This window comes from Aquila chrysaetos, chromosome 2, assembly GCF_900496995.4.
Source record: "Aquila chrysaetos chrysaetos chromosome 2, bAquChr1.4, whole genome shotgun sequence".
NCBI lineage: Eukaryota > Metazoa > Chordata > Aves > Accipitriformes > Accipitridae > Aquila > Aquila chrysaetos.
Genome location: NC_044005.1, coordinates 74,824,001 through 74,968,179, shown reverse-complemented (window position 1 = coordinate 74,968,179; position 144,179 = coordinate 74,824,001). Strand labels below are relative to the sequence as shown.

General features: G+C 41.3%; 1 long non-coding RNA gene across 1 annotated transcript; it reads right to left on the bottom strand.

Moving 5' to 3' along the window:
• Positions 1-31,287: 31,287 nt before the first annotated feature.
• Positions 31,288-120,908, bottom strand: LOC115338568. Its single transcript, XR_003922429.1, has 3 exons — positions 120,857-120,908; positions 41,051-41,123; positions 31,288-34,919 (listed from the first exon to the last, which is right to left on the bottom strand). It is a non-coding gene; the product is annotated as an uncharacterized LOC115338568 (long non-coding RNA).
• Positions 120,909-144,179: the final 23,271 nt, after the last annotated feature.

Genomic DNA, 144,179 nt, shown 5'->3' with positions numbered 1-144,179 from the left:
TCCTCAGCCTTAACTCACCAGGAAATGTAGTTGTTGGCCACTATCTGAATGCATCACACAAGGTTATGATGTTTCTAAGTTATAAGATAAAGTAAATCCCTGGCAAATGAACAACAACAAAAAAAATCTGTTCAATGTTCTTTTAAACTCATAACACAATGAATCTGAGAAAAAGCTCAAAACCTAGGGGACATAATGGCATAAAATTGCCTTAGAGCTTTTTGCGTTCACATTTTCTTATGCAGGTCTGACTTCTGAGAAGAAGGATGTTGGCTGGATGGTGGTGCCTTCCACTGTTTTGCAAGTAAAAATACTGAAAGGCTGGTCTTAAGCCTACTTCTCTGTGCATTTGAATCTACATTTAAAATATTCAGAGAAACTAAGTAATTTATTATACTTCTGCTGATCTCCCCTCCCCTCCCCCTGCAAATATTCTCTGTGAAAGCATTTAGTGAAGCCCTAAAATGCTTAAACATAAATAACTAAGGATAAGTACAAAAGGTTTATCTAGTATAGCACATTTAAGGAATCAATAAAGACCATTAGCTGTTTTAATTAAAAATAGACAATAGATGGCTTTCAAGTAAAAAATTCAGCAGCTTCACTTATCTGTCCAGACTGGTCCCGCCAGAAGAAATAGTACTTTCAAAATATGAACAATTGAAAACCCATTGATTGCCATTACTACCAAAGAAATGAACCCATGAAACACCAATCAATGCCTGTGTGTCTTCAGAAGATAATCACAATTGCTAAATTTGGTTATTCGCTTATTTTCAGTACTGTATCATATTTGTTTCTTATTAGAGTTGTATTGATCTTCCATCACACAACAATTTTTCAATTACTTAGCACGCTGACAGGGCAGCACTCTCAAAATAGATGCGGGCAATTAAGCAGTCAACATTGTGAGAGGCATGCAATTTACACCATGTCACTTATTATAGATAATGTTATTGGTGAGGTGCATGTACCTTGAAGCAGAATTATTGAGTATTATTTAGGACTTCCCAAACCAGCAAAGTCACATGCTCATGTTGTGACTGTTAGCATCTCATTAGTTCACTGTAACTTTAAAGACATTGTTTATTTTGCTCTTTAGGAGATAAATATGTGTTTATCCACCATTGACCTAGAAACCTATGAAGTACACTGGCTTCTTTCATAGCAGAGCTATTTATAAGAACAGTTTGCATCCTGCCTAAACTTTGCCAAAGAAATTGAAGCGCTAAAATCTTGTCATCCCTTCATTAATATGTTCAAAATGTTGGCAGGGTTCATTAATGCCATTTCCATACTTCTCAGAGACTTCTGCAATGTAATTAGGAAGTTTCATAAGCATGCACACACATCACCTACCTTTTTCAAAAACTAATCCAGAGTTACCATTCCAACTCGGGCAATTTTCTACCTCCAACAGTATAAATACCTCTGCCTTCCTTCTCTGGAATGGACCATGCCTCTTGCACTCTCTGAATATATCATTAACTGAGAAAACCACAAAAAAGAATGCATGCTCAAAAACCTGCAATTCATTCAGTGTAGTAACTATGAACAATACTCCTGGTGTATCTCCAAGAGTCATGAAGAGGAATGTGCTGAGAAGTCTTAGGAAGTGATGGAGCCAGTCTAGGTCTACAAGTTAGACATGTCAACCTGGCTTATGTCCCTTCCCCTTCCAAATAAATGGCTGTCTGCACTCCTGTTCTCTACAAGTTAGCATCTTGGGGGCAAATCCTTTTCAGTCTCCCTTTGTTCCCAGTCCCCAAGCTCTAAAAGTTCCCTCCTCTCTTGTAGTGGTGAGAAATTAACACCAAGTGAGTGAGGACAGGTGGAAACGGGCTCTGGGATCCTGAAGGCTGTGATGACTTTGTGCCCAAAAGCAGCTACAAGCTGAGCTGAGGGCAAGGTGCTGCAGCCACACTGGTCCTACGGCTACATCTCACTTCTTCACCCCAGGCCCCTTGTCTGGAGTGGGACTGCTCTGAGAAGTGAAGCATGCAGACATCGTGGGAAGGAGGACAACACCCTCATGGCACCCTGTGGGGCCTCGGGAGGGCTCTCAGTCATTTCAAGACACCAGCGAGGCGTGGAGGGAGCTCTTAAGGAGCAAGGACTGTCCCTTTTCCAGGGGGGAAGGGAAGAGTGCAGGCAACATGAATTTTTCACCTGGGAGTGAAGACTATGATGGAAGAGTTTGTCTGGTATCCCACTCTTTCCAAAGCTTCAGAGATGTAAGCAGGGCTACAGCAGGCAATTCTGCCCCATTCAGAGCCAGGACCGCTAGACCACTTACCATTATTTTTCAAATAACTGAAAACTGTGCTTTCTTTCTCTAAAACAGCAGTAGTTGCCTTTAATAGAGTACAGTTGTAGTGAAGGCTCAGGTAGTTAGAGGCTGCGGCTCTTATCCACCTGCAGAAGTTCAAACCCACATTTCCCAGAAGTGCACGCTCACCACAGTGGCTAGGTCATGGGGGAACTCCTGGTTTTTTCCTATTGAATCCATGCAAGCATGGCAAAACCAATGTTGACCTGGTCCTGATATGCAAGGAAAGGCTGCCTGAAGGATGTGGCGACTGTAGCCTGGGAGTTAGGGCACTTGGGTAAAAGCAGAAAGTTTGGGACACTGGTCCCTATTCCCAGGTTTATTGCTAGGGGGTTTAGGTATCTCCAGAGCCAGGCTCGTATCTAAGCTTTATTCAGGATCACTTTAGACTTCTACATTCTGCCTAGGTCCCGGTTTAGAAATCTTTCTTCAAAAATACGTGCTGCTTTTAATCCTGGGTGTAGCTAAACTGCCTCCCAAAGGGAGGTTTCAGCTGTGCATTTGCTGGCACCCAGGAGACAGCCTGCGTGTGCTGCTGCAAGAGAAGGCAAAGGATGAGAAGCAAGGCTATGCAAGAAGATCCTCTTTTTCTTTCCACCCAAAGAATTAGAGCAGTAAACATGCTATTTATTCTTTCCTGTGAGAAACTCTGTCAAGACTTTGAGACAGACTGACTTTTCCGTAACCTTTTTCTGATAGACTAGTGTAGCTTCAATAGTCCTCTTGATCAGAACATGGATTGTCCTGGTTTCAGCTGGGATAGAGTTAATTTTCTTTCTAGTAGCTGGTACAGTGCTGTGTTTTTGAGTTAGGTATGAGAAGAATGTTGATAACACACTGATGTTTTCAGTTGTTGCTAAGTAATGTTTACACTAAGTGAAGGATTTTTCAGCTTCTCATGCCCAGCCAGCAAGAAGGCTGGAGGGGCACAAGGAGTTGGGAGGGGACAGAGCCAGGGCAGCTGACCCAAAGTGGCAAACAGGGTATTCCATACCACGTGACATGATGCCCAGTATATAAACTGGGGGGAGTGGAGGTGGGGGGATCACCGCTCGGAGACTAACTGGGCATTGGTCAGCGGGTGGTGAGCAATTGCATTGTGCATCACTTGTATATTCCAATTCTTTTAGTATTATTATTGTCATTTTATTAGTGTTATGATTATCATTATTAGGTTATTCTTTTCTGTTCTACTAAACTGTTCTTACCTCAACCCACGAGTTTTACTTCTTTTCCCAGTTCTCTCCCCCATCCCACTGGGTGGGGCGGGGAGTGAGTGAGCGGCTGCGTGGTGCTTAGTTGCTGCCTGGGGTTAAACCACGACATGGATCTATGACCCAAAGAATAAACTGTTGTGACTATGAGCTGAAAGGAGTATGGAAGCATCGGAGCTGCTTCATATCTCAGAGGTTTTCAGTGGTTTTTCACATGGTGGTTTTTATGTTTGTTTTGTTGGTACCAGAAGCCCATCTAAAGTAGCTCTTACCACCCACCTACAGACACTGACTTAAAAGGGGATAAGCCTTACCTTACTCCAAAATCCACTCCTTCAAGTGCAGATGTCCTGTCTGCAGCACAAGGTGAGAAGAAAACATAGGGTGCAGTAGAGAGGGTAGGCCAACATGGAATTGAATTCTCCAGTTTTGCACATCAATTCTAAGAAATAATCATCTTCTAGCATCTCCTCCTATCTGATCTTTAGCTGGATTTGTCCCCACAAAAATCTTCATCCCTGCTCATGCCTTGGCAGGCCTGCAGGTGACCAAACATGATTGAGTGCTGCAGCACGATGAATAAGAGATTGATTGCTTTGGCAATGACTGCCATGCACATGATTCCGCTTATTGAACAACCTTTAGTTAACAAACCAGCATGCTAAGATGGTGTTAGTATTATTTCAGCATCATTTGTCATTTGCTCATGTTCTTTTAACAACATAAAATCTGTTCACTCTGCAATTCTTATTGCATACGATTCTTTACAGCTCCTCATTTTAAAAGTCAAGTGCCTATTGACCTTGCTGAACAGAGCTACATTATTGTAAAAATTATTCTAAACATTTACTACTTCTGTAGGTCTCTTAATATATACCACAACTCCACAAGCTCTGACCTGACAAAGGACAGAAAAGTATTTTCATCCCTCATTTTACAAAAAAGGAAATTGAAGAGTGGAGAAGTTATTAGTTCAGTCATGGGGCTAGTCATTGACAAAGCAAGGAGTAGTACCCAGGGCTCTAAAACCCAGGCTGCAGTGCGTACAAAAAGATTGGCAAGAAAACAAGTGAAAAGAAACATAGCAAAGTAATTGAAGGTTGTTGTTTATCTTCGCTGGTGACATAAATGAGAAATGTGTTGGAGTGTACAAAGCAAGAAATTTCAGTGCTCATCCACTCAATCAGTCTTGGGACCACTTCTTTTAAGAGCCTTTGGTGCAATTTCCAGAGAAACAAGGATCAAAATAATTGAAGCTTAGACCTTCACAGACCATCTCACTGAAGAATTTGAATGGCTGATGAACAATTTGCCAGTTCATTTGTTTATAGTCTCTTTCTTCCATCTAATGGTCAGCAAAACTACTCCTCAAAAATTCCATTAAGTTTTATAATTACTATTTATTATCTACCCTGGATCCTTTACTTCCAGCCTCTTCTGTCTCTTGAGTAATTGATGTTCAAAATGCTTCTTTTTGGATTATGTATTGCTCCAATCCATCATCAGAGAGTTGAATTAGTGCAATACATCATAAAGGAGTTGCTATTCAATCACTCACTAATGTAACTACCCGACAACAGCATCTAGGGAATACTCCAGTTTTATATCTAATGTTTGGCTTCAGCGTTCAAGTATTTAAGGTTATTTTTTTAAGGATTTAATCAATAAAAAGTCATAGTGAAAGCAATAGATCATGAGTGGAAGAAGCCATTCTCAGCACAGGAAAGACATGGACCTGTTGGAGGGGGTCCAGAATAGGGCCACAAAGATATCAGGGGGCTGGAGCACGTCTCCTATGAAGACAGGCTGAGAGAGTTGGGGTTGTTCAGCCTGGAGAAGAGAAGGCTCCGGGGAGACCTTATAGCAGCCTGCCAGTACCTAAAGGGGGGCTACAGGAAAGATGGGGAGGGACTTTTTACAAGGGCATGTAGTGATAGGACAAGGGGTAATGGTTTTAAACAAAAAGAGGGTAGATTCAGACTAGATACAAGGAAGAAATTTTTTACAATGAGGTTGGTGAAACACTGGCACAGGTTGCCCAGAGAGGTGGTAGATGCCCCATCCCTGGAAACATTCCAGCTCAGGCTGGACGGGGCTCTGAGCAACCTGATCGAGTTGAAGATGTCCCTGCTCACTGCAGGGGGGTTGGACTAGATGACTTTTAAAGGTCCCTTGCAACCCAAACTGTTCTATGATTCCAATGAGAATTTTATGTGAATAAAGTGAATTGGAAATTAGTTATATAATATGTCTTAGAAAATACAATCACAATGAAGGGCTTGAAAATTTAAGGAAAACACTTCAGCTTTGCTTTTGCAAATTTGTGCTTTTTGTTGGTGCCAAATCACTAAAGTACAGAGATTTCCAGGAACTCTGTCTCACTATGCACTTGCGTAGAACCCAGCATGGTCATATTAAAACCAGCCCATTAACTAGGACAAAGCGATAGTGTTAAGAATTGGTTCCTGGCATGATTTAGTCTGGACCAACTGGCACTCTCACCAGCCATTCTCAGACCAACCACAGGATTTGTCATGGTCAAGAAATCATTCCCAATAAGAAGTTTGGATGTACACCCCCAGTTTTGGAGGTTAAGAGAGTCAAAATATTATGGATATGAGCTGACCATGCCAGCTGGCCTCAGAGCCAGAGAGCAGACCTGGCTGCTGTCATAGTCCTAGGCAGAATTGTCTGCATGTAAAATTTCTTCTGAACACTTTCCAAGTAACCTGAGGAAAATAAAAGCTAAATTTTCAAAACTTCTTGAAAGAGCAGTATTTCAAGAATTGAGAAACAGTGTCAAGAAAGTAGCTTAGAAACAGTGTTTGACACTTTACAAAAGTAGCAGCCCAGTCCCGCACATTTGTAAAAGCTGATACATAAACAAATATATTGAACCTCTTAAAATTAAAAATTAAGTTTGCTGTAATTGCTTATGCCTTTTGCATATTTCTATATATATTTCAATAACTTTTTGTATTTATATTGCACAGACCAGAGGGAAGAGTACGCAACTATCAAAATAAACACAGTGCAGGTTCCCAGCCAGAGTTCTTTGGAGAGGGGGATCTCCAAAACACCCATTTTCAGATGAGCATGCTTTTCAATGTGGGATGTGTGGATTGGGTTGGGTTGGGTTTTTGTTTTAGAATTATTAGGTGACTACCGTTATTTTATTACTATGGCCTTATTTAGTAAATTCCAGACACAAAGCACATCCACACTCTGTTGACTTGAACAAATGAATATTCCAAATATGGCTCACCTTGAAATACATAACTGACTTGCTACAGGTCACCAATCAATGTTTGCTTTCCTAGAGGTGGTTTTCTGTCTTTGTATCCAACTACGTATCCAATACTGGGTGTTCTGAGGAGGCTTTGTCTGACAATTCAAAGCTCTTTTTCACCTTGGCCCAAGGATGTAAAATCCTACTTTAGATCCCCTGAAAAATAAAGTAACTTGTCATTATTCTTCTTCAGTGTCTTTGTTCTTCACAAATAATACAATAGTCTACCTCTAACCTGCACTGAATTTTTACGATCTGGGTACCAGGCTCCTGAAAAGCAACCGGTAGACAAGATTCCAGCCAAAGCAAGACAGTAATCAGGGGAGGGTGAGCCATGTTGGTGGTGGCAGGGGAGAGGAGGCTGCGCGGTATTTCTGAGCCCGAGCAGAGCACACAAGTTGAGTTACGAGCCCTTTATCCTGCTAGTCAACATAGAATTCATAGCTGAAAACATCCTAAGCTTTGCACTGAGAATATATCTGCTTCATACCAAGTCACACTGAATTTGTATAAACTAGGATTTGAGGGAGGTTTTTTTTTTTAATTTATTTTTACATAAATACATCATCCCTTTACACTTATGTTTTGGAATAAGGGTGCAATTAAAAGATTGCCAAACTTCATTAAAACCGAGAGGAAATAATATACTGTAGCCATCCTGATATTTCACCGTCGGCATCCTTGGCACTTTGAAAATTTTTAAGAATACTAAAAATTCTGGCTGAGTTGCCTACATTCCCCAAGGACCACTTGTAAAACAAGATATTTGTAACTTAATGAGATTGACCCATTGCACTTTTAAAAAATAAATAGATACAACAAAGAAATTATGGCTTGAGGATTTCCAAGAAAAATAAATCTGTCCGTGCAAAGGTTGTGTCCAACTTGTATCAGCTCCCTGTGCTCCGAGTTAGTCTTTTATATGCGAATATTGTCTGTTAACATTTTACTGCTATATATTGTTCTGTAGTTTCCTATTGTAGATATAAAGAAACAAAGCTCTAAGTAGGCCCACATTTAAATTGTGTTAGAAGTTTCATTTAAACCCACTATTTATTATTCTCCTCCTCAACCAGCTGCAGATAACAATAAAGATAAGAATTAATGAATTAAATCCAAATGTAAACAGTATCAATAGGTTGCATTAAGTTCCAGTAAGACTGTGAATTAATTCTGTTCATGGGGAAGATACCTAAATAACTCGTGGCAAGTTATTAAATCTTCCTGTCCCTTGTGGTGTAGTTTCCATAACTCATGGAGTTCATTAAAGGGTTTGCATAAATATAGATCATCCATGGAAAGTAATTAATCCTGTTACCTGTTTGGTAGCCTGTGTGTTCTATCTTATTAAGTATGCCATATAAATATTAATAGTCCAGGAAAAATGCTTATGGAAAAGGTAAAATTTCTGATTTTGCTTTTATATTTTACTGTAGTGTTTAGCTGGGGTTTTCTTTTTTTTTTTTTTTTTTTAATAAGTAAGCAACTAAGTGTTTAGTGTCAGGGCATAATTAAGGTAGCAAAACCAGGCATTAATAATAATTCATTACACATTGAGGCTAGTCATAATCCATTGAACTCTGTGAGAGATTTGCCATTGATTTCAATGAAAGCAAGGTCCAGCCCACTGAGTTTCAAAATAATTGCTGTAAAGTATCCATTAAATAATAAAGGAGATTATGAATAAGTGGACACTAAGATGCTTTCATTTATCATTAGATTAATATTTTAAATTATCTTGAATGCAAGCAGTACTCAAGAAACAAAGCATTGCAGTTGTCTGCCAGAAAGTATGTTGTTAAATAATTAGCCCAGCTGAACCTGAATGAATGGTAGTTTATACCACTAATTCTAGAACAACTTAAAGCAATAGGTAATTGTTTTTCAGAATTGTCAGAAATTTTGCATAAGTAAAATATTTGCTATATATTTATACAATACATGTTTGCAAAGAGAGCAAACTAACAAACAATTTTGGATAAAGAATAGCCCCATACATAGAATCATAGAATCATTTAGGTTGGAAAAGACCTTCAAGATCATGGTTCTCTTTAGGCTTCTGTAAGAAAATCCTGCATTTATCCAAGAAACGTAAATTCCTTAGTATTTTGCACTGAATGCACGAGGAAGGACATCAGCTTTGTAAGACCATAAAGTAAGACAGACAACAGATTAATAAAAAACTATTTAAAAAGATACTTAACTAGGGGTAACTAACTTTACTTAAGGGACAGATACAAACAAAGGTTGCTTAAAAGACTCCTTAAAGATTGCAAAGACTACCCCCCACGCGCTCCCCGTGACAAGGGGGTGGCTCCAGCCCCTGAGCTCCCCCACGTCTCTGCTGGCCCCCCGAGATCTGGAGGAGGAGGAGGAGGAGGGAAGCAGAAGGACATTTCCGTGCTGCTCCCCACACACCTGCACTTTTTCCTTTGCATTTTCCTGACCGATTTAAAGTAATTTCATACCAGTGAAACCAAAAGTCTCTGAATGCTCCCTTAGGCCAAGTATGGCAGGACGACGTGATGGACAAGAGCTACACTTACCTGCTACAAGTCGCTGCTTTGTAACAGAGAAAACAAAACAGGATACTTGCCCGGTTACAGCTGCCCCAACTTTCAATCACCTAACTGATTGCCTTGACTAGTAATTCAGTAAATAAACTTCAATTACCTAACTGATTGTCTCGAACAGCCAGTAAATAAGCTTTCAGGTGTTCAAATTGTGCTGTTGACTTCTGAGGTGAAGTTGACCACGCTTTCTGTAGGATGGTCAATGCCAACGTGAGTGAGGCACAGGAGGCAGATGGGGCAGTAATGTTAGAAATCACCGTGATAGCCCCAGGAAGGCTACAGCCCCAGCAGGAAGAAAGCCATGACCCTCAGACTAGAGCTGACCAGTGCTGTGAAATAGAAATGAGATGTGTCCCAGGGTGAGAATTCACTCACTGGGACTTAATCTGGACAAGACTGAGAGAGCGGTAGCAGAAGAAACCAAGGAAGATATGGCAAAACATGGGCTTAATCGACGTGGTTTCTAATATCCTGCTCTCCAGAATAGACCCAACTCCTTCAGGACAGGACAGGAGTGGAAGAACTTTTTATTTGATTCTTTTTCTCATCTTTTAAGATAGATATTCATTGGTCATAAGATAGAAGAAAAATCAGTCCTATATGTTGCACTCTGAACTCTTTGATTTTTTTTTTTTTTGTTTTGTTTTCCTTTACAACCCCAGTAAATTTTATGGAAGTGACACTTAGAAGTAAGTTCTCTGGGTTTTGTTTTTTTTTTTTCCTTTTTTTTCTCTGACACTCAATCTACAGTGAGCTGGCTGTGTTACTTATTTTTATTTATGCTTAGAAGTCATTTCATTTAATTCTTTATTGGTTATACAGTATATCAGTAATGCTAAAATATAGTTAGAAATATTGTTTTTTTCAAATATCTGTGTATTGCGGTATCAAACACCTGTAAAACCACATAGTATTGAGAATTTCCATTGGAGAGGTTTTTATGATAGCTTTGGACTGATGTGTGAATGAATCTGCATTTCATTTTCCCTTCAGACACATGAAAGACACATCTTTGGGTTGTGTCCTCAAAAAGTACAGCAAATAATTGTGTGTATTGTGTCCTTGCTTGTCTTTAACTGTATACCATTTTGAATGCAAGTACAGTGAAAATGTGTTCTCCTCATGACAGATCATCTGAGAATTAACCATCTCAAAGCCCTGTGGACAATATTATTACTTATTATATTCAAATATTCTTCTTAACAGTAATTCCGTTCATGACTATTTAGGTACATCATTGCCAAGGATTCGTTCCCATTGGTGTCCTTCAATTGCTTTATGAAATGGTCATAAAAATTGCATGGATGAGAGGAGAAGTGTTCTATGTGTAAAAAAACATCAAAGGCAAGAAAGAATTTCATATCTCTTTGAAGTCACTCAGCTTCAGGTGGGAGCATTACAGCTTGCAGGAGTGCTAATTAAAACCAATAGTTATTTGATTGACTTGACAAGCCTTTAAAATAGCTTGTAAAACTTGCCATTCCTGACAGGAGGAAGATCCTGGGTCCATGAATGATTTACAAGTCTAAGTCTTCCTCCTTTTCCCTTACAGACATAAATGTAATGATCTTTGAATGTAAGAACCAAAAGATGGAGCTGTGCATACTAATCTTAAGAGCACGACAATTCATACTAGGGAAAAGCCTTTTCTTTTCCTGCCATCTTTGGGAGATCAGTGAAGGAGAATTGATTAACCTAAGTGTGATATTGACATTGTTTTCTTTACAATTGCTTCTAACAATGTCATTTCTAACCTAGGACAAAGCTGACACTTACTAACATCACCTCATTGGAGAGTGTCACTAGCAGCTCTGCCTTGTTACTCTTTCCCTGCGTGACAGCAGCCGCAGATACACCACACACTTTCTCTAATCCTCTTAAGGAGATATTGTTGGAGGGAGTGATGTCATATTCAGTCTTGGATCAAAATCAGTAAATTATTTTCTTTTTCTTTGTTTCCGTAATATCTGTTATTTCACTACTGACAGCCCATATGGCCTAGAACAGATTAACAGGCAAAAAACGTGAAGTGCTCATGAAAGATCATTTTTGCTCTGGGAAAGATTTTCCAAAATGTGTGAAGTATAAAAAAGAATGTACATGAAAGTAATTCCTCTTCAAAAAGTATTTGCTGGCAGCTTCCAGTTTCAGCTATCATGAGCCAATTAGGTAGAAAAAAATAAACATCTTCCTGACACCATAGAATATTTCTCTATAATGAAGACTTGGGCCATTGAGGGTAGTGTCAAAACATTGAGTGTCTTTGCACTCAAAGGGGATGTAGGACTTTTCCTGACAATTTGGGGGGGATTCTGCTGCTTTCTGTGTGCTGTTTGTAAATACTGTTTTTCAGCTAGATAGGTTTCTGTTGGGTAACTTTAGAGTAATTCCATTGCTCATTTGATTTTTATGGTAATAGTCCAGACAAATGCAACAGTCAACAAAGGGGTAATTTGGACCAGTGTGTGTTAACCTGCTATCCACCATTAGATTGTACTGTATTTCCCTGGTTATTCTCTAACTATCCATGGCTAAATACCTTGTCCTTCACTTTCACTTCTTCCTTTAATCTCTAACAGCTGGTTTGCTGTTTCTCTTCTTCTGTCTGATTTGAGGCTGATGAGTATATGTAGAGAAATCTGCTTTTTATATGTCCTGACTCAACACAAAGAACTGTTTGTCCTCACGTTTCAGCATGCTGCCCTGTAAAAGTTTGTCTGCTGGTATATATAATAATCTCAGACTAAAAGTTTTTAAGACAAGACAGATTGTGTAACATGTTTCTTTTTTTACAATAAGGTATTTTCATAGATCGATAGCACCATGGATCCATACAAGCTGGAAGGAACCTCAGGAAATTTCTACTCCCACCTTCTGCTCAAAAACCAGGATCAACCATGAATTCAGACCAGGTTGCTCAGGGCTTGATCAGATCTTGAAAATACCCAAAGGCGTTAAACAAGACACATCCCAGGATAATGCCCTGTGTCACTCTACTTGCCACAGCCATCCAGGTAAACTATAACCCATTAACCACTATTCTGTAAGCTCAACCATCCAATCATTTGGATACAAGAATATCGTGGGAGATAGTGTCAAAAGCCTTGTTAAAGTGGAGGTAAATGACATTCACTACCCTTCTCTCATCCACAGATCCAGTCATTTTATGATAGAAGTCAGTGACATTGGTCAGCATGACTTATTCTTGGTAAAATCAAAATCGTCTCCCCTTTGAACCCTGTTCCTAAGCACAAAAGTGTGGGAGACCTTGTTGTTGAAGACTGAGACAAAGACATTGAATATGGCAAATCCCTCATCTGCATTTGCTGTCACTAAATCATGTCCCATTCAACAGCTGGTCCACATTTTTTTTGTTTGTTTGTTCTTTTCCTACTGAGGTAGTGGTAGAAGCTCTTGTTGCCCTTGCCAGTTTTCCAGATACCATCCCTTCATGCCTAGGCAATATTCTTCCATTGTAGCCTGTCCTCACTTTTGCCTCCTTCATACTTTTTATATTTTAATTTTATTTTCCCCCTTCAGTTTCCCTTTTCACGTTGGAGCATTGTCACAAGTACTTTCTTTAGCCAGGCTGGTCTCCTGATACATCCACTCAGTTTTCTGAATATCAGGATGGACCATTCTTTTGCTTTGTCAAAGGATGCATTTGGTTTCCTGAGGTCCTTTGAGCTTCAGAGCTACATTCCTTGGGATCCCATCTACCAGTTACCTGAATAAAAAAAGAGATACCGTGGTCATAAAAGGCAAGGCACTGTCTGCAACACTAATCATGCTGCCAGCTGTTAACTTGCAAGGTACATCCACTCCCACTTGAGCCTTTCCCCTCGACCTGAAGGATTAAGGAAGACATCGGCTGAGTCCCTGTGTCTCACTTTTCCCCCAGAACTCTCTGTAGGCACTCTTGATTTGCTCCATGTGCTCCTTGGTAGTGTCAAATGCAAATTTGAGGGCAGAGAAGAAGCATTGCTCCTACCGTCAGAAGTCACAAATCTCCAGCTTTCCCCATTTTGGGAGTATCCAGCCACCACTCGTTCAAGCCTCCAGCTGTCCCTCTTTCCTTGCACCATGTGGCTCAGGATGTCTGCAAGGTTTCTGTGAAGACCCAGCCTCTTATGAATAAGAGGGAGCTATTTGAGGCTTACCACTTGGAAATTTCTGAAATATCAAGTTGTTCTGAACCATACTGTGCTGCCTCAAGAAAATTGCTTTACATATATTAAGTATATCAGAGTAAGCAAAAGCATTTTACTTCAAAATCTGTTTATATCCAAATGCCATCTGCTGCTGGGTGGGTCCTTCATGAAATAAATGTTGATACGTTACAAAGGTCATGCTTACTGCTCTATTGATATTTCAGCATGACACCCAATTTCGAAGAGGAATCTCATGCAGAAATGATTTGTTGTGCTACAGAGTCTGGGTGTAATGTTTAAATGCTCTGTCATAAGATAAAGGACAGTTTCTGTACCTTAGCACACTGGAATGAGTACATTCATTGATTTTAGGACAGCTGCATGCTAGTGTTACAGCACTGGAAGTTATTGATATAAGGAACCTATGGAGAACACAGGAAGAACAAAGCAAGTATTTAAGTTGTGTGGTGCTAGTGATCAGTACTCCTTCTATAGCTAATTTCTATGATCTTTATGCTGTACTGTTGGACATCCAAGTAGTGGGTAAAAATTCCTATCATTCTTATCATTCTTTTCCTGTGATGTCTTAGAGTACATCAAAATGCCCCTTTGCAATGGAGGGGCATTTTCTTTCTAGTTATTCTTTCTAGGTTATTCTTTCTAGTAGCAGAAGAAAATATCATTCTGAGAATGTCCTAATGTGAAACATGAACTTTAACACTTCAGTGTAAACATCTCTGTAAAATAGTCATGCCACAATCCCTGTTCCACGTACTTCTCTCTGACACTATGTGTTGCCATCTGTTAGAGAATGGTTCTGTCACTCATTGCTGGATCTTAGGTAAATAATGAGTAAAAAACTGCTCTTTTAAAAAACAAAGAACCAAACAAATAAAACAAAACAAACACTACCTTGGTCTTATTTTTATCATTACTAGTACTGTTCGTGGTCAAAGCTAGGCTCAGATAAACAACGGCATTTTTGCTGTTGCTGTCTTCGGCTACAATATCACATTCAAACATGATCCTAGCAGGCTGCTGTGCTCTCCCTGTGCCTGGCGAGGCACGCACAACAGAAAGCACAGCCTTGTTAGAAGGCGCTGCGACATCCCAGTTAACCGAGGGGGAAATGCCGAATGCAATGTTGTGTCTTAAATCCTGCTCTGCTTTGGGACCTCAATGTGTTATTTGGTGCTTGCAGAGACAGCTGCTTCTGCTAAGACTTCACAGGTCTGCTCTCCTCCTCGGTTAGTGGAAGCACTATCTATAACCTTGTCCCATTCTTGTTTCATGCTTCTAGTATCAAATCTGATTTCTTCTGGGCAGAACTTGCTGATGGAAAGGAGGGCGAGAGCGGGAGGGACAGGCAGGGGTCTGGTGCGGAGAGCCCAGGAGTGGGTGAGGACGTTCCCCCCGAGGGAGGCAAGCGTGACTATGAATCCCTGCAGTACAGACATAAGCTCTCCCATTGAGCTATCACGTGGAGGAGTGACAAAGGCAGCAGGAATCGCTGTTTCACGGGACAGCGTGACTGCCGTGGTGACTGCTGCAAGGCTTGCTCCGGGAGATGGACACGAGGGAGCCTGCCAGTCCACCGCCTTCAGGGAAAGAGCACCCACTCTCTTGGATCCACAGCCCGCTAAAGTGTAAGGCTGATTTCAAGTTGTTCAAAATTTATCATAATTTGTGCATGTGCAGGTGTGAAACGAAGGTGCTCAGGCATTAAGATGTCAAATACTGAGAAGGTTACAGAGCCTGGGAAACTCCGTAACTAGGAACGGCAGAAGGTTTTTGAAGACTGTATTTTTATTAGGCTTCTAAATCACTGGCTTCAATTTCTCCACAGAAACCCTAGTGGAACAGTTACAAATGGATCTGGAAACATCTGACAGCTAACAGTGGCACAGCCTAGATCCTTTAAGAGATGATTTTCAGATGCTTGGAGCTCAATTTTTTCAAATATTTTTTTAACAGAGTCAAGTCTGTGCAGTGAGAGAGGATTAAGATGAGGAAAATCTGAGTGGTTTAGAGTAACTAAAGACAGCTTCATAACACAAATGTGCCAAATAGTGTTCGTCTTATGCTGAATCTTCTTATGTATGTGATACCCACCGTAAGTATATAGTCATCATACTCCTGCCTCTTTGCAAGCATTGAGTCATTGCGACTTAAGTGTTCAGGGGTGCAGCCTGTATTGTATTCTTACTCATATATATATGTATATTTAAAAAATATTCAGTGTGAGGTATTAATATGACAGCTACAAACTGGGAACTTCCAGCTTAATGCTTTTTAAGCAGTACCTAATGATTCCTCAAGTTAGAGAACGCATGATTTTCACTTTCTCCTTACTTTAATCATTAAATGGATACTTTCAGACAGCTTGTTTTAAGTGCATGCTACTTCTACTAATCCATTGAAAAGTAACAGGGTGGAAGTGCCCTTCTCTGTAGCCAAATTTGTAAGACCAATGCACCTGTATACCTTCCAAGCCTCAACAACATGCTGAAAGGAAGAAAAGATCAAAGTACTCTGTTGAACTGTTAACATTTGCACCACCAAATGATTGCTTTGTTTTTTTCTGAATTTTAGCTCTTTCCCTCTTAATTCTGGCAAAGCAAGGCCTCAAGAAAAAAACAAATCAAGCAGATTTCTATCCATACAACCACAGCATTCAGAAATCACACCACCAAAAAACCAGTAACAGAACAACCTTTCCACTATAAATCTTGTTACATTTGCAACCACTATGTCAATGAGATGATTGAAATCTGAGTGTCTCAACATGATGTAGTAATCTGAAGACCATAGGCAATGTTGTTCCCCTGACTCTTTCCTGTTGCTCACAGACTCAAAAAATGAATACTGCTTTTCAGCCTTTGATACCATTGTGCTCTGCTTTAATTTTTTTTTTTTTTTTTCGGTCAGTTTGAGAAAGATTCTCATTTAGCAAGGATACATTTGCAAGACAGATAGAATACTTACTTCAAAAGAAAACAAAGGGTAATTTTAAAAGGCAGTTGGTGAAAGACCTGCTTGTCTTGATTTTTTCACAAAACTAAAATGTTTAAATATGTAGATTGCATCATAAGGCTGACGAACTGTCTTTTGCAGAGCTCTGCTGTCAAACAGTAGCTACAGAAATTTGGTGCTGTCTTGTACCACTTGCTGAACGGTGTAATCTCCTTTAACTGACTGGCCACCTAAAACTTGTAGTTACAATGAACATATGTGGGCAATATCTGTTCAATTTCATGGTTCCACAAGTTACTTGGGGCTACAGCTATCGAAAAATGGGAGGTATGGCAATTACCAGCCCTGCAGCAAAATGTTAGGTGTTTTGTTGCTTGGGTCCAAGCCACAGTCTTGAGCCACACAGACTTTATTGAGGTCAGTCACCTATCGTTAGAGCACTGTGAAGTGCAGGACAGGCTGGCTGGTGGAGCCTTGAGTCATGGTACGCATATCTTATTACTCAATATATTGCACAGGTTTCTTTGTTGGAAAGAAAAAGGGCTTTTTAAAGGAAGTCTGTCTTTAAAAGGAAAAACACAGTGGCCTGTTTACTATGACTTCATTTAATACTGCAGCTATCTGCTATTTTAAATGTTTTTTTACACAGGAACCATGCTAATATGCTTTCACCGCTCAGTAATTCTTTCCCAATATTTATACTCTACTATATTTCATATGCTATTACTTGTGTGCATTACAATTTTTAAAAATGCACATTTTGTTCTCATATTCTTTTTTTATTTGATACTAGCAAAAGATCACTTGTTGGTCATGCGTCTGTTTATTTACCTTATGCATTCTTCAATTATTTCTTTGCAAATATCCCGCTTGTAGGCTAAAGTGAGTAGTTTAGGAATATGTGCGATGACCACAATGTAGAAAGGAAGCACTTGCTAACAGCTACCACACGACACATCGTATACCAATATGGATCCAATTTTCATAACAGAAATACATGTAACATTTTAATTCTGCTGCCACAGGTTTTATTGACAATTGAATGCTAGTTATAATAGATATAGAATCAACATGAAAAATTAATCTTTTCTAAGATAAAGGGAAAGATATATGTATTTCTACATTAGGGAAGTTGCATCTTCGAATTTTCAGAACTGGATTCTGTTCAGAAAAAGTGGCCATGTAATCAGTAATACTACTGATACCACACGTTAAAGGAGAGAGCTGCCTCTTGTTCTGTCTCAGGGACTCTATTTTTGTCACTTCTCATTTTGTGGCTTTCCTTAGTCCTAAAAAAACAGGTACTTGTAGGACTGAGAAATGCAATGGTATTACCTGAAAGAAGAAGGTTTCGTCATTGTTCTCAGGCCAGTATCCAAAGCAAAGACATCAGTAACAAACAAGAAAACACTGCAAAACTATGAGGAACTGCTCATCTTTCAGGTAAACTGAGGCTGGGTGTACTTCAAACAGAAGGAAAAAATGTTCTGAGAATTAAGTTCTTATGAACCATTTAGGATATACAAAAGCAATGCCTAGAGATTTCACATAGAAAATTTTAAACATCTCACCTTCACTTCGAAACAATAAATCTGATTTTAGCTTGGAAATTAAATTTAAGAAGCTCAGAGGAAATAATAACCTAGTGTCTCACCTTAAGCTTTTAATATTGTCGTGGTTTAACCCCAGGCAGCAACTAAGCACCACGCAGCTGCTCACTCACTTTCTCCCCACCCAGTGGGATGGGGGAGAAAATCGGGAAAAGAAGCAAAACCCGTGGGTTGAGATAAGAACGGTTTAATAGAACAGAAAAGAAGAAACTAATAATGATAATGATAACACTAATAAAATGACAACAGCAATAATGAAAGGATTGGAATGTACAAATGATGCGCAGTGCAATTGCTCACCACCCACCGACCGGCACCCAGCTAGTCCCCAAGCGGCGATTCCCCGCCCCCACTTCCCAGTTCCTATACTGGATGGGACGTCACACGGTATGGAATACCCCTTTGGTCAGTTTGGGTCAGCTGTCCTGGCTGTGTCCCCTCCCAACTCCTTGTGCCCCTCCAGCCTTCTTGCTGCCTGGACATCAGAAGCTGAAAAATCCTTGACATTAGTCTAAACACTACTGAGAAACAACTGAAAACATCAGTGTTATCAACATTCTTCACATACTGAACTCAAAACACAGCGCTATGCCAGCTACTAGGAAGATAGTTAACTCTACCCCAGCTGAAACCAGGACAAATATTCATTGTTTGTGTTCCCTGGGTTCTCAAATACAGAGAGGAAAAACTAGAGTTGCAAACACAAAAATAAATTACAGAAGAGTGGTAATACCTCTAGCCATCATTTTGCACCATCTGTGCATCTCAGTACTGCACATCTCACTGAATTACTTTACCTCTGAGTAATTTGCTGTGTTTTCAAGAAAGAACATTCTGCCTTTGCAAGCAAAGCGGAACTTAGGTGGTACTTTCATCTTCCCAGGTGGTACTTTCATCTTCCCATAACCATACCTGTTTGGCAGAGGTCCCTCCTCCAGGTTAGAGCTCTGGGTCCATGTAGGATGTGGAGCTGCTCTGTTTCAAGGAGACCTGTCTGAGATGCTGACCAGATCGCAGGCCTTGGCACCATGCAACAGCCAACTGACCAGCTCTTCTATGGGACTGTGATCATTTTACAGCACTGTTGTAGGAAATCCTAAAATAACCTGGAAATGTTTGTATTTTTATTACTCTTCTTAATTCCTCCTCAGAATACTGTCCATCTCTTTTTTGGGTTTGTGTGGTAAGGTTTTGGTAGCGGGGGGGGGGCTACAGGGGCAGCTTCTGTGAGCAGCTGCTGGAAGCTTCCCCCATGTCCGACAGAGCCAATGCCGGCCGGCTCCAGGACGGACCCGCCGCTGGCCAAGGCCGAGCCCATCAGTGACGGTGGTAGTGCCTCTGGGAGAACAGATTTCAGAAGGGGAAAAAACCTGCACAATTGCAGCTGGAGAAGAGAGGAGTGAGATGTGAGAGCACCAGCCCTGCAGACCCCCAGGTCAGTGCAGAAGGAGGGCAGGAGGTGCTCCAGGCGCCGGAGCAGAGATTCCCCTGCAGCCCGTGGTGATGAAGACCATGGGGAGGCAGGCTGTCCCCCTGCAGACCACGGAGGTCCACGGGGGAGCAGATCTCCACCTGCAGCCCGGGGAGAGAGGACCCCACGCCGGAGCAGGGGGATGCCCGAAGGAGGCTGTGACCCTGTGGGAAGCCCGTGCTGGAGCAGGCTCCTGGCAGGACCTGTGGCCCCGTGCAGAGAGGAGCCCACGGTGGAGCAGGTTTGCTGGCAGGACTTGTGACCCTGTGGAAGGGACCCACGCTGGAGCAGTCTGTGCCTGAAGGACTGCAGCCCGGGGAAGGGACCCACGCTGGAGCAGTTCGTGGAGGACTGTCTCCCGTGGGAGGGACCCCACGCTGGAGCAGGGAAAGAGTGAGGAGTCCTGCCCCTGAGGAGGAAGGAGCGGCAGAGACAAGGTGTGATGAACTGACCCCAACCACCATTCCCTGTCCCCCTGTGCCACTGAGGGGGAGGAGGTAGAGAAAATCAGGAGTGAAGTTAAGCCTGGGAAGAAGGGAGGAGTGGGGGGAAGGTGTTTTTAAGATTTCATTTTATTTCTCATTATCCTAGTCTGATTTGATTGGTAATAAATTCAATTAATTTTTCCCCAAGTTGAGTCTGTTTTGCCCATGACAGTAATTGGTGAGCGATCTCTCCCTGTCCTTCTCTTGACTCATGAGCCTTTTGTTATATTTCCTCTCCCCTGTCCAGCTGAGGAGGGGAGTGATAAAGTGGCTTTGGTGGGCACCGGGTGTCCAGCCAGGGTCAATCCACCACAGCAATAAAACAATTCTCTACTTAGCCAGTGGCTTTTTTTTTTCTCGGAGGAAGCCTCCTTTCACCAAAGTCTAACATAAAGCACAAATCCAGACATCTTGAACACTGTTTCAAGTCCACTATTTTGGAAACTTATTCTTCGTGCTTGGCTCCCCTGTACCCTACAAGTGGCTTACTATATCCACTCAGGTGGCTTCACATTTCGGTTGATGTTGAAGCTTCACAGATCCTCTCTTGCATCTTGCCTTGCCTTCTACTGTATAGTTCAGTATCTGCCTACAGTATCTGAAAGGAACATTATTGGAGATGTGGGCATTAATGATGGAGATTTTAGTCTCATTTTCAAGATCCTTATGCCATGTGGTTATCCCAAGGAATTCAACCACCTCTCTGCTTGTGTCATTCTAACCCCTCCAGCTTGCAGCTGCCTCCTCCCTGAGCTATCCAATCTTTCTTGAGGGCCTTCTACTACTTTCGTCTCTTTGGTGTCACAGTAAAGAATAACTTCCATGTCAGCTAGATGAGTAGAAACAAATATCTTCAAAGGGGAGCAATAAGAAATAAAATGTTGATATTGATTGACCACCTGACAGGATTTGAGCAATTTGGGTTTTCTCCCGTACACAGTGATCCATAAGAAATGGGACAAGTTTGTCCACCTCACAGTCCTCCTGTGATGAAGTGGGCTGCCATGACTGTTTTCACATGTCACTGTCAAGAGTTTGACAGCACTGACAGTCAATCAGAAATCTCCCCTTACCATCTAAATTGCAAGGCTATTTTCTTAATTTCTTCATTAGGGTATGGATTGCCTTTTGTAGTGAGAATTTCATTTTTCCTCTTGTAGGAAAGTAAAACTACCCCCCAAATCCTTATGCAAATGGAGAGCAATTTAAACACAGTTATTAATACTACCTACCCGGTAGCTGGAAGAAATACTAACCTCAGGGCTGGAAAATGAGTCTGTCTTGTTTAAATGCTGGAAGGACCTCTCTGCTTTTGTGCTTGCAGAAGTAGACCAAACAAGAAGGACGAAGGATCACATTATCACATTCCAAACACAATCCTAGGCTTGTCTTTTTTCCCCTCAGTTTCATGTTTTGCACATTTTCAGTGTTTCATGGAGACAAAGAAAGCTCAACTCATTGCTAAAGTGACACAAAACATACTTGGGAAATTTGTCTTCCTTCTAGAAAAAAACCTTTCCATTTAAATATTCATTTCTTCTCAGCATCTTTGTCTTGAGGGATTTCTTGTATAGATTGTACAGAGCTGAAAACTGAAAATCTGCATTTAGATAGAAATCTCAGGAAAGGCCTTCTATACAAACTAAGCAGTATTGCTTTTTTCTTGCTTCCAGTATGATATGAAATAATTTTTCTCTTCGATTCCTTAAACAATGACACTAAAGCAGGGCTTCAGGGTCCCCTAAACACTGACAGTGAAGATGCTGTAATAACTCTAATTTTGTATGATGAACCAACCTTCCTGCATCAAATGCCCAAAAAGCTGTAATTTTTTGTTCACTATAAACATCTTCTGTTTTTCATTCAAGTATGATGACCATATTAGAGGTCAATGGAAACAAATGGGAGAGCTAGGGAATAAAATTCCTATTATATTTGTGCACAAGGTCTTGCTGCAGTCCATGTACTGTGAAAAAAAGGTTAAAAGTGACTGATGACATTTTAATAGGTTTTCCTAGATTTCAGTGGCTGTCATTTGTTTTCGGTCAATAATTCACATGGTTACAGAAGGCAACACCATTGATTTTTAGTGTAGCAGTACTTGGACAAAAGGATTGTAAAATGCTTCATAACCTTTTACACATGCAGCCCCAGCTCACCTCCCAAGTAATATCACTGATTTCGCAAAGGCTGGATGAGACCCAGAAGAATGACGTTGGAAGCAACGCATGTATAATCTGTGTGAGAAGAGAAATGCCTCACTCGCTCGTGGAATACCAGGTGCAAGGAAAAGAGGAAGAACACAGTTTGAGAGCAAATGGAAATCTTAGGCTCAGAACGATCCCATGCACTCTATTGGAAAAACACTGACCCTCTTGAAAGGAATAAGGATTTTCCCGTTGACATAAACAGTGAGTTTATTGTGGCCTTCTGTTTTTCTCCACAAATAAGTGTCTTCTCTTAAAGGGCAAATTAATGAAAGTCACTTCTGTAGCACCAAGCATATCTGTAAGTTACAGCAAAATGTCTTTAACGTGGCCAGGGTGGTTCATACCAAATCTACCAGACAGTAAAATACAGGCAGATTTAATGAGGTGAATTCACAGTCAGCGGCTTTCCAGGAACCACGCACGACTCGATACTTATTATGATTTCCAGAGGAAACAAGTCAGTCATGTAATTGTACTTTCAGTTAATAATGGTATGTGCAAAGCAGCTTCCTCAGAGTTGTATTTTCAAGCATTATGCTTATGATAGGGACGTATTTGCAGCAGATGGCTCCCAAAAGACCTTTGTTATAGAAAATTACAGCTTGGTGATCACAATTTACTTTATTTTATGAAAAACGTACAGAAACCTCATGCCGCTTAACGTGTTTCCATGTAAATTAACCTAATGAAACTTGTGATCTGAAAGACAGAGGATAAGGCAGCTTGAGTGGTCAGACCCCGGAATGACGTACCGTGATAAGTAACGCAGACCCTGAGGATCCCAGTGTCCTGGATGCATCATTAACAAGCTGCAGAAGTTGAAGGATTTGTTGTAGTGCTGCTTTTTGAGTGAAGGAAAATGATTTAATCATCTTCTTCAGAAGACTTATAACCTTATGGATCCAATTTGAGTGCCCTGGCCAAAACCTTTGAAAACATGTTGATGTGAAGATATGATCCTAGGAATCCTTACAAAAATCAGAGTACACAAGCTTTATAATGATCTTTGGTTTTCTAATGAGCCTTATTGCAAGTTTAGAAGCAAGGGAGTGTGATCATTGTTTTGCTGGCTCACTCCCCATTTGGGAAACAAACTTGAAGTAGTCAAAGTTCAATTTATCTACCATACAGGGCCAGGAATGAATGGAGTTCCTGCATGGATTTACTAGGTTAACAGAATACTTTAGTTTAAATTATCGAGTCAAGACATTCACCATTCACTTCAAAAATACTGTTCACCTGAAAATAAAAACTATTGTAATGAAATTCAGTAAGTTTAAAAGAATCTGCAAGGACTGGGACTGCACATTACTGTTACAATCTATTCTTTATTTATCCTCATCAACATATTGCTTACAGCAGCTTGGTGAAAGGTCTATGGTACCTGAGCTGAGAGGAGCAGATGAATAATGAAGTAGAAGCATGGCAAGGCTTCATAACAGATTGATTGTGCTTACAGGTTATAATTAATCTATTGTTGCTATTTCTCATAACTTTTCATTGTTGGTAGCAACTTATAAAATACATAACTCTATTCCTACTAAGGATCTGATAGTTTCAGAGTTAAAATAAGTATTTTTCCAATTTAAAGACATTTAAGTGTCCATCAGGCTGTATTATGATTTAAGACACTTAGATCCAAAAGAAAGCACAGAATCACAGAATCATTGAGGTTGGAAGGGACATCTTGAGACCAGCTAGTTCACTCCCTCAGCTTAAACGGGCTCAGCTACAGCAGGTTGCCCAGGACCATGTCCAGTTGAGTTTTGAATGTGTCCATGGATGGAGAATCCACAACCTCTCTGGGCAACTTGATCCAGTGTTCAACCACCCTCACAGTAAAACTATGTTTTGGTGTGTTTAGACAGAACCTCCTGTGTTTCAATTTGTGCCCGTTGCCTCTGGGTCCTGTCACTGGATACCACTGAGAAGAGCCTGGCTCTGTCTTCTTCACTCCCCATGTCAGGTATTTATACACATTGATAAGACCCCCCTGAGCCTTCTCTTCTCCAGGCTGTGGAATAATTACTGGAGGTGACTTAGAAATTAAACCTGTATTAAAGGTACGGTATTGTTCACACATTAAGGAAAGGTATAACATTGAAGAAGCTTTCAGGGTGGAATGCAACTGGTATGCAAGGAATCCATTCCACAGTGGTTCCGTAGACAGCATTGCCTGCAAAACGGCACGGAGGGTGGAGTGGAGTGAAGACTCCATGGCCAGGGTCTGTGAATCACTGCAGAGATGGGAACTTCATGGTACTATGGTACTGATAAGCTGCCTATTTGCCACCCTGGGCCAATAGTCTGTCATATTTTGACAAGTTGTTGTCCTTTGTGTGAACTTTGCTCATTATAATATCATTATAATACCAAAACACACCTCCATCCCAAAAGTTACCACCTCCAAGGTGCAACCACACCCTCCTGGAGCACGTGCTCTGAATTTTTTCTAGTATATACCTTTAAAAGCAAAGCAAGAAAACTTTATACCAATCAAAATAAAGGTATCTATGACTAGAGTCACTCAAGCTCCACCTAAAAGGAAAAACAGGATAAAAAGACCCCAAAAGAGGAAGACTATTGGGGGAAGATACCATCACAGACAAGTCGGGAGGACATCGCTGACTTCTGGGATCAGTCGATGGGCTGAACCTCTCTCCCCGCCTCCCCCATAGGGAAACCTATTGGGTAAGATTCGAACCCTCAGTTATACTGAGTGCTTCCCCGGGAAACTTAGAAATCTTTAGAGCTCTTTTCTTTCATAATTTTATGTGCTTGTAGTTGACTGTATTATCATTTGCACGCGCTTTGCAGACAGTGTATTTATCACCAGCAATCCTTAAGAACCTGTATTTCTGTTGCTTTAATAAACTGCACTATTCATTAAGCTACCTGTAAGAGTTTCTCACTGGGCGCTGCCAAACTCTCGAAGTCTGGCTGTGTGAGTCCATGGAGAGCGACTAAGCTGAAAGTGCAGTGCGCTATTAGTGCATCCATAATCGTGAGAGTTCAATCAGTTGAATGTGACCAGACTAATAGTGCCAAATTGGATATCACTTAGAATCTAAACCTAGCCGCCCCCAGCCCCTCTGATATCTGAGGATAAACTGGAACTCAAGGGGTTTATGTTCTGCCGAATTACTTTACCCTTTCACGTGACACAGGCTGAACAGTCCCAACTCTCTCAGTCTCTCGTCACATGGCACATACTCCAAGCCCTTTATTATCTTCATGGCCCTTCACTAGACTGATGGCTCTTGTATATCCATGTCTCCCTTGTGCTGGGGAGTCCAGAACTGGGCCCAGCACTCCAGGTGCATCTCACCAGTGCTGAGTAGAGGGGAAGGATCACCTCCTTTGACCTGCTAGAAATGGTCCCCCTCCTGCTGCCCAGGATGCTGTTGGCCACCTTTGTCACGAGGATGCATTGCCGGCTCGTGGTCAACTGGCTGTCCACCAGGATCCCCAGGTCCTTCCCAGCAAAGCTGCTTCAGCCACAGCAGTATTATATAGTATTAAAGCATTAAATACTATTAAAGAACCTGTAAATGGTGCCGTTTCTTCTGAGTGGGTTATTTTCTGCACCAGGAGACAGTTGCTTTAATTGTCCTCTATTAAGACACGTAAAGAAGATTTTAATGTCAGTTAAAGAGTAAAGACTGTTTAATTCTTTAAAATGGCATCATTTGTGATATTATACCACAGGCTATAGAGAGAGTTCTGCTTTTACTTAACCTACTAATATGCCTTTTGATTTACTTAAAGCCAGAATTGCTCACTAGGGATTGAAGACATCTGAACTGGAAAATGAGCCTTTCAGTCACTCAGTCTTGGCTCTAGATGAGAAATTAGTCCAAAGCTTGTTCACTGAGAACATCTTTCTCATTCCCCAGAGCTTCATTTATAGGAACCGAGAGCATTAGTGCCCGGTGAGAAACTGTCTAGATGGTATTTAGCCAGAAATTAAACACTCTGTGTTTTGAAACCATTCTATTCAGTACAGGGTGGGGTTTTTTCAAGTAGTGTTTTTGCAGGAAACGTAAGTGGAGGGTAGGTTAGCAGAGTATTGCCCCCTCTGTTAGCACTGCTCTTTTGTTCTTATGTCCCAGTATGGAAAACCAGTCCAGTGTAACGTCAGTTTTGCTCTGGCTCTTCTGTCCCGTGTGCAAGTTGCGAGGAGCCAGCTGTGCAAGAACAAGGCAGTGTATATCCTTGCTCATTTGAAGTTTTCTGCCCCATGACACATCTGAGTACAAGTGGGAAGGGGATATCCCTAACACAAATATGTAAAAGCACACAGCCCCTATTCAGGTAGCAGTTACATCAAACCCAGACCCTGTAAAAACCCAGTAACAATCAAGAATATAAAAGCACAGCCTAGTTTCTACCCCTTGGACAAGAAGTGAGACCTAAGTTCTTCAACAACTAGCTGACTCTAATTGTTTGAGCTTTCCTCCAGCTTGCTGTGGTTACCATGCCTCGTCTGGATTTACCCAATTCCTTCTCCCTTAGCTGTGTGGAGGGGGGACCAGTAGGGCAGGTTGCTCCAGCCCTTCTGCTCTCAGTCCTCAGGGACGGTCCTGGCTCCTTACATTGCAGTATGTCTCCTGTGGGTATTTACTGGTTTCTTCTATATGCCCTTGGCTTTCCGTCTCAGCCTGGAGAAGTAACCTTAGAAATTTGGGCTCAACTGGAATAAGAAAGGTATTTTGTAAACAAATTAGGACACCACTGACCACAAATGATGGGACAGGTTGAGACACGCAAAGTGTGTCAGCGTGTGGGAGATAGATAGATGATAGGACAGAGTTTACCTAGAAGCTAAGAAGAAATGTTCCCTCCTGACCTAAAAAGTTATATTTCCATGCAGAAATGTGTCAGTATTGGCTCAAGAACTTTACCAGTAAGCAGTAGAAATGTTTCCATGATGACCTTGCTTCGCCCAGTGTCCTGTTTTCAGCTGGGATAGGTTAATTTTCTTCCTAGCAGCTGGTATACTGCGGTGGTTTGGATTTAGGATGAGAGCAATGTTGATCACACACTGATGTTTTCAGTTGCTGTTAAGCAGTGTTTAGACTAAGGCAAGGACTTTTCAGGTTCTCATACTGCCCTGCCAGCAGAGGCTGGGAGTGCACAAGAAATTTGGAGGGGACACAGCCAGGATAGCTGACCCAAACTGGCCAAAGGGATATTCCACAGTACGTGACCTCACGTCTAGTATATAAACTGGGGAGATTTGGCCAGAGGACACCACAGCTCAGGGATTGCCTGCGCAACAGTCAGCAGGTGGTGAGCAATTGTATTGTGCATCACTTGTTTTGTATATTCTTCTATTATTATTATTATTATTATTATTATTATTATTATTATTATTATCCCTTCCTTTTCTGCCCTATTAAACTGCCTTTATCTCAACCCCTGAGTTTTAACTTTTTTTTTTTTTTTCTTCCCCAATTCTCTCCCCCATCCCACTGAGCGGGAGAGTGAGCGAGCAGCTGTGTGGTGCTTAATTGCCAGCTCGGGTTAAACCACGACACCCAGTAAGCAATTCCACTTTCCCTATTCAAAAAGCAATAAATTCATTGATTGCTACCTCATGGTGCTGGCTTTTGGTAGGATTCCTAGGCTGATTCACTGACCTACACATAATGAAGTAATGTATTTGGAAGTGGGCATCTCTGCTGTCCTGAGATCCACGGGGTCCTGCTTTTAAGCCCTTCTCCATCTCAGGCTATTGCTCAACAGAGCACTGCTTCAGGCAGGTTTCCCTGTGGCAGCATCAGGGTGTGATACTCAACTTTAAACTCATGTTGTGGCTCTGCTGTTCAGTGCCAGACCAGCAAGGACTGAAACACCTGCCCTCTCCAGTGCCAGGTCTGCAGAGACAAGCTGGAGATAGAAGGAGTTGGCCTGCCAGCTCCAGAAGTTTTGATGCAGCATTTTGGCACTTATAAGCTACATCTTGGCTTTTCCTCTTCTGTCTCATCTTAGTGACCCACTTGTTTCCCAGGCCATGTGGTATATGGGGGTTTGGCAGAAGCAGGGAGAGTGACTGCACGCTCATGATTTCCTTGCAAGAAGGAGTTATAAGCACTATGAAGAAAGAAAAAGGCATTGTGTAGACATTGGAAAATAGCATCAAGGTTGTTGGGGACACTAAAATGCACCGATCATGGTCTGATTGCCTCTTACAGAACAGATATTTCCTAGCTGCCCAGCTCATGCTAAAAGGAAGATAAGAGCCTAACAGCCCAAGCCTTCTACCTATCAGCCATTTGCACCTATGGGAATCAGTCCTCAGGCTTGGGGAGTTGCTAGACAGTGAAAGGCTGCCAGCCAATTTGAGGAGCCAATTAACTGTAATTTGGTCAGCCAGTTTTGTGGAGGTGAATCCAGGCAATAATTCTTCTACAGCTGACATAACCGCATGGATAGAAACCGGTCTTTTCAAAGACCCCTCCAGCGCGAGGGAAGAGAAGACGATGCTGTATGCAGGGGTTGACCTGAGGGCTCAGCCTCGCCTGTTGACTCCGCCGCGGCACACGGCGTTAACCAGGCTGCCACCTACGTGGCTCACAGCCACCAGCGGGTGAGGGCAAGGTGTCAGGCCAGCCTGCATGTCTGGAAGGGGAGTCTTTTCAGCTGTCCGACTTATAGCATTAGGTCTGAAAAGCACGTGAAGCCACTGCTCGCAGCACCTCAGAGTACCTACGCATTTTCCTTGTTTAATTTATTAAAGTTCCTGGTTCAATGAGATCTGGTTAGGTTCCAAGCCTTTAATAACCCAGGGCTCTTCCACAACCATCCTTTTAAATTTCCACCACAAAGAGTTTATTCACTGATAGCTTTAAGCCGACTGATACTTGAGCAGTGCTCTCCGGGTGGTTGTCTGTCTTGTAACCTGACACATAAATGAACCCATATCTGGGTATTTATATATATCAGATTGCTTTTGACAGAACATGTTATTCTGAAGTTCTTCAGTAAATACCGTAAGCACCAGCTGCTCACTACATTCACTACGCTCTTGTCTTAAGAATTAGCTTATTGTCAAGTGTTGTAAATAATCACTTCAGAGCTTTGGGGATATTTTATTTGTTCTGTCACATATACCAGCATGGCAATATTTATGCATAAGACAGATGTTTAACCATGATAGTTTACATAGACAGAGCTCCTGACTTCTGCAGTTTTGAGAAACAAAATGCACTCATGAGAGAATAGTAAGCTTTGATATTTCCTCTCCCCTCACGTCCCTAAGCCTTTCAGGAAGATGGTTTCCAATTACGAAATTCCCATTGAAGCCCTGCTTTTGAGGCAATTAAGGCCAGTCCCAAGCTAAGTGAACGGGATCACTAAAAGCCATAGACCCAGGCTGCTCACAAAGACAGTAAAATCTTGTGTGAAAGCAACTAAGGAAAGAAACTCACATTCTTAAGACAGCAAGGATACTCTGGTGTGATAGGCAAGAACTTCACGTGGTCTCTAGGACTTGAAGTATTGCAAAGGTGCTCAAAATCTTTGTTTTGAAAAGAGTTTGAAAATGGAACAATGATGCTCTTACCCCACATCCTTAGAAAACCTCTTGATCTTTAAGTAAATACATGAGGAGGACACAGACAGCTCTTCCAGGAAAAGCTGTTAGGTTTCTTTTTCCCAATTCAAAAGAAGAAAAAAAAAAAAGAAAATGGAAATATTCTTACACGTTAGGCTTCAAATATTCAAAGGCATTCAGAGTATGGTATCCTTAAGAAATGTCACAGTAAGGTTATTGGCAAGTTTTCCCCAAACTTCTGTTTCCAGTGCAGGATATTTGTAAACCTGATCACCTGAATCTATTGTCCTTTCTCAACTTGAAGAGCACAGATGAGAAGTTAATAGTGTTACTTCTTGAAAAAGTCTCTTTCATCACCACTTAATACTGCAGGATTGGATTCTGAGAAGACAAAGTGTCATTCAGTGAGAACCACTGCATAAAAGATGATAGATTCAGATTAGATATAAGGAAGAAATTCTTCCCTGTGAGGGTGGTGAGGCATTGGGACAGGTTGCCCAGAGAAGCTGTGGCTGCCCCATCCCTGGCAGTGTTCAAGGCCAGGTTGGATGGGGCTTTGAGCAACCTGGTCTGGTGGAAGGTGTCCCTGCCCATGGCAGGGGGTTGGAACTGGATGATCTTTAAGGTCCCTTCCAACCCAAGCCATTCTGTGATTCTATGAAAATCTTGTCTTCCCCTGCTATATAATGAAATCCCTTGAATTTTCATATGTGTTAAAAGTGTATTTTGTGTGTAGTCTTGGACTGACAGTGTTTTGGATTCAGAGTCACTGGTCCTGCGTACTGCACATCACTTTGTATGGCCAGTTGGAATTCATGACACATTTCTGACTCTGAGTCTTTTCATTCAGAAAACTGAAATATGGAAAGCAATCTTCCTATGTAAAATGCTTTGGCAGTTAGAAATGGAAATAGACGAACTAACCACTAGCAGCAGAATGGTAATATTAGTAACACACAATTTAATAAAAATTACTCCAGAACTAATAAACATCTACTGTAGTATTTCTCAGCAGTAAACTTTTGCCTAACAGCTGTAGAAATATAAACACTAATTGCATTTAGAAAAGGAAGACATTCCCATCATTCCATGAATTCCATCTAAATGAAATAGCACTTCTTCAAAAAATTAAAATAATTTGCCAATTTTCAGTGATTACACCAAACTATGTAGTAAATAGGTAGTTAGGTTCATTCAGTAAAATCCTAATACTATTGAAGTCAGGGTGAATTTTGACACTGACGTAAACCCAAATATTTTTTCTCTATTACTCAGAAAGATCCTGTCTGTTGCTTGTACAAGATTATAAGCATTCTTGAATTAGTAACATGGGGTTATTTTGTCACTGAAATGTCATATAAAAACAGAAAAAAAATGGAAGTGTAAAACTGAGAAAAAACAATAACACACAATCTTATTAAACATTTCATCAATACGAAAAATGTGAAAACTTTGTATTAGTGTTTCTTTAAATCCACTTAAAAGATTCAACTAATCATTTAAATCAATTTAAGATCCCCAGTTCCACAGTATCTGGCTCTCCAGAGTGGCGAATCTTCCCAAAATGTGTTTAAAAGCCATGGAATTATTCATCAGACCTAGCATGAAATCCTAGTTACTGTACAGGGAAAACCTAAAAAATCCAATTTTCCATTGCCCTATGCTTCCAATTTTCTGGCGTTTTTTTTTTTGTTTGGTTTTTTTTTTTAAAGCTTTAGTGCTGCTTTACAGATGTGCTTGGAAAAAAAAAAAAAGGAGCATGAGAATCCATTTTTAGACAGTAACACAGTATACGCAAACCCCAATAAAATAATATCTGTTAATATTTAAATTACTGCTTCTTCAAACAGAATGCATTTGTGACTAAGTTACCACACAGTGAGATACTGATTTAATAAGCTTGATTTAATTTCAACTGCTTAAAACTATTTATCATCACAGATTTTTGTTTTTACCAAGGAAGAGCAATGACAGAGGGAACTATCAGAATGTGAGACTGTCATTTCTCTGTCTCCCATTTATGGTGGCTTTCAAATTAGGAGGGCTAGTAGTCTGAAAAGTCTTTGATCGCAGAATAATAGAGTTTAAAAAACTGGGAGAAACACAACTCTAAACTTTCTGCAGAATGATGCCAGGCCCAAAGAGCAAAGGCTGTCACCATAAATATCAGACATCTTGTGTTTTACTTCTACTCTTTCGTCTCTCCCTGCCAGAATTGGGCCTAGTTCTGCTAAGAAACGTTTTCATTTGCCCTTCAAACCTCTACACTGCCAAGAGAATTGTTAATATCATCATCTAATGTTTTTGTTTAACAATGAGAATAAGATTCTACATTTTTTGGATAAATGAATATGTACAAACACATTAAATGTAACTTTCAGAAGCTTGAAGTAAATTGCCATCTTTGCCTGCAAAATACTCTCTTGACAGGGCAGACTTTTTTCTCTCATTCAGTTTTTCCTGAATGATACTGGATCTTACATTTCACCAACAGCTTTTTCCATTTTGGATCAGCCCTAGTTTTAATTCATTTATCATCACAATTGTTGCAGTCACTACTATTCATACATATATATATACATATCTTCCATTACATATATTTCTAAACATAATTAAGCTGATTCATTAACTTCACTCTCTGAAAGTTTAGATGCAGCTGACTTTTTGCTTTACACTCACTAATATAAACATTAACTCGAGTAATCCCAGAGCCTGACCAGTACAAATTTCATTAATTGGGCAGAATCCAGCATCACCTTCCTTCATTTTATAAACGTCTCCTAGGTTATTCAGAACCTCTGTGACTCCTTCCTAGCACTAGTCCTTCGTTTAGAATAGAATACAATAGAATAGAACAGAACAGTTCAATTGGAAGGGACCTACAACGATCGTCTAGTCCAACTGCCTGGACTTGTCATGGTTTGATCCTTTTTCTCTCCAGTTTTGATAATTTTAACTGATGATCTAGATCTGCTGCTCTTCAAAAACTTTATTCAGGGCGGTTATACCATCCTTGCACCACTCCAGCAGCAATATGACAGTATCATCTGTCCCATGCAGATTTTGCTACAGTTTCCACTGTGGATATGACTCTTCAGTCCCTCTGTTCTGCTTGTCCACCTACCAGCAGATCATTCTACCTCTGTTATCTTTTGCTCTCCAATATGTTACTTTTTCTGTCCTTGGACCTTGTCACTTACCCCTTTCATCACGTTAACCTTGTTATGGACCTGATAACCATTCCTGTGAATTTTTTTTAATTTATTTATTTCTACTTCTCCTCTTCCTTCTCCACTAAAAACTCTTTATTCTTCTACTCCATTTTCCTGCTGTAAGCCAGTCTCTTCCTCTTTGTTCTCCTGGTCTCACAGTCATGTCTCTTCATGGTCCTTCTCTTCATCCTGTCAGGGATCCATCTTTCCAGTCCTCTTGCTGGGCAGATGATTGTCTTTGCCACCACCCCTTTCTGCTCAGTTTCTCTGTTATATCTCCAAATTCCTCCATTTCCCTCACTGTCATCCCTGGCTACACCTCTTCTCCTCATAAGTTCTTGTTCATGAGTTCAGCCAGCAATGCTGCATACATGTGAACTGTGAACTTTATTACCTTCTCGTCCAATCATTTGTTGTCTCCTCCGATATCCAGGACCTCTTTAACCATCACAGTATTCTTTTCACAGTATTTCTTTTTAAGCAAAAAGAAGGTGAAATTTCACCTAAATTCCCTACTTGGGGCTTTCCCCAGCTGTGCTCTCTGGTCCCTAACCTCTTCTGTTATTTACAGTGTTTATTAAGCTTTGTGCCTAGATCAGTTCTGATTCTCAGGCCCCCAGAATGACCATTCCTGACCAGAACAATAGTCCACCTAATTTGGTACCCTGTACCTAACAGGGTACTGGACTGCTTGGCTTTCTCCAAAGCATCCTTATTCAGTTTTTAGGAGGTTGCACACAAAGAAATTAACTTTCTGAAAAGCTTAGGGGAAAAACTAGGCTCCCTATGACGCAAAGCCTGGTGCTTTTACAGGATTGCAATGCCATGTATTTTTCCACCTTAGAAAAGCCAAATTAGTGATGAAATTGTGGGTTTAGAGACATAGTCTCTAAAAGACATAGTCTCTAAAAGACATAGTCTGGAATTTTTACCATTCCTCAGGTAGTGATTTGTTTCATGATGCATAAAGCAGAATTATTGCTAGAAGAATATAGAAGAAGGTATGGGGCCTGTAGCTCAAAGGTCAAATAAGGAACCTCTAGAGATGTGCCATCAGAGTACCCCCAGTTCAGCACCCCATTAGTTATTTGATTTTTTCCCAGCTAACCGGAGAAGGCACATGACCGGCTGTTTCCAGTGAAGCGGTCCATACCACAGGATCTCAGACAGAAATGCAGCCCCTTAACTAGCCCACGAACTTTGAATAATAGAAAATCTCTTCATTTCTTTAACCTGCACCTAACCTTTAAGTACATTAGGCTTGACCCTCCCCTAAGCAGGACCTGTGAGTGCAATAGTTCTTCTTACAGCTCTCTAGGATGTTCTGAGGGTGAATGTCTACATGGGTGCCCATGCCATGCAGCTGCAGTGATTTTGGGCTGCTTTCAGCTTATTTTAAGACATGTCTGTTTGCAATTTCTTTGGAAATTCCTGCTTAAGACAGAGGCAATCTTTACTTCTTTTCCAAGGCTAATGCTTGTCTAAAGCATTTCCATCTTTCTTTCCACGTGGTCTGTGCACTGCCATGGCTTTGCAGCTCTCCACGGCAGACTGGGCCAGGAGGACTTATAGTCGGTCTGCTCCCAGCGATGTGTTAAAAACACAAAACCTGGGCTATTTGCCTGTCAGCTGAACACGCTGTGAATTCAGTGGTTTGGGGAACCAAAGCAGACAAAAACAAATCAGGGTATTCAGGAATCTTCTACAGTGACTGGTATGGCTGGGGCACAGTCACAGCTCGCTTGCGGAGTCACTGAAAGTGTAGCATCATCCCCACTCAAAGCAGAAAGACATATTTTCCTAGAAAACACCTCTTTGCAATAGCGCTTCCACAGGAGATAGTTCTGAAAGCAGGAGAGATAAAATAAAGGGGTTAACTTTATAAAGAAAAAAAAATTGCTCCCTCAGTAAATGAGCTACTCAGATTGTTTGTAAATATACAGATAGTTTTTAGATTGCAGAGTGCCTCGCAGCAACTCCATTTCATTTTTGGAAAAGTATCTTGCACATTTTGTAACACTATCAATAAAGAACAATACTTGGTAAAATCAAACAAGCTGGGAAACAATTTGGTATTGATAACATGAGACAGTGCAGTATCCAAACATACATTCACAGATTGTAAATCTCCCTGATCTGCCTGCAGAATCAAAAAGCTGAATGGACTTCAAAGACCCTAAACATTTTAGCTAATCATTTAACAGACTTCTTACAATTTTAATGAAAAATATAATTTACCACAATTACGGTTTAATTACTTCACCCTCAGCATACTCTCTTATATGATAGCTATCAGATCTAATTATTTCCTTTCCATTTGAGTTTATTAAAAAAGGAATTGGGCCAATGTAATTGCTCGAGTAAATCTAGCTATAGTGGAGTAACACAGCTGAGCTTTTATGATGCATCTACTGGGGCACCACTAGCTTAAATTGGGGAAATCTGTACTTTGGAAGAAATCCAGAAATTTTAGTGCAAATAAGACCCACTCAAATACCTCTACGTTTTTGCCAAAAAGCTTCAATGCAGCAGATCTAAACCTCCATTTGAACCAATGAACACTTGTGTCCTGCAATTGGAAAGGACAGTACACCATTCAGGACCTGAAAACGAAGATGACTTAGCTATTACAACACTGTAACAAAAATTTAAATCACAACTGGTGGAAACAGCCTGGTATCCTCAAATGTCTCAGTCATACAATGTTTTGATAGTATTTTTGGTTGGGAATTTTCTGTCTTACCTGTTTTTACCATTGGTGCTGCTGAAACTCTGATATTTTCACTAGAATACATAAAATGAAATAATAAATTTTAAACTACTTGACTGTGAATCTACATTTGCTTTTGATGCTGCATTTCCTCAGGGCACTTTGGCATTCCCGCTGGCCCCTGGCTTAGAAAACACAGCACAGTCTCACCTCTGATCTAGCAGAACTGCATGTCCTGCGAGTCACGCAGCTGCAGATGCACCAGCAGAGATACCGTCTCCAGCGGCCACCTGAATTACACTGTTCTGGAGACAAGGCAGCAACAAAGATGCAAATTAGTGATGAAATTACTAGAAAAGAAGCATTTTCAAAGAAACCCTAGGAAGATGGCGGGAACAGTATTAAGCTCAAAATGACAGCATGAACTGTTCTGTTTCATGAATGTCTTAAGTGTGTTGTTTTGGTAGAAAATATCAAACAGAAAGTTTCACCATTTCCTAATCTTCTTTTTTTTTCCCTGTAGAAATACTAGCACTTTCTATCAGAGAGAAAATCTAGTTTTCATTCTGCAGTAGTCATCAGTAAGTTTGGCTAAGAAGATTTTGTTTGCAGCACAAAAGTCTTAACATTGATGATATCCTTAACTTGAAGGGCCAAAGGACTTTGGTATTGGGTTTTTTTTCCTTGTCTTCAGAACATTACTTTCACATTCTTAAACTCATTTGGTGCTTCTGCAGATGGAGATGTATTAGTTGCCTTCACTCCCAAACACAATCCCATTTTTACTCTTGCTTATGTTGCCTCTCTAGTTTGACCCATACAGCTTTATGTCTTCCTTGCAAAGTTTTCCCCGCTGCTTAGTGGAGTTTGTAAAGATTTGCAAAGACCAGGCTCATTGCTATTTCAGAATGAATGCCTTTTTCCATCCATTATGCAGTAAAATCTCTTTGCATTCTTCAATGGTCTTTACAACATTATTTAATCAGTCTATTATCCAGAGCACAAAGTCACTTCAGTCGTCTTTCTCAAACACTCTAAGCGTGGCTCAACACCAGCAGGATGAAAAAGCTGTATGAATCTTTAATCTCTGTATTACAACCCATTTGTCACCCTTTCATTCCTTCTTTTCTTTTGAGTTAAAACCATTGCTCTGTGTACTCTTAATCAAGCAGCAAACAAGTATGACGTACTTGGCATCAGTTTCACTTGAAAAATTTTTGCTTCACATTGGCTTTTCTATACAGAAGTGAAATGGGTCACCTGGTCTTAATAAAACTGCCTGCAGCTCATCAATCTGTTAACTTTAAGATTAATCAACACTTATTTACTTCAAACAGGAGTGGAGGCTGGATTTTTAAAAACACTCAGCAGCAGTCCCCTCCTTGTCCTCACTGAAATCTATTGGCTTCTGCCGCTGATTTCAATGAGCTCAAAAAGCCATTTTAGAAATCCCAGTCTCTTTGCTTTATGGCCAAGGTTAATGGTTAAAGAGCATCTTCAAATTATGACCTGGGTCATTTCAGTATCCAGAACTCTGAAGCTTATAGTCATTTTCTTTCCACTGAGGTCCCTTCCAACCTAGTATTCTATGATGCTATGATTCATACAGAAGTGTTGATATCCTCTCAGAAAGGCTTTCAGATTATTTCCCAAATTTCTCCATGTACTGCAGAATCTGGTGAAATATGACAGTATGAACACTTCCGTTGTTATCCATTTAAACAGTATTTTGAGCGGTCTGCGGTTTTCATACCTCAACAATTTCTGTTTCAGTGCTTGCTACTGAGAAAAGCAAAATCTCTGCAGAAAAGAAGTCAAAGCATCTTGATAACTCTTTTGTCATCAGATATGGCTCAAAACTTTCAATCTGCCATAGCTATAGCATTGCCTTTAAGATGAATATTATGTGAGAATCGGAAGATATGTGAAATGGGCATATTTTACGTATTTAACACATTCGACATAATTTTGTCTCTTAAAATCATGTCCTTACTTTTATCTCTAGCTAGGCATACTCATAATGCCCAGCCTCCAGAAACTGAAATCATTTAGGCCTGTTAAGGAGTCCTGAGAGTAGCTTAAAGATCAGGACGTTTTTCTAAACCACTTTTTAGATTCTTTGTACCTGTCTTTTGGTGTGAGAACCATTTGGATGGACATACCCAAGATTTTGTCTCACAAACTAAAAAACTGGTTGTTTAAAAAAAAATCTGAGATCTTTATCTTGGTGCAAAAATCCAGAATCTGAAATTTTAGAACAACAAATACCATAAAAAATTGTATGAAAATAATAAAACATGGAAATATGGTATCATGCAATCTCTAGAACCTGTCTAATCTCCCACGTTGTTGGCTTTCCACCATTCTTCTTTCCTCTAGGTGAGAAAATATTAGAAGTTGCAGACTATGAGTTGTCATAAGATAACAACATTCCGTTCTAATTTTCCTCCACATCCCCACCCCACAGGGAAGAAATACTTTCCAAATGCAGAACCCAGCTCTTACTTCATTCCCAGCCATAAATATCGTAAATGTGATTCTCTCCTAGGAGGAGATGCAATGGGACTTCATCAATGCCATCCCCAAGGCTTTTTCCAGGGAACAACAGCATCAGCTGTTCCAGCTCAGGTTCTCCTGCAAGGCTGCCGGTGAACATTGTTCAGGAATGGCACTGAATTCCCTAGGGTTACTTGGGAGAAAAGGCGATCTAGTCCATTGCCGCTGGCTCCTTCATTAACCTCCATCAATCTTAACATTTACACCTGCCCTTATTTTCCTGCTGATAGAGCCTTGGCAGCGCCAGCAATTCCAGGGTATTCCTGCTGGCTGGGCTTTCCTGACAGCCTTCATTAGCAGGTAATTTGCTGGCTGCTCTGAAGGACCACGTTGTGTTCTGTGATTTAAAGATCTCTAACATGCACCTGTTGTGGCTAATTGGATTCTACTAATCCTTGCAGTAGTTACTTTCATTAAAGGATGCTTGCAGCCTTTTAAAGGAACTATTAAAGCACATCCTTTTCCACTTGCAGATTAACAAAACCAGCCAGCTTTTTATCTAGCTATGCCCAGTCTCAGATGGAGCCACACAAGCCTTTCTTTTGCTGTGAGACTTCCAGCAGGTTTTTTTTTTTTACTTTGTTTTTACTGCCACTGTTTATTATTTAAGATTAAGTTTCAGAATTACAGCATTCTAGTTTCTCAGTCCGAGCGCTGAATGTTTATGTCCTTTATGTGCAAACTGTATTCTAAGCAATGTTTCATAGCATTTTTATTCAAGACCCACCACACCTTTGGAAAAAAAAAAAAATCAGGAAATTTTAGCAGCGCCTTTGGCTGATGTCTATTCATAATACAAATTAGGCTACACTTTGAATTTTGTTTTCCTGCCATCTGGTATTTCTGTTACATTGGTAGAAACCTCTGTGTTGGATTTTTTGCAGTCATTCCACAGGCCACTCCCCAGTACTGCATGGATCCGTGGTTCACTGAATACAGATTGAGGAATTTTTATCTGACATAGCTGAACGATAAGCCAGGCAAATCTACTCTTGCAAATACAAATGCAATGCTAGACATGAGAAAAGCAAACCCCTTCTGATTTTTGAAGCCCTTAAAGGGGGTCTGTATCACAGCCCCTCCTATTTAAGAATATATTTCAATATTTTTTATAAAGCTACAAATGCCTGATGCAGCTGAAGCTCCCCTGCCTCCAGAAAAGAGGATTTCAGCCTCAGTGGGCACCTGATGCATCAGAATTTCTGATGTCATTTTCCTTCCCCCCCCCTCCCTTTTTTTTTTTAATAATTGCAAAGCTTAAGTTGGTTTGAGTGTACAAGTTAGTTTAAATGTAACCATTACTATAAGACAATTTTTTAAATTTGCCTTCCTACCCCTTTATGTAATAATTCTCATTCTCCACGGTCATAATTTTTTGCCCGTGTGAACGATGCAGGCAGTGCAAAACAAGTTATAACGAGATCGTTAGAATCAGCAAAACTTCCGTGCTGCTCTCCAGTACTATGGTGGTCCACTTAGAGTTGTCCCCAAAATACTTTTTACAACATCTGCACTTATCAACTAAACCTGGAGAGAAACACTCAGGATTATTTAGTGAAGACATAAAAACTGATATGGAAAGCTGTACTTTGGCATGGAGTATGCTGGAGAGGTCTGGAGGTGAAAGCGCCTTTTTGCCCCATTCCAGTTTTTATACTTCACTGGCATTTCTTTAAGCATCAGGGACAGCTGTGTCCAGCTGCACGGCAGGATTAGACCACCCTTTTACTGCCTGATGCCAGCACCACTAGGAGACTCCAAGGTGCGAATGGTTTGGGAAGGGAAATTCAAAAGGCTCCTCGCGCTCCAGCGGCTTCTACGTCCTTCCATGTGGGACATGCCTACATTTGCACGCAGCGAGTGTTTCCCCTCATCTCTCCTGCCTACCGGGTGGCTTGGGTGAGCAGGATGAGCCTCTCACTCCCAGCAAAGAGCAGGGCACAGTTCTTGCCCTGACGTGGAAATCCTGGCCACTGCTCCTCGGGGCTCTGGTGAGTAATAGTTTAATAAAGTTACGGTTTCCTGCCGTGCCATGTATTTTAGTGGTCCCACATTTCCCAGCTTCTGCCATTTCCTCGCTCTCAAAGTCGCTTTCGTGCTTGGAACAGGAATTAATTGCAATCCTTTTGTTAGGAGGGCGACTGCTTGCCAGATTAATTCAAATTCTGCTGCTTCTACCCAAAAACCGCCTCCAAGAGCCTTAAAAGAACAAAGAAGCAAGGAAGCTCTGCTCTTAGTAACTCCATCACCTGCTCGCATGGTACTGCAAACAAACATCAAGGCAGATTATGCTGCCAGAATTGAGAATTGTACCGTTCTATCATAGCTGAAGAAATTCAGCTTGGTGCTAGGAATAAATGCAAAAACCTCAGGAGAAACGGAGAAGAAAAAGAGTGAGAAGGGAGAAAAAGTTAAGGAAGAGAAATACAGCTGCAATGGAATAAAAATTGAAAATAAGTAAAAATAACATCCTGCCTTTGACAAGGAAGTTTGAGCTAAGGAAATCATTGCTCTGACATGCCATCTTCACTGGTGCCTGCTGTCAAAACTTCAAAATTCAGGAAATTATTTCCCTTCATAAGGAGACAGAGAAATTACATTTTAGGTTTGTTTCCATCTATAACTCAAAATAATAGGCCTGTCAGGCAAGGGGCTGCTTGAAGTTCTCTTTTGCTTCCTTTCTTTTTCTTCTTTACTCCTTTCTCTTACCTATGAGGTTCGACTGCAAACGCTTTTGTGAAGGGATGTGGGGGCACGTATGTTGGGCAGCCCATTTCCAGTCCTAGGGAAACAATAATAAATTCAGTACGCAAAGAGGTGAGTGAAATACAATTTCTGTTACAAAGACCACCAGAAATTCCGGGACAGCTGCTTCTGAAAAGAGCTGGTGACACCATGAAGTACAAATTTCTCAGACTCCACACAAAAAATCGAACAATTGTGCCGAGTGACTTGTGAAAGATCCAGGATAGTAATGTAATCCTTTACAAATTTGTCCCTGAAAAAACTCTATTTCCTATTGACTGCCTTTTGTTTTCAGTTTACGATGACATTCGGAAGACTTTGTCTCCCCTTTTTAGCTTTTAGTGCTGAGGCATTTGCTCTCTCTTCCATGTTCCCAGTTTTTCAGTCCTTTTGCCCCCTTCTTTTACGTTATGTTAATAGCGTGACCCTTCTGCGAGGTTTCCCGCCTACTTACCCCAGAGAAAGAAAAAGAAGCCAACCTCAGACCTTGAGTGGCCACTGCTGGTTAAGCTGGGCTTTCCCTCTCTGGCTGGGGCCGCGGTCTGGCGCAGACCACTGGGGTGGTAGGAAGCAACAGCCATCAGACTTTACTGCTCCTGGGCCAGGGGAGAGGCAGGTCTTTCCGCTTCTTAAACTGTATTTTCCCACCATGGAAGAAATCAAATGGACGTGTGTGTGCTATACCAGCATTTCTCCAGATGTTAAGAGTCCATCAGCATTTATTTTCCCTCTGAATATCAGGCAAGCAGGTTGTGCTCCAGGAATTATTTTTTTTTTTTCTCTTTTTTACCTCTAGACTGTCACTCTATGTTTGCATTTCCACCTCCACACTCAGGATTTCAGACTTGTATGTGACAAAGCCTTTCTCTAAAAATGACTAAATCACCTGATCCCCGTGGCAACTTGCCTTATAGGACTGCTAATTAACTGACGTTTGGGTTGATAGCGAACTGGCATGCATTATATTTCTTTCCTAGAAAAGCCAGTATCTCCCAAGCCATCCTTTTGCCAGAAAAGGCTGCAAACTCTTCAGCTTAATCCACCATGCAGACTTTCCAATATGTTCATCTGGAGAAAAATGAAGTACTTCTAAGCCATGGTACTGGCAAATTTTTCTTGCCCGGAAATCAAGGAAAAAGCCCATACTTTATTTTGTAATGCAGCTCACAGAGTTCTCAGCAGGGGACTAATCCAGACCTAGTTACCAGTTACCTACACCCTGTAGGTGTATTTTCCAAATTAAATACCATGACCCTTCTATGAGGTAGCCTCCAACAGAGAAAACAATGAGCCTCAGACCTTCATTAAACAGTGTGTGGTTAAATACTACTTTTTCTTCCTCAGCTCATAATGTGAGGCAGCTGTTTGGTGGAGAGCGCACGAGAAACTGGATGAAAAGATGCCAGAGCTGTTTGCTTCCACTCCAGCCGCTCCTAAAGGATAGCTTTATTAAGCAAATGAAACAGCGAGTTTGAACACAAGCCTGGTTTTGTCTTTTGTTTAAAATCAATGCATTTAGTGATACGCCAAGACTTCTCATAAAAACATTTTTTTTGGTTGTTAAAAAAAAAGAGTACAAAGGAACAGAAACCTGAAAAGTTTCCTGATATTTATCTTTGCCTGAGCTGTCTTGATGCCATTTCTTCTGCAGCTGTTTTTCACAAGCTCGCAGATTTGTCTTTTCTTGACTAGGAAGTAAATCTCAGACCCACATTTGAGTCACATCTGGAAATGCTGCGGGAGTTCCAAAGAGTGTGAAAACACCTGTTCGGATCCTGAAAATAGTCTGAAAAGCACCTGTCTATGGGCATCAGACACTGTAAAATCCATGGTTCCAGAGCACTTCAACATCAATTAAAAGTCCTTTTAAATGTGTCAGCCGAACTTGGCTATTCAGCAAACTCCACCGGAATTTTCTTGGGAAAATTTCTATCATTCTCTGCACTTCTAATGGCCACATATAGATGCAAAAGAATCACCTTTAATTAAAGTTGTGTTTACTTCTTCTGACCTAAGATACCACCGTCCATGAACAGTCATTTCATTATCCCACTCTGTAATTATAAAATTGTTTGCTTTTTACAGCAATTCCTGCAAGAGTTTTAAGATGTATCATTTAAATTTTTTTTTGAGAGTTGTGGCTTATAGGACCTTATTTAAAAAAAATACTTATTTTAAATATATCCTGGCATTTTTTGTCCTTCCATTTCTGGTCCATATCTGCATCCTTTCCACTCTCACACAAAGTATGGTAATAACATTTCATTCAGCTTTTCTACCAGGGGTTGTATTTGCAGTATCTTCGATATACTTCATTTTCACTCAGAATAAGATATACTGCTCAGTAATTTCATGAGCATCCTGTCTGTTATCTTCTTTCTTCTGAGAGGACTGTATATTTTTCTTTGTGAGAGGACTGTACACTTTTCCTTGTGACTTTGAGGAAGATACTAAGTGCCTAAGGGTGGTTGCATGGTTTTACTTGACAGCTGTTCAACACAAATGACAGAACAAACATACACACAAACACACACACATATTATTTTAAATAATACTGTTTACTTCTTTTAGCATCTTATACCATCACTGCCTTCTCTGTTGCAAAAAAAAAAAAAAAAATAGAATAGAATATACTATCTGTGTTGACTTCACTGGAAAGCAGCATTTTATAACAGAATCACAGTGCTAGTAGGAAAGCTGCAACTTAACCCGTGTAATCCCATGAACTCCTCTCTCACCCACACAATTTTATAGGACAAAAGCTAAGATAGCACATTAAGAACCCAAGAAACTTTGATTCTGATCTTGGAGAACCCAAAGATTAACAGAGATGTGTAAGCACCATAACAGCCAGCTTGCCATAGCCCTTTGTGAAAGAAGAATGTGAAACTTCTGTGCAGAGTGGATGAGAACACAGAGAAGAGCCAGTGAGGACACAACTCTTCTAAAAGAAATTAGAAGACTCTGAAAGTCTTCAGAAGACAGGCAACAGAGCTGGACTTGTCCTAGATATCCCAAAAGTAAAAGAGGGAGGGAAAGATGATTGGTCACTTTTACAGAAGGAGGGAAAGAAGAAACCTCCTGGCCAGCTGAGCTCACAAAATGTGGAGGTTCCTATGGGAGGTTCCAGTTTGTTTTATGGAAGTTATGGAGTTAAGACTCTTGAATAAATTATCCCATGTGGAGAACATTTAGAATCTCTTAAGACTAGATTACAATGGGAACACAGAAATCTTACAATGAGAAACAGGCCTGAGTCCTGAGTTAGATTTATAATAAGAAAGAGTGTGGGACAGACCCGGGCCAGGAAGCGGGTCCTGAAACGAAGCAAGCAATACTGCACCCGGGTTACCTCAGACCCACAGGAAAAGTTGGGTGTAAAGAAAAACCTCAGCAGAAAAATGAGCAAGGAGCATGAGATCACCAGCAGCATTGTGGAGGATTTCAGAGTTGAGAAACAACGTGCTCCACCTTTGGACAGACGTGTCACAATTTCATGAAAATATTTTGTGGAAGCCTGCAGAGCAGAATTGTACGCAGCTCTGAAGGAACAAAGTATACACATTCTTCACAAAAAAACAGTCATTGACGATGGTAACTGACCAGAATAGCTCTAACTTTTGAAGGTTTAATCACCTGAAAGCTGAGTGGAATATTTTTCTTTGGAAACTGGACACTGGCACACCAGTTCATGTGTGTCAATTGTGGTAACTAGCCTAAGGAGGAAACTTAGATTGAACTCAGGCCAACCTCACATCATACAATAGGCAAAGCATTCCTACTTTGAGTGCATTTAAGCTAGATTTAAAGGTAAAACTTAATCTTGGAAACGTGAAATTTATAGCTACTTCAGGAGATAGGATGTCTATTTAAGGACCAAACATACATCAGATACAAGGTCTCCTTAATGGATGGCTTACTGCAAAAAAATGGGAGCCCATGAAGAGCAATTCCTGGATGACTCCAGGGGCATTGAAAAGCTGTCAAGTGAATATAAAATAATGTTGACAGAAGCCAATATTTTTATCATACTTATGAATAGAATTATCTCTGTGGTGGTCAGACAAAAAATTTGATCAGGAATTAGAAAAACAGGATAAACTCAGGACATAAGAAAAATCAATAAAACTGAAGAACCTATGGGATGGTTTAATTATCTGATAATTATGGAAAAGAAGGACAGAACCCTTTCTCTGTGCATCAGTCCTAAGGATCTAGTAATGGGTAAGAAAGGAACATTTTCCTATATGCTGAATGAAGAGCTTTTTATTAAGTGGCCAGATGCTGCAACCTGATTCTGATATGTTCCCCTAGAAAGAAGATTTTTACTGGGTTATCCTCCATATTATGTTCAGGTCCTAAAATTTTTTGGAAAAATATATTACTTTTATTTGAAGATATTAAAGTTACTGGAGTTCATACAGCTGATAAGACAATATGGTGTAAAAATAGATCCACATAGAGACTCCAAAATAACTGTGAATGACTTGTGATGATGAATTAAAAGTCAGTAAACAATAAGTAAATTTATGGTTAGTGAAATAAACTACCTATGCAGGAAAAAAAAAAAAAAAGACTGTACAGCTTCATTTGTCATTCTGAAAAAGATTATATGTCAGTATTGGACTGTTCTACCAACTATGCAGCATTAGAATTACTAAAGAACACATCTTTTGGGCATGTAATTATCTGACATGATATCAGAAAGTTGTATTTGTTAAGTATAGAACACCAGCTGGGTATAAGAACTGATAACAGATTGCAATATGATATGTGTTTAAAAGTTTTAAAAATGAGTAGGATTTTAAGAACGTTTCTTCACAGCCAGGTACGCAGAAACTGGTGAGGATTTTGGTAAATTGTATCAGAAGCTGTTGAAAGTATGCTTTAAGAATTATGAGTCAAATTCAGTTTCAAATTTAAATTCACACTCCTAAATGAAGGCAGCATCTTTGAATCCAGGACCACCATTTCCTGAAATGCAATGCAGCATGCAGTCTGAGTCATCTCTTGGTGACCTGCACAATGAATGGAAATATGTGTTCTTCTGTACCAGAGTGCAAACTCAATTACTCATTAAAAATAAATAAATAAATAAATAAATAAATAAATAAAGTCCCTTGCTTTCCTGAAAACTCATGCTTTTTCTTTGAGAAAACACAATTATTCTTGTGGTACATTTTAATAAAAGACCTTTCATTCTACAAAGTTGATTATATTCAAATTGAAACTAGGGTGGCATAAGGAACAAGCTAAGAAATCCCCTCAAATGTCAGTTAATCCAGGAGTGAGCTCGCAAGCCTCCTCGAATGAATGTCACGACGAAGCTGCTAGATCTGAGCTTATGGCTTTTTGGACAATTGTAAGATCCATGGTTACAGCTTTTATGCTTCACAGGCTTTTATACTAACACTACGGCTCAACGTGTGCTTTTACATGCGGGTACATTAAATGCCACTATTTTATGAATTCACGTACAAAAAATATGGGCTTGTCTGTCTGGGAGAGACTTCCTACAGGAAGCCGAGTAACACTGTGACCTATGTCACATTCACAAAGTAAGCGTGATCTGTTTCTCACTAGCAATTAGCTTTCTGGTACAAAAATTGCTTTATCCCAGAACCTCAGAAAGATACTATATAAATGTTAATGCCTGAATGGATTCTGTCAACTTTTTATTGTAACTATAACCTTTGCACTAACATTTAGTAGTACATTTCACGTGCTAAATCCAAAGAACTGATCTACAATGTGCACTTAAATTAAAACTGAATTTTAAATGATCTTTACCCACCAGCTAGTCAGAGGAATAGTGTTGCTAGTGCTGTACTTAAGCAGCTTGAAAAGACTAAAGATTAAGGTCAGAAATCCAGCTATGTGTTAAATAATTGAGCAAAGCGTGCTTTTGGAATCAAAATGCTAAACATTTAGTGTGGTATGGATCTCATGTTGCATAGCTCCCAAGGCAGTGGAAAGGATCCATCCCCTTGTGAATGAATCCAACCTTCAGCATCGGACTTCTTCCTTCAGAAGAGCCACTACTGGCCACCCACCCACAGCAAGTGCCTTTAATCACAGTGTGGGGCTTTGGAAAGTCTTCATATCTGCTCTGCTCTCCTTTGAGTGTTGGGAGCCAATATGGACCTACACGTGCAACACATTTTTTAAGGGTAGGTGGAAGCGAGCCTCTGGTTCATTAAGTTATTTAGTTAAGGACTATTCAGTACAAAATAAATAAAAAATAACAAGAAAAGTGATAAATGGAAAGGAAAAGTGACCATAACGAAGACTAGAGCCCTTTGGCCACTGACTGATGGCCATTAAGGAAACTGCTCAGGCACAGTCTTGAGGAGGGTCACCTGAACTGTGTAACTAATAAGGAGGGGAAACATGATTATCATGAGCACTTGGGGATATTTCAGGGGACTTCTATGAAAGTTCTGATGGGCTTTTGGAAGGGTCTTGTAGGATTATGTAAAGCTTATTATGGGATGTTTAGGCAAATGGCCTAAGGAAGGATCATAGCGTAGCAGGGAGCAACAAGCACAAGAAAAAGGAGAAGAGAGGGGAGAAGGGGCCGGTCACGCATATGCAGCAATATACCCATGGCTGGGTATAGCCACTATAGGAGGGGTATATAGTGGGTGTATTAGGCAAATTTAAGGCCTGTGCTAATATTTGAGGAATGCATGAATGTGGGTGTGTTGGCAAATTGGGAGGGAGAGGGGCACACAGGATATTTCACTAGTGAATTTCAATCCTGACTCAGTAAGTGGTAAGAAGAGGATGGGAACACAAGCAATTAGAGAGAGTTTGTCAGCACAAGACACCTCATTTCTGTTGAGATGTAGCATTATAAATGGGATGATGTGATATGATAGACTGCACAGCAGGGGGGTGACCGTGTTGACCCTGTGTGGAAGCTGACAGCAAAGCCCTGACGCTCTTCCTGGTCTGGGCAAAGAGAAGACACCAATTTCCGTTGCTGCATATTTGGCATCTTTCGGAAGAAAATTCTCAGCAGGCAAATTATAAATAAACATCTCATAAAAGAAAATATCCTTTCCTACATTGTTTCAATGAAAATATTTATTCTGAAGGAATGTTTCTTTAATCTAAAACAAATTAAAGCTGTTAAATCTTCCTGCACAAGTTGTCACAAAACCAGCACAAATCCTTTATCAACAGTTTTCATTAGCCCAGAAAGTCAGCGCAGCAAGAATCCTAACTCTTTATCCATCTGGTATTGAAACAAATATATATACATATATATGTTAAAAAAATCAGATGACTTTTGTACTCCCCAGAGTCTTAATTTTCAGACTGTTGCTTTGAGCACCAGCAAGCAAGATGATCCAGCCTTCACATAAAAGAGAAACATCACACCTTTTGTGTACATTTTTCTGTTCTGTACCTTACTGTGCCTGTAGACAATATGAAATGTAAGAGTGAAACTAGGTTTCTGCAGTTAGGGCAGTAACATCATCAGTAGGTTTAGGTTGCTAAATTTGAACAATGATGGATCACCAATGTGTTTGAAAGCCATGACCTGCTACGGGGGATATCAGGAGGACAACCTCGGCCTGAGCCATCTATGGTTATAAAGCACTTTTCATCATCTCACGTAGATTGCAAAGGATGAGAATCCTCAGAATCACTGAGGCTGGAAGGGACATCTGGAGATCACCCAGTCCAACACCCCTGCTTGGAGCAGAGCCAGCTAGAGCAGGTTGTTCAGGGCTGTGTCCAGGCCAATTTTAAGTATCTCTAAGCATAGAGACTCCACAACGTCTCTGGGCAACCTTTGCTGTTCGACCACCCTCACAGTAAAAACGTCTTCCTTAAGTTAAAATGGAATTTCCAGTATTTCCAGGCAATTTCCATTGCCTCCCAGCCTGTCACTGGGTGCCACTGAGAAGATCCTGGCTCCACCTTCTTTAGTTCCCCCATTCATGTATTTATATGCATGGATAAGATCCCCCTGAGCCTTCTCTTCTCCAGTCTGAACAGTCCCAGACTTCTCAGCCTCTCCTCGGACATTAGATGCTCCAAGCCTTTCATCATTCACTCCTTCACTGGACTCTCTCCAGTATGTCCACATCTCTCTTCTACCGGGGAGCCCGAAACTGGACCCAGCACTTCAGATATGTCTCACTAGTGCTGAGTAGAGGGGGAGGATCACCTCCTTTGACCTGCTGGCAACACTTCTCCTCATACAGCCCAGGAAACAGTTGACTTTCTTTGCTCTAAGGGGACATTGCTGGGTCACGTTCAACATGGTGTCCACTGGGACCTCCAGGTCATTTTCTGCAAAGCTGCTTTCCTGCCAGTCAGGCCCCAGTGTGTACTGGTGCATGGGGTTGTTCCTCCCCAGGTGCAGGACTTTTCACTTTCCTTTTTGGAAATTCGTGAGCTTCCGTGGCCCATTTCTCCAGCCTGTTGAGGTCCCTCTGGATGGCAGCACAGCTCATATGATATATCAGTCACTCCTCCCAGTTTTGTATTGTCTGCAAACTTGCAAAATCTGTCCCATCATGCAGGTCATAAATGAAAAGTTCTGGCCCTAGTATCAACGCAATGGAGCACACTGCTAGTCACTGGCCTCCAGCTGGACTTTGTGTTGCTGCTCACAACCCTCTCAGCCTGGCCATTCTGCCAGTTTTCAGTACACCTCACTTCCCACTTATTTATCCCATACTTCATCAGTTTGTCTGCATGGATGTTATGGAAAACAAAGTTGAAAGCCTTGCTTAAGTTGAGATAAACAACATCCACTGCTCTCCCCTCATCCACCAAGCCAGCCATCTCATTGTAGAAGGCTGTCAGGCTGTTTAAACATCATTTCCCCTTTGTAAATCCACGTTGACTACTCTCAACCACCTGCTTCTCTTTCATATGTTTGGAAATGGCTTCCAGGATAATTTGGCCTATACGGACTTGTTAAATGGTGGGTTAGTTCAGAATGTAAGTATACAACTTTTAGGCAAACAAAATAGGCAGGGAACTGCAGGTGGTCTAAGCCCAGCTGTATGTCAGTTGGCTAGAGGAGTAAACTAGACTGTTCATATAAGGTTGTGGTTTGGTTTTGGACTGTTCAAGACATTTCAGTTATCCTTAGACAGATAAATGAGGGACAGAATATCCTTCCAATATTCATTACATGGAGACTTAGTCAAAAGTATTGAAGCTTTTGAAATGACACGAATATATTCTGGTAAATTCTGTTTGTCTCTAACGTAACTGAAGCCCTTTTGCTATGGGTATAAGATTTGCATATCATGAAGCTGATCCTGGACTTTGGCTGTTTTAACATCCTTGTTGAACACAGCAATGAGGATAAATTTGTCAAAGGACTTTTTAGTGCAGGAACTGAAGCAGGAGAGAAAAAAGAAAAATGGCTATAGATGTTTGTACATGAGGACTTGTGTCCACGCTCCTGTTACTGTCAGTGGTCACCTTATTTTGATTGCCCAAACGTAGGTGCCCAATGCTATTTGAGATGCCCTGAGCATGCCCACGTGCATGGATCTGGTAGATAAAGGAACCATAGAAGACCTACACCCTTTCAAAGCAGCAGATGGAGGGCAGGTAGGATACCCTAAAGCATCTCAAATGGCACGGGGTACCGACATTGGGGTGATTGAACCCCACCCGTAATCTCCACTACCTACAGAGCACACCACAAACACTAATGATTAGGTGACATTTTCTCTTCAAAGCAGAAATGTTTTTCTTCCTTCTAGTATCATAGTCAACAGATAGGAGACAAAAAGAACAGTCAGGTACATTGTTTTCCTTAGGCTTCGCAAGCTGGCTGCCAAACCTGTACAATTTATACTTCTCCACTCCCACTTTTAAATGTTTCAAAATGTGTCTGTTAAAGCTCTTAAGGGGGAAAAGTTTGGTGTTCATAATTAACAAGACAAATTAGTTGTATCTTTTAAATTAAATAAAAAGTGGAAGCCATGGCTGTAGTGGCTCTTTTTGCAGGAATATTGCAGCTTTGATTTTGTCATATCTGCCTGAAATTCTACTTCCCTCCTTGTTTAGTAGCCAGCCAGGGTCTAAGGATTATATCCAAGCCTGGTTTAACACCAGTCCTAAAGGTGATAAAATCTAGTTTGCTAGGAAGAGAAAAACTCAGCTGAATAGAAATTCATACATCTATTTCAAAAGACTCAACTCATTTGCTCCATACGTTCTTTCATATTTAGAAATTTACATGGGAACATTGCATTTAAAGGCTGATGTAGATAAATTATTTGTGTGCTCAGCAAGCCCATGAAGACTAAGAAAAATACATTCAATAAGAGCATTAATAAAATGCATGATGTAAACGGTAGGTATTGATGTAAAGCAATTTGGTGCTCACTCAAGTGTTTCTGTTACTAAGAGTCAGCACAGAGAATATATTCCTTCCTTTCTCTGCAGCTCAACAATAGAATGGAAATTGAACTTTTGTGGAGTATGAGAGGTATGTGTCACTGATAGACTTTGGAAAGCAAAAGATACTGAGATAAAGCCTCATTTTAGAAAATTCTTGGGTGTGTTGAAAGATGAAAAAGATGGTGGCTCAAAAATGGCTTTAAAATGGCTCTAAGGTTCTTAATACTGAAGGTTATGCAACTCACCTGATGCGTTTTGGGGGCAGAGTTAATCTTTGGTATCAAACAGTTCAGCAAGGCAATTTCTTTGCAGCTTCTATTTGCCCCAATTCCTCTTTTCCAGAACATTTAGAAGTACCATGGTCTGTTGTGCTCTGGGGACCATCTTCTGCCTCAGATGCCATGCCAGGGGAAATGCCATGGCAGGAGGAATACAGAGAGCTGCAAGTCGGGCTCACCTTTGGCAGCAAGGCTGTCGTGATACAGCGCAGCACATCAGCACCTCTCTCCTTCCCTGCAGAAGAGGGGAAGGTGGTCCAGAAAGGCCCAGCACCAGGAACTGCAGATCAGGAAACATGCTGCAGCATGATGGGGATGGGGAAGCACAAGGCAAGGGGCAAGCATCGAAGAGGAAAGCAGGACCTAACACAAAGACGTGAACAAATCAATGTGATGCCGTTTTCTTCCCATTCTTCCTTCTTATTGTCTTCCAGGCCCTTCTTTTTAACTCTTGCTTCTCAAGAGCAGGAGTTTTCATCAATCCTTTCCCCCATGTCCTCTAATCTACTGAACAAAGATTTTCTTAACCAGATTTTCCATACTTTAAAACTTGATTTCCTTTGTTCAACTTTTCTTTCTTTTCTTCCCCAGTATATTTTTCCTGGAACATTTAAACAAGTATCAACCCTACCCAGTCTTTGCTACAACTTTACTGCTCAAATATTCTACCAGTGAATCATCTTTTTCATGTAATTCCATTCGTACCAGGAAACAGTATGATGTCATAGCAAGGTAAAAATACTCACCTTGAAATAGTGCTGATATTTGTAAAGTGAACCAACTTTTCTTGCCCACTCTGTGTTCCAGGATGTGTGCTGCAATATTATTATTATACATTTTTACTGGTAACATCAGCAAACACTTCCAAAAAGTGTAGTCACCAGAGGTTAAGCTGACATGGTTGGCTGGCACTACATATAAACAGCGAGTCATATTTTAAAATTTAATTCAAGATAGAAAACCTTTCTTGCCATTTTCATATCACAGCAGACTTTCTATATGTGTATCACTAGTCCAGCTCTGCTCAAGAGAAACAGAAAAAGCACTGCCCTGCTGTCTCAGTGGGAGAGGGCTAAATTATAAAGATTAAAATGAGCCCATCCATGTTGGTAACAACTGGGCAGTTTTGACATGGCTATGCTCCTAAACTCCTAATGATCTCCCTTCCTTCAAGCTAGAGCCACTGAGGTTTTTTGGGTCAGCATGGGATCTTCTCTTCCTGAACAGGAAGAAATGTGACCAAAATTCCCTCTGAGGTGGAAGGAAATGTTCCCCAATGGGACACTTAATTTCTTTGGGGACCTTCTTCCCCTCACCAATCACAGACATGTTTAGAGAGCCTATTTGATCGTTCTGAACCAGAAAAAGGAAACATGTCTTGCAGCCACTGTACTGTCTGCTCAGGAAGACAACAGAGTTGGGAAGGAGAGGCTGATTCCTTAAGGCTGATGTCATTCAGAAGTGTCTGGTTGTCTGTTCATTAACACTGTAAGACTCAGAAACTTTCTTCTGCTTTACCTAGTCAACCGAGACGCTAGTACGCATACCAAGAGATGTCTTGCATTCTGCAGATCGTATAATGAAATCAGATGGCTATTGGCAGTTGAAATACAATCAAATGCATTGTTTTATATGGCAAAATTATACAGAAATTTTGAAAACTGACTGAATTCTTCCCTTTGTCTATAGGGTATATACCAGGCTAGGCTGTTCCGGCTTATAAACACCCACTGCCCATCTCTCACTGGAGAGTGTGTCTGCCACAGAGGGAAACACTGGCCGTTCTGGCTGAAGACTATTAGCCGGCTCATGATATAAACACCTTTAAAGTCTTAAAAACTGCTGGGCACCCAGCTTTTGTTACTTACTACTTAAACACTCTTTGATGCAAGCACTATAGCGTGTTGGTCCACAGCCAGACATACCTTTAAAAAGCAATGTGTGGGGTCCATCTGTCTATCAGCAGAGCTCTCGCTCACCGCTCTGGGAAGAGCTACATCACAGGTGTCCTCCTTCACTAGCTCTTCACTGTGAAAGTCTCCTGACCAGCCCTTACTTTCTCTCAAGCACTGTTGAAGAGTTGAATTTAAGAAGCACAGAAGAGCTTTACAATGGAATTAACCTGCATCATTGTTGACTTAAGAATCTTTTTCAGTTGGATCCAACCAAATCATAAATTCCTTCAAGATTTGGTTTTACTTCCAGCCATCTTATTTTCCAAGAACTGTGATACATGACACCTGTGTCTCTCCTTTTCATGCATTTATTTAATATTGTTCATACTCCCCTCCTTAACAGCAGCCCTGGAGATTGTTCCAGTGCTTTTCTTTTCATACTGCATAAATCAGTGAACTGGACACTTGACCACGTGCAGCTGTATTTGTCCCCGTGGTGATCAACTACTTCACCACTATGACAGAGTAATGACTCAAATACATTGTCCATCTATTACCAACTCAGATTTAAGAAGTGGTTGGTTAGAAGAAATTGGGACTTTTTACTTACAAGTAGGTACAACAGCTGAATAATCCCAGTGGGTCTTAAATTTTCAGTCCATCGCTCCAAAAGTCCAGTCACTCGTTACAGCACAGTGTGTGATAGTTTTCTAAGAAAGCAATGGCTAATATTGGAGGAAAAAACCAACACCTCAACAAAAAAAAAAAGGTGAAGGGAATAAAGATGTATCTGATCTGAGCTCACTATGTACAAAAATTGCTATGGTATTGCAAACGGTTTTTTATTTAGTCAGAGAAAAGTCAGTATTTTCATCAGATTTCTGATCATTAGTTCAATGCTTTTGTGCTTAACCTAGGAATTTCTTTTCCAAAATACTTTGCTGGCAAAATAAATGCCAGTAGGAAATGACAGGATAGTTTAAAGAAATGTCTTTCCATAGGGCATATTGCTGATCACTGTTAAGTTATCCTGATATGGCATGGTACCAGATTTTAAGAGAGAAGAGTTTTAATTAAGTAGGAGAGAGCACTTATTGCCTGCTAGAGACAAATCTGGCAGAAAGGTTTGTCATTTCGACTGGGGCCATGTTTCTGGTGCAGAGAGATCCTTTTAAGCCAATGCAGTTTCCTTAGTAAGTAATTGAAACACGCTCAGGTGCAATGCTGAGAGCAAATGTCGTGAAAAAGATTTTCTGGGAAGAGTCAAGCAGCCCTACTTCTGATCAGTAATTCAGACAGAGTTTCACACACAAACGGAGACATAATCATTGTACTGCTGAATGGAGTGATGTGTCGGTGCAGAACTTCGCTTCTGGTTCAGTGGTGGAGGAGAGCACGCAGACCTCGGCCAAGGCTCTGGCAGGCACTGGACAGGCTCACAGGTAGATCCAGTCCCTGCTACAGCACGCTTACTTTTTTTTTTCCCTCTGCAGATAGCCTTTCTGAGCGTACCAATGCCAATGTATTACCATATTTTATTTTTTAAATGAAAATCACACTCTATAGCTTTGGTATGGCTGTTTTAATACACCACAGAAAGTGGAAATTTGCTTGAATGCCTTTCACTCGATTACTGCAGAATAGCCAGTCGCCCTTCCCTCTTTGTCTGCAATGCCAGAGAAGCTGTAGCAATAGGATGATCAGCACTTCTCCACGTTATATATGTGCACACAGGTGCAGCAGCAGCCCTCGAGCAGCGCTTACTCCCCAGCAAGCAGTTACTCACTTTTAAAACAATGTTATGACATTATAGAGAGGCACACTGAAAGGCTAATTTCTCAGTGGCCAGTGCAATTTTGCATGTGAGCGTTATGCAAACATCCACACACAAGGAATACTATCTCATAACAAGAGGGTAATAGGAATAGTTTCATCTGTTGCAATGAAGGCTAGAATAGGTATAGCACTGGTGCATCCTCTCCTGCATTTTAACTGTGGTATAATTGTGACATTAAATAACAATGACCTTGTAAGGGGCATCACAGATGTTACCATTAGGAAAAGGATTCATAACAGTGTAACTCTATTGTGACATGATAAAACAGATTATTTTTTCTTACAAGGAAGAAATATAAATATAGAAGTTTGTCCTGATGAATTATTCCATTTGAGGGCTCGCCATGTTTTGCAAAGAACTTACTTTAAACAGCCAGTCTTCAGATTTTGCACATATTTTGTTTTAACAGTTTGAAACGTGTAAAAGCAAATGTAGCATAAGCTTTAAGCTACAATTTACAGTAAAGTCAGCTTCTTCTAACTATGTATTGAGTTCCTGAAACTGGTTCCAGTACAATGGACATTTCTCTCAATTCATGTTAAATTTTATTCATGTTATACTGGGGAAGAAGAGAAGTAGAATGTAATTTGTTTCACAGCATAAACTTTATGGATGCTGGGATTTAACAGTTTGAGGACAGAACTGAGTGGAACTTCAGGAATATAATCTGATATCCTCTGAGCTCACTGCCAATGACAGAAACAGCATTCCTTTTTTTGTAACAAATCAGTTCTGAAAAAAAACCCCCACAGTATAGTTCTTTTGTGATATGTCCATAGAAATCCTCCTGAGTTTTCATTGTGATATGTGTGTTCACATCCACTTTTTTGGTTGGTTATTGGGAACAATCATCATTGCCATACTACAGAAATTAAAGCAGGGCCTCATACAATAAATAAAGCATAACAGGTAACGAACAACAACATATTCCAGTAACCACATTAGCACACAAAACCCTTTGTCTCACCTGTCAGGCACTCCTTTGGAAAAGCTCAAATCGTTGATTCTGATTTAATGTAGTCCAGAAGCTGGATACAGCAGTGCCGAGACCCGACTTCTCATTCATCAAATGTCGAGAGCTTGTGGCTACGCAGACTCAAGTGGAAGTTTGCAATCTATGGAGATTTCATCTGCTGTGATCCTATGCTGGGTGTTGGGTAATTAATAACAAGTGCTGACAGCTGAGATTAATTGATTTGGATCCATGTTATGGTTTTTATAGGAAGCACTGGTTGGAATCTGGGAAAATGTGAGGGATTTGTTAGGTCATGCTAAATGAAGTTGTCCATTAATACTAACAGCAAATAAATCAGGTGTCATTTAAAAACCAGATAAGTAAATTTTGGCAGATTCTGAAAGATTAGCAAACTATTCATTATCTGGAATGTATTAGAGGGAATCATAAGCAACCTGAGTGTATGGACAATGCAGAGAATTCTGATTTTTCCAGAGATCTAGGACACCTACACAAGCCCCAGATGGAAGCAAATTTTTATGTACTGGAGAAATCCAAAAGTGCTGAAATTGGAGCCTTTTATGATATAGAATCACAGAAGAAAGAAAATATGGCTAAAAAAGGTATAGAATATTCTACCAAGATGAGAGATGTTAAATATTAAGAAGAGAGAAAAATATGCTTTTGGTATAATAGTAATAATTTCAATGTGTTATTTATCCCACAAATATCTCTCTGCTATGCAAATTCCAGGGGAGTATGAAAAATAAGAAATTTGAGCTGGAACTCAGACTGCGCAGAACCTTTCTTGACATCTCTACAGTGCAAAAGCTTTTCTTTAGTTAATGGCTCCACATTAAGAAGGCATATGTATCATCACTAAGTAATGTTTCGTAATGGAAGTAGAGTAAGAAGTAAGCAGATTTAATGGAATGAAATTAATCGATGGAAAATTTGGTCTGGTTACAAGCGAAAATTCCTCCTGGGAGTTTAACTTATAACTGTCGCTCAGTAGTACCAATTCCATCTTTTTGTCTCTCCGAATTAGCTGTAATAGACATGTTTCTTGAGGAACAAACCAAATTGGTTAAATCACTAGCAAATCTATCCTACTAAACTATGTAGGACTGTTGGAATATTATCTGGACGCTCCAGATTTTTTTGCCTGAAATTTCACTGAAGTTACCAGTAAATTTGGTTGCTCTACTGGGATATATGTAATTGTAAGCTTTAAACAAGTGCTGCTGGTGAACACTGAGCTTTAAGAGCAAAAAAACAACAACTCTGGCCTCTGTGTTGATTCATGAATTACTTTTATCTTCCAAAAGAAGTTGAAAAGCTTTCAGTAAAATTGAGTAAGAGAACAGAAAATGTTTAAAATAAGAAAAGGCTTAAATATATGAAAATCAAAATAAAAGGATACCTGAGAAAAAGTATTAGTCCAAACTATTCATCTTTCGTGGCACAATTATGTATTTCAATGTGGTATCCAATTTATATGCTGCTGTATGCACTCCTGATGTCAAAACAGAAAAAAATAAGCTTACAAATATTCATACAACTGCCTTCCAGTAGGGAAAATGCAATTACACATGTTTCTGCAACCTCTGGCTATGAGGAATAGCAGCAGTGATTTGATTTTAACTTTCCCCAACCTTGTCTAAGAAGCATAAAGATTTCCCTTTTTACCGTGATGTGTGTCCACATGTCAGCTAAAATTCAGCCCAAAGAAAAACTCAGAATGTTATTGTGAGAAAGAAGTGGAGGTTCTGACCACTGAAAACAGGAGATACAATATCTTAAAATAAAATCTCATAAGAAAAGAGGAATTATAGACGAATTGAAAGCCTAATGTCCTCGGGTAAAATGCAATGTGCTTCGTAACTGCAACAGAAATGTCCATGCTGCACTCCACCTGCTTGGATAAATCACAGACTCAGCTTATGCCTTTCCAATAGCTGGACAAAGCATTAAAACAGGAAGCACCTGGGAGAATTTTGAAAGTTGGTTTTTGTTTTTTTTTAAGTAGTAAATTTTTAATTAATTTAGTTACCCACAGAGAAAGCAAAGATTCAGTTTGGGGGTTGGGGGGGGGGGGGCGAGTTATGGACAAAGAAATATTCTTGGTCTGCCATAAAGAACGTGTATTACTATTTCAGGCATATTGCAAGACTGTCCTTTCTCTTGGGCATTAAAGGAGACAGAATTTTTCTTAAGGGAAGAGGCTGGGGCCGAGGGTAAACTCTTGTAGTGAAATGTCTAGGCTGATTGTTTACCAAGACATGGTGTTGGTATGCAAATATATATAGATATATACATGCCTATTGATATGGACTAAGGGGAAGAAGTTTCAGGAGCAGACCTACAGGTCAAATTCACTGGTACTTCAGTGAAAGAACACTGCTTCTCCATAGGTCAGCTGAGATACCACAGGAGGTCCTACGGCTGATAAAAGGCACCAAGGGAATGGTAGCTTGGGTCTAAATTACTGTGGAGCCATGACACAAGTTTTAGTTGTCACACAAAACTCTAGGACATTTTAGAGAGAGACTGCTTTCTACAAACGGCTCATTAGGAGAGGCTTTTTGTCTTCCCTCTTCTAGAATGTAAAGCAGAGGAATTATAAGTTAGATGACTATTTCTCCAGGAGAAACTATGGGAAAAGTTAGCTCCCCATTGTCAGGGTATCACGGAGTCTTTGTTGTGTGTGCTTCAGATGGCAGCTTTAACTCTTATGAAGTGTGAGGGTTTATGCTAATTAATTTGAAGAAAAGGTCAAATCCATGCTAATAACCGAATTGAACTGGTGCCTCTGTGTAAAGGTCGCTGGAAAGGAATATGATTATATACAGTTTTCGCATAGGGACTATCAGCTTCATTGTGGCTTTACCTCGCTTCAGCAGTGTTTCTGTGAGAGCTGTATTTTGCAGAGCTGCAAGAGTCTGAGAAGAGTTTTGCAAATTGGAAAAAAGAATAACTGAGGAACACCTCTGCTGGGAAATCATATCGGAAGATTGTTTTATATAGTCATGTCATCGCCACAATATTTATTCCACTACATTCATAAAAATCCCTTTCCTTAAAACATGCAATGCACCATGTCCTCTGCAGGTATTCTCCAGGGCCAGCACATTCAGTAACCTGCAGCATTCTAAACCATCTAAATTTTAAATAGATAAATATAGGTTTTCTTGTCATGGAAAACTAGGGTGAGAGGGAGAGGGATGACTACTGTTGTATGAAAAAGCAATTTCCTTTGCCAGTAATCTTTTGAACTCCCATTCCTATTATTTGTGGTGCTTGTGTTTGAATAAGGTCTTTATCTTCCTCAGTACAGCTCTTACGTAGATGGAATTATTTATTTTCCTATAAAAATGCCTATTTCCACCAAGAGTATCTATAATTCAGCCTGATTTCCTTTGCTAGGTTAGTTTTGTTAAAAACCCAGGAAACCAGATGCTCCTTCAAGTGTAGAAAGGCAGAAGAAAATATTTCACAAAAACAGCTGGTCCCTCTGACACAGTAGTAAAATGTTTGTCAACTTTCCACTATGAGTAGATGGACCCCAGAGAGACCTGTCAGGAAAGGATCCCACACAGTAAGCACATAGGCTTCTCCTAAAAAAAAAAAACCAAACCAAAACACATTGAAAAGATGGAATAAAGGATCTACTTTGAATATACTATGGAAAGAAAGCAAAGCTGAGCAGGGCAGGAAAAACACTTCCACACAACAGAGTGCATATCATAAAAATAAAAATTTTGAAGTGCTCTGCATCTGGCATGCCACACAGGTGAGGGGTTAAGAACTCCAAGCACTTTCAGATATTTCACTGCTGGTATTTGACTCATTCACTGTGAAATTTTACTTGGAAGACACCACTGTATTGAACATTTATAGAGAAAACCCAACCCTTCCCTACAGAGAGCAACTCGGGTAGTACACCCAAACCTATCTGAGGTCTGTCTGCTTTCTCTGAAGTGAGATGTTGTGCTCTAGTGACCCTGAGCTAAATTCAGTTTGAGGATAACTGGTAGTCTCCGAGGTGTTTGCACTCACTTATGTAGTAACCGCTGGCAAGCCTCTGGCTTCAGAAAATACACTTAAACAAAACAAGCATTCTAAGGACTTTTGAGTTTTTAAATTGTATTCCCCAAACTTAGCATCTGATTGTTATTCAAATTAAGAGCATATTGGTCTCTGAAGACATGAAATTAAAATGCTAGGGCAATGCAAAGGAGTGTTAATAAAAGCCAAAAGACAAGTCCTTAAAATGTAAAATCAAAAGTTTGTAAGGTTACAGATCATTTGCACAATATTTAGTTTGCTACAAATAGTGGCAGTAGACTTGTTAGTATGATGGTAGCGGATCAGTAACTTTTCTGATTCTGTAACTGAGCTCCAATTCCTGGTTTGATAATTGTGTATTAGATTTTCCTGAAACAATTGCATATACTTTCACACCAAGCAAAAACAATAACCCCTCTTGCTGTGTGCTCTCACCAAATGACAAAAGCAGCATGATCTAGAATATTTGTCAGAGTTTATAAAATAAAACTGAGATCCTTGACTGAGATTAATTTTAACTTCTGGCACATAAAGTAAGGCTGGCATTAATCCTATAACTTTTAGTCATAAGTATCTACTTTACATTGCATTTGAACAAATTAAGAGTATGATTTACCAACAACTTATTGCTTATTTTCCATTAAGTTTTGCTCCAGTGACTGTTAACCTAGGGCTGCAGTTGGTTTATTCTTCCTCTTTGTTTAGATCTGCAAATACCCACTGATGGAGGTCAACTGGAATGTCAGAAACAAGGGTGCAGGATAGTGTTCCCACTAATAAAAGCAGACATTTGGGATAAAATTAAAACAAGAGCTGAAAATAAGTGGAAGAAATAGTTAAGCCGCAACTAAATCCTAAATTCAGAGGAAACTACTCCTGTTATTCCTCTATAAGAGTTCTTTATTTTGAAGGCAATAAATTCTGAACAAGTAAGGGTTTATGGCTCAGTGAAGAAACTGATAATCTTCAACCGCAGTGAATCTAGATAACGAGCATGGGGGTGAGGGCCGGGATACCAGTACTCTGCAACCCTCCTCCTGAGTGACAGAAAGACTCTGATTCACTGGCTTAAAGCTGTCAAGAAGAAAGTGATGGATCTAGGCTTAATACCCAAAGTGGAGTAGGAAAGTTGCATTTGTTGTCACTTGAGAAATTTCCTGCTTTTGTGGGAGGCTGTTGCCCTGTGAGGAAGCCTTACTCCATGCAATGGCAGATGAAGAAAGAGGTAGAAGCCAGGGAGAGAAAAGTCTCTGACTTTGAAAAGACAGTGGCATGTGAAGAAAGGATCAGGCAGTTCTTCTTTCAATGTTTCCCATATGGAAAGGAAAGAGAATAATTACTGTAAATGTGCCGTTAACATCAAGCACAAGCCACTAGCAGATTCAAGCGCTTAAGTCCTGCCTAATTGTGCATGAGCTCCTTAATCCCAAAATAGATGGGGTCAGAGTGTTTACTAGGCTGCTCTCTGAAGTTCATTTCCACACTAGATTTTTCTTTTCTCCTAAAAGGTCTGTTCCTGGGGCTAGTCCAGTAGTACATCATTCTTGACGCCGGGATTAGATCCAAGAGGGACGGCACATACGTAGGACTGAGTTGCCAAATTTGCACACCTAGCAACTTTCTGTTGCTCACGCATCCTCAGACGGGCATTTTGTGACACTAGAATTTCCTGAGCACCAGAAAGTCCTGCTGTCGGACATGTGCAGAAGCGTCCCAGTCTGGGGACAGCTGAGATTGCCCAGGCGCAGAGCATAGCCAACACTTGCTTTTGTTGCCTTGATTTATCAGGCGGTTTCAGGGGATGCCTGCAGACCTGGGATCCCTGCGAAATCTAGGTCCTTCAAATATGGGTTTTTTCTGCTTCCCGGGTGAGTGCACTAACCATTAGTTACATTATCCTTTCAATGTTACCTTGCTCATGCCTGGAAGGAAAGGTTGCAGGCACCAATAATTCGGAGAGGGATCTGGACTGCAGGAAATGCTGTCTGATGATGATATTTTGATCATATTTAAAATACATACACAGGGTTTGCACTTCCTACCAGGTAGTACGTTCATTATGCCTGCTTGCAACATCTAAAAATACAGCAAGGCAGTGCCTAACTTGTGACTGTGCATGTTCTTTTTTCTCCTCTGGCTGCATGTCCCTTATACCTTTCAATACATAAAGCTGTTCCTCTGGGCCATTAATGATATGCAAAAATGTGAAACTATGAAGATAATGCCTTAAGCCCCTAATTGCTGAGTGAATAAGAAGGCCAAAGATTTGATGGGCATACTAGAGGAAGGCTGAAATCTAACTAGTCCCTCTTCCATGACAGCAACATATTCCTTTATAACCAGATCACGTCTTAGGATTTATGTTCAACCGTTGTGCAATTCTGCCTCCTGGAGAGGAGCCCAGTGGTAGTTCCTCTACAGCCGCTCGTAGCCAGAGACGGCACCTCATGCAACTAACTGTTAATCATCCTCCAGTGTTTGGTGCTCAACACAGGACTGAATATCAGAATAAATCACTGTCGACCAATCTTACTTTGAGCCTGCCATGAAGATATAAGACACAGGTCTTGAAGTCCACATACACATTACTCCACAAAAATCTGTTTCTGTCATGCTTACGCTAGTAAACAGCAATGACTTTCTTTGAATGAAAGTGGAAATTTCCTGCTTTTTAATGATTATTTTTAAATTCTGAAAAGATATCTAGTAAGTTTATTTTGGGGAGGGGGATTCATTTTTGGTTCTTCTGTTCTCAGCCAATGCAAGCTTTAGGGTAAGAAAAGCAATATTATTTAGGAATTTTTGGCTTTCTTCAAACTTACATAATCACCATCAGGTTTATCATTCTGTGTCTTAGTTTCCAGACAAGGATAAATGTTATCACATTTATAAAGCCTGTATGGGGAAGGGATTTGAAGACTCAGCAGCTCTGCTCACCAGGACAGAGCACTCACCTGTCAGGAGCTGGGCTTACACAAATGCATTTGTCTAACGGACAGAAATGAGGCTCCTGACAAGCATCCATCCTGTTATTCACCTCCCGCCCATGGGATTCACACCTTGAGACTAGAGAGTCATGCAAAAGGATGAGTTCAGACTCATGAGGGTTCAGATGGGAAAAAAAAAGTTGATTTTTTGTGTTATTCGAAAGAGTGACTGAACTACCAGCACATTTTCACACCGACTTTGTCCATACTAGGCTTCCACCCTATGTTTTCCTTTAAATAATATCAAGTACATCACAGTTTCCCTGAGGTTTCACTGGACTTTTAACAAAATTCCTGTCTGTGTATCACCGTGAAAGAAGGAAGAAAAGACTGAATACATACAGGTGTGTAAACACTCAGCTACCACCTTGAGTCTGAGATACTTCTTCTCAATCAGATACTTATTTTGTACAAAGTGAAACAGAGTTGGAGGTTATGGAAGTCCACTTTTTTCACAGTCTGAACTTCGGAGGGGATGATTGTCCACCCATTCTACCATGACTCAGCCACAGACAACAGTTTAAGAGCCTGAAGACACAACAGTCCATGAAAGCCAGGCTGTTCTTGTTCACTGCAATGACCACACCAGAATTACCCACGTGGCCCTGGGCATTTAGAAGAAGGAAAATGTTAGGGCTTAGTCCTCTCAGACCCTGTATGACCCCAAAGACCTTCATCTCAACAAAGAGGCAGTTATCACCTATATGGATTTAGCCAATTTTAATGTTTGCATCAGTGTTCAAAATTGAGTTGTAATATAATGTTCACCAGAGGAAACAGTTTCATGTGGAGCCATGCTTACAGGGTCACAAACAAATCACTCAGAATACTTTTATCCGTGGTTGATGCAAATAGTTATTAATTAGCAAGCCCAGAACAGAAGATGACATCTGGTTTAGCAAAGAGATACTTGCACCTCTGGAAAGAGGAAAAATGTTTTTTCTGCTTCAGAGGAAACTCTAGATTATTGCCAGGTAAAGAGGAAATAAAATTTACTCCTGGAAGAAAGATGAAATCTGTCCAGAACTGACAAAGGACTTCAAGGGGGATATTAGCTAACAAGCTCAACTAGTATGGAGTCCTCACTAATGAATGCAATTTGAAACACGAGGCAAGTGCGAAAAAAAGAGCTTCTGACAGCCATCTCATCAGGAGAGCCTACAACAGGTCAGCTGGATAAGGAAGATAGAGAGAGGCACCTTTCTGATTCAGTCTTACTATAAGTAGACTAAGGCAGGCTTTTTTTCCTGTGTCTTTTTTAAACATTCATGACTGAGTATTTTCAGTGGTGTAAAACATAAAAAAAAAAAATTGAACTTGGTTTGAGCAAGGAGTGATTTTGAGGTAGCTGGGTAATGGCAAGGCACCTTGCCATTAGGAATATTGCTGGTGGTGCAAATCCATAAAGCTGGTTCCAGGATTCCCTACCAAATGCCCCAACTTCCCATCATCTGTCCTTTATGATACCCAAAGGGTGGCAGAGGAACATCCATGAAAGCCAGCTAAGCCAAATGGAGAACTAATATGGTTGGAGAGGGAGAACTATTTTCCATTCCCTGGAAAGGCTCAAGATATGAAGGAGGCAGCATACTTGAACCCCAGGGCCAATAATCTGTGCAAAAACACTAAACAAGGCCAAGGCAGAGGCACAAGCCCTGGCATGCAATGATCCAAACCGATGATGCTATTTCTGGTACAGCCTGAGGCCAGAATGGTACCTGACATGTTTGGGGGTATCGATGTAGCCTGATCCAGCAGGTTTGAACTCTTGCTGCAGGTCAGCTGGATGAGCCTTTCATTCTAGAGATGAGTTGTTTCTGTCTCTTTGAGAATTTGGAAATAACTACTCTGAGTAGAAACAAATGAGCAATGTCCTAAAATGCAAGACTTATCGACAGTTTCCTGTTCTTCTGCCAGGTTTAACTAATGGATTCCTGAGAACATACTCTGACCATGTAAATCTAGTAAAATATTTTAAAACTACTTACAGCACCACAATTTTAACAAGCAGCTCAGACTAATTTTGAGTTTTCTCTCAGTAGGATTGTAAAAACTGGTTTTTAAAATATCACTGTCTAAGCTTGAATTGCTTTCACAAATCCCAAACCTGAATTATTCTAGACAACCAGCAATCATCTGCCTAGACTCTCGTCAAACTACAGTTCACATGGGCCCCATTATCCGTGCACACCGGAGAGAGCAGAGCTTACCTTGAACTTTTGCAACATACAATTTTGCTTCAGACAAACCAGAACTGTTTGCCCTTTTTTGTGTACTTGTTTAAGTATGTTTTCTGTGATGCCACTATACAGATACCATATTGGTAGCATCAGGTGACCCGCTGAGCTAGTATGGATTTGGATCCACACGGCTGTTCTCTGGCTCAAACAAAATCTCACAGTTAGTGTTAGTTTTCTCTATTTAAGAAAAATGTGTTATTTTGGGTTGATTACTGTAATTTAAATCTATGGGTAATGGAGGATGAAGTTATTATGCATTATCACAGCTCTTTCATAGCCTCTACAGCACAAATACTGTTTTTTTCCCTTTTGTTGAAATAGTGTTTTGCTGACTCCAAAGACAGGCTTATTTTAAATTTGCTGGTATCTGTAACAACCGCAATTTGTATTTGATGCACATGGATGGTGTTCACAATTGTTTTAAAGCAGTGGTGCAGAAGCATTCTCTATTACTTGCTGTCAAGAAAATCTATATTACCGCTTTCTTGTAACACTCATTCTCTAAGTAGTCAAAATGGGCATTGGCTGCAACCCACAGAGAGTTAATGTAAAAGTATGCTGAAGCTTCTGCAACTTTCAGAAATCTTCTTGCTCTCCCTATTGTAATATCACTTCCCTTTTTAAAAGCTCAGATGTCAGCTTTTAGTTCAGCAGATGATAAGAATTGAACTGCTGATTTCTTCAAGAGAGGTGAACATTAATTTTGACTTCATAAGGAGCAGCTCCTTGGCTAGTTTAAAAAATGCTGCGCAAGTAGCAGAGGATCTTCGTCTACAGTCTCAAAAAACTATCAGGCACTTTCTTGTGTGATTACCAGGAAACTTCTCTGGCTGCTCCTCGTATTGCCTGAATAAGGACAATGCTGAAGAGAAAACAGAGCTGAAAATTATAGGTAGCCAGGAAGGGGGTCAACTGAAACAGAAATGCCATTATGCCAACTCATTTTTCTTAATGTGTAATAAGGACTGGCTTTACCACACGCTAATAATGGCTCTCATTTATTTTCTTCATTTGTACATTGGAGCAGTGAAAGAGATCTAAAAAGGTGCTGTACTCAAACAGCATACGTCCACAAAGGTGGGATGGCTCAGCATCTCCTGTTTGTCTGACAAGAAGAGATAACATTGCCTAAGGTAAATAACCTGTTTATTGCTGACAAAGCATTAAGACTGGCACTGGCTGGTAAAACACTGCAAAAGCAATATTATGTGATTAAAAAGAAGCTGAGTTAACCAAAACTTCATATGACACAGGAAACAGCTTTATAAGTCAATTATTAGGATAAAAGATTACAGAGCCCCATTTGTGGATTTGTACTCATGAACTATCCGAAACCATAGTTTTGTGAAACGGTAGTTCTGATGGCCATACTGGCTTCAGAAATGTCTCTTTCTCTCTGTTGTGGTTTAACCCCAGGCAGCAACCAAGCACCATGCAGCCGCTCACTCACTTCCCCCCCACCCAGTGGGATGGGGGAGGGAATCAGGGAAAAAAAAGTAAAACTCGTGGGTTGAGATAAGAACAGCTTAATAGAACAGAAAGGAAGAAAATGCTACTACTAATAATAACAATAATAAAATGACAATAATAATAATAAAGGAATTGGAATATACAAAACAAGTGATGCACAATGCAATTGCTCACCACTCGCTGACCGATGCCCAGTTAGTTCCCAAGCAGTGATCCACCGCAGGCCAACTCCACCCAGTTTATATACTGGACATGACATCACATGGTATGGAACATCCCTTTGGCCAGTTTGGGTCAGCTGTCCTGGCTGTGTCCCCTCTCAACTCCTTGTGCCCCTCCAGCCTTCTCGCTGGCTGGGGATGAGAAGCTGAAAAATCCTTGACTTAGTCTAAACATTACTTAGCAACAACTGAAAACTTCAGTGTGTTATCGACATTCTTCTCATACTGAACCCAAAACACAGCACTATACCAGCTGCTAGAAAGAAAATTAACTCTATCCCAGCTGAAACCAGGAAACTGTCCCTGGCTACTAATTCTTGTTTTTTCACCAGTGTATTTCTTGATTTTTAGGCAGTTACATTTTTTTAGCCAGTTCAATGACCCATTTTAGCCCAATCCTAAAAGCAATGGTGTTTGGCGGGGATATCATGCTGCTATGGAGGGACAAGTGTGAGCAGACTGTCTGGGTGAAGAGATGGGCAGTAGTCCTTAAATTGACATTGCTGCCAAAACTGCCTTAACAGGAAAATACATCTGAATTTGGGAAATTAAGAAGAGATTTCACCTCAAATAAATTCCCATTTTTTTGTTAGCAAGCCTGAGGACAGGACTTGTCAATGACTGTATTTCAGCTCTGGGGAACTGTTTAAAATACCCTGGCAGATAGTTAGACAGTCTGCTATCTGCAAGTCACCTAGAAGCAAAACTGCAATCATTTGTTTTTAAATAGAATAACGTTTGTGGTGCCTTTGCCTGTTCCTTTAAGGTCTGGTAAGCATTAAGAGTGATTTCAGGAAACTCAGCAGAAGAGAAGCACGTGAGTTTCCAGTGATCCAGAGCAGAGCAGAGATGCTGCCTCTTGTGCCCAGGATCCCAGCATGGTCCACTCTCCCCTCAAACTGTACGAGTCCCTCGGCAAGGCTGCTCCTCCTGTGCAGGTGGGATGGGAGTTCCCCGGGTGGCACATGCCAGGAGAGGCTCCTTCACACTCATCAGGCTATGGGGAATGCCAACACTCTCCTCAAAATCATAACAGATGGTTTTCATGCAGGTAAAGATTACTGATATGTGAATGTCGTACTGATCTGCATGTCCTATCCTGCTGCTCCAAATGCATATAATAAGGATTTCTCTCCTAATCAACAGAGAGATGATGTGCATCCTGCATCTGTAGGGCATACTTTTTTTATTTATTGTCAGTTCTAACATTAATTCAGTGGTAAAGTATCAATTAGCTTCAAATATGTAATAACTTAGTCTTTTACAGTTGGCCAATTCAGCAATGAAAAGGACGGTAGAAAAATGGGGTTTGTAGGTCAGCGACAATTTCTCTGCATAACAGATGTTTGTATGGAAACAAGCACATGGTGACCGGCTTATCTTATGCTCAGAGCAACAGTGTCTTCCAAAGATATGGACTCTTAACATGCAGGCACTCCATTCACTTTGCTTTATTGAGACCCCCACTACAGTATGAACCAAGCCCTAAACGACTTGCCCCCAACCTTCTGAGAAATGAGAGGAAGGAACAAACTCAGAAGCAATGATAGAGCTCCCGCTGAAAGTAGGGATGCTGCTGGCAAAGGAGTTGGCTGTGCTTAATATTTACTGCAAGGACAACTGAGCAGTGCCCAGTTGAAGCCAATGAAAGAGCAGTGTGCAATGGAGAGAAAGAATAAGGTTCTAGCACTTTTTCTTTCTCAATGTTTGAAATGTAAAGGAGGCGCAAGACAAAGCAAAGCATTAAATCCAAGTAAAAAGTCTAAAAAGACCCAGCATGACCTTAGATGTTTATGTCAAATGTGAATAGTGTCCATCTAATCCTGGAAGTGCCTAAACCCTTGAGTATAATCTTTTCCTTTATATATTCTCCAGAGTTCTGCTTTTTGGACCTTCCACTCTGAGCATTTACTGCACACCTGTAACTGACAGGGCTACGGACACAAGGTGGCTTTCCATCTCAGTCGTGGAGGGTGTTGGGCCGAGCCCTCACAACACATATGGGACCGCTTCTTCTGAAAACTTGGGTGTTTCAGGAGTTGCTTGGACTCACCCAGGAAATGAGAGGTCTGAGGTAAATGATCTCTGCAGCTTGAGGGAATTAAAGTCTCATATCCAGGTGTAACCTAACGACCAGCTCTGCGGAGATGAGATACCACTGCTCCTTGCTCTTTTTCTATCTAGTGACTGATTGAGGCTCAAGTCTGAAAGCAAGCTATACAGCTCGTTCATTATCAGGGATGAGCAGTAGTTCCCCCAATTCCAGCTTCTATTTTGAAAGGCAACTGTGAACCTTGCTTAGTTCTGTCAAAGAGAGGTACTTCAGGCTCTTTCCCCGATCATGGGAAGACTCTGAACTCTTGATCCCAAGTGCATGGAAGTACCTGCCTAATGCCGGGGCTCAGGCTTTTGCTCGTGTACCTCCTGTCCTGCAGGTGATTTCATTGCCAGGGTGCTTCCACAGCTGAGAGCTGAGTCAGAGAGGAACAGTCAATCCCACGTCTCAGTGTGAAGAGCTAAGAACAAGTTTCGAGCTAACTCGCAGAAGAGATACCAGTGTTTCACAGATGATTTAGGGAGTGACACTCTCGTTTCAAGGTTGTTGCATTCCTCCTAAGAGCAGAGAAGGGAGACTGTGTGAATATGCAGTGGAAATGTTAACACAGACACCATAATGCAATCCCAGAGTAAAGCTGTTGTCTGCAAAAATTGATAGGGGACACAAGCTGGGTTTATCACCTTAAATGGGATTTATCATCTTAATCTAACAGCACACTAACTTGTCTGTCAGGCTTCCATATCAAACCTACCTTGTGTCCTGTCAGCCCAGACCATGGGCTGGACCAACATGTGACAGCATTGCTCTGTATTCATCCCTCCGTATACTTGTTTCAATTTTATTAACTTCTGTCATACTCCCCTTCATTCAGTGCCTTTTTTTTCAAGCTCAGGAATCCTAAACCTATATAATCTTTTCTCATATGGGAATGATTTCACACATCTGTCCTTCAAATACTTGTCCTTCTCTGCAGATTTTCTAGCTCTAAAACTTCCTTTAAAAGGAAGATGACAGATGTGTGCAATATTCAAGCAGTGGCAGGAGTTACGGATTTGTACTTTGGCTGCTACTGTAATGATACTTTTTTTGTTCTGTTCTCCAATCTGATTCTATAATTGCATTTGTCTTTTGACTGCCATTGAGTAACAAGCTCACCCATACAGCGTTCACAATACTGTCCACAGTGGTGACTTCCTGAGTGGTAATAATTTCCTTTGAGCTCATTGCCTTGTGTTCATATAGCAGGGATTATTTTTGCCATTGTCACTACTTTGTGTTTATCAACACTGTATCACATCAGATCTCAGCTCACCCCAGCAGCCCGTGCCAAAAGAAGTTCCTGCAGCACTTTTTGGTAACTCTGGTTTTGACTGCACTTTTTGGTAACTCTGGTTTTGACTATTCTAGTTCTGTAAGATCATAAAACGTCCCTGTCCACTCCCTTTCCAGACCACTAACAAATGTGTTGAACAGCAAAGTCATCCTACCTCCATTGTAAAATGTCTTATTATTCCTATCTTTTCTTCTCTATCTTTTCATCCATGTTAATCCATGCATAGAAATTTCTTCTTCTACTATGACAGCTTGTAGAAAATAAGTCTTTTGCGACAGGCCTAATCAAACTCTTTTGGAAATTCTGTGTACAATGTATCAAACAGTTCACTGTTATCAACATATTCACTGACTCTTTTAAAGAGCAATACAGACATGTGAGGCATGACTATCTGCTGCAAGAAAATGCTCTTTTTCCTTGTTGTACCATTTTCATCCATATGTCTCCTAATTCTGTTCTTTATCATAGTTTGCATCAGTTTGCTTGATATAGTAGTCAAGCTTACTGTCATTTCCTAGATCTCGCCACAGTTTTGTTTTTTTAATGGATATCATATTTGCCAGTCGACATTTCTCTTGGATGACTTAAACTGTTAGCAAGTCACAGTTAACTGGCAGTTGCACACACAGGATCCCTCAGAACTCTTAGGTGAACACCCTCGGGTCTCATAAATCAGTTCATATTATTTTCAAAGGCCACTAATAGTTTAACTAGTTATGTAACATTACGAGAATTCTTAATGCTAATTAGGAGTGTTACCAATTCTGAACAAGGAACACAAGATTTTATTTGGTGACGTAACAGCTGCTTCTAAAGCTGCTTTGCAGAGTGAGTGCATGTATCAGGAATACTGAATGACTGTCAAGAAGTCAGGTGGCATTTTGTGGCAGTGTAATAGTGAGTGATACAGGTGGGGTACACGCATTGAACACCAAAGGAGAGAAAAATCCTGTGGTTTCCTAAAGTACACAGCTGCTCACAGCACTCAAAATTGTACAAGAGATTAACTTCTGAGGAGTTATTTTTAGAATCTAAAAAGAGGGTGCTTAGATTGAGAAGCCTGATATCCTGTTCGGTTATCTAGTAATAAATCGAGTTTCACACACTCCCTTCTCATTAGCCTTTTAGATGACAAGCGTCTGCCAGACTCCCCACGTTGCTCAAACCAAGAGGCATTTTACCTACTTAAAATACATCATTCAGACATAGACTGGACTGCCGTGGTTCTGATGCTCTCCAGTGTTTGAGCATAAATTTAGCCTAGAGCTTTACCCAAATAATCATAAAGAGTTGCCACTGTTGTCCTGCAGCTTTCACTGGAAGATACATCAAAGCAGCCTCCAGATTTGGTTTTGCCTGAGCAGGAGACCTGCCAGAATCACAGGATTATTATCACAAATGAAGGAAGCAAGGCTACAGCTCAGCGGAGGAGGTCTGTGTGAGAGGGGAAAGGATACAAATGCCTCAGTTTCTTCTGGATCTTTACAAAAATAACCATAATACATTTTCCTCTTTAATTGATGCTGTCTTATTAGACAAATTGTATCATTTTCTGTGCCCCAATAAAATACAACATGTTTTTATGTTATTGTATCTTTTATATTGCAGTGGAAGAGAGGAACTTTTACCTCTGAAAATCTCATTTTTACCTTTTCCCCTCTTCATCAGTAATAAAGGGACTGTTGGTATTTGTATACTAGAAATTCATTAAAAATTGAGTTGTTCCGTGAGCCTGTAAGAGTAATACAAATAAATCTGAAAGACCTACAGTTGTGCAGACAGGTTCTTAGACTGGCACATGGAAGCACTCTGCTCTGACAGCCATGTAATGGCCTCTCCACTTCATTTTTCTCTGCTCACAACAGTGGCTCTACGTTGACTAAATGCTTTTGCTTAGTGTTTTTTACAAATTCAGGGTGTCCTAAATGAGGGAGAGTGGGATTTCCAAAGAGCCCTCAGTGTTGGCCAAACCCCGCTCCATGGAAGTTGACCAGATGCCTTACGGAGGGACATGAGGCCAAACGGGAGCACTGATGAGCTTACCACAGTGGGAATATCGGTCCCGCACTTCTGGGGAGCACCAGGGCGTAGGACAAATGGCTGGACTTTCCTTCAGGAATTTTAGTCTAGTAGTTCCATTTATTTTCCCTATTATGTTCTGAATTACTTCATATAATGCATAGTAATTGTACATAAGGTATAGTAGATGGACAGGATTCAAATAATTCAACTAATGCTGGTCTCCAGTGTCTCACTTACAGAGAAGTGATGTTCCAGGAACTGCTCTAGATCTGGCACCTGGCAGCCTCGTTAGATGCGGGCCCGCAGACGTGTTGTGTGCCAGAATCATGAGACTTTCCAGCCAGGAGCAAGGGACACATCTCAGCAGTATCACAGCTCAGGGTCACAGGAGGAAAAAATTCTGCATATAAATACTCCAGAGCTCAGTCTTCCTTCTGGCTCCTGAGTGTTTCCTGTCTCCCAGCCACAAACTCAGAGAGATTATTATTTATAAGATATAAAACTCAGAGAGATTACCATTATGTTGGTACAGGGGTATGTCTGAAGTAGAGGAAGAGGGCAGGAAGGCCCTTATTCTTCCTAGCAAAGCAAGGAAGTGTGAGGTGTGACACAGGTTTTGATGGACTGCATGACTGTAAAAAGATGTAAATTATTCTGTCACTGTGCAACAGTAAACAGTTAGAGGGGCACTGGGTTGCAAGTTCAGAGATTTCAGCATGCCTTGTATAATGGTGACAACAACCATTAAAAGTCTTTACAGTCTTTTTTTTTAAAAGGACAAAGGAAAAATAGCAGAGTTAAAGCATTTAAAATGTATGGTATAAAATAGTTTATTTTAACTGCATTTTTAACATCTTTTCACTTTCTAAGTAAGGACAGAAACCCTTTGAGTGACAATCTCTTGTAGGCTGAAATGATCTTTAGCTACCCTCTGTCCAGAAAAATATTAATCTGAATGTGCTGTGGAAATTGCTGCTACTTTCAAAACCCGGTCTGCTTCCGAGAAGATGAAACAAACAGAAAAAAAGGGAGAAAAGAGAAGGAAGGGAGAGAACAGGGAAGGGAGGGAGAGGAGGAGGGAGACAAGGAAAGAAATAACAGCAGAGCAAAGTCTGCAGCTCTGCCATGGTGCGGACTGGCTTATTGCTGCAGAGAAGGCCAGTCGCAGCAGCATCTTATCAGCAGCCTCAGAACCTGACATATTTGTACCCAAGTCAGGTTAGGCCAGACTTTTATTAGTGTCTCTGGTCCCAGGCTCACGGCTGTGTTGAAAAAGATGCAGCTTTGACTAGCTAAACCAAACTTGTTACACAGAAGGCAAAAAAAGGAGAGATAGGGAAAGAGGAAGTTATATAGGGAAGCAAAAGGACACAGAAGGGAGAAAGCGATAACAGGAGTCCCAGTCTCATATCTAGGACTTCACTGAAGCCAGGACCCATGGTGATGGCTTCAGCTCGCTCTTTCTCTGACTTGAATTTGCCAAGACATCTCTGATCAGATAAAGTCATATAGTGTCAGAGCATTTGACTTTATCCCAGGGTCATGGGACATGTGAGGATCTGTGGTAGAGAAATTTGCTTCTTTCAGGCTAGGACATATTCTTAACTTTTCCCTTTTCCTCTTCCCCTTTCCCTTCATTCAGCTTTACAGATGAAGTGTTGCCCAATTTGCTGTACCAAACAGAGAAGGAGACTTACCATCCAGGCTGTTCTTGCTGGACCTGCCTACGTGAGCTGTAAGACTTATGAGGCCATGCAGAGTTCTTGTGCTCTGGAGATGTAATCATCATTAGCCAATGCAGTAAAACAGTAATTTCAGTACAACAAATACAGAGTGCTGTGATGTCACGCGAACTAGATTTGTTAAGTTGACGCATGATGAAGTGAAACTACCACTGTTAGCACCTATTCAGTTCATGCTAGGTGGCTGACCCCAATTAAAGTATTCAGAGCTCTCTATCCACATTGTTAAAGTCCATCTGGCAACTCCTTCTGAGCACCAGTGATACTAAATCTCTCTTCAAGCTTGGTACAATCAAGAAACTATTAAAGGGGTTTTCAAGATATAGCCACCAGTAAAAGACCTGTTTCTACCAGGGATCTCAGTTTAGTCAGAATTCAGTGTGGTTTTACATATGTACTAAAACTGCCTTCCTGGGAGTCAAAGCTTTGGCTGTGTACATGGGTGACTTCTGCTGCCACAGGAGACTTTTCATTGCGTTTCACAAAGCTAAGGTGCTGCTCATCTATCCCTAAAGTCTTACTTGAAGTATTTTTCATTTCTGCAACCAAACACTACAACCAAAAATTGCCAAGTTTCACCCTTACATGTCACAAATGAAAAATTTCTTTACTGAAAGGGTTGTCAGACATTGGAACAGGCTGCCCAGGGAAGTGGTTGAGTCACCATCCCTGGAGGTATTCAAAAAGCACATAGACAAGGCACTTCAGGACATGGTTTAGTGGGCATGGTTGATGGTTGGACTCGATGATCTTGAAGGTCTTTTCCAACCTAAATGATTCTATGATTCTATGAAACACAGGAGCTAATCAAGAAGTTCATACTCTAGAGAGACGGAGAGCAACACCCACACTACCTACAAAGTTTTCTTCAATTGCACAGATCACCGAGCTCTGTGTAATGTCAAGTTCCCACACACACAATCCTAAGTATCAAGCTATCCCTTCTAGATGGTGCACAGAGGAAAAAGATGACCAATCTGAGCTGTCTCAAGTGGTGTAACCTATTAAAGTCCATCCATCCAAATCCATCATGATTCATAATTCAGAGTCCACCTGTAACACCTCAGTACAAATAAACAACCACCATTTACCTGTGTGACATCATTTTAAAAAAGAAGGAAGGAAGAAGGAATAGAAAAGAAGAAAACAATCTTATTTACCCTCTTCATCCTTTCTGTCAACAACGACTTTTGCCAATGCCATGGTTGAAGATGAACAAGGACTAAGATACCTGTTATTCTGGCTGGGTCCACAAGATATTCTGCTCCCAGGGGACCAGAGTAGATGGAGGCTGGCTGCCTCGTGCTGAAAGGTGGAAAGACCGTCAGAGTGAATGCAGCATCAGCCCTAGCTGTATTTATGTCTATGTTGTGAGGGTGAATTCCTACACTGCCTGAACTCTTACCCTTGTGGGTAGGCTTCAGTATGTCAACTATGGACTGAAGGAACTAAGATGAAGAACTGCACCATTTTACTTTGTGCTATAAATGAGGCTTTTCATCTCTTACCTCAGGAACGCATCTCTGTGAAGTAGGCTGCTTTGCATAAATTCAGTCGCTACCATGAAACATTGTTAAAGAAGGCAGCATAAATACATCACAGCATTTTTACTTGCAGCCAGCTGAAGTGAGTTGGTAGGGTGAACAGGAAGCAGCAAATGAGGTTTTAATGAGTGATACATCTCCTGCTTCTGAGAGGAAATTTTTGCCTGAGAGAAGTAAAACCAATACCACTGCAGAGGGAAGAAAACCACAGCTCTCAGCTCTCTTGAGTGAAATCTCCGCTGTCTCAGCAAATGAGCAGTGTAAGACAGCAGACGATACCGGCATGCAGACAGTTTAAGAGTAGAAGAGAAGTACAAAACTTATGCTGCTCCAAACTCATCTTAAAAAAGCAGATAACAGTCAGGGGGAGAAAGTGAAGTCAACCTGACTCTAATAGAGCTCAAACGATGCAAGACTTTGGAAAATAATCTGTGTCTTATTTGATCAGCTTGACAATACAATGTCTAAAATAAATCACCTCGTTAAGAGAAGAAACAGAGAAGAGCTGAAAGAGGGGAACTGATTTAATGGAGAAGTAAATCTCTGAGCTAGATTTGCGATGGATTAATTTCTTTGTTTAAAATAGGAAAGTCTCTGGAGAGTCAAATGTGATAGCTTACAAAACAGAGTAGCTTAGAAAACAGGGTAACTTAGAGAATGGAGTGTTTCCAATCCCTAAGCTTAAAGAAAATAGTGAAAAGAAGATAATTTTTGTTCCTCCATTTATACAAAGAATTTTTAAGTATACAAAATAAACGTACTATAAAAAAAATCTTTGGAGCAAGAACAGCAGAAGGAAGAGTTTCCACAAAGTCAGCCACAACCAAAATTGCCACATTAAATAAGGAACATGGCAGAATTATTGAAGAAATTGCCTTATTACATGACAACTGTTAGGCCTAAATGTCCCAGCTGGTCCATATGCCTTGGGGACGTGAAGCTGGCAGCACCCTGGCTGCTTCCCAACCCTTCCCTGCTTAGGAAGTTTTTATGGTGCTTATATTCATCAAGCATGAAGACTGGATTAGCCATTGCAAAGTAGCTGCAGAGCAGCTTGTGGAGGAAGATGTTGGTTTCCTAAACGTTGTGTTCCCGTGTCCTTCACAAGAGATATCATCAAGGGACAATGTTTCAGTAGGTTTCAGGCTACTTCTAACTCTGATTTGTTTTAACTTGGGATAAAAAAAAAGGAGGAAAAAAGTTAAGTTTCTGTATAAAACATAATCTAAGCATTGTAAATTGCATTTTCCAGCAAGAAGCCAGTGGATAAATTGTAATCTCTTTTGAGTATGCGTCATAACAAGCACCAAGAATTTGAAAGCCTGAACTGAAAAATATAGACTTGATAATATTACAGTTGTAAGAAAATGGTCAAATATCTGTTGTTTGACAGAGTCTGTCACTGCATTTGATGAGTTATTGTTATATCTACTGTTTTTTCACCTGAAGTGCACTAGTGGCCCCTCCAACATTTGAGGACAGTTCCTAGCTGTAGTGGCCAGCTGTAGGGGCTTATTAATGAATGGATTGTATCACCTGAACCTGTTACGTCAAATCTGCAGCTTCAAGACTTCAGCAGGCTTGAAGTTGATACAAATTCAACACAACAAATTTCTGTTAGCCTGCATGATCATTCCTGTTGTTTTCTGGCACCATCTCAGCATTAAAAAACTTACTCCCATGGTTCACTGGGCCAGAAGAACAGGTTGCTCTCACTTGACTTTCTAACCAGTTTCTAAATTTCTTATTGGTGTTTTATAGTCCTGTTTCTCAGAGGCCATTCTGATTTTTCATGTGCTCCTGGCTAGGTCCTTTAGCCCAGATAGAATTCCACTGGTTTAAACCATTACAAATGGCTTTATACATTTCTACAACACAGGACTTCACCTGTCCTATTCTGTAAATGGAGGCAAGGATTGTCCTAGTGCTTTACTTTGCCCAGAGTAGTCTCTGTCTACTGCTGACATTCAAGACTCAGGAGATGGATTATGCAGAAAGTGTCTCACTTACACCCACAAGGCTGCACATCTGTCCAGGACAGCTGGATGCCAAGTGACCTGATCAGAGCAGTACCTCCAAGTGCCTTCAGGACACCCAGAAGTCCTGAACAAAGGGCCACAGCCCAAGTGCCCATCTCCGTCCCGGAACCCAACGCGTAATGGCTACCCACGCGATACGCTCACAGCGTGTTTGACGTGTTCCCTGTGCCACTAAAGCAGAACTGCAGAAACCCTGTGGACCTGCTCCAAAGTCACAGCATGCAGTTGCATGGCTGGGGATGTTTCAGTGTTTTTACATAAGTTTCTGCTTTTCACGTTTGGGAAAGCAGGAAAGGGAGAAGGAAGGGAGAAAGCAAAAAAGAGAGGACGGGGGAAAAAAATCATATTTTTAGTACTTTTTTACTTACTACTTAGTGGAGAATAAAAGAATAAAAAATAAATCTAAAATACACTTAAGGACAGCTCTGTTGATTTATGACAACCAGCATACTTTACATTGTATGTTCTAGTTCAAGTTCAAACTGATTGCCAGATTTGAATCTTTCCCTGAAGTTCAGTATGACAGAGCATTTCCCTTGCAGCATGGGGCATGCCTTCTAAGATCATCTGAGCATACTAGATCCTGCCATTTAAGAGTCTCGAGGCTCTGTTCTCTCTTTTCTCTGTCTCTAGTACACACTATAGTCTGATGAAGACTGAAATGCTTTACTTTTTAACTCAAGCTGATTAAGCTGGTATAGAGTATCTGGGTGAAATTTAATTGCCTGTGAAATACAGGAGGTCAGTTTAGATGATCTAATGGTCCCTTCTGGCCTTAAACTATACAATATCTTTTAAACAAGCCATTAAAATGTTGCTGTGTCTAGTAATCATGAAGATAACTAGAGCTTTTACAAATGCCCCCTAATTTAAAGGGTACCCCTTATAGTCTGCATACAAGCTCTAATTAGATATTTTAATAATGTCCCTAAATGTGGTAAGTGGTTTGTATAACCTAGAGTTTAATAGTTACTTGTTAATAAGGCATAGTGTACTTCTGGCATCAGAGCTGCACTGAAAGCACAGTAATGTTTCTGTGTTATATTCAAAGCCTTTCCTAACAAAACATGGTTAGAAGATAAGTGTAAATCACAAGTGGTAGTCTTGTACCCAGTACATTTTTACGCATAGCAATATAGGTTTGGGGCTGGCAGTGAGCCATTCATAGTCCTGTCCACCTAGTACAACGGCGTGACTGCTGAGAGTGAAGGCAACGCGTTGTCTCAAGGTTGAGCTACAGAGAAGCAAAGACAGGGAAGTTTAAGTGAGGGACCCATTCTGGTTTTTTGCAGTAAGGCCCATCCTAACCATGCTAAACCCCTGGCATGTGGAAGAATGGATCCTGTGCATGCAGACCATGCTTGGGTGTCAGGCAGCCCAGCTAAGTTGTATTGGGTTTGCGTGGCAAGGTTTCGGTAGCGGGGGGGGCTACAGGGGCGGCTTCTGTGAGCAGCTGCTGGAAGCTTCCCCCATGTCCGACAGAGCCAATGCCAGCCGGCCCCAAGACGGACCCGCTGCTGGCCAAGGCCGAGCCCATCAGTGACGGTGGTAGTGCCTCTGGGAGAACAGATTTCAGAAGGGGAAAAAAACCTGCACAATTGCAGCTGGAGAAGAGAGGAGTGAGATGTGAGAGAACCAGCCCTGCAGACCCCCAGGTCAGTGCAGAAGGAGGGCAGGAGGTGCTCCAGGCGCCGGAGCAGAGATTCCCCTGCAGCCCGTGGTGATGAAGACCATGGGGAGGCAGGCTGTCCCCCTGCAGCCCACGGAGGTCCATGGGGGAGCAGATCTCCACCTGCAGCCCGGGGAGAGAGGACCCCACGCCGGAGCAGGGGGATGCCCGAAGGAGGCTGTGATCCCATGGGAAGCCCGCGCTGGAGCAGGCTCCTGGCAGGACCTGTGGCCCCGTGGAGAGAGGAGCCCACGGTGGAGCAGGTTTGCTGGCAGGACTTGTGACCCTGTGGAAGGCACCCACGCTGGAGCAGTCTGTGCCTGAAGGACTGCAGCCCGGGGAAGGGACCCATGCTGGAGCAGCTTGTGAAGAACTGCAGCCCGTGGGAAGGACTCATGCTGGAGAAGTTCATGAAGGACTGTCTCCCGTGGGAGGGACCCCATGCTGGAGCAGGGGAAGAGTGAGGAGTCCTGCCCCTGAGGAGGAAGGAGCGGCAGAGACAAGGTGTGATGAACTGACCCCAACCACCATTCCCCGTCCCCCTGTGCCGCTGCAGGGGAGGAGGGAGAGAAAACCAGGAGTGAAGTTAAGCCTGGGAAGAAGGGAGGGGTGGGGGGAAGGTGTTTTTAAGGTTTGGTTTTATTTCTCATTATCCTACTGTGATTTGATTGGTAATAAATTAAACTAATTTCCCCAAGTCAATTCTGGTTTGCCTGTGACAGTAATTAGTGAGTGATCTCTCCCTGTCCTTATCTCAACTCATGAGCCTTTTGTTGTATCTTTCTCCCACTGTCCAGCTGAGGAGGAGAGTGACAGAGCAGCTTTGGTGGGCACCTGGCCTCCAGCCACGGTCAACCCACCACATGAGTGGATGCTCCCTGTGGCTTTGTGCTAAGCAGGGCAGCTCTTTAGCCCTGAACTACACCTAACTGGTGTAGCAGGGCTCAGATTCATACAACTAAACACTCCTACCCTCCAAAGCTGAGAGGCCCCCCCCTTTCAGAGCAGCATAATGCTTCCTGGCGCACACAAACTCAAATATTCTGCCCGGGCATTATCCAGGTGAGCAGCAGCTGTCCCACACCAAATTTGCACCGAGAACTATATTAAGAAACTAACAGTAGGGATGATTGCATGGGATCATGACCCCTGCTCTATTTAGTTTTAAAAATACATATTTTTTAATCTTAGGTGTAATTTACATTAATGTATTGGTAGCTTGGCAGGTGCCTGGAGGAACAGGGAGGAAGGAGGAAGAATGGCTCAGAAACAGAGTACTGCTCAGCAGGCACTATGTTGAGACAATGCCATATCTGTTGGCTTTTGTATCACAAATTTAGGATTTTTGCCTTCACAACCTTATATTCGAAGCTGGGGAACACAGCTTCTTTTGGAGGCAGTTTTGTTCCAACCAGATGAGGGTGACACCCAGCACTCCCCTGCGGGCTCTGCAGAGGCCAGGTCTACCGGGGTTCCCAGCAGCAGAGGGTAAGTGCATGAGTGAGATGGACATGGTTTTTAACTACAGTATGTTAAACCTGCTTCTACAGAATACTTTGTTTCAGCTGCTGAATGAACATGTCGTAAGAAGTCTTTTTGATCAGTGTGGGGCTCTGCCAGCAGGTTCCTGTAACTGATATCCTGGCATAAGGCACTCTTTGTCGTTTTCAGTGTCTATCTTGTGCGCGTCTTGTGGTACAGTTACGCTGTTCATCCATTTGTGACAAGGTTTGGTCAGGCGGTAATATTTGGCTAATGAGATATTTTCCTCACCGAGGTAACCCTAAAAGAAAATTAAGAAGTACCCAGGTATAGACCCAGGCATTTTGACTCCCAATTGCCTGCACTTCTAGATCATTAAAACAGTCCCTGATACCTACTGTCATGCAATAACCAGAGAGTCAAACAATTTATTCCTAATGGCTTACGGGATCTATTTTTTCTGTTCACAGAATATCTGCAAAAATATGAAATATATAATAATTTAGGTTAAAATTCATTGCACCTAACTCTAACCATCAAAAGTAAATTTTTAGCTCCTATTAGTTGTCTGAGCTATCTCTATGACCAGCCTAGATGACAACTCTAGACTGGCAGTTTCCTTTTCAAATAGCTACAGTTAGGCAAGATGAATTATCCTCTCCCTCCCCTGAATTATTTATGTGAGCTATTTCCAGCCTTTGTAAGATACCGTATGATTATTTGCCATATAGGACTCTATATATGTGATGAGTTGCCCTGCAGCCCAAAGTACTATGTTTCCCATCCTTTTAAGGAACAGGAAACTGGAAAAATGTTCTGCGCAATTTTCACCTTCCAATCTTTTTTCAGGTTTACATTAGAAATTAAATTTAATTTCTCTATGCAAATGCTCTTTCCTTCTTATTTCAGAATAGCTGGCTTTCTTCATAACCACAGAAGAATGTGACTGAAGCCAGGTTTATCAGGCATTTAACAGATGCTGCACTTGGTTTTCTGTTGTCACGCTAACGCTGTCTAAATGGAGGCACCCTTGTGCACCAACCTGTTTGCAAAAGTTATAGCCAGACCTCATTTAGTGCCTTCCTGCTGAAATAGCTGTGTGAATGAAGCTGGTTTTATGTCTGCAGCATAACGTGGACCCTTCCAAAACCATATGGGAAAAGATGTCGTGTGCAAATTAAGCACACTGGGCTGCAGGTTTGACAGATTTTTCTGCTCACCAAGTCATCTGGGATTGCAGATTTCATCACCAGGTCCTCAGAGCATGCCAGAGAGGTTGGTAACTTTAGTGCCAGTTCATGGGTGCTGAGGCCAATGTTGCAGCTGATATAAATATGAAAATATGTCACCTTGTTCAGAATAGCTTTTCTCTCCACTGTCAACTTCAGTATTTCCAACATAATTTCCTTGTGCTGCTCAAGTTATTTGTCTTCTTATTCCAGGACCTTAGAAAGGCTTGCAAATAACCACAGGGCAAGTTCCATTATAAATTTTGATTCAACTATTTGTTTTTGTGAAAATCTGCAGTACCAACTAACAGAAGCAAACTGTCATTACGCATATAAATATTCTGAAATATATTTCTGAAGTACATTTTTTTGTATCTCTAGTAATAACAGCACTGGCTCATTAAATGGAGAAAATGCCCTATTCATATGCTCCTTAGTATTCATAACAAGATTTACAACCTATCACCATTAGAAGGTATCTTTTCAAATTATACAAAAAAGCATTTTTAATACTAATTTTCATGATTAATTATTTCCATGAAGAACAGTCCTTGAAAAAGACAAATTCCTCACCATTTAAAATGACTATGCTGTAGTTGATTCACTGACTGTTTCCATGGGTTAACTAAATTAATTGTTCTCCCTATAGCAATGTTTTCTATTTATTTTATCCAGAAGTTTAATCCAGTTTTCATTATATATAAACCTGTGGCTACTGTCTTGCGGGAAAATAAGCTATTCCTATCACTAGAACTATGTATCTTTAAGAAGAAGAAACTTATATATTCTGCTCTAAACCCTGTAAACAAGAAAGTCTCCTGTTAGTTAATCTTTGTATTTCAGTTTTAAACTTTTCTGTTAAAAGGGGAGGCTTAAACTGAATGAAATTAAAAGAAAATTTAAAACAGTCAGAAATATCTAACTGTACACTTCATTATAACATAATATTTTAAAAGCCTATATTAATTTCTGAGAAATTGAGAATTTATGTTTTTTCAGATAGACAATGTTAATATGGGGTTAGATAACATAAAAATAAACACCCTTTTTCTTTTTTTACTTTTTAAAAATTTGTCTTAGCAGATTAAATGCACTTCTTTTTTCCCCTGGAAATGGTTTATTGTAGAATTCCCTCAGACAATAACAGAAGTTGGCAACCGCTGAGTGTGACCTAAAACACATGCCATGAAATGTGTGTTCCTGTAACTGCTTGTATCCATACATTTGGCACGAGTTTTGTGATGCTGTATTAGTGGTAGTGTTGGGAAGCATAAGGGCTTTTTGAAATTTGATAAACATGGAAATAGGTTTTAAAGTCATGAGGAAACAGTTGCAAACATTTTCTTGTGGCAAGCATGGAACTTGTTTTAAATTCCAGATGTGGTTTTACATTAATGTCTCTTGAGAAAGCAACCTTTCAAAATCGGTCTTGAAAACGTAGTTATGGTTGTCATATCCCAAGGCAAATAACACGTTTGCTGGCTGTATCATCCTGGAGAGCAAGTTTTACTTGTTTGTGCAGCAAGAAGTCCCAGTCCTTACATTATTTAGACAATTCTTTCAAATGAACATAACTCCTATAACAACCGTATGGTTGCAAGGATGTGGATAGAGCATGAGGAGAAGTGGAGGCAAAGGCTTCCAAACAAGGTAGCAGTGAATGAATGCATTAGCAAGGAGAGAAATAATGACAACTTGAAAGTCAAGAAAATGCCAAGCAATGAAAAGAATGGTAATATGATGCAGAAGTTCTGCTTTTTTTCTTTTTAAACTCATGTAGGTAAAAGTATTGTCATTTTTATCTGCAGCAGCAAATCTCAAATTAGAAATCTCTATATATGTAAGTATTTGAAATTGGATATTACTTTTTTAAGAAACACCTTAAATACTAAAGGGAGAAATGTATATTGCCTGGACAAGTAAATGGTTTGTAAATACTTTATCATGCACCAAAACAAAATAGCATAGGAAAATAACATGGAAGGGTGTTTCTTACTTTTGAGTTGGAAGGGAACAGTTTTCCTGCTGTAGGAAAAACATGGCATCCTCTTATCCCAGAGGAGTACCCTAATTGCTCTCAGAGTGTGAGATGCCAGAGATGTTTTCTCCCATGGCACTCACTGTTTTATAAGGACAATGTGGGAACTCAGATTTCTCACTCCTGGATTCTCCATTTGCTCAAATCCCTTCCCTGGAAATGCAAATTCTTTTCAAAGGAAAGTACTTCCCAAATGTTACATTCCTGAAAAAAAAAAAAAAATCCTTTAAAAAAAGAAATCAAAAAATCAATTTCTTTTAAAAAATTGTAACTAGCTCTACCCTGTGTCTCAGCCACTGATTTTTTGGTGCCGGTGGGAAATAACAGGTAAATACAAAGTCCCCTGGAAGAAACATCAGAAAGCTAAGGAAAGGCAGCAGATCTTATTCACTAGGCACTTGCCTGTGGTCTGAAGGTTAAGATTTAACATTTCCTTACCCTCATTACCCTCAAGCTCAGGGAAGCTAGTTTGTCGTCCAGAGGCCAAATACAACCCATCAGTTCTTTTAACCAGACACTTGCAAGACCTCAGATCATAAGTGGCATTGAAATGACTTGTCCTGTATCTCCTACACAGATGGTTGAGAGTTTCCAACCAACTTTTCCTGTACCATAAGGAAACTTCTGGGATCTCAGCCACTGCCTTTGAGCAGCTACCTCATAAGCCATAAAATCTGAGTGAAAAGGTGGCCACACATTTCAAACTAAGCTTCTCATGTGAAAAATAGGCCCTTGAGCAAATAACTGATGAGTGATAATGGTGCTGTAACTCAACATTAACCATGCTGCAAAGTTCTGTATGAATTCTGCTCCCAAAGGGCAGCAGACTTAGAAACCCTCTTTTAGCAAATCAGATTTTCAGAGCAGGTAGACGTAATTTTTTAAGTCACATCATGTACCCTCTGCTGACATTCCACTCAAACCAATATGTGGCCTTTTACCTAAAGTCACCATTTCACATGTATTTTAGATTGTAGTGACTGCGTGATTTGCTTTGACAAGCATACTGATGACTTTGCCATTAGGTAAGGTAGGACACTGACCTTCTCGAAACCGTGTGAAAAGAAGCTCAGAAGAGAATACATTAACCCTCCTCTAACCCACAAGGAGTTCAAATGTACATTACAGAATAATTCTTCTCTGAAGCCTTTATGAAAGAGCAGCTGCCACGGGGCACCGTATTTTCTACATTCAAAGAAAGATGTAATGCATTGAAGGAGAGACCATCAGAGTGCACTGGAGAGCAGGCAGCCCCTCAAGTAGCATAGCTGCTGCTAAGGTGAATTATTGCAAAACATCCCGTTAAAGTATTGTCCTAATACTGTAGGTAGTTCAATGGCTATTTTCAAGGAATCAATTGCCTCAAGCCAATACGTTACGCTAAAGATTGTCCTGCAAGTCCCAGAGCACACAACGGGCCAGCAAAAGGCAATTTGCCTGCTCTCTGATGGGGGCTCTTTGTGTCTAATTTCATTCCAAGACCATGGATATCATGACTGGGCTTCATAAGGGAATACTCTATGGTAAAATTGGAATGGTGGCTGAAAATAGGGAGAGAAGCAGTTTCCCCCCAAACCTCCCAGAAATAAGCTGCAGGCAGTAAGAAGCAAAAACACCCACAGGTTCTTCCCTTTGAAGTTTGCAAGTGAAAAGGAGCTCCCTAAGAAAAGCTAAAAAGGGACAAGAAAAAGAGAAGCAGAAGAAGGAGAGAAATGATAATAAAATCAAACAGATGTTTAGCGTAAGTGAAGGCTGTGCATAGTGCTGTGTAGTCTGGGAAGAGTACTTGACTTTGCTTTCATGCTAACTGGTGTTGCGACGGATATGTCAATAATCGATGCTGTCAGCTGCCTTGCACTAAGCAGCTAAATGAAGTTCAGCTTGCTTGATAAATTTCTTATCAGCGAGTTGCACAAAACTTCAGTGTTGCCTTTTTATTTGTCATTTATTGTCACCATTAAATACCACCTCAGTGCTGTTACGGTCATCTGCTTGGTCAGTCACCTGAACCTATCATTCCTATGATAAAGCATCTGCCAAGCATGGAAGAAAAGGTTCACTTTAGTCCTACTCTCATTTTAAGCATATCAACAAAACCTTGATAAACAAGCTCATTAGGAACCTGCCTACCCACCAGGGAAAGTTTCCACCTGAATTTAATAAAAATACGCAATGCAGTTCAGGTTTTTATGTTTCATACTTTAATTTAAAGTACAAAGTGATGGGTGTTTTTCTTTCCCTATTAAAGGATACACTCCAATTTGTTACCATAAAACAAAGGCGGCTGTACAAATTTGAAGTTTTAGAAGTGCAGTACATCATTTTATTGTTAAAAGTGTTCTGGCCAACATGAAGAAAGGTCGGTGGTGCCGTTAGTAAAAAACTAGTAAGGCTCAAATTGCACAGATCTTGAATATGGGCTTTATAAAATAAAAATACATTTGATTTGAGTGAGCGTGAATTAGGCTTCCAAATAATAGCATTCTCCAGGGTAATTGCATTACTATAATGTAGTTTGCTCTTTCAAAAATAGCAGGCAATGGACACTTATAAGGCAATTATTTTACTGAGATACGTCAAACACTAACAGAGGAAGTAAAAAAGGAAAGCTGCACTTTCACATGATGTGTTTTGAGATCATTTTCAGACACCTTTTTTCAGCCATTTTAACTTCCTTGCAGAATCTACTGTTAGCAGAGCTTTCATATTTAAAACCTGCTAGGTATAAAGTATACACAGGAGTTCAAAGCTCCATGTGTCGTGCTATCAGTCTTGCAAACAGTGCTCGCACTCAGAAAATTCTCCAATATCTGAGAATTTTCCTACAGAAATTAAATCTGACTAATGTGCTTCCAATTCTTAAGTGCAGAAATGTAACAGATTTCTTGGAATCTCAGATTCTCATTTTCTACACTGTCCTAAATGTTCACATGCAGATTTCAAAGCAATATAAACACATAAATGACTATTTTTCAAAAAAGCTGAGCAGCGGGGTGGGTTTTTTTCAGTTCCCTCTGTATACCGTGATAATTAAGCACTTAAAATAATTTCTGTGTTTCTGAAGATTAAGGTCAGAGATTATTGGATCATAAAGTCTTACCTTCTGTATCTCAAAAAACATTACATTTCACCCAGATACCCCTAAAACAAACCCCAGAACACTTTGCCACTTAAACCCTATACTCTGATTTCTTTGAGCCTTTGGGGACGTACAGATAGCCAAACAACTCAGTGCTTCTCTTTTGGGGAGTTTGCTCTGACTGTCAGCTCTTGTTACAGCTGTTCCTTATTTCTAATTCAATTCTGCCTGACTTCTATTTCCAACTGCTGGTTGCCACTTACGCCTTTCACCAGTCAGCCAAAGAGACCATTAACAACCAGCTGTTCTTCTTCAGTGATGTTGCTCCTTAATCGCTTTTTAAGTAACAGAAAAAGGGTGAGGAAAAGCTCTTCTTCAAGGTATGGATTACACCTGTGGCTCTTTTCCAGATGACATCCAGTCCTACAATGCTAGTATCCTCAGTACGCCTCACCAGTGCACTCATCTAGTCACAGAAAAATCCCACTGAATTGCCATGGAACTAAAAAAGTCTTCTGAAGAGTCTGTTTCTCTCTCTTGACCATTAAAGGAGCTCTGAGTGGTTAGATGAGATGTCTAGTGTCAAAAATAGAAGTCTGTGAAATGATTCGCACCCCTCTGGCTGTTAAATTGTGCAGAGACGCCCCTGACTTCTGCTGCACCGTGTTAAAGAACAGCAGAAATGTTGTATCTGGGGCAGATAATTTAAGGAGGTTGATTAAGATGTTGCTTCATTTTGTATTGTGGGCATTTTTAATTGAATTAAATATGTCAATAAAATATGTTGATACACATTTTCCCGTGCCATTTATTTTCCTGTGAAATTCTATATACTTTAGGTTTACTTATTTCAGTTTCAGGTTGCTTCAGCAGTATTGTAACAAAAGATAGTTTTGTCTGGCAATAGTTGAAGGATGTTTAGATGTTTGCACTGGAAAATCAATGAATATATTGCATGGTAATGCAGTTACAAATATGGACATCTAGAGGACTGAATTTTGGATTTACTTCCCATGCCAATGTTAAGTGGAGCAACTTAAGTTTTAGAGCAATTGAATCAGGCTATTTTGCAAACATAACAAGGCATCTCTACTTTAGCAGTCTCTTGAGTCCACGTTAGTTCTGTAATGCGCTGTGAAAGGAGTGTAATTTAATTTATTTTTTAAAATGAAAATATAGATTTGACAGTGCAGTTTTGCTTCAGAATGTGAATTTGACAGCAAATCTCCTGGCTGTGAGAGGCCTTGCTTGTAATAAGTCACCTCCTGACAACCCTTAAATCACAGGCTGAAATGAATATGAATAAATTACATTGAATGCTTCTGTCCTAAAGCTGGGTGCATTTTGCCTTTTCTTCCTTCAGTTTCCCTTCCTTCTTTTAATTCCTTTCTCTTCTGTCACCTTCCACTTTTCTTAAGTCTTTTTCTTTGTTTCCTTGCAGAAAAAACTGCAGTTCTAAGAAAGAAAAGGCAGCTTAGCAGCTACTTTTTTTTTTTTTTTGCACCATTTAAGTGCTTTTTTGTCTCCAGAAAGATTTAAGACATGACAACTTTGCCTAATTAAGTTCTAACTTATTTTGGTTTGTTTCACCTGGTGATGTGACCACCTCTGGTCACTGCCATCTTTCTTGTCTGCCTCCTCTTTATTACAGTATTTCTAACGCTTCTGGTTATAATCATGTCTCCTACCCATTTCTTTCCTTGAGTAAGTCTTTCCTTTTATTATTAGCTAGCTATTCTTCTTTCCTACTGTGTCTTTTAATTTGCTCTCCCTTTTCAGGCTTTTTTTTTTTTAATCTTTTTGCCTCTGAGGTGGTGTTTTCTGCCTCAGCTGTACTGGCAAGACTTGAACCATCATCTCAGGTGTTTGGCTCTAAAATCCTCCGGGATGGGATGCCTCCTGGCTGGAGGCTAGTTCAGAAAGTCTCAAAACTCCGTTCACCTGAACTCCCTCAGAAGAATCGGTGTGAATGACAAAGTCATGGTGAAGGGACTCTTGCCCGGGCTTTGGGAGACCGAAGGCACACACCACCACCGCTGCCCCAGCATCCCTTTCCTTCTCGCCCCGGTCCCAAAACTGCTGTAGCCAATTTTCTATAATGCGGGCAGAGAATTATTTACTGCTCCAGTTCCTAGCTCCCATAAAATACTGCATTATTCCTCAATCTCACCAATCTAGCATTTTAAACGGGAAACAATTATTGTTGATGGGTGACAAAAGTTCCATGCCAACAACTGTGTTGTATTTTCTCACCTCTATCTTTTTGTTAAGAGAAAACAGCAGCCTAATTCAGCAGGCTGGTAAGCTGAACCAGCAGGAAAGGCTGCAATTGCAGCTGTTTCTCAGTACTCTTAAGCCCATATCTCTTTGCTTTTAGCAAGGTTTAAAGCAGTTCTGTTCAGGATTTTTTCAGATACCTTTTTCCCCACTGGAGGACACATCATTTTAATAAATTTATGGTTAAAAAAAAGGATTCTGTCACTGTAAAGCATGTTAATTCAATACTGTTTATCTGAAAAGTCTCTCTTGATTCAAAAGAACTTCCTTCTGACATTAACTGAAAGCAGCAGAAATTAAAAATAAAATATTGAAACAGTATTCCTACTGAAATTATTTGGAAAAAAGATCTGGATTGTTTTCATTAAAGTGTTCAGACTTTATTTTTATTATGGTTTGTGGCAGGAAAATTTTACAAAATCTCGAAAATGCCCACAGTGGCAGATGCAATTCTGCTCTTTTGATGAGTTTGTTATATATGGTATTACAGAGAAAATTTTGTTTTTGTAACTATACAGCTGCATTTGTATCCGTTTGATTCTACACCATGGCAATGCATACTAATTCGCTTTCCCCGCTTGTCATCCTCGTAATCATCGGCCTTACATTTATCCTGGTTTATTGCACAAAAGTAATTTAATACTTTAATAATGGAATAAATTATACACTACAACTCCAGCTTTAAATGCCTATTTCATTAACATTTTATAATTTTATTTTCCACATAAGATCTACCATATAACTCCCTGTTGCTCCAATAAATCATTTTACAACTTTATTCAGTGTTTGGTGATTACATTAAATTTATTCCAGAGCTCATACGCTACATCATATTAAATATACCTCAGCCAGGTGTTGCAGATTTCATTTGCTGAACCATTAAAAGCTCACAAATGAACATATATGAAAAATTTAGCTTCTGAAATAGATTTATTAATATTTTGTGTCTATAACTAAAACAACCTGCCACAAATTGAAAAGGACATGGATGAGCAGGTAGCATCAGCATTCCTACTCCTCATACACAAGTTGTACTACCGACTACTTAAAATAAAGAAGCATTCTTACAATGACGGTATATCTGATTTCTTTAACCATGTACTGTGTTTCAGGATGTTTCCTAATTGCACTCATGTTCTATATGGGGACTATTGGTATATTTTCCTTTTCCAGTGGTTTCTGGCTGTTTCCAGCCAACGTCTCTGAAGCTGGTGAGACTCCCTCCCAAAACATCTAGCCTTTCCTTCTTGAACAGCTTACCCGCCTCGGTTTTGCTGTCTCCAAGGGCAGTAACGCACTCGAGGCCAGAAAAGCGCATAGGCACCTACAGGTAACGTAGGCATCTGCATTCCAGCGCGACCGCCCACAAAACCTCTGGAACCCGCTTTGGTACCCACACAGCTTTTGGACACCCTGGCCAGGCCGAGGTGATGGAGCTGCCTGGGAAATGTCACATTAGCACGGCTGGGATCACTGACTCATCAGTGGAGCAAGGACCATGGCTTATGGAGACCAGCAAGGCCGGTCGGCTGGAAGTATGTAGTCTTGAGGTCAGGTACCCTTCCCAAAAACATGTTTCTGCTCCCCACTGGGCTGTAGGCAGGCTCTGGTTCGTTTCTGGCCTCCCTCTCACAAACCCCGTGAATCTTGCACGTGGCCTGGCTTCAGCAGAAGGAGCAGAGTCGCCTCATAGCAGAGGGTGATGTGGGAGGCATGACCCGTCAAGATGTGCAGCTGGAGGAAGGGGTATGTCCACTTCTGGAGGTACTGTGTCACCGCATGTCCCCTCGCCCCTTCCAGCACCACAGCGGAGCTCAGGTTCCTACCCGCACTGGGCACCTCTCCGCAGGCACTAGCACCCCTTCCTGGGGATCTGGGGAAACCTACACGACAAAGGGAAGCATCCACATGATCATGGAATCATAGAATGGTTTGGGTTGGAAGAGACCTTAAAGACCATCTAGTTCCAACCCCCTGCCATGGGCAGGGACACCTTCCACCAGACCAGGTTGCTCAAAGCCCCATCCAACCTGGCCTTGAACACTGCCAGGGATGGGGCAGCCACAGCTTCTCTAGGCAACCTGTGCCAGTGTCTCACCACTATCATCATAAAAAAAAGTCTTCCTTATATCCAATCTAAATCTACCTTCTTTGAGTTTAAAATCATTGCCCCTTGTCCTGTCACTACAGGCTTTGGTAAAAAGTCTCTCTGTCTTTCTTATAAGCCCCCTTTATATACTGAAATGCCACAAGTGATCTTAAATGCCTCTGAGTGTCCTTTTCTTCCCAACACTGTGAAGGCTAAGTAGCTCCAAGTGAATGTACGTGCTCTATCCTAGAAGCTGATCAAACAAGTTACAGGCAAATATATTATACAGAGAAAATTCAGCTTTACAGTATGAAATTCCAAGTGAGAATTCACAACTATTAATCTAACCCACAGTCTAAAGTATCCTAATCAATTTTTCATACACATCAGAGTAAACATGGAATAAACTGAAAGTGACTCACTTGAAATAGAGGGATTTACTACTTTGAAAAGACAGTAAGATGAGCTCCTGAATGAATGAACAGGCAGTTGAAAGAAAGGACACGGACTACACTCTGGACATAAGGATAGGATTGTCTAAATGGCATTTCTCAATTGCAAAGTTTCTTATGTTCTTGTAAAAATATAATACTTTACCCTCAAATGAGATATGAAAGTTGAGAGGAAATAAGAGCTAAGAAATAGCCACTGCTCTGTGTTTGAAGGGTATTTTAGCTCATCAAATGTAACCTTTGAGAGAAACGTAAAGACACTTTTATGCTCATCAAGGAAAAAGCTTACATGACATTTCCCAAGTCTCCTACTTACCCAACTGTCCAGTCGGCTGCAGCAGCAAGTGCCCAGGAGTAGCACAGAGCAGGGATGGCTGCTGTGTCCTGTCTCCCAGACTGTCACATTTTCAACTCCCACGTTGCTGGTTTTTTTCATGTCCATTTGACAGAGCTGTGCTAGATAGATTTTCTATTGGCTCTGAAGAGAAGGCAGTATCTGTGTGGTTTTTGTGCTCCATCATACATTTAAAAGCATGGCGAATAGTTTAATAGGTGGAAGAAAATCTGGGGGCTTTTTCTAAAGCATAAAAAGCTTCAAGGCCTGGGCTAGCAAGGTATTCCTGGAAAGACTATGGAGAAGGAAGAAAGGCGGGGGCTGCTCTGGGTCTCTGTCCCCTCTGCGTAGACCCGTCTGTTACCCTCGAGGCCACTGCAGTGCAGCACATCTTCTCGGGTCAAGTCAGGAGAAGAAAGTCCATGGCTGAAGTTCCTGAAATGAGGCATTGTCATCAGGGTTCCTATGCTTCTGTCCTTATATCCAAGTGGGTGTTGAATGTCTTTATTTTTGGTCATAAGACCATACAGAAAAGGGACAAGAGCATCCACAGTTCTGGAGAAGCACCATTTTGTGGGTGCGTTCATACACAAATAAATGATAATATAAAGAATACTATTAGTCTTAATCAGTAAAGCCCACAACTTGCACAATCCACAATTAGAAACTACGGCTCCTTGCAGCCTATTATCTTGCTAACATTATTTCTCATTTCCCGCTTAACAAACTGGACTTGGACATCCTTCCTCTTGCCATTTATAATCACAACATCCCTGTACCTTTTTTCTTTCAAAATCAACTATTGAGGGCTTTTTTACCTATTTTACCTCCTGCTCAAGTTTCTTATCACCCACTACCTTACCTCAGGAAAACTTTACCCCATTGGCCGTTTTCTCTAATTTAAAACTCAAATGTGCACATTCATTTTATGCTGATATCACTAGAGCAATACAGCAGTGTTTGCACACTACTAGAGGCCATATATTTGGTTTTCCTTTCCATTCTATAAATGCAGTCCTGATTTCTGTTGCTTCTGCTCCTTCAAATGTAAAAATTATGAACTTAAAGAAAAACATGTTTATCTGCCAATGCGGATGGCAGCAGCCCAGTGCTAGCAATTCTGAGTACATGATTATATATTGCTGCTGTCCTCTGTTAGTGAAAGCAGGAGCACTGGGCTCTGTAGAATGAATATTTCCTAAACAGTGCTATACTCTGTACACCCAGTAATACTATTGTGATTTGCATATCTTCTTTTTTTCCTTAGAATGAAAACATACCACTTTGTTATAGCTCTGAAGTTGACAATGAACCATTTGTACACTACTAGAAATTATTACCTGTATTTCTTAGGGTACAAAAAAATATTTCATTATAAAGAAGCTGGCAATCTATTAAATGGGAGACACTTTGCCTGAAAAGCAGGTGTTAACACAGATTCCTGAACCTCTGCTGGGATCTTATTTCATATATGTTTGAAAAGACCAAAAGTAATAAGTAGAAATAGAAGTAGAGATATGAGGCAGAAGAGAAAAGTATTTTATCCATATACACAAGTATGCATAAGTATTCAGTACTGATTTACATTTAACATATATTCTATATTCTTACAATGAGAGATAGCATCGGTCATTCTGGAGTAAGAAACAGCTTCTCTAGATACAACTTATACTGTAATTAACAGAACCCTAAAAATTTATGTATTGCATAAAACGATCAGCAACACTGGCTCATTTACACCAACAGAAAATTTGTCCTTCATCATTCAAGTTCACCATTTCTGATTATACCACTTCTTTTCTGTTTTTCCAAGTACCTATTGAAGTTTGAAGGTCAGAGAATGCTTGACTAATGTAAAGTTACTTCAATATACTTTCTTCTGACCTTTAGGTAACTGATGAGGATTTTAAGTAGCCACACAGTTTTTAAGCCATTCCCATGGCATTTATTCAGGAAAGAATTACTCCCAATGTTCAGCATTTCTGTATTTCAGACTGCCAGCGCTTTGGCTATCATCATTGCTCCAGTTCACTGATCAGACAAACAGAGTTGGATGAGGTCTGGGGCGTCAGCTGCTCTTGACGGGTTCAGCTTATAAATTCTCATGATCATAGGTTTTAACCTTATTTCAGCAATGTCCTCAATTTCCCAGTGTCTGTTCCTTAACTTCAGGCTTGCGGATCTGCTTCGGTGACAAATGTCTCCATTAGAACAGATCCTTTTATTTTCTCAGCCTCAGTCCACATGTTTAAAAAGGTCTTAGAGATTTAGGAACTAATAGAGCTAGGCAAATACTGCAAGAAATGTCAGTGAATTATTGGTTCAATATTTTTTAATGAACTCTCTTCATCTGTGTCCAGCAATAGTCCAACGCATGGCTTTCACAGCTGGCAGAGCTAAAGAATCAGCAATTTTTAAATGAGTGTTGGAGTCTAACATCAAGATTCACTTTCCATAAAATACTTATACCAGAAATCAGCTTTTAAGAGCTCTAAGAATTTAGTAGGGAATTGGAGCACTCCTGTTAGTGTGAAGAAGTCAAGGAAGCATTGCAGCTGTGTTTTAGACAGGTGCAAGTCACCACCCTCAATGTAAGAATAACTGCCTAAAATTCAGTAACGTATGCTGAGCTAATAGCCTGCTCTGGCCTTACAAATGCTGCTATCACTCTGTCACTGCCTGTGGCAGAGTTTATTTCTTTTCCTGCCAATGCCCTGTGAACAGCAGGCTCAGCCGGAGCAGAAGAGCCAGTGCTGACCGGTACTGTGTCCTCTGCACGCCCGACGGCGCGGTGGCCGGCGTGGTGGTACTCTACTTCTCTCCGAAGCTGCTTGCAAAAGATGCTTTGTGGACTGACTGTGGACTGGGACTTGTGAAAACGAATGATAACGGTGAATGGGTCCCTCCCGTCCCCTTCAGAGATGGCAGAAGCGTGTTGGCTCTGCATGGTAGTTGGCTACACAAACACACCTACTTCTCATTTCCATTTCTGCTTAAGCCACAGCAAGCACTACTACAGAATGCACTTTTTTTTCATAGCAGACATTTAACTTGGTTTAAAATCTGCAGGCTACTCGAAAGCCATGTGGCATCTTGAGAGATTTGTCAGTTTACTGCAAACAAGATTTATTTATCTCCGAGTCAGAAGCAGCAGCGCTTCAGGAAGCACTGTAGTCATCTGATCTGCAAGGGCATCTTGTTTAAAGATTTCATAAGTAGTTCATTATCTATGAATGGGCTATGGGCTATTTTCCAATTAATCTATCCATTTTATTCAGGCCTGCATACTAACAATAATAGATCAAAAGAACATGTATTCCTCTTGCTTCAAGTGCTTCTCTGTTGCGCTGGTAATATCCTCTCCTCTAGAGCGGTTTATTTCTTTGCTCTTTTTTCACTTCTGGCCTGCCCTGAAACATCAGTCCGATTAGGGTGTCTGAGGACTTGAGTTCCCCCATAACCGATTTGCAGCGCAACACTGAAAGCGTTTTTCTTCCCCAAACCAGAAACATTCTCTGTGGCTATAGATAGATTAAAGGAAATCTGAGGAGTAGAGGAGGATGGAGAGAATCTCAAATTCTAAGAGCAATAAAATAAAGCACCTCTTTATTGGCAACCTTGATCAATATCAGAAGGGAAAAGAAATCAGCATTCGTTGCTTTTGCCAATAGTTTTTCATGAGTAGCCCAGTAGCTCATTTCTTCCTGACAAGGCAGTGTATCAGATGTAAATCCAAACCTCAAGAAAATATTCACTTAAGATGCCAAAACCTGTCGCTGTCCAAATGAAATACAAGTAACTGTATAATTAACTTCTATTTTTAAAAAAGTGTCCAGGCAACCAAATAACATACTTATCTGCTTAAAAAAATTACCAAATTTAAACAGAAGGAATTCTGCACTAGTTTGCTAATGCCCATCATAAAAATGTCACCATCATTTATTCTATTTATGACTAGACATCCGGTGTTTCATCATGTTTTAAACACATTTTCTCTAGTCAGACTCAATCATTTACAGGAATAAGTCACAGTACTTTGACATAAATACTTTCCCGGGGCTACACCCGTAAAAAAAGTTCTTGAATCATTCTGACGGTGAGTAGTGACAAACAAAGAAAGTGAAATAAATGATAGTGGAATACTATTATTACCAAATTGAGAAAATTTCCTCAGAACACTCATTGTTTCATTTTTTGCCCAGTTAGCTGTCAGACAGGGAATCTGCCCTGTGCTAGAAACACAGGAGGTTTTTAGCTACTCTTACAAAGCAAGGGAAAATGGGTTTCATACCAAAAATTGGATATTCAAACTTTGCGTGATTTTGCTATGTCTGGGTGAAAGGCTGAAACATTTAAATATGCAATTAAATATAACATCCTGCAGTTGATACGTGCTGTCTGAATGGACTAGGGGAGCTTTTCCCGTCAACTTTTCTCCTCATCATTATTCATATAGGCAAAGAGGTTTTCTTCAGAAAGATTCTTGGACGAATATCGTTGTAAGACCACAGGCATTCGCATGAACATGGATATTTGCTGGGTTTGACCATTTATCATTTATTACTTATTTCAGCTAGATGCACAAAATAAGAGCCGAGTCTCGCATAGCACCCTGTGTAAGTGCCAAAGTCTGAGATGTCAATATTTAAGACCACAGGCGCACAGAGCCACTGCCAAATCTGTCCATTCCCAGAACTGCCACAATGGCCTGATTTCTCAGTTTATCAGCAGAGCTACCATTCATATAAAAAAGGATTCACATTAAACCACATTTGATTTTTCTTAAAAATAAGCAACTAATTGTTTGATTTGCCAAATAGAATCGGATTCAAACTGAGAGTTAGACATCTAAATGTATACATCCACATATAGGGATCCACATATGCCCGTTTGAGCTCCTACTAAAGTCTGTGGACACGAACTCAGTGCCATCAACCACGTATCGAGGTTGTAAAGTTATTTAACTGACTAGCTGCTACGGTAAGGTTCAGTAGCCTGAATATAGGTGTCTAGTGTAATTTTAGATGCTGTGAATTATCTTTCCTGTCTTTAGTTGCTGCCACAAAAGGGTGGAGGTCTGCTGTGCCTGCCATACCTGCGTGCCCTGGGCAGATCTCTTGGACATCTCAAGCACTACAAGCCGCCTGTGTTGGAAACTGAGTCCCACCCTGAGCGAGTGCTCTGGGGTGAGATGGACTGGTCTCCAAACAAGAGTGACTGCATTGACTGTGACAGGAGCTTAAACTCCTGGCAAATGCCTGCTTGTAGAAACTTTAATTTGGATATCTTCTTTTTGAACTGGATCCCACCCACAAGCTTCCCTTTGTTCTGAAACAATACGTTTCATTCCAAGACAGTCTAGGAAAATGAAATGCTGTATCCCCAGCAACGCCAGAAAAAGAAAGGGCTGTCTTTTTCACATTGTGTTTGGACTTACAGCATTACAGATTTGTTTTCTTCTGCTGCTTTTGAGGACTGGAATGAGTATTTCCCATTTGCAGATGTGATGTATTGGGAAGTACTCCCCCTCTTGTCAACCAACAGTTCCAGTAGTTGTAAATCAAGCCTGGAAATCCATCATCATCCAGGTAGTGTCCAAAATAGTAGACAAGAGTGTCATTTTAATGTGCTTTTATACTGTTTGTGAATCTGTAAGTAGTTTATGCCCAGAAGAGTAACTTTAATAGGAAAGACTTAAGCTGAGGTTTTGCAAGATGAAGCATCCAGGCATTTTAAGATATTCATGACCTACAGCTCACTCCTACCTGGTGCTGTGTGTCTTTGCTCTTCTGCGGGGCTGGAATAGCTGTTTGTGTGGCTGCACTGTGAAATGACTCAGGGAACTACCCGGCTCAAAAATAAGCCAGTCATTAAAAAAAGGCATTAAAGAAAAGAGGGTGTTATTTTAAATCCGGATCAATGGATCCAGTTTGCAGTGTAGCCACAGGAAGCAGAGCTGGAAAAAGGGTCCATAGGGATGCAGACGGGGAGAGGGTCTGCAGGAAGGATGAGAGGTGGAAGAATGGAGTAAGAATATTTCAAAATGTCATGCGAAACCGCAGTCTGAAGTAACCTCATTTCTAAATAGGCAAATAGGCTGTAGCCTGGTGGTTGGTACATGTACCTGACAGCTAAGATACTCTCACTGAACTCCAGTCTGCAATTTCGATCAGGAAAGGTTCTGCCCTCTCAGATAAACCCTTTAATGGAGTGAAAAATAGATGGGGAGCGTAGTGCGTTTGCAGAGATTTATGGTTCTGAGGCATCTCAAGGATCGCTGGAGTTATCAAGCTCCTCTGCTAAGGCAGGCAATAGCCTTGCTTCTCTGCGGGAGATAAAAAGCCAAAACCCACACAACTTGGCTGCATAGAGTGATTTTAAATTCCTGGGCGAAGGTCAGGCTGGGCAAGCCCACACCTCGCAGTGTGTCGGCTTAGCCACATGCCTTGCCAGAGCCTGCTTCAGCTCTGGTACAAATGTGATGGTGCTGGGTGATGGAGGGGCACCCTGCCCCACACAAAGTCCCTCCTGTCTGTCCAGGACACGCTGCACCCAGGGTGTATCGCTGGTCTCTGCGATGACAGCTGATGGGACCAGGCTGCCAGTCACCTAATTACCCAGCCATGCAGCCAAGCCCTGCTTTCTCAGTCTGGAGAACGCCTCCAGGCAGTATTAATGGAATTCAATGTATATATATATATATATATATATATATATATATATATAAAAAATACGTTTCCTTCCTACCCACGCAGTAACCCCACGCCTGCTTGCCCAGATGTCACATCACAAGGAGTGATGAGACTATGCCAAGAAGTAAATGGTTTAGAGCCACGAGGGTCCCAGCTTTCAGGTTTCCTTGGCCTTGGTGGGACCCAAGGGGGTCACTGATGGGTGATGTGGTCACACCTCAAGCTGCAGCCCTTTGTTCACATGTGCTCTCCTCTGCTAAGCTGATGCTGTTGCATGAGATAAATTTGACAGTTCCAGAAGAAAAGCAGATTTGCCTCCAAAATCATCATCTGTTCCTAATTTCCTCGTCAATTAAAGAACACCTCACAGGCTCAGAAGGGAACAATAGACTCTCTCCTAGGCAATAACTTTACGACATGCTGCACCCGTTCAACCACTTGCTTTGTTATCATGGCGTGCATTTTATCTTGCCATGAGCTGGAAGCTTTAATTACAATCTTGTGTCTTCCACTGTTTGAAGCAAATGACTAAGTGACTTATAAAGACAATTAGATTTGGACCTGTTCCAACTAATTTCTTTCCAAGCGTGGTATCCTATTAGACACACCAGGTCTTTTTCGGGGCGGGGGGGGGGGGGGGGGGGTGGTGTGAGGCGGGAGGGGGAGGGGAGCATTACCTTTGAAATACTATTTCAGGGACTGAAAAGCTAGGTAATTAATTGTCACAGCTCAATCTTCTTTGGTTGTCACCAGCTACATTTGTCTGCTCCTCCCACACTTAAATACATCCAGTTAAAGCTAGAGCTACAAGAATCACAGAAAGTAGATGAGAAGGGTAACTCCAAGACACTGTTTTGTGAAAAATACATTTATCAGCTGCTTTGCAGGAGCTGGACAAGATCAAATTCTGTGGTGCTTTGCTCTGATCGGGAAGTTCTTGTATTTGGGGAGAGAGGGTGCCTGGCCATTCATTCGCTTTGAGCTTGCCTTATTGGCTTTAGGATCTCATGACCTGTCTGTGCAGCAGGACATTTATATACTTCCATATCACATCAGCTTTGCACTGAAGAGATCGTTAACCAACCCATTACACCAAAATGGAATAATACCTTTAAAAACAGAAAAAACTTCTCATTTTTCTTCCTCAGTCATTCCTACGAATGCATGTTTATCTTTCTCCACTCACAGCTTAGTGCTGCATTTCTTGTCCCCTTGGTGGTCTTTGTGGACAAGTAGATTTTTGTCATAGCCCATGAGACTAACCTCAGCTACATGACCAATGATGACAATTAAAGCTATAACAATTAAGCATAACAATTAAGACCATATGCAACATAAAGCATACATGTCCATCAACACTTTCTAAAGCAGTTTTTGTGGTTAACAAAGCAAAAGGTCGTTACCAAATAACAACGTTTGTGGATAGCAATGGGGCCAGCTGTTTTGCTGTGTCCTTTCACTTTGTATTCACACCTAGCACAAAGAGCATTTTAGATGTGATCAGAAGCTAGTGTAAGAGACTCTGGAGCTATATTTTGTTAATAAATAATTTAGCATAAATAAATTGCATAAACAGACAATTAAAAAAGACCTTTGTTTGCTTTGTGTATTGGGATAGTTAGATACTAATACATTACTTAGTACTGAGACTTCTAAGCATGAGGGATAGACAACACAACTATGAGGGCATCTGTCAGTGCGCATTGTGATGTGCCAAGTCTGAATTATCTGCTACCCTGAAATAAATGGAGTGCTTAAGTCTCAATTAGAGAAAACCAAAGAGAAACACAATAAGAGTCTTCAAAACACTTCAAAGCTTCCTTCTAAAAGGAAAAGAATAAATTATTCTCTGGGTCAACTGGTAAAAGAATTAAGCGTAACAGGTTTACACTGGAAATTCAGGAGACAGGGCAAGAATAATTTCCTAACAGCACAGGTGGCCCAGCACTGGAATAGGTCACGCGGGGAGATGACGAGCTCTTCTTGACTGACGGGTTTTGAGAAGAGTTTGGGCAAATCTCTGTCAGAACTGGTTCAGACACAATATTTCCTGCTGGGAAATGCCGGAGGACAACTGGGGAGACATCCCAGGTGGGCAGAACTCAGCCTGGCCTCGCTCCAGGGTCAAAACCAGTGCAGGAAATTATTGCCAGCGTCCTCCTCCCAGCGGTCCTGGGGCAGGTCCCCCCATGTCCCAGCCAGGAGCGGCAGGAGAAGCGCGAGCAAAGGTGTCCCCTGTCTGTAAACCACTCTGAAGGGCTCTGCTGTCCAACAAGTGGGCTTGACAAATGTTGCTCAGATAGATTTAGCTGCTGGAATCCGAAATAACTCTCTCCCCCCCACCCAAAACTAACATATACTTAATGAATTATGAAAGGAAGTAAAAATCAATTTTCCTTGCCAGCTACTGATGCCCTAAATGATTGCTTTCCTTTTTTAAATTGTTTATAATTAGTCTTCTTTATTTATGTTATCTATTAATCTAAAGATGGCACGTCTGGTTATCCTAGTGTTCTTAAATCACAGTAACAAGAGCTGAAACACTGACAGCCTACTTCTTTTCAAGAACCATCTCTAAGATGGTTTCTAAAGTTAGAAGAAATTTTCCACATCAGATTAGAACTTATTTTAGTTACCATGTGTTAGCTAACATGGTACTGCACACAGCAAAAGGCCAAAATATTTCTGATACATGTCTCTAGAAATACGGTTTTCAAAAATACCTTATAGCGAGTGAATTTTCTATATCATAAAACAATAGTTTAGGTGCTCTTCTGCATCTCACTAAACACCAACCTGGATCTTAAACTATCTTTGCAAATTTTGTCTATATTCTTAGAGCCCACAGCATGTTTCCCACACTCAAATAATTTAAGAATAATGTATTTTATTCTCTTTACTTATATCACTAAATCTTGGAGATGCGTAAATGTTTTCTAACTTTGAGAGGTATGTTTGCAAGTTAAAATTGATAGAAAACTTAGATTGTTCTAAATGTAATATAACATAACATAATATAACATAACAGAGTGTCTGGAAATTCGTGATCTACATAAACTTACTTTATGAAGCTTAATGTACTAATGAAAACATTTAATAGAGCCAATTTTCATTTCTACTTGAGTAACCAAAAATGCACTTTAATCTTAGGAAAATAACCATTCGCTTTATACTACTTTGATCACATATTTTTATAAATTCCTTTTATAGATGCAGGTGAACATCTTCAGAATGAGAACCCTCGGGAATTTTAAAATAACTTCATGAAAGACCTTTCCTTGTAACAAGAAGTATTTAAGTTTCTGGGCTGGATCTCTTGCTCTGCCAAACGTTTCAGCAATTTTGAAAGACATTTCAAGCATACAAAGAAGGAAGAGTGTTCTCCTAAACATAGGTTTTGAGTGATTCTATAGAACAACAAGGAGTTTGGATTCTCTTCCTATCTGGAACTACTTAAAGGTATCTCACCTACCTAGTTATGCTTTGCAGTACTTTGAGCTGAAACTAAAAATATTTTGCAACATATTATGGTGGGTTGACCTTGGCTAGCCACCAGGTACTCACCAAGCCGCTCTATCACTCCCCCTTCTCAGTGGAACGGGAGGAGAAAATAAGATTAAAAACTCATGGGTGAAGATAAAGGCAGTCTAGTAAAAGAAAAGCAAAGGCTGCTCATGGAAGCGAAGGAAAACAAAAAGATCTAGTCTCTTCTTCCCATCAGCAAGAGATGTCCAGACACTTTGCGTGAAGTAAGGTCCCAGTACACATAGCGGTTGCATCAGACAAAAGTCTTAATAACAAATGTCCCCCTCCTCCTCCTTTCTCTTCATTCTTATTGCTGAGCACGATGTCGTATGGTCTGGAATACCTCTTTGGTCAGTTGGGGGCCCGGCTGTGTCCCCTCCCAAGCTCTTGCCCACCCGCAGCCCACCGGCCTTTGGGCTGGGGTTGGCGAGGCAGCCTTCACACCGCGGGAGCACTGCTCAGCAGAGGCCAAAACATTGCTGTCTTGTCAACTCTGTCATAGCTACAAATACAAAGCACAGCACTATGATGGCTGCTGTGAGAAAGGTTAACTCCGTCCCAGCCAGACCCAACACACGTATTCAAAATATTCCCAGGAATTCCCTCTTCAGAAATGGCTAGAATTTCCTCTACGGCTAAAGCATATGACTGCTGAAATGTTATTTCCTTAGTTCCTCAAATATAGCAGGTGGCTACTCCAAATTAGGAACTTAATATTTCCTTAATTCTTTCGTTAGTCTTATTTTAATCCACTAATTATTTAAATGCCTTATTTATACTTTAGGCTTTTTCCCCTCAACTTTGTAGACAGAGAGCAGACTGCAGCCTTGGTATATCTCGAAGGGATTGTACGTGCCCATTGCTATCTATATCCTTCTGCTCCAGTGCAGCACTTGGAAATTCCCCAAATGAACAGCTAATCCTAGGCAGAAATAACGTTGTGCTTTCTCTGGGAATTGACTTGGCTCAAGTTCTACAAGGGGTATCAAATGAAATAAAAAATGCCCCAAGAACACGGAGCACCAGCATCTTTAAACTACACCCTAAGAATGCGCAATAAAATGCTACGGAGCTGTATCTAAACACAAGCATGGGGTAAATCTTCCTTTCCACACTGGTCAATACTAGTCAGGAAGAAAACCTGTCTCAACAACAGTAAACTTTTCCCACAAGAAAAAAAAAAAAAAAAAGAGAAAAGAAAAAAAGCCTTGGAGCAGCTTTAGAAGGTTACTTGGGGTCTTTGCTTCTTTACTGAAATGTGGGCTGGTATAAATTTACCTCTTTTCTTCTCAAAAAGAACATTCCAGGGCTGGCAGAGGTATGACCAGACCTTTCTGGTTTAAGGGTCTTTAACCCTTAGAGAATAGAATTGTTATAATTCACCTTCTTTTCTTCGGTGTTTTTCAGCTGATCTGGGACCTGTATCTTCCTTTGCTGCCACTTCCATGTTTCTTCCCAGAAACATGAGTTGTGCATTACCTGTGACCTATCAAGGTTTTTCTCTTCAATAAAAACAACAAAGCATGCTTTTTGGAGCCTACTTGCTCTGCATAGACTTGAATGAGGTGCTGGCATCTGAACTGCCTAAACACAGTGAAGAGGTGGTCATTTTGTGTGCATCTAGTTACTACCCAAACCCCTTAACTCCACAAAACTAGTTCCTTGCCAGTTTTCAGCCCCCAAAAGGATGCATATGCCATGAACCAAAGTCAAGGCTCCTGAATCTAAGCTTGCCCCTTTCTCAGTCCAGAAATATCAAATGCTCTGCTTTCTTAGCAACTGTGGGCATTCAACATATCGAGAGACTACAGCAATGCAAGTTAAGAGAAGCTACTTTGGCATCTCTGACCAGCTCTGCTCCTGACATTATGTGGCAGCAGCAGCTGAAGAGGAAGACAAAGAGCATTGCAGTTTTACGTGAATTTGCTCCGAGTAAGGAGTCTGAAAAAATGCAAAGGTCCTTAATTCCTGAGTTTCTTCTGAAAAACTTTCCTTCTTTATGTAAAACTGGCTGATAGAAAACATCAGGTGATATTATAAATAGTGCTGTCCAATAGATCATAATTTCTGCAAGCTGAAGCATACCAGCATGGCATTATATGAAAATAGGCTGAGTGCAGTTTTTCCCTTGCAGTTTATGGAAAATGTAATTGGCCTTTTTCTTAAAAAAAAAACAAAACAAAAATGAACAAAAAAAACCCAACCAAAAAAAACCCACCCCACCTTCAGATGCTATGACAGAGAGAAACAGGTTCCTAGATACAAGCCTTGTAATTTTTCTTTCCAATGACATATGGCAGGGCACAGCGTGGTCCAGCTGGTAGTCGCTCAGTTTAAAAGCATCTCTCCCAGGAAGGGGGGTCAGCCCTGGCTGGGGGGTCCCCACAGCACCGGCTGGGAGCGTGGGTCCGAGGTCACCGAAGGAAGGGGCTGCCCTCAGCCCCGCTACCCCTGAGCTGGTACCCCAACCTCCAGGAGGGGGGATGCTCCGGGGGCCCTGATTCTGCGCTTCACGTGCACCATCCAGCTGTGCCAGGGAGAGACTGCACACAGACAGACAGCAGGAGGTCTTTCCTACGCACAAAACACATAAGCCAAAACTGAACTTCTGCTGGCCACCCCTTCCCTAGCTGTTCGCTGTTGTATTTCATAGCTACTCAGCTGTTAAGCTAAATGCTGTATTCCATCTGTGCTTTGTCTTGACAACTGTCATCCCAGTGAGCACTATCTATATTTCAGGAGCAGAGAGGTTTTTCATCATTTTAATTGCTGTCTTAAGTCCTGCTCCTGAAAGGAACCTCACACTGGCCCAGGCTCCTAATTTTCTGTGATGGAAATACCTGAACAGAGGGTTTATCATACGAGTCACGAATGTAGCCATCATTCTCCCTGGGGACATGAAGTACAAGCCAACTCTCCAGATCAAGGCCGAGTACTACAAGCACGTTAAGGATTGTGGGCAGCATTTTCAGAAGTGCCTGTGGAAAGGTCTTCACGAGTGAGCAGCAGGGAAAGGAGCCACAGCAGGACTCTGAACTGCAGCGGCTCCTTCACACCAGCTTCTCACGGGCAAGTTTTGCTTCATGCTCAGGATGCTGTGAAGTGGTCTAGCTTAAGCCGCTTCTAAAAGAGCTTTTAAAAGGCTAGGATTCAGGAGGCTACTCTCTTCAGCCTTGAGGTGGTAAAGCATAAGAAAATTTTGTCAACGTGTGACTGAGGACACTATTATGCTCAGAGAACAGCAAGTGTTTAGCAAAGCACTGAGTTTTGACACAATCAAAGCAACTTGACTCACAGAGCAACCGCTCAGTCAGTCTGATTCAATTGCGAATGTCTGGCAAATAGCAGGATGTTAAATGCAGAGGAGCTATGAGCCGTTCAGTTCTTTGTAAATGGTCCATTTGCTGCAATAAAGAAATAAGGGTCAATAGGGGACTGCTGGTACTTATTTATTTATTTCATTTTTAATAAAGTCAGTTCATTCAGGACCATTAGGTTACATACCCAACCAAACCTAGAATCTTACCAACTTCTTAGAACGTCCTCCATTTTTCCTATTGCTTTTAACAAGTTTTTATACCTTGGTTTACATATAACTGTAAAATGCTCACAAGGGAATTTCTTCCTCTAAGTTCAGATATTACCCATTGTAATGAAGTTCCAGTCCTCTCTCAGGTGCTACGGTAGTACAAATACCTACAATAATAACAAGCCAAATGGCTTGCTTCTGTAACTCCATTGATTTAAAAGTGCTAGCTGCAGATAATCTGGGATAATAATTCCCTTCGTGTGTTAGCAGATAAAACCACTAGCCAAAAAGCTGCCACAATAGCAGCAGATTCACTATCACAATATACAGGACTAAGACTATTCTTATTTATATCAGCGCAGAGTGATCCACCTTGAATCATCATTAGGCGAGCTGTTGTTTGGAAACCAGCCATAGGTTTTTGATAATGTGGTACTTCTTGAGATAACCCAAACAGAAGATGCTCATTGGAACTCTTTCATGGAAAGCAAACAGAGGACATACCCAAGAGAGGTCACTGATCTTCACCTCAGGCACGTTTGTGAGGGTGTGGGGTTGGTTTTATCCGGGCTTTAGAAACTGGTGCAGTAAACAGCTTTAGACCTGATCAAATTCTGCTTTTGGATACAGTCTATCCAGTTCTATTAAAATCAGTGGAATTTATCCAAAAATATATTGCACGATCAGCCTCACCTCATGTCATTTTGTCTCACGCTTAAGTTGAATTTGGCATATGATTTGGTCGGTGTTGCCTTTGGCTTCTGCTTACTTTCCTGTATGCTCGGATACTCAATGCGGGTTGCCCTTGCTAACCATCTGCACAGCAGTCCAGGCTCAGGAGCATTTAGTGGATGTGCTTTACTTTGCAGGTGATGACTCAACGTAAAGACACAGGCTGCTCCTGGAGAAGCTGTCAAAAATGCTTTTGCTGACATAGATACCTGTAAGCTGAGAGTTTAAGTCACATATTGTTTCTTCTGACCCAAAATCATTACATCTGGGCATTTTTTTCTGGCAAATTTGAAGGGATTTTGTACACAGCTATTCACAGCTACAATTATTCACATTTTTGTACCGGTATTAGGAGTGTTTTAACAAATATTTTGTATGGGAAAGCTGAGTTGTGAAAAGGTCTTTTTGTGAGGTTAATTCCACCCTGCCACAAAGCCACTGACTAAAATGTGTTTATGCCAAAGATGATTATGTACGTTTTTTTACGTTAAATTAAATACAGATGATAATTACAATGAATCACTGCAAAATGGCTGTACAATTTGAAAATGTAATTAAGTGAAAAGTGTATTAGCTTTCAAAAAACGTTTAGATGGCTCGAAGTGTGCTGCCATGGCTTAGATTATTGCATTCCTGTGACCACGACTGATACTAAGGACCATGTTTTAATGGTGTTCTAATGATTCATCATTGAGGATATTCTGATGACTCGATATTCTGGCAGATGAAGTGGATTTACAGAAAGATGTCATTTGGGGGAAAAGCCTCCGATAAATTTGAATAAAACTGCAAAAAGCTTCAGAAAGATAGATGACTGTCATCATTTTTATATGTGTTTTGCTATGTAATTGCTTTTTCACTGGCGGTGCAAGTTTAAGTCTTCAAAAATAGGATTCTGTTTCGCATGAGGAATCAAAGCTTAGGGAGTGAAATGCCCTGCACCCAAACATACAGAATGCGTTACACTCTGTGGCTCCTGTCGGGGGGGTTCAAAAATGCATGCCCATGTCCTTTCTCAAAGCCACGTGTCCCTGGCACTCATCTGCCCCAGGCAGAGGACCAAGGAACACCTCGAAAGTGAGGGAGCCGTGAGGAGAGAAGCAGAAGCGTGTCCCCAGGCAGGAGGAGAGGGAGCAGAACTCTAGGGAGCGGGACTATAACCTGGTGGCACGGGGACAAGGATTTTGTGTGGCTTGGTCCCCACCGTGCTGCCGGTGGGCATCTGGGTTGGCCAGCCCCTGCCCCGTCCCCCACCCCCCGTTTGTGTGGGTTTCACTGGCTGAGAATGTGCAACCGCAAACCAGCCGGGAAGAGGAAAGCCCGGTTTTGGGAGCAGCCTGCACCCCGAGAAGGTGACCGGGAAAAGAGACGTCGTTGCTCATCACCCTCAGCTTTGGACAGATGTGTGCCGGAATTAAATGCACTGCTCAGGCTCGTTACCTAAAGCTCCTCGCAGACTAAATGAGGAAAATACCAAAGAAAAGGTGGACATCTGCAGCGATAGAGAAAATTGTCATCTAAATATCTGTGCTAAAATAATCGGAAGTGTGGTACAACAGTTACCCAGAAGGTATTTGTGTAGCTGCATAGAGCAATGAATGGACTGCAAGGAATGGATCACATTAAATGCAGTTAATACTGCTCCTGTTTGCTCTACTCACACATTCAATAATGCAAACCGGTGCCTTATATATGCACCGAGAAATGCATGCCCCAAAGCTCACTACGTTGTCTCTCCATAGACGTGCTTGTGCTTTGCCCATTTCTCCTTGCTGTTGAAAAGGTGCTGAGAGCATCCCCCCCCCCTCCCCGGGGGCTTCGGCTGCCAGGGCTGAGGGGCAGCTCCCCACCAGCACAGCCGGGGGCAGCCCCATCCCTGGGGGGACACGGGGGGGCTCCCAGGCAGCCTGGGGGGGGGGCTGTGGCTGCGGCTGCCCCCCCCGCCATGGGCCCACAGCGGGGCCGTGGGGGCTCGGCTGACCCCATTACCGCCTTCGCCTAGCCCCACCGTCACCCTCGGCCCCCGCGAGGCAGCCGGAGCCCTGACGGCTGTATTACAACAGCCTGTGAAATTTGCTTTGTTATGTTATTTCTCCATTATTATACTAGAGAGTAAAAAAAAAATAAACTGCCGAGAATGTTAGTATCAAACTGCAATAACTTCCCTTGAACTGGATAGTAAATCTTCCTATCTTTTAACTCAATATAGCAGGCATAACATTAAATAAAATTAATACTGCTACTGCTTGCTGTACTCATACATTCGGTAATGCAGACCTGTGCTTTATTGGAGGTTATGTATAAATTTAATATACATACTATTACAACAAGGTCACTTTGGAATAATCTCTTTGATTGATTCCAAGGAGGAGGCATGTAGGGGGAGAAAAGTAATCTTGTATGGAAAACACACAGTATCAGCCTACACGGAAATGGCACAACTGCCTGTTTTCACGTCACACTATATAAATGGCAACTGTTACAGTTTTACTTATACTGCACAGCCAAGCATGGTTGCAGCTTTGCCAGCTGTTTTCCATAATAAAATAAATTCTTCTAGATTCTCTTCAGTGCCGGCCTTCGTGCCATGTTTGTCACTTTAGTATCGGAGTACTTTACACACACAAAATCACCTTTTGGTTTTTCTCTTCAGATGAATTCTCTGTACCAGCTCCTCCACTTTGTGCTATCAAAATAATAAGCTATCAATCAGGATGAGAATGTCTTATGAAAACAAGAAAGAACAAAAGTAATATTCTCTAGAACATTTCTCCTCAGCACAATATTGCAACCAAACACTGTGAGGCAACTGATGGCACGGGAAGAGAAATTTCCATTACAGTACGTGTGTGGACAAAAGAGACCCAAGCAGGAAGCACAAGCTCCCTCGCTGTGGGCACAGCGCATTGTCAATACCTAGTTGGTGCTGGTCAGCAACATTTGGGCATCTGTCTCAGTGGCCAGATGAGGCTGATATTTAAATATTAGTATACTTGTATTACACCCTTGGCATTTTTTCAATCTGAAATGGCTGTGAAACTTTAGCAGATTCCAAGGCACCAACCACCGTGCTCCTCATTTCTGACCAGCAAGCAAAGGCCACTGGATTCTGGGTCAAACCCAGCAGCTGTGGAGTATCTCTTCAGCTAACTACCTTGTTTCAAAATCATTCCAAGGGAAAAGGAAGTTATTGCAACCTTTCATAAATTGCTCCAGCAGATATTTGATCTGACTATGGAAAAAAAAAAAACCTGTTCATTGTTATGACTTTTAATTTTGTCAGCTGTCAGTTAGTGGAGGTTAGTGTTCCACTGTCCTGCTGGCTTGAGAGCCCTCTGTTACAATAGCTGTTCCCCACATAGGTGTTCACGGACAAATAATTCTTCAACCATTCCTTTGGTATGCTCTACAGAGTCACTTCCTCAAACCATTCATTTCTAGGCTTTTTTTCTCTGATTCTTTCAGTGTTTTAATACCTCTTCCCTGAACACTACAGGTTTTCAACAACTTTCTTGAATCATTAGCATGAAAATTGTCTTCCACTGTGTTCCCATTAATATCAAAGAGGTGATAGAGTCACTTTGTTGTTATTCAACATTTCCTTTTGCAGATGCCCAAGGATCCCATTAGCTCTTTGACCCCAGTGTTGTCTGGGAAACTCAGGTCCAGGTGAGGATCAGTGATAAGCCTCTTACCTCCTTCAGGGGCACAGCTTCCCTCGGCAGACCGGCCCGTGCTGCCATGACAGCTTCCCATCTTTGTTCGCAGACACGCAACCTCTCCCTGGAAGGGACTGACTTGTCTGTATGGCTTTCATGCCCCAAGGTCTGCATGTGCCTCAGGCGACCTGATGGCTAAAACTAACAACGATCCCACAGAGAACTTCAGAGCACCTGGCTGGAGTGCACACCCTGGCCATCTACTCAACTCCGTGTCAGGGTGGGACTCAAGTAAACTTCGAGATGCTTTCTGCCTTTTTACCCCTCCATCTTCCCTTGTTTAAGGTAGGGTGGGAGTCCAAAACAGAACTGCGGGGCAGGCAGGAGTTCCTGAGCACCCTGATGAGGTCTCTGAGCTGGACAGTGAGCGAACAGTGGCTGAGGACTGGGAAACTGAACAAGGACTCGCTCCCTTCGCTGTTTGTCACTCGTGTTGTACAGTGTGTTCATATATGGTGTCTTCTCTTAGCACTGGAAGGGGAAACAGAAGTGCTTAAAACATCAGAAAGTCCTGTCTCATCACTGATTGAAAAAAGCAGCCATATTTTCCACAGAAGATGAGTACAATAGGATCTGAGAGTATCATAGGCAGGAGACGATACAGAAAAGGTGTGCTTGGTGTTCGCTTTCCTTACCATTTGAGTACAACAAGCTGTTGTGAGTAAGTAAACTTTCTGCCAAGGTGATGCACAAAATCGCTTGAACTGCATCAGGCCCAAGACTGCAGGTGGCAGATCATCTTGGGCTACTTTCGAACTTGCACCTAGATCTACTTTTTATAATTGCAAGTTCTCAGGTTGGATACCTCAGTGAGCAGCTCTCACAGCTTTCCTCAGTCATTGGTTTGTGCCACAATACCTTTGACAAATAAGAGAAACCTTTCCCTTTTTCTTTGTTATATGCATAAAAGAGAAAATATCATATGTGTTTGTCCTCCATCCACCCTGACTGTCTCTTTTTTTCACTACTCAATGATACATTAGATTTAAAATGCCAGATTGTTCAGGGCTCAGCCCTCCATCAACTTTTGCCACGCTATTGATCTTCCTGTACAAGCTGTAATGTGTAGAGGTTCTGTGGATGAATGATGCTACCAGAATTTTTTCTTTTACTGTTGGTATCAACATTTTAAAATTTATGTCATTTGGTTCCCCGTGTCACTGCTTTGCTAACAGTAGTTCTCCATCCATAACAATGTTTTCCTGAAGAGCCCTGATTCAGCTCTTCTAGTGTGAACATTTTTTTACTCCTTTAAAAAGCTTTTAGACTCTTTAGAAAAGTCAAAAAGCACTCACTATAACTGCCCTCTTCCTTTTAAAAAGCATTTGTGGTGGACTAATATATTGCCTCAAACATGCTAATTACATCTGATAATGGCTGGGTATTGCATTACAGGACAGGTGCAGTAAACTCAACAGCAGCACTCTACTCATTGTGTTCCATCATGCTAATGAAAGCAGTAAATCAATGACATGTTCCAAACCTTCGCTTGCCCCAGAAAAGAGAAACACTAACAAAATTTAGCACATCCAGCTTAGAGGGGGATAGCTCTCTTTGCACCCTGGAAAGGTTTAAATTCTCCTTTCAGCATAAGGGCAATCCTCCAAGATGCTGAGCATGCAATGGATCTGAATGTACGCTTTTGGGGGGGGACTGTATTAACTTTGAAACAGGTACGATATTCAGATTAATGATATGAACAGCACAGGGCTGAGATGAATGATATGAGGGACAGAGGGCTATGGAAGATGATTTTACAGAGATAATAGAAAACAAGGAAACTTCAATTCAGAAAGCCAGGTAAGTCTGTTTTCCCTGTTAGGGTACAAACATGCAGAAAATGTCAGTCTCCAGAGCCAAAAAAGTGATAGGAAAGGACTTTGAAACATTGCCAGCTCATAGTCTGGAGAATGAAGGTAAAATTAAGGCTAGGTTTGAAAGATCGAAGACTTAAATGACTTCCATTAGAGCTGTACTTCATTTGTCTAAAGGGTGAATTTTCAATGTTGTGCAGTTAAAGTCACTGATGACACATATCCCTGTTATCTACAGGGTGTGTACACCTCAGTCTGCATGTACTGAACGGATGCTTCTCCTCTGACTTTTTGGTATTCTTCCTTAAGTGCTGTAGCATATATGGACATTCACTTTATAAAGCAAAAGGTAATCAGAAATAGCTACTAGTAATGCCCAAACATCGCTAAGAACTAAATTTGCCACGCTGAGAAAGGCCAACATATGACCCACCTAGATTTTCAGTGTCAAATCTGGTCAGTACGCTAGATGTTAATGCCTTCAAGGCAGTGACACATAGATACTAAAAGGCTGCAGGCATTAGCCTACCATAGGCTGGCGTGAAAAGCAATGAGAGTAACCAGGATCCACGTTTCATTTGTGCAAGGATCTGAGCATCTCTTACAGTTAGCGCAGGACTGAAGATGTTGTTCCAGTTCTCCGGTCAGAGCTGTTTTCATTTCAACGGACCCTCTGCATCCACCTGCAAGGAGCCTTACAGAATCTATGGAAATGAAGTGGATTCTTTGCTAAGGGCTGAAGAGAGGTAAGGAATGTATCACATCACAGAAAAGCCTTCAGTTGGCTCTGTTAAACTCTTCCACTAGCTGATAACGGTATCCGTAATTACTTGTTAGGGATAGTGTTCTGCCACTGTGGCAGCTGGCTCCTACACATCTTTACCTCCGAAGCAGAAGAGTTTTGAAGTAGGTCAGCTCACAGCATCAAAGGACAATGTCTGAAGTAAGGTCATTCAGTCTCTGTAAGGTCTTTGATGAATATACACAATTTATAGGTATGGCAGACACTGGCAGTTGCAATGCCCAAATTTCAGTTCCTGTTATAGCAACACTGCAGTACTTTATGGTATTTATGACCCCTTTTGTTTTTTGTTTTGGGTTTTTGGTTTTTTTTTGTTATTTAGGTGTTAACAGTGTGCAGGAGCTAAACCAAAAAGCAAAGACAGAATTTGCCTAGAGAACTTAGTGTAACTGCATTGTAATTTTTCTTCATAGTTCACACAGAGAAGTTCCTACGACATGTTTTTTTCCCTAGATTTTTATTTTAATAATATCTTATATGTGACATCCTTTGACATTTGGGAAATCCGTCTAAGCATTTATTGAGGTACCATTCTGTCTGTCTTGCCTTGTACAAAGTTATTCCGTAAACATCTCAGTTTGATGAATGTGTACTGAGTATGGAGTGGCTCGACAAGAAATGGGTTGGCTGGCTCTTACCAAAAGAGTGGATTTAGGCAAAGTGTAAACCAGACTCTTTTTTCTAGAAGATTTAAATAGAAATTCATGCATTCTCCATACAAAATTGTATTTATATTAATCACTGTGTTAGAGAAATTTAGGCACAACACTTGCCTCTGTCAGCCACCTCGAAAACTGCCAGTCTGACACCAGTGCTAATCTGTGTAATATACTGCTTTTAGCTGCCATTTTGGAGGTGTTCAAAAGACTCGGTCTCAACTAGCGAAACCAAAGACTCCTTAAACAGAGGGCGAAAGGAAAGACAGGAATGAGAAGAAACAGGGTAGGAAAGGCTGGTAAAAAAAGCAGTGGCTGAGGACAGTGCTGGAACTTGTACCTTTCAAAAGGCATCTGGCAGCCAGCCAAAGCTGACAGCGATCCTGGTACCCTCTGCTCTCTCCCTCTAGGACTGCCTGGCCGCGGCACCTCCCAGCGTCAGGATGATAACGGCACAGGGGGATTAATACAGTGGGCTCTGGAGTCCAGGGCACAACAGTGAAACTCGTTTGTCTTAGCTTCATATCTTACCAGTATCCAAATCAAATTGTGATCATTCAGAATAGCCATCTGCTCATTATTTTGTCCACTAATTGACGCTAATTTTAAGTGGAACAATTTTGAGCAAAGAAGGTCATCAGTTTCTATTCTCCTACATCTCCTACTTACAAGCACAATCTCAGCGTTGCCACACTTGTGACTATCCAAAAGCCTTTGATTAATTAGATTAATTCAATTTTTCTTTCTTTGGTAAATTTTTATAAACATTTTTCTGTAAGGGGATGAATTGGATTTCTGTTACTTGGAACAGCTCCTCTGATCTGTGTGCTAAATGCCTCTCCTCCTCTTTGCTGTGTTTAATATGCAAGAGAACTGATCTAGCTGAGACACAACTCCAGGATATTTGTGTCTGTAAAGCTGAAGAGTAATTAGATGCTTTCTTCTGAGGGACAGAGCCTGTGCTACACCTCCACCTTAGCTTTTCCTTATGAGTAACTTCAGTAGGGAGTCATGACAATTGAGATTCACTTTCCAAGACACCACCCTCTTTGGGACGGGAGGTTTCCCATCACCCTGACTGGGAATGGGACTTCACTGGTTAGCAGGACGATGCAGGGGCATTTCCACACTGACCCTGTCTCTTTCCCCCATGCCTGCAAACTTATCTCCAGACTGACTTGTAGGTTTTGACACATATCGGTAAAGTCAACTTGGTGAAGGTAACTTGTAAACTGCAGTAGCCAAGAGTCTTAATTTATTGTATCCTCTGCCACTGCATTACCATTTTAAAACTCTTATTGTGTCATTCACATTCCAAGTAATAATATACAGATTCATAATAGCTGCCTTAGAAATACGTGTGGTAATTTTAACACATTCGCAATAACGAACTTCACTGCAAAAAAATCCTCCTTACCTAGGAGGAAGCAGCGGAGACATTCAAAACCAGAAAGGTAACCATTTTTCAGAGATGACAACTGTAGTACATCCAGACAAATAAAGACAATCCTGGAGTCCAGGCATGAGATGAGCTCAAAAAGGGCAAAGATTTACTCTGCATCATACCTCAAGCCAATCTGCTTTCCAGTCACTGGAACGGTTCAGACCGCTGACCATCTGTCCCAGGCACGGGGGGTTAGTGCTGCGCAACAGCCGGTAGACGAGTCCCTCCAGCCAAGCTACTGTGCTCGTAGGAGACTTTGCGGGGTTTAAGAGTTTATCTTCAGAGTAGTTTCTCTAGACACAGCAGCAGTACAGTAACTTTCCCTTAGTCTTTCTGCTTCAGATCACTTTCAGATTATTTGAAGCCGATTTTGCTCCAGCCAACCCACATCCAGTCCCAGCAGGTAGCACTGTTCCCTCAATACTGAATGACTTTCCTCCCTTTAGGCTGCTTATTGATTTCTTTCCATACTCTTCCTAGTGTTTGTTTAAATATATATGTATATCTCCCGGCTTTTAAGATAAGAAGAAGAGAGATTCTGTACTTCATCATGCTCTCTGTGCTGTCTCTGAAAACCTTGAGAGTTTTGCAGATTATCATATCAGGTTAAGCACTGAAACGTGCCACTGATTTCCAGCTGAGCTGCTTTTGTCGCTCCCCCTGGGCATCTGATCTCTAGGTGCCCAAGTATGGGGCTCCATTTAAAAATCTGAATGTTGTAAGAAATTATAAAGGGCAGTATTGTTAATGTATATAGGGCATTTTGGCTGGCACACTGGGCGCTGTGCATTGTTGTACGAGTATTTGGCCTTCAGGAAGACTTCGTGATTTGGAGATCATAAGGAAGGAGACAAACAATGCAGCAAGCAGAAAGCTGTTGAGGATGTTTTGGAAATGATGGAAGTTCACACAGGGCAACAGGGATATGGAGGAAAGGGGGTGGGATGAAGGAAGGGAGGGAGGAAAGAAGGAGAGAAGAGAGGGAGGAAGGGAAGAAGAAATGTCATCCTTTTCAGTGCTTGGTCTTGCTTCTCTTGAAATAACTGAGAATTTTGTGATTGTCCTAAGAAGCAACAGGAGAAAAACATTTTGTACACTCACCTGCAGGTAATAATATCCCTCTCCTTAAAAAGAAAATAAAATTAAAAGAAGCCCAGATATCTCCCAGGTGCCAGTGCTCAAGGAGGGTGGGGATGTCCTATGCAAATAAGGCTTCCTTGAGCACTGCCTATCTCTCGTCTCCTGTCTCTAGCAGAAAGCAGTGTGTAGACTGCAGAGCTATTAATTCACACTGAGACCGATAATCACAGATCTCTTTCCCCTCAAGGTGCTCCATGTCCAGCTTCAGGTTTCACGTGGGTCTAGCGCACGTCACCACAGCCTTACTTTGGGTCCACGCTCTTGTTTGGTGGCCTGGTGGGACTGGTGCCAGGACCAAGGAAGCACTGAAAAGAGGGCCACTAACCAGAGCACTGCAGTCAAACAGGACTTCTAAGGTGGCACACCTCACCGCGTGCCACGGTCTCTTGTATCACCCATCCTCTTCCACGTGGCCCAATGCTCCAGGCACCTCCCCTGCATATGCCTCCTCTCAGGAGGACGGTTTGCATAGCTTCGTTTTGGCATCAAGACATACTTGTCACTTAGCTGGCTAATCTAAATAAATGAATGTGCTCCTCTTCATTCCGTTCAGGCACTTCTTATTATTAGAGATATTATACGGTAGGGAAAGGCAAAGACTTGAGCTAGTGTACCCCAGGAGTTCAGCTGCAGCAGTCTCAGCTACAAAATTTGGAGTGTCTTCAGAGTCATCCAAGGAATTAGCACTCCAGCTTGTCACTTCAGACACACTTTAGGTACCGAATATTTCCAGCTGTACGTAAGGTCACTGTCATTTATTTATTTTAGTCTCCAAATACTGCAGTACGCTCTTTTTTGCTGTATGTCACACTACTGCTCCCTGCTGCCCAAGCCTATTTCAGATCCGTAGATCCATTTTATGCCACCTATGCATGAGACAGATCGTATACTGACTGTGGATAACTGGCTTCCTAGAAGCAGAGGGGCTGCTTGCTGTCAATGAGATGTTTGTCTCACCATGATTAATTACTGTGAAATGCCCACAGAGATTAAAAATCATGATTAATTACTACAAAACGCACAGAGATCTTAAAGACTAAATTCTACCACTAGCTAAGTTCACCCAAGAGCTCCTGTACATCCTGCATCTGGGCACACTTCTGCAACACGCAATCAACTGATAAAACTCCCACAGAACATATGGTTAATTGTCAGGAAAAGGCTAAATAAAAAGAGCTATAGCAAGTTCTGTGTCAATATTCGTACATATGCAATGACTGAGGTGTTAATAGTCTATTCCTTTAACTGCTCCTTTGTTTTTCGTAGACAATACTAATTCATTTCGAAAGGAAAATACCCTTTAAAAGAAGCAATTATATTGTTGTTGGTTCTTTTCTCTTGATTTGGTGTGCTCAAAGACATAACAGTTCCTAAAAGGTTAACATTCCTTCAGAGTAAAAAATGCTAGATCCCATCTATAGGATGCATTTCTTTCCTATTTTATTCAGCACAGAGGCTGAGAAGATTAATAAGCTCCAGTATTTTACACTAAGCTTATTAGAGATAGAAATTTTAATAGGTTTGAAATCATCTTCTAAAATGCCACATTAAAAGAACAGCTAAGAGCAACTTACTCCCTTTTCAGGGAACTTCCCCAAAGACCTTTATCGTTCACGTAAAACCCAGATTCCAGACCACACCGTATCATGTGGCAGCGAGGGAAGGGTTAGTCAGTCCACCCCGACTTCTGCCACATTTGGTGCTCGTTGGGTTCACGATAGCCTCCTCCCTTCTGGCAGATGAGCACTCATAAGCACACTCATGCTTCACCAGGCAGAAGCAATCTGGTGTTATGCCGGGAGAAATAAGATGGGGCAGAGGAGGTGGCAGTCGGGGTGTCTGTCACCTGCACAAACAAGTAACCGCAGAGCGCTGCAGTCTGTGTTGGCTCCTCCAATTGGTAAATCCCCATCAAAAACACAGGCTCTTTGAATGAGAAAAATGTGTTATGCTAATCACTTCAATCCTTCTTCAGTTATCCATGCAGAGCTTCACTGCATTATTCAATATTTTTCAGTCTAATGCACTGAATTAAGTCCTTTTAAAAAAAAAAAAGTTTTGTTCCTGTAACACTTGAAATTCTTACTGAATTTTATCTTTGGGCTTTCTGGGAAAGTATTCCTTTCACCTTTTCTTTCTGCTAACCGCAATCCGTTCAACAGAGCTTTGCGACGTTGCTGTCCAGCATGTTGCAGTTAAAACCACAGGGAAAAAAAGGTGCTCTGAGCAGTGGGATTCCTTGTCAAGGTAATTTACCCAGATTCACCAACGTACATAAACCCAAGAACTGTAGAGACCTTTAAATACACACACACTACTTATAAGGTCTAGGTGCAGAGTAATGGTATCTTTTGGTAGCAGGTATTTTTTGCATGGGGGTTTCATTCTACACAGAGGGTTGGTAGACACAGCAATTTTTTTCTTTTAGCAGACCTCTAAGAGAAAGATCAAACAATCAGACCTGCTAAAGCCGAAACAAACTCCCTCTTTCCCTTGCCTCCTCAGAGCTTTCCACTTTCTCCAGTTTTACAAGCCTGGGTGAAGAAAAACTGCTGTGAGAACACTGTGAGCCATCAAACCTGTATTCCTTTGGGATTATTATTATTTTAATAAAGCCAAAAAGAGATGTAGATTCAAGTGTGAAAAAAGAACCATCAAAATTTGACCTGGGAACATCCCACCCTCTGCTGCTTCGATATTTTCACCCATACAGTGTTCTTCTTTCAGGAACAGCTATTGAAAAGGCTCCAACTTAAGCCTAAGGATGAGAAAACCCACGAGAGGGCAAGCTGTAAATAATGTTAGAGGAGATTAGCTTTATCTAAGAAGTGGGTCAAAGACCAGGTATACCTCTCTCAAAAAAGTACCTACGAGCTGACAACACAGACCTGAGCAGAGAGTAGAGTTAGGATTGATGAGGATACTGAGATTTTCTAAGACAAACAGAAAAATCAGGATATCATTATAAATGCAAAGATGTGACCCACTGACACATGACTTGATGTCCTTCCGACAAAGAGCTCCAGACTGTACTAGCCTGGGAAACTCAATCTGTGTATCAGAGTATCGGCATACCTAGAAAGCTGGCCTTGCTCCTCTACTTCTAGTACAAGCCAGTTGCTAAAGTTGCAAATGCCCCTTTAAAATGCTTAGGCTGTGGAAAAAAACCCACAGATTGGCATAATGAAGTGCAGCTATGAGAAACAGCTTTTTAATGGGAGAGCACAGATGTTCTGTGCATGATGGCTATAGTCTAAATTGAAAAGTGCCATTGTTTGGCCATCATTTAAAATCATGATACCCTAGAGGAGACATTTCAGGACATGCACACTTGAGGAGCACATAGCTAAGGTAGAGCTAAATTGTTATCTCTGCTCTGCTCTGACTGAGTGAAAAGAAAATGGTTCTCATGTGCACGGAAAGCAAATGATGGAAAATTGTAGTTGGGGTAGGAGGGGAGAGCAGGAGTGAAAGGCAAAAAACACGGACAGCAGCAGCCTCCCATCAGCAACCGCAGACTGGTTTTTTTTTTCCCCGAAGCTGGGACTGCCGCAGCGGGTGGGAAGGCAGTGCCGCTGCCCCGCAGCCCACAGGCTGGCAGCGTGCTGGCACCGCGATGGGAGGAAGAGGGAACGGGATACGGACTCCCAGAGCTTGTTCCACACGGCAGAGGTGCCCAAGTCAGCCGTGCCGTACCGCTGCACAGATCCCCTCCCGCAAGTTCTCCTCTGCCACAACACCACAGGCATCTTGAGCAACATTTAGGCTGCTGCCATAACAGAGCAGAGCCTGCCTTGCTGACATGGTGAGCACTCCCACTCCCCTTATTTTTCCTCCACCTCAGAGCAACCACTGTACATGCTCTGAGTTAGGGATGCTAGGTTGGACCTCCCAGGTGCGGTGGTAATAGAAGTCATACCTCGTATTTCATCAGTCAGTAAATAAAAAGTAGACACCAGCTGGGTGCGCACAGCTCTTCTCCCAGTACCTACCTTAACTTGGGCATTTCCCATCAGCCGTGGATGGCAGCCCTTCCCTCCCCCTTGGAGAAACAATGATACCCTCCGGATAGTGTGTTTATAAGGAGGGACAACTGCCAGTCAGACTCATTGCTGCTTGAAGTAGGAGACTTTGAAGGCCTCCGTAATATAATGCTTCTGGGGATTTTTCCTTCCAAGACAGCACTGGCCACTAATTCTGATTAGCCAGGTCAGTTATACAGCAGCTAATTATGTCCAGGATTGCAAACAGCCCCATATGCTCCCCAAATCTGTTTCACCAGCACTTCTCCCCACTAACTATCCAACAGAAACAGGGGGATTCCATTTAATGAGCAATAAATCTGACTTTTCCACACACTTCACCACTATAGAAAAAAAGGGGACAGAAAAAGCTGAAGAATCATGATAAGATGATGAGACAACTACAGTGAAAAGAAATCCAGGCATATTCTGATTGCTTAAAAACTGTCAGATTTATCCCATGGCAAATCATGGGGAAAGAATTGCCAATCAGAGCCACTTTCTTCTTAAGACAGCAGGGAAGAGGGGGACAATGGGTAGAACCTATAAGAGTTTTCACTGGTCAGGAAAAATACAGAAAGGAGGAAAAAAGCCCATTTAGTTCCTATGCTTCAGGAAAATGCAGGTCTCCTTTTTTCCCTTTCTTTTGCTTATCTCTCTTTCTGCTCCCTCCTTTTTGCAACCTTACATAGCTGTCAATTTGGGAGTGAGAAAGTCAAGATTCTCTTCAAAAGAGTCTGATCCCACAGAAGGTGTGGGAAGTGGTCGAAAAGCCTTGGCTAAAGAAGAAGAAAATCCCTGGCTCCCACTTCTCAAATGCATACTTTTACCACTAGACATTATGGAAAAGGTATGTTGTTGGAGACAGGTATCTGCATGCTTCACGAAAATTAATCCTCAAAGCCTAGCATAAAATACAGTCACAGATTTTTGTTGGTTTGTAAAGTTAGCTCATAAAGTTGTGTGGAATTGTTTTATAACATGCATTAAATGAAGCAGAAAATGAAGCATGGGTTCTTTTGGAAAAAAGAACATCATCTGCCTATAACAGAATTTCACTTTTAACATTTTTTCTGTGACTATAATAGAAATCTGTTTCCATCTTTGCTACGATTCATACAGATATGTTGCTGGGAAGGCCATTCTCCTTGCTGAGCGGTAGTTAGGGGCTGGGAAAAAAAAGCAGCTTTACGAGATTCATTATATGAGATTGACTGGGCAGAGCACCGGTTAATATTATTTTGGCTTTGGAGTCTGCATACATCATTGCAGGTGTCCAGCTAAATTGTTCTTAGAAGCAAGTAGATATGACACAATAAATAACACCATTCTGTTCTGTCCAAAACTATCTGCACCTAAATGGTCTGAGAAGCACAAGCAGCAGGTACAGTGCTGACTAACTTCTGCCATTAAAGTCAATGTGCCACAGTCCTCAGTCAGTGCTTCAAACATTTCTGTTTTTTTAACTGCAGTAGGGTTGCCTAAGCTACAGAATTTTGCATTTCTATTAACAATCCCCTGTTGGGCAGAGATCTCGTTAAGGTTCATCACTCTTTATTTATGTTTTCAAAACCTGTAGCTGCAGTAAATACTGGTAGTTTATAGTCAGCTGTGAGAAGTAATATTGACCCTCAGTCTACGTACACCAGTCTGCTCCCGTACATTAAGTACCCAGCACTGTCCACTTTCTCTACCGCTTTGCCTTGCACACAACTTACATCATCTGAGTACTGTTAATTGGTACTTATACATACAACTCACAGCATAGATATGCACACAATATCAGGGGTAGAAGGGAGTAAGGTAAGGAATAATAAAGACTGCAATAAGAGACAGAGGCAAATGAGAGGGTGGAAGGACAATACAGTAGAGCGCTGTTCCGAGGGGGCTAAGGGAGAAGAGAGGATGCTGCAGCCAGTTACCTTTGTACTACCCACAGTCATTTATAACTTGAATGGATGAATAAAAGGGTATTTTTTCTCCCAGCTATCCATCCTGCTAGCTGTAAGTGTGAAAATATGGTAAATATCCTCTCCAAAATGCATTCCCCGCTTCTCATATCCCACTGTGTGCAGAAACTAAAGTTACATTCATTTTAAAACACTTCTTGACTGAGTTCTTCAGCGTCCTCAGGTATGGGAGCAGAGAGTTAATCACTGTTTAACTGCCAAGCTGGTTTTGCCACTTGGTTTAAACATTAACTCTCATAAAGCCTAGTCACATAAGATCCAAATCCGTGAGACACCAAGCACCATCCTTGATGCTTAATGACCTCAGCTGCCTTTGTCTTCTGGAGAGGTTTAGGATGAGGTCATTAAAAGCAATCACCAAGAAGTCATGCCTGATTAACCTTTCAATTAGGGCTTGATCCCACAGGCAGGTATGTGCTGTAAGTGCAGAAGCCAAAGGCTGGTGCTGAATACTCAGTGTTTGCTTAGTGCCTGGTCAGTGAAGCTCAATAACAGAGCAAGCAAAGGCAGAGAGGGAAAAAAAAAAAACAAACGATTGGTGATATAGCCAAATTTGTGCAGCCTCTGTGCTGAGTCCTGCAGAGGAGGGGGAGGTGGGCATGCCCAGCCTGAGCTGCTCGGGATGAGACCGTCACACCATTGGATGTGCGTGAGGAATTCCAGGTCCTGCCTGTGTGACAGAACAAGCAGGTCACTCAAACGTGACCTTGCTGGAGATGAATCCAGAATAACGTGAAACCAGAAGTGAGGGGCCAGTATTTGGCAGTCAGTTGGCCAACTCCACACACAAGGCAGCTTTTTTGCTGTTCCAGGAGATTGCAGCCTGTGCTGGGCTGCAGCAGCAAAGTCTACCCAGCAGCCCTCCAGCAGCTTGGTGCTGCTCTCCCACCCGTCCCAGACCCTGTCTTGGTTCCTCACGTATTGGCCTGGGAGACAGAAACAAACATAAATGACATCTGAGAAAATAATTTTTCTCCTCTGCTGGTATTTTCACTCTTGTTTTGCCTTCATTTTCTGTGTCTGTCTAGCCAGCAGGTTTATGTAGGAGCGTTTGCTGAAGCAGCAAATGCTGAGGCAAGCTATAGACTAAGAACTTGTAGAAATTATTCAATGCATAAGGAATAAATTAAAAGAAATCAGATGATTAACAAACAGAAAACAGAATCCAACGACTTATTAGTCATCAGCCCTCCTTAGAAGTTCTGACCTCAGAACGGTTGGTGGCTGTTTCACACACCTTAACTGAGTCTCCCACTACCTCCAGAGACCTTGCCACAGCTGCTGTTACGTCCCTGAGGAGCTCTTCAACAGCCATCAGACCCCAACAGTCACTGCAGATAGGCAATGCAGGCCAGCTGCCCCGCAGGGAACGGTGGTGACGGCGGGACCGGCAGGGCTTTGCCGGCAAGGTCCATCCCCACCGCCCCCATGAGTCCATCAGGGCCAAGCTGGGGTGGTAATGGGGTTAGCCCAGACCCCCATGGCCACCACATCACTCAACAGCCACCAGATGTAAACTCCCAATTCGTAGATTTCTCACAAACTCATTGAGAAACAGAGCTAAAATTCATTTGTGCTACTTAGCTCAGTCAGAGACTTGGCCGGCGTGATCTTGCTGTTCCCAGGTGAGTTAGACTTTGGGGACTACTAACTGCCCTCCCTGGAGTCATGGGAGAAGAGCTGTCTTTGGTCAGAATAGCCGTAACGTTGAATGAAGGAGAGGATCTCTGTCTACTTTGTCTCAAAGTCAGCCATCAGTTAATCTCTTTCGGTGTCCCTAATAATGTTGATTATATCTATACCACTTTACGCCACTGAAAAGGGAGTTTGGTTTCCCTCCAAACTCCAGTACCTCCTCTAGGCGTTCATGACTAATACGTCAATCACTCTCTTTCCCGGCTGCGTAGTTACACTCTTTTTTCCACGCTTCACATCTCCTCTGCTTTGGGAGACAATTTTTGTCTCTCAGAGCTGCCCTCGGTGGAACTCGCCATATGCCTTCAGACGCCTGCTCTGTCAGCTGCCGCCCTGCCCTTCGCCTCTGAGAGTTTCTCCTGGGGATTTAATTTGCAAAACATAAGGAGAGGGGAAAGCTGCCACTATGGTGCCAGCAGGAGAGTCTTCATCGCTACAGGACTTCGGTACCTGAGGATAAGCTCCAGAGAGGGTACCCGTGTACTCAACATGGGTCTTCAAACACCAGGTATGGAAAGCCAAAAATATGCGGTTTTCAACTGGGATTTAGTTACTATTATTTCAGGGGATTGCTGTAATCCATCCAAAAGACTACTCGTGCCATCAAGCACAGAGAGCAGCGGACATCTCTTGGTGGTCATTTGCATCCCCTGTCGACTCCTAACGCTTTCACCCTGCATGTCATGTCACAGGGAAGGACCCGTTCCCCTCCAACGGGGCCGACATCTCCCCTCCAGCTGCCCTGGCGATCACACTGCAGATTGTGTCAGGCTTCCTTTAGCCCATTGGAAATTAAACGGAAAATGAAATGATGTCACCCAGCGAGATGGAGAATAGCAGTCCAAAAATACTTACTACTCTGGTGGCTATCACTGCCATCTAGAATATCCTAGGACTGGCTTTCAGGCCAGATGTCTAGATTTTCTCTGGAAAGGAAACTGGAGCAAGAAGCACCAGTTTTCAGAAAGGTGTCATTCAGGTTACCAGCTTTGGCGTGAGTTCAGGTTGCAAACCACAGGGAGATGCAGATAGTCCCCAGCCACTCGGCTCAGGGCTTCTTACTGACTAACTGAGGAGACCCTCAACTCAGCACAGGCACTTTCCTGGATCCCATTTTTAGGTACCTAGCTTTATCACGTGTTACGGCAAGGTGCCCAGGCGACTCACGCGGGGAAGGGAAGGCATCCTAGTAGGAGTCAGCGCATCTAAAAATCGGGAATTGCCCTGCCCTGCCCCTGCTGCTCCCAGCCCTGGGGACGCCCAAGCCCCGCTGCACCCCGGCAGACAGCCTCGAAGAGCCGGCGTCCAAGAGCTGCCGCTGAGCTCTGGGTTTGCCTCCGTTGGACTGAGCAGCTCGGACACACTGGACCTGCGTTAGCCCGCACCGCTCTCTATGCCGGTATAAAATCATGATGAATTATCCAGTCCATTTTGGCTCCGCGCAGAGCTATCAAGACTCTCAATATGCAAATGGGATCTTGTTTATCATATGATAGATACCGTGTAACGCAGCACCTAAATTACACTGAGTTTGCAATACCATCTGGTTTCATCTTTCATTACATTAGGGGATAACTTTGTTATATTTGACCTGAAAATTGGCACAGGAATAAAGCAGGGCCACGGCTGCAGTTCGCAGGGGTGAAAAGCTCTGCTCACTCACGTGAGGAAAGTGTGTCTCAGACATAAATCTCTTTTCTCATCTTCAGGTCCGGAAAAGAGCAAATACCAAGAAGGCCACTGCCAAGATCTAGCATTATGCAGAGGTTTACCTGGAAGCGGTGTTGGATGAGACTGCCATAGAGGGGGGCTTCCATTCAGATTTTCTCCTGTGACAGGAAAAGGCTGATGTATGGTGGCTTGAGGAAGAAGGAGACGCCAGTGAAGGCTCAGAGGAATGGCCCACAGGTATTAAGTTACTCTTGGTTTGACAGGATTCTAAGACAGAGAAAAGAAAATATTTCACTTCGCTTTTAGCAAGCTCCAAGTCTTCCTATGACTTCAAAGGAACAATAGGCTAATGTATTTATTTTATTGGTCATGCAAGGAGGCTAAAGGGAGTTGACTATTTCTCCTTGTTGTCCACATTTTACTCAATCACCCAAAACACTTTTTTGAGCTCCTCTTGCAGACCAGCTCTCTGGCTGATTAAACCACAGTATGATGATTCATCATTGTCTGTCCATTCCCACTTTACTGATGGTCTAATTAAAACGATTTTTATGCCCAAAGATAATTGCTTTCTTCTATTATTACTCTGAAATGTTAATATAATCTAGCTCACCAGTCTCTGTGTCTATCACTAGAGACAATAAATAAATTAAACACAGAAAAATGATGTTTAAATAACATTAGGATTGAGTTACAAAATTACAACAGCACAGAAATTCCAGTTAAGGCCACACAGTGTTGCCAAAGACATTTGCTGTACATATGGCTGGTTGTTTCTCAGAGTCCCAGCAAAGGTGATGCTATGCACCCTGGGTGCTTCATTAGCAACACATTACTGGCCTTATAGAGTCAAGTGAAGCAGAAAATCATTTTACAGCGGTCATTATTTTTATAAGTCAGTACTTACTGACAGTTGTTACCCTGCGGCATCTGAAATATGTGGAACAGAAGAAGTTGGCAAATGTTGGCTTTCCAGTGGAAACCTCTTCAATAAACTATCTATCTCATTAGTTTATAATTTTTTAAAAACTGCTTTCTCTAGTGACTCTCTGATAAAGGTAGTAGCACCAAATTACTGCCCTCAGAAGACAGAAATAGTGATCAAAAATAAAATTGCCATAAATGAGCTATTTCTGTAAAGAGCCATCAAGTCAATATCAATATTTGATGTTTTGATTTTAAATACCCAGAATTTTTTTTTTTCTTCCTTAATGGTCTTTAACTACCACCACCCCCATATTCAATCTGTCACTATTTCCTAGTTTTCAGCACTTTTCTTTCATCTGCGTTGCTTATTCTGGTCCTTCATCAGCCCCAAACACACACGTGTGTAAGTGTGCATGCACATATGGGCATGAGCAATGCCAGTTTGATTGTAACTGATATTTGGGGTTGGTCAGATGCATCTTATCCATCCTCAGAAAGCTACAGTGTGCAGATCATCAGGCCCAGCTGAACAGCAAACTTCAAATTTATCCATACGCTTTCTGTCATTTCCTAACCTGTATCTTTACCCTGTGCTTTTAGTGACAATTGTGTTAGCTGCCTGATCTCAGCTGGTCTTTTTAGTGAAGCCTGGAGAAAAAAGGGCAACAAACACATTGGCCTTTCCTGAGACATCTGCTGATAACTTTCCATCCCTGCTGGACTGAGCTGCAGAACTTTGTAGTAACCAATATTACCACCTAAATGCTTCACTTCCTTCTAGGCCTGATCCATGTTCCTGAGGCTTGCTGTAAATTTCCATAACATCAAAAAAGCTTCAGAACTTTACTTCTCATCCAAGCTGACCCCACAAGCAGAATTTTTATTTCATGGGGAGAATGTTGGACTTTAAATATTTTGAGATATCAGACTGAAGAGTGAAGTTTTTTAAGTCTAGAAGAGCTACTTGAAGTTATTCATAGAGATTTGTGTGGTATACTTTCAACACCCTATGGTTAGATTCATGCCAACTATAAGAAACTTGGTTTTAAAAGACAAGGTCAGTGAAAAGCAAGGGCAGATTTACAGGAGATATGAAGGGTAACTTGCTGACAGCCTGACGAACACCTTGGGACACAAATGACGAATGGCCATCCTGCTGTCTTCCCTTCCCAAGCACTTCTTCTGCAGATGCAGCTAGTCCTGAAATGGCCCTCACACAATGCTGCTCCTCTCAATCCCACCAGTTTTCTGTCACATGTGCAGCACTCTTAACTTCAAAAAATAACTGTGCCCCCTGAGAGACCTGGGTGTCCCGTCCTTGTCCCTTGACTCCTAGTCCCTCATATGGCCACAGCAAGTTGCGGGCTCAGCCAACTCAAAATTGTTTGGGACGTTTGCCAAAATAATTTTCAGGTGGTCCTTAACCAGCGTCAAGCCGCCGGTGAAGTTGCAGGAAGCATCAACTGTAATGTGCCTTTTACAACACAACAGACTTTTTTTCTAAGTAGGGCAATACTCAGCTCACATGAGGAGCAAGGGAGAGCTCTCTTGGGGAAGCTGTACCATATGCCTGTTTCATCCTAGCATTATCAGCCTCTAAAATTGAAATGCTCAGGGCAAAGGCTTCTGACTTAAAAAAAGGAAATGCCCCCTTAAGCCCTTCCTGACCTTTTTCTTCTCACACGGATGCACATGTGTACTTTCTGGGGACTCCATCTCATTTCCCGCTGCTGGGACCACCCGTGTGGACATAGCACTCAGCCCAGCTGCTCCTTGAATTAAGCCTGTGCTGCTTCATGAATGCATTACCTGTAGTAATCGTTAATTATAGATTACAGCTTGGTATTACTGATGTCCCATTCTATGTGGACTGGTTTAAGCTCTCTCCTAGAGCTAAGGAACTGATGTGTTCATTGCTAAAAACCTTCACTGACAAAAACCAACAAAACAAGCAATACAGGCGAAAACCTGAGAGAAAGCAATTGTAAGAATTCAGATTCAAGTTTTAAATTCCCAGCCCAAGACCTCCAGTGGCAGTAATTGAAGACAGAAAAGACAGATCCCATAGAAATTCCTCCCTGTCTTCATCAGTAAATGGATAGGAAGGCAATGCCTTTTTCTCACATACACCAAAAAAAAAAAAAAAAGTTGGAAGGGCTCTACCTTCACAGCAGTTTGCTGTCCATCCTCAGAAAAAGGCTTGATTTTCATAGCAGACCAGCTGTTAGCTGGAAGAGATTTATTATGTAATTTTATCTACATAATATTTATCATGGACCAGACGCTTACAGTGTCTTTCTATCTATTAAGTCTTTATCATCACACTAGACGAGACAGGGAGTTATTCAAATGGTAATTGAGACACAAAGAAAGCAAGTGGCTTGCAAAGCTTATAGGGAAAGTGTATCACGTCAGGACCTGTGGACTGAAATCCAAACCACAGTTCCATCCTCTCCTCCCTGTTCTGCTTGAATATCTGTTTAAGACAACCTTGAAAACTGCCTTGAAAGATCATGTCAGACATGAAACCTAATGCTGAAACAGGAGTTCAGTATTTAGTTGCTTTTCTTCCAAAATCTGCAATTTCTTCGTTTACGGTTTAAGCCTCTCTGTTGTATAGGGCAAATTTTTCTTATTGGCCATTGACTGTAGAAGGATCCCTTGATGGGAGATACATGCGCACACACCCGGGATAGGTGGGATTATATGTCTTCTTGAACAGCCCTTCTCAAATCTAAGACAAAACCCTCTGCCATGATGCCAGAGTAGCTGACGTGAAGCTTGCACAAACAAATGCTGGTCTGTCTGCGGAAAAGGAAATTCAGCTGTATTGCTCCTCAGTCAGTCTGTGGAATTCCTTTCAGCTTTAGTCTGTAAAACACTGCTACTTTGAGGCTATAGCAGCCATTTTGTGTATTATTCGAAAAAGTCTGTATTTCATTATCAAAAGCAGGATCATAAATACGCACAAAAGTAAATTTATAGAAGTGTTTAATTTAATACTGCAGTGTCTCTTTTGAATCCTACAGGAGCTGACCGATGAAAGCAGAAGGAAAGCAATCAATTTAATTTGACTCCTTGCTTTTTTTTATTATTATTTTTTAATTCCCTCCTCTAAAAATATCAATTTTCTCCTAAATTGGACATGTGTAAGACAAAATGCTCTAAGTGGGGCTTTCTGAGATTCCTAAGCATTCTGCTGTTGCCTTTAATCAAACATTGGTCTACGTGGAGTGCAGAACTACCTTCTGCAGAGCATAGCCTCACTATGTGACTAGTTTGGATTGCATTGGATTGGGCTGGATTATAGGCTTCATGAGCAGATTAAGGTGCTTTACATTTTCTGAATATTTTCTTTTTATGGTTTTTATTTGTTTTTCATTTTTATTCTTTTACTCAGCATTGCACAAATAACATGTAAATTATCTTCTCTAACAGCAGCAATTAATAGCACCATCCGAATACCGAATGAATTAGCTGGCAAAGACCGAATTAATTTTGTTTGGTCATGGTCTGAACTATTTTCTTTTAGTTTGTGAACAACATTTGCTTTGTTCCCTTGGGGAGTGAGAGAGAAGCGCTGGGCACCTCTCCTTCATGCAGGATTAGGTAGGAGCTGCGAATTCACTTGCAGCAGGAGATGGCAATCCAAAACAAGCCTGCACACAGCTGCTCAGAAACCGAGCTGCATGAGCTGGGCCCTGTTAGAGGGCGATGTGTGCATCTGCGAACAGAAACAGCAACAGAAAAGCTTTCCAAAAAACCACCCAAGTCACAAGAAAACGAAATGTGCCCTGAAACAAAAGAAGCATTTTGATACAGTGTTGCTTCTAAGGAAGCTTGAAATTGGGAACAAATAAATTATTTCCATTTTATTTCTTCCCTCTTCAGGCAAGACTTTGTGAATATGCTTTCTCAAGAAAGAGGACTAAGCCTTTCCTCCTGCCAGAGGGAGCTGCCCACAGGTCCTAGACACTGGCTACCTGCAGGACTCCCAGGGAGCACCAGTATAACAGAACTTCAAAAAACCCAAACATTCCCAGCAGTGCAATCCAAAGCAATACACTTTGCAGTCAGTCAAGAAACAAGGGTATAGATTGGCGTTTGTGAGTCCTCCTGCTGGAAGTGCTCGTATGGTTCCCACGAGACGCCGAGAAAGCTCCATCCAGTTCACTGCCCAGGAGCAAATCATCAGCGTATCCCCAGCAGCAGCATCGCTCCTAGGCCACCCTGGTCTAGGCGTGGATCCCGGGCAGATCAACAGAACTAGATCTATGGTTGAACTGTTTGGAATAACAAATCAAGACAAAGAAATTAGGATACGCTCAAAATTATATTCCAAGAGCATAAAGGGAGGACGTGTTGCATACGTTATTTTTTGCAGATAAGTCATTCTATTCCAGCTATGAAATTAATCATGTTTCACCAGAACAGTTTTGCATATCAATAAAGTGCTGCATTGCTTAGGAATTCAGGTATTTCATAAGAAAGCGAAAATCTGTAGCATGTAGAGCTCCACATCAGAATAGGCTCTCACAGTTTCATAAGGCAAGATTAAATTTATAATTGAAAGTTGCAATCATTGTGCTGAAAAGAATGTTGAGCTGAAAACCTACCTGCCCTGTAATATTGCAGGAAGGATTTCTTAGCCTGGAGCTGAAGTGATTGATCTGTCATTTAAATGCCAGGGAGAGCTTTTAGGATCGGAGAGAGAAGAACAATAATGCAGGTTGGTATATCATTGAAATGGGGCTGCTCAACAGAGTTAATTCAAAATGCTTGCCCTTTTGCAACTTTAGTTACGTCTCAGCTTAAACAATTTTCTTCTGCGACAGTGCAGCCTCGGAAAAAACAGAAGGAAAAAAGGGCCTGTTTCCTCCCTTAAAGTGTTTTTAGGGAATGCTTGTGATTTTTTTACTGTTTGGGGCTTGCTTTACTGCGTTAATGCAAATGTGCAACAGTAAGGTCATAAATAAACAGCACCAGCCAGAGCATGCTAGCCAGATGTAACAAAACATCCCGATGCAAAGGTAGATCACAAAGGAAAACTAGACCGAGGATCACATCACCTTGTCGGGTCTTAGTTGCCAAAAATATCAAGCTGTCCCAGCTCCCTTCCCAGAAGCTACAGAGGGAGCCGATTTTAGCCCTGAATAAGCTGACTTCCATACCCCTCTCCACTTTGCAGGCTTCAGTACCGGCAGGTTTTTTGAGCATAGTGAGCTCAGACCAGGCGTGTCTTTATTTCTCTACTCTTTCACTTTTTTATTGAGGAGCTGGTTTTCCTCCTGAAAGAGAGTCATATTGTGAAGTGGAGCAAACGTCAGGTGTAATAACGTATTGATGCCCTAGGCCTATTAATGGTGTCTGAACAGCCCTAATTTTTGTAGCCCTCCTAATCTAAAGCAATAGCTCCCAAAACTGGGACACATAAGTTATAACCTGAGAAACAGGAGGACGGTGGGGACGTTTGCTGTAAGTGCTTCTTGCACATGATGTAAAGGATGGATATTAAAGCTATGGGAGAGGCCGTCCGACAGAGCAGAGCATGGGGTGGTATGAACAGAGCTACTGGGAGGAACTGGGGGAGAGAGCCAAGCAGCAAAACTCACAGGCCAGAAGAGAGCGAAGGCAAAGGGGGTCACACCAGGGCAGCCACAGGAGGAGGAGCAGCGAGCAGGAACAGCACCATATTAGCTCCCCTTAAATCAAGCCTTCCTACACAGCAAGACTTAAAATTGTAGTCTGCGGCTAAAAGTTACTGCAGATGGGGGAAGACCACCAGCTGGCCTGCCCCATGAAGGAAAGAGTGTAAATGGCTGTTAATATAACACCAAAATACTTGCCGTCACCCTCTTTATCTATCAATCAGATTAACGTTTTCCATCCAATAATAAAAATATTGGTTGTTAAGGCATTTGACTTGTATTTGCAAGTGAAGACAATTAATTCACTCATCACCAGAGTATTAGTGTAATCTTCCCACGCTTCTGGTGAGCACTGAGATTGTATTTTTGTGGTCACGCCCTTCAACCTGAATGGGGCCCTTGTTGCTGCCAAGCAAGTCCTGAAGAAAAGCTTGCACGTGCATGCCGTCTGCTCTGTCAGGGTATCAGCCAGAGCACCAGTAATTCCCAGCCAGAACACAGGCTTTCGTGGCCAGCAGGCTGCTAAAAATGTGCATCGCTTCTCTATTGGCAGCCAGCTGGCTGGCAGGTCAAAGAACATATGTATGTTCTCTGGAAAGTCAGTAATCACAAAGAGCTAGCTCTTCTCAACCAGCAGCCAGCAGCGGTCGGTCAGGAACAGGGAAATCTGTCACACTACAGTGAGAACGTGGAAAAGCCAGGGGCTGGAAGTGGGGAATGAGGAGGACCACAGGGTAGGCTGGGGTATTGTCGGATGAATGAGAAATGACAGGGGAAACTACAGCGATTTTACTGGAAGACGTTACAAGAGGGATTGGATCAACTGTGAGGAGGACCTTCCTTGACAGATCTAGAGGCGCGATGGTGAAGGCCACTAGGACGTGGCAGCGTTGAAAGCATAGTAGCTGCAACAGGCTACGTGGAGGGAACAAGAAATACGGAAGCGGAAAAACACTGAGGGGCAAAGAGTCTCCTGGGGGGGGCCATGGGGAACTGAGGGTACTTCCATGGGCAGAGGGAAGGTAGGAGGAAGATGCACTACGGTACATTCCCTTGTATCCGTTTTCATTTGAAACCCAAACCCCTCTTTGATTAAGTTATGACTTAATCAGTAAAATATAAACACTGGTCTAAATTAAAAGTGAGCAACGTTGCTGGTCCCAGTGACATTCTTCACACTAACTACAGATCATGTTTCCAAACTAGTAAGCTCTTTCAAAAGAGAAGCTGTTTGTTTATGCCCGCAGCATTGGCTGTTTTTGTAAAGCAAGGAAAGAAATGCCTAATTAATTATGTTTGTTACCTATCCCCTGGAAAAGGAAATGGATAGAGGAGAAATTGTGCTTACCTTGAATGATCACCTTCTGTGTCAGCTCAGTAAGAGGGACTTCTTTGTGCTTAACCAGTTCAATCTTCAGTTCATAAAATGAGTTAAATGTGTATCTCAGCAGCTGGTATTCTGTTGCCTTGTAGCCGTGTGGGCTAAGCAAGGGTTGCACGTTAGACTCCAGGTACAAGGTTAGGATCAACCCTCCATGGGGCAGGGGATGGGGAAAGAAGGTCGAACCTAAAACCAACTTGCAAAACACATCTCTCACAAATAGGAAGGCGTTCACCAAAAGCGGCATTCAAAGTTAACCGTGTAAGGGACATACCACCAACAATCCAGGAAAGAAGCATTTAAAATTAAAAAAAAGCCTTGTTTCTGGTGCTGTCTAATAACAAAATAATACACAAATGCCACCAAAAAAAATTAATGATGGGGGATTAAACTGAAATCTCAGTCAAACCTGACTAGAATTTGAAATTTGGTCTCAAAAACTATCCTTGATACAGCTGCCAAAAAGCAGCAGTTAGCAAGACAGTTAAGCACCTAAGAGATAAAATTTAGGCTTGTTATAAGTAATAGGCTGGATAATTTTCACAGCACTTTTCCATCTCCCTTTGTCTCTGACAGTTCTTTTGTTTTAAAGCAAGCTACTGAACTTTCTGTAATGCATATTTGTTTAATCAGTCCCAAAGTAAAATTAATATTTAGATTATTTTAGGTAACACAACATTTTCCCCTAAAAATTTCAAGTAAAATTTGGTTGCTATTATGTTTACAGAAAAGCAATATAAATTGGTTCATTTACCGATCAGAGACAAGCTAAAGTCCCCTGTGAACCAGGCACATCTAAATTAGTGCTTTCCTGTGCAGTGTCCCTCCATGATAAATTATTCATTAACGCTGGCACTAAAGAAATGAAAAGGAAGAGGTAGTTTAGAACTCAGATTACAGAAAGGGTACTCAAGTTGCAAGCCCACAGAGTTTAGCTGAAACCTTAAAAAGAGAGGAATATAACATTGCATCTAGATAAAATGTTCAGATGTTTATTAACAACCCGTACAGACTTCTTTGATATGCATTCAGATTATAAAGCCTCAGAGAATAGGCATTGCTGTGAAATACCAGCCCTTCGTGCTTCCAATTCAGAGTGCCATGGTAAGAAGCAGTGATCTGGTTATATTTCTTCAGTGCCCTCTACTGGAAAAAAAATCACTATCCTCCATCACATCTTTCCCACGGGCAGCTTACTAATCCTCTACTGACATTGTATAAGGTGTGCAATCGTTTTTACTTAACAATTTAAAGAAAGCTTAAAGAGTTTTGCTTTCCCATCAGTAAAATCATAATCAAGAAATGGCCTTGGCATCATATGTCTAGATTGAAAATTCAAAACTTTTTTTTTCTTTTTCCTCTTTTCCTTTTTCTCCTTTCCTTTTCCTTTTCTTTTTCTTTTCCTCTTTTTCTGTTTTTCTTTTTTCTTTTTCTTTTTTGTTTTTCTTTTTTCTTTTTTTGTTTTTCATTGTAGTGCAAATAATGCACAGTGTCTCACTTCTACAGAGAAGATACTTTAATAGATTGAGTCTGTAATCATTCCTCTTTTAATTACTAAAACCGAAGCAAAAAGTTTAATGGTGCCAAAGAGTTAAGAGTGGCAATAATAATAATGAAGAGAAGGGGAAGTAGTTAATAACAGATCATTAAACACTGTGTCCTGAGAAGATAATTGAACAATTTGCTTTTCAGTTTAAAGAAACATGGGAGGGTAGGGGTTTGAAGGTAACTTAAACCTCTTCCCTAGTCTCAAAGTACAAACAGAATAGAGGATATTCACTATGAGTTGTCAATCTCCTGTCTAAAATTTATTTTTACGGACTAAACAATATTACAAAGGACAACATGTACTTTTTTCTACTTAGCACATTTAAGGCTTAGATGATCTAGTCATTTTTGCATGCCCCAAATACAGTGATTTTGAAGCCAGCAAAAGGATGCTGTGAATGGAAGTCCTGCCATCAGCATTTGGTCTCACTCTTCTGGCAGTCTGGCCTGGCAGAGCTTGGTTTTTTTCATTCAAAATTCTCTTCTCAGTCACGATTTCAGATTTTAGGTGTTATTGTTCATACCCTCGCTGGCTTCCTGTCTACAGAACCATTATTGCTAGGTACAAAGCAAAGTGGTGCCATGGTGACAGTCAAATTGTAAATTATAAAAGAAAATTAAGAAGTGGATTGGACACAAAAACTAACTATAAATGTTATTTGGCACTGATGGAACTAATATAATTACCTTTGTAGTAATTTCAGAGACATTGAAGCTGACTTCTGCTTTGCTTGTTTGGGAAAATAATCTATTATTACTAATGAAACAGTCCAGAAACATTCTGAGAAACATTTTGTATTGAGTAACAGCATTTAACAACCATGTAGAGATAGAAAATAATTACAGAACAATCCTGGCTGTCAAAAGCCCAGAGATACCAATGGCCTGAGGAGGTGTGACATGCTAGTTCCCCCAGTGTCGGTAGACCTGCTACATTTTCAAGGTCTCGGTGGATAAAGCTGGAAAAACCCATCCAAGCCAGCAACCGCAAACAACAAAGCCACCTTCCTGGAGCTGACAGTTTCACTGCTTGTTTAGCACCCTGCAAGACAAAGATGCAAAATACTAGTGATGAACTTTTACATTTCTTCTCTGAAGCCTGCCGGTTTTCTGACTTCCCCAAACGTTCCTGAAACAAGCCGCCCTCCAAAAAAAAGATACAAAACCCGAAACTCTGAACAGAATTCAGTGAAACCCTTTCTGTTTTCCTGTGGTCCCTACAGCTGTCACAGACACCAAAGGTCGCCAGCTCCTTTCCAGTCCCGGTGTAGATTTACCCATGGTCCCAGTAACCCGCATTTCTCCCTGCATCCACCTGCAGCACTCCCAGCGTGGAGCGCGCACGGAGCATCTCCGTCCTGCTCCCTTCCCATTTACCCTCCCTCAGCGGCTGTATGCTGTTAGTTTTATTCCCCCGGCTCCTGCCCAAAGGTCAGGGGACCCCCCCCGAGCCTGTGGGCTCTGGAGGGGCACAAGCAGCACTGAACCCCAAATGGGAAGGCTTCTACCAACTCCCCTCTGTCCATCACTGAGCATTCGCCAGTTCCTAACAACTCAGCTACCAGGTAAAGAAAGGACCGGGCAGAACATCAGCTCCACCTTCGCTGGGGGAGAATTAGTGTAAACGGGTAATTTCGGGAGAGGAGCTGAGGACGCAAATTCCAAACAGAGGAACATCACCTTGCAGTCCCCGGTGATGATCACAGGAACACAGGGTTAAAACACAGCCTGTCCTGTTTTTCACAGGTGAGACAACCTGGCTCTTCTAGAGCTTGCTCCATCAAAAAATCAACATTAAAAAATGGGGAAAAACTTCTGAGTGGCAAAGGATAAGCTTGTGAAGGTGTGACCCTGGAGACTGTGAGCCCAGGGAAAGGGCTGCCGTGCTCGTAGAGCACTGGCACAGCGGGACTTGCCGGGGACGGGCTGCTCCCTGGTGAGGCAGCAGGTAAAATACGGAGGTCATCTGCCAACAGAGCCTCGCTGAAATCAGGTGAAAAACTTGAGACATGCATTGGCGATGCACGTATCCAGCCACAGCAGCATCCCTGCCGGGAAATACCATTTTCTTCCCAGAAAGTGCAACAAAAGACACACTGGAAGTGCAAGACCAAAGTCCGTTGAGTGGGAAAGAGCTCTGCAAGGCAAAAAACTCACCTCTGCTCACCTCCAAGAGCAACCAAGCTCTTGTCCCTGGGTCTTTTCCCACCTTTCTTTTGAGCGCTGAGCATCCATTATTTGTAGGAACCAACTTGCCCTGCAAGTAGCAGCTCCTTTCCTGAGCTGAGGCCAGGCAGAGTCTTTATAAAAATTTCCCACAACACGAAGAGCCACGTCCAGAGGGAGAGTGGTACTCACAGCAGTGTATGAGCTGTACAGTGATGAGGGAAAGGACACTGAAAATAGACACGGAAACAGCTATTGTTTCGGCTTTCCCAGCTTAGACCAAACTCTTTAATATTTCAAAGTGATTTTTTAATGTATGAATAACTACTGCTTTAATAAAAGGGGTAATAAGTCTGTAACCATAGACTTTGTTTGTTTGTTTATATAGCTCCTCTCATGCAATATTTATAAACCTGTTCCCAGTCCTTTTCTGATAATTTCACTAGCACGTTAAAAGACTGCCTGGCAAGTCATAAAATGCAATTGCTGTTTTCACATCATATTGTGCACTTCCAAAAGAAACTTTTAGCCTCAGATGAATGCTACTCATTGTTTAGTAGCAAATTACAACACGCTGGGAGCACACTGGGAAATCAAATGTCAGCCTCCAAAGTATCCCTCTTCCATTTAAAGGTCACATCTTGTCTTAATGGGATAACTGGAACGTCTGCTGTGATTTCATATCCCTAAAACCTCTCTTCTTTGCTCCTGCAGATGTTGCCTTCTGACAGTCCCTTTCTGGTAATACGTCACATAAAGGCACACAGACACAAATGCACATGGTGGTGCTGGGCAAGTAGATGAGACAGCTTCATTGATTCAAAGAAATCAACTGCTTTTCTCTGTCATTTCATTTTAGGGGGAAAAAAGTACTATAATATAAGGAAGAGGACCTTATCTGTGATGGTTTGGGGCACAATATTGTAGTATTGTATTGTATTGTATTGTACTGTATGATGGCTACAGTATAGGTATAAAATCTATATTGACATAGTCTAAACTCAGACCATCTCCCCAGGCCTTTATACATGTTTCAGCAAATACAGCAAAAACAAATTAGATGGAAGTATAGTTGGACCTTTGCAGGGTATGCAGTGAAAACTGTCATAATTTGGTTTTCTTCCATTCTGCCCATTTCTGTCCAATCAATATAGTCAATATGTTTTGAAATATGATTTACTGTTTGGCTATTTACTTACTGTTTGGGGTTTTTTTATTAGTAATTGTGGTAGCATGCCATTTAATCTGGCTTTTCAACTGAATTTATAGTCATATAATAGAAATATTTCTTATTTGCATATAACATTGAAAACAGGAATTCCTGAGGTCTCGCTTCTGTACCAGCAGATCACCAGCAGTTTTATTACTAACTTAATGTCAATAGAACGTAGCTCCAGATAATCTGTGCATACTACATAAAAGTTTCTGTCCCACTGCCTCTGTACCTGGGATCTCTAAAGGTGTTGTGAAGTGGGCCGTAGAATAGGTCTGCAGCAGAGCTTGGATCCAGCCTCAGGAGATTTTAATTCACAGTAGCACTGTCAGTAATATGTAAAATCACAAGAGGAAGAATATGTTCTGCTGCACTGGAGTCTTGCTAGCTGCTATGGTGTTGTAGTTTTACATGTCAAAGTCACCACTAGTTTCAGTGGTAAGTTTGGCATATGGTTACTTTAGGACTAAGGTATAAATAAGGGGTAGAGATAATAAAAAAAAAATTTTGGTTTCAGCAAAGGAATCAGCCATTAGGTTTTTTCAAAGGAATGTTTCTTCAGTTTTCAAGAACTCTTATGGTAGATTCTGGCTTCGCTTCTGTATTTCACCTATGGCCTTGGGAAAAGATGTGGATGTTGGTTCTGTTGTTCTCTGACAACTCTAAAAAGAAACACTTTTCAATGGGAAATTATATATGGACAGCAGAAGCTAGGCCAAGGTAAGGGAGCACATACTCAAGATACAGATGGAACAAGTTCAGAACAACCTTTGGCAAAAACTGGGAGATATCTTCGTTATATTATGGAAACAAAAGAGGTTTGCCCCTGTGCATGTGTGTGTGTCTGGGCACCGCACAGGAGTGTGCCGATGTTCAATATCAAAGCTCTTGCTGAAAAAAGAATAACCAGTGCGGATGGTAGATAATCAATCCCAAAAAATCTCCCAGGTCATCTTCAGACAACTAAGCTCTAATTCTTACACAGAGATTCAGCTAAGTGCTGAATTGCTCTTCCCCAAACCAATACTTCCCGACCCTGGGTTTTAATTCTTCTTTTCCTATATAAGGCAATTTAATTGCTGATTACCTATTCCAAATTCAGCAGAATACTTAGTAAGCCTCTCCTCTCCAAAGAGCATTTACGGCAACCCCAGAGTCCCAATGCCTTCCTGACTGTACACATCCCCATGCCCAACATCAGCGGTAAATAAACAGCCAGCTTGCATCACACCTCAGACACATTATAGGTGTCCTTCTTTTCTGCAGCTTTCCGCTACTAATGAAGACTAAGAAGAAACATGGAATCTTACAAACTTCTTGCACTTTTAGTACAGAGGAGGAGCTCCACTTGCTTTTGATAGCTCTTTCTCAAGTGCTATACCAAACAGAGGGAGTCCAGTGCTAGAGCTGCTATTACTCACAGAAACGGAAGCTAACATTTCTGAAGGTGGGCATAAGATTCATAGGAATAAAATAGTTTTAAACTGGAGAAGAGATTAAACAGATGGAGCACACGATCCTTCACCAGGGGGGTACTTGGGTGACAGGAATAAGTACCCCACACCTGACCTGGCCATAGCATGCAAACCACACTGCCTGAGAAGGTCTTAATATTTTTTAGCTTGCAGCCATTACATTTAGGTGTTTCTGGGTGAAGACCAGGATCAAACTTAACATCACTGGGTTTTGTCTTTCAGCTCCTCGCCTGGAGAAATTGCTCTTTTTCTTGTTGTAATGGCAGCCTAAGACACCACTGTTGGAAAATGACTTAATCATGAAAGACAATATGGAACAGCCCATAAGGTTTGCTGGATTTCAGCAGCAAAGACTATTGATTTGTGTTCGCTCTTTGAACTGGCTGTAATATGAATGGTACTGGGGGAAGAGAGAGAAACTCTGTCACATCATCTCGAAGGAGTTCCAGCTATCCAACTTCTCTGGGCTGGTGGCATGACTAAACTGGGAAAGGAAAGGCAGGAGGTGGGGAAGAAGGTTGTTCAGAGGCAACATCAGTCACACAGATGGGACTGCAACTCAGCCTGAGGAGATAAATGAAGAAGCATGAGTGATAAATGCTTCTTTTTTAGGATTCTCTTAAAGATTCATTTCTTCTTTGTGAGTGATTCATTGTTTTCCTCCTTGATTCTCAGGTTATCTTAATAAGCATTTGAAAAACTTTTATTCAGTAATAAAAGGAAATAAGGCTTGAAGTCTCATTTCATAAATCATATCTGACATTCAAAATATGCCGAAGTATCAGGCTTGCTTTTGCAGCAGCTTTTGGAAGAAAGTGTGTCCTGTGGATCATGCAAACTCTGCTTATGTGCTCTTGGAGCTCATCTCAACAAAGCTTCTGAGGATCTGAGAAGACAGTGTGATGGCTCTCGCAGACCTTATGACCATTGTCCACACCTTGTCGCCTTCCTTCTCTTCTGCTGCTCTGTGCACATCCCTGCCTTGTGACAGGCAGAGAAAGTGGATTCATTCTTCAGCATTACTTATTTGGCAACAGGTCTCAGTATCACAGACCACAGATGGATTAAGCATATCTGATCTACCCTCTATGCAAAATAAATTCTGAAGAATTTAAATTTAATTACAAAAATAATTTAAATTCTGTAGATTTTAAACTCCCTTTTCATTAAGCCTAGGTCAGAGCTACAACATGGCTCCACATAGGGAGAGGGAGATGGAGCTACTCTGATCTATGCGTGTTCCAGCCCAGCCCAGCATATCCTCTCCTTTTGCAGGACACACTTTCAAAAGTAATAATACAATCTAACAAAATAATGTAAGTAGGTACAGCTTGTACCAAACCCCACTCGTGTTGCCCAGCTGAGCTTCAGAAGGTCTCAGAGTAAAATAAAGTACCTGGGTAGCTGTTGTTTTCCCAGTCAATGTGATCACCCTGCAACACGGGCAGTAACTTCAGAGATTCACTTGCTTTGATGAAAGTTCCCAAGGCAGAAGGGAAATTTTAAAGGTCTAGAAAGATAGTTCTTATTATTCATTTGCATGTATATTACTTGTTTGTTAAGAGTGAAATACCTACATAGAAGCTACTGTTTATGCCAAAGGTTGTGAGAACATTTCCAGCTGCGAAGGATCTCACGCAGCCTCCGCTTGCCCAAAACTTTTCATACCTCAGAAAACCCATATGTAATACAATTTTATTGGCAATAATGTCGGTATGGCCAAGCATGTGTCTGGGCTCTTCCACCCACGTCCTGTGTCCTTCCCTGGCCACATCGGTACCTTGAGGCACTCCTGCACCAACTTCTCCTCATGTAACTACATAGTCAGCACTTCTGTCATCCAAGATTAAGTATATGAACTCAAAAATGCTCAGTGGCAAGACAGGTAAATGTGTGGGGTTGATAAGGGTGTCTTTTCTGATTAATTCAATAACCCAGATGGAGTTGCCATAGTCATAACCAAGGTCAGGAATTCTTATAGGTATTTTCTGCCAGTGGTTTTTTGGTGGTTTTTTTTAAATCTGTTAGCAGATATTTAAAAAGGGAAGGTGCTAATGAAATGAGAATTTATAAATGTTGTCTTTCTTGAAATGAAAACCCAATTACCTGTAGAAGACAAAGTTTTGCTTTTTTCCCCTCAAGAGTCAGAGTTTGATTGATAATGTGGCAATATTTTTCCCATCAAGGCCAAAATAAATGATTAGCAATAGCACCTCAGTTATATGCAAAGGTCCAAATGCAGCGAGCTATGCAGTCCCAAGAAATTTTAGGGATCACATTACCATTGTGATAACCCAGTAGTGATGCTAAACTCAGGGGCAACAGGGACAGCAAGGTCTCGAGGTTGTAAACACCAAACTGGCACCACCTGAGGGTGGCGATGCTAATGACAATGCAAAGACAGCAGGTCCTTGACCAGTCCAGCACCCACACTTGGTCCTCTCAGGGACAGCGGCAGGGTTAAAAAATGGCAATTCAGCTTCCCCACAGCAAAATGCTGCTTATTCGTAGCATCTCCAGGCAAGTACCCATCTTCTGCACAGGGACTGGGGGGGCACACGGACCTGTGCACCTCCCATTCCCCCCTCGCTACTACAGGTCAGTCCAGCCATTTTGCATAGGTTTAGGACTTGTAAGTCCAGTTTTGGACCAGGTAAAATTAATCTGAACTGGAACTTGTTGCCTACTTTCTTTCAGAGTGGAGCTATGCATTAAGCAATAAAAATTGTTTTTTAGATCCATTTCCTCGAGAGCATAGCCATACCAAGCATGTAAAAATAGATATAGCAATCATTATGCTAATTCAACGTCTTCATGTTCTGTCATTCCACAGATGTTTCTGCCACAATGGGTAAAATTCAGGAATGTCGGTAATCAGAGGTGCAAAAATAACCCACAGAAAATACAATGTTTCAGATCTATTAAACCATCCGGAGTGTACAACTGTACATATTTCTTCTGAGATTCCAACTGGCTGTGATTTTCGCAGATAACCATGTAGATGCCCCCATTTTTTTTTTAAACTTTCTGAAAACATACAGACCCGGCAAAACCTTTGTAAATTTATGTTTTGAGATGAAGTTCCAGCTAAACACCAAGGTGGAACAAACTCTGCAAACTTTGTAGAAACTGTCCTATCACTATAAAAAGCTCTCAAAATCAAACTGATTTATCACATCAAAAACTAGAGCAGCCTTAAAAATATGCATTGGTGCTTGGTTGTGCAGTGACATTTTTTTAAATGTTAGCTGATTTCAGAGTACTATGAACACAGAATATTAAACATCAAAATTCCCTGTGATGCTGCTTACTCTTTAAAAAGTAGAGGGTTGAAATTTATTTATTTTAGAAGAAGAAGTATTGCATGGGGTTTTGTTTTTTAAGAAATATCTGAAATGATTACCTACCACAGGCACTATAAATATTTTTCTTTATGGATTTGTGGTACAAAATTAAAATGCATCCTGTACTACAGGAGCCAGAAAAACGACTGTGAAGCCACAGATAGGAGTAACTCTTCACCAGCAAAGCCAGCGTCCACAATGACTTTGAGAATCCGTAGGATTTGATCTTCTTTCCGTTAGGTCATACTTGCATCA